Source organism: Arachis stenosperma, chromosome 9, assembly GCF_014773155.1.
Source record: "Arachis stenosperma cultivar V10309 chromosome 9, arast.V10309.gnm1.PFL2, whole genome shotgun sequence".
Taxonomy (NCBI): Eukaryota; Viridiplantae; Streptophyta; class Magnoliopsida; order Fabales; family Fabaceae; genus Arachis; species Arachis stenosperma.
The window spans coordinates 79462717-79606895 of record NC_080385.1 but is presented as its reverse complement, the minus strand read 5'-3'; the positions used below and the strand labels follow the sequence as shown (position 1 = coordinate 79606895).

General features: G+C 42.6%; 1 protein-coding gene across 1 annotated transcript; it reads right to left on the bottom strand.

Annotated features, from left to right (window-relative positions):
• Positions 1-77398: 77398 nt before the first annotated feature.
• Positions 77399-78085, bottom strand: LOC130949637 (uncharacterized). The gene has a single exon (XM_057878301.1). The coding sequence runs from the start codon at positions 78083-78085 to the stop codon at positions 77399-77401; it is 687 nt and encodes a 228-aa protein (XP_057734284.1).
• Positions 78086-144179: the final 66094 nt, after the last annotated feature.

The window sequence follows — 144179 nt, the reverse complement described above, 5'->3', positions numbered from 1 at the left end:
TTTGTCCCAACACTGCACCAATGGCATGGTCACTGGCATCACACATCAATTCAAATGGTAATGTCCAGTCTGGTGCAGAGATGATTGGTGCTGTAACCAATCTAGCCTTCAGAGTCTCAAACGCCTGCAGACACTCTTTATCAAAGATAAATGGCGTGTCAGCAGCTAGCAGGTTGCTCAGAGGTTTAGCAATTTTTGAAAAATCCTTTATAAACCTCCTATAGAATCCTGCATGCCCCAGAAAGCTTCTGATTGCTTTAACATTAGCAGGAGGTGGTAATTTTTCAATTACTTCTACCTTAGCTTGATCCACCTCTATTCCCTTGGTCGAAATTTTGTGCCCAAGGATAATTCCTTCAGTCACCATAAAGTGACATTTTTCCCAGTTTAAAACCAGGTTAGTCTCTTGGCATCTTTTCAGAACAAGTGCTAAATGGTTAAGGCAGGAGCTGAATGAGTCTCCAAATACTGAAAAGTCATCCATGAAGACTTCCAGGAATTTTTCCACCATATCAGAGAAAATTGAGAGCATGCACCTCTGAAAAGTTGCAGGTGCATTGCACAGGCCAAATGGCATCCTTCTGTATGCAAATACTCCGGATGGGCATGTGAATGCCGTTTTCTCCTGATCCTGGGGATCTACTGCAATTTGATTATAACCTGAATATCCATCAGGAAGCAGTAGTATTCATGACCTGCTAGTCTTTCTAGCATCTGGTCTATGAATGGTAAAGGAAAATGATCCTTTCTGGTGGCTGTATTGAGCCTTCTATAATCAATGCACATACGCCACCCTGTAACTGTTCTTGTAGGAACCAGTTCATTTTTTTCATTATGAATCACTGTCATGCCACCTTTCTTAGGGACAACTTGGACAGGGCTCACCCAGGGGCTGTCAGAAATAGGATAAATAATCCAGCCTCTAGTAATTTAGTGACCTCTTTCTGCACTACTTCCTTCATTGCTGGGTTCAGCCGCCTTTGTGGTTGAACCACTGGCTTGGCATCACCCTCCAGTAAGATTGTGCATGCATCTAGCTGGGCTAATGCCCTTAAGGTCACTGATGGACCACCCAAGAGCTGTCTTGTGTGTCCTTAGCACTTGAATTAGTGCTTCCTCTTCCTGTGGCTCTAAGGTAGAGCTTATAATTACAGGAAAGGTATCACCTTCTCCCAAGAATGCATATTTTAGGGAAGGTGGTAATGGTTTGAGCTCGGGTTTAGGAGGTTTCTCCTCTTCCTGAGGGATTTTCAGAGGTTCTATTATTTCCTCTGACTCCTCCAGATCAGGCTGGACGTCTTTAAAGATGTCCTCTAGCTCTGATTCGGGACTCCCAGCCATATTGACCTCTCTTACCAGAGAGTCAATAATATCAACACTCATGCATCATTTGGGGGTGTCTGGATGTTGCATGGCTTTGACAACATTCAATTTGAACCTCCTCATTGACTCTCAAGGTTACTTCCCCTTTTGGACGTCAATGAGGGTTCGGCCAGTTGCTAGGAAAGGTCTTCCTAGAATGAGAGTTGCACTCTTGTGCTCCTCCATTTCCAGCACCACAAAGTCAGTAGGAAAGGCAAATGGCCCAACCTTGACAATCATGTCTTCAATCACGCCTGATGGGTATTTAATGGACCCATCAGCAAGTTGAAGACATATCCTGGTTGGTTTAATTTCTTCAGTTAAACCAAGCTTTCTGATAGTAGATGCAGGTATTAAGTTGATACTTGCCCCAAGATACATAAAAACTTGCTGGTACAATTACCTTCTAATGTGCATGGTATCATAAAGCTCCCAGGATCTTTAAGCTTCTCAGGTAAGCTTTTCAGAATGACTGCACTACATTCTTCAGTGAGGTAGACTTTTTCAGTTTCCCTCCAATCCTTCTTATGACTTAAAATTTCCTTCATGAACTTAGCATAAGAAGGTATTTGCTCAAGTGCTTCTGCAAACGGAATCTTTATTTCAAGAGTCCTGAGATAGTCTACAAAGCGGGCAAATTGCTTATCCTGTTCCGCTTGGCGGAGTTTTTGAGGATAAGGCATTTTGGCTTTATATTCCTCAACCTTAGTTGCTGCAGGTTTATTACCTACAGAAGTGGGTTGGGAAGCCTTTTTAGAAGGGTTATCATCAGCACTCGTAGGTGACTGATCCCCCATTGGCATTTGAATGCCAGAGGTGGGAGCTGGAGTGGCGTTAGACGCCATTTCCTTGTTTGTTACTGGCGTTTGAACGCCAGAACCATGTTCCCTTTGGGCGTTCAACGCCAGATCCATGCTTGTTTCTGGCGTTGAACGCCAGGAATGAGCATGGGCTGGGCGTTCAGCGCCAGCATTATTCCTCTCTGGGCTCTGATTGTCCTCAGAGGGATTTTGAGTATCCACCTGTTCATTTCTTGGTTTCCTGCTACTTTGAAGTGAGGTATTAATGTTTTCCCACTTCTTAATTGAACTGCTTGGCATTCTTCTGTTATTTGTTTTGACAGTTGCTTTTCTGTCTGCTTTAATTGCACTTCCATGTTCCTGTTAGCCATCTTGTTTCCTGTAATATTTCCTTGAATTCGGCTAGCTGCTGAGTTAGAAATCTAATTGCTGATTGAATTCATTAGCCTGATCCACTGGACTGAGTTCTACAGTTACTGTTTTAGCTTCTTTTCATAGAGGATTCACTGCTTAGGTACAGATGCTGATTTCTGGCAACTGTATCAATAAGCTCTTGAGCTTCTTCAATTGTTTTTCTCATATGTATAGATCCACCAGCTGAGTGGTCTAGAGAAATCTGAGCTTTTTCTGTAAGCCCATAGTAGAAGATGTCTAATTGCACCCATTCTGAAAACATTTCAGAGGGGCATTTTCTTAGCATCTCTCTGTATCTCTCCCAGGCACCATAAAGGGATTCATTATCTCCTTGTTTGAAGCCTTGGATGTTTAGCCTTAGCTGTGTCATCCGTTTGGGAGGGAAATAGTGATTCAGGAATTTTTCTGACAGCTGTTTCCATGTTTTTATGCTGTTCTTAGGCTGGTTATTTAACCATCTCTTAGCTTGATCTTTTACAGCAAATGGAAACAGTAATAATCTGTAGACATCCTGATCCACTTCTTTATCATGTACTGTGTCAGCAATTTGTAAAAATTATGCCAGAAACTCTGTAGGTTCTTCATGTGGAAGACCAGAATACTGGCAGTTCTGCTGCACCATGATAATGAGCTGAGGATTCAGCTCAAAGCTACTAACTCCAATGGAGGGTATACAGATACTACTCCCATATGAAGCAGTAGTGGGGTTGGCATATGACCCCAAAGTCCTCTTGGACTGTTCATTCATAGGTGCTTCCATGTTGGACTAAAAGAAAGGGTATATATGTTGATGTTATTTATTTTATAAAAATTAATTTTTATAAAATAAAAACGAAATAAATAAAAGAAAGTGGAAATATTTTGAAATTGAAAATTGAATTTTTATAAAAGATTTTCGAAAAAAAATAGTTCAAAATTATTTAGAAAAACAAAAATTTTTGAATTTTGAATTTTATGATGAAAGAGAAAAAACACACAAAAGACACAAGACTTAAAATTTTTAGATCTAATGTTCCTTATTTTCGAAAATTTTTGGAGGAAAAACACCAAGGAACACCAAACTTAAAAATTTTAAGATCAAGACACCAGAAAAACTCAAGAACACCTTGAAGATTCACAAGAACACCAAGAACAAAAGAAAGAACACCAAACTTAAAATTTTTAGAAACTTAATAAAATTTTCGAAAATTATGAAAGATTAACAAGAAGACACCAAACTTAAAGTTTGGCACAAGATTAAATCAAGAAAAATTATTTTTGAAAAAGATTTTCAAAAGTACTGGTGCTCCCTCATCAAAAATATAAGCCAATGCTTTAGCCAATTGGGAATAAATATAACACTTGTTCTAGATATTCCAATTAGTGCTTTAAAAAGAACACAAGTGAAACAAGAAAAGACACAAAGCAAAAAAAAACTCAAGATCAACAAGAAAAATAAGCAAGAACAACTTGAGATTAATGAAGAACAAAGAACACAAGTCGAAAATTTTAAAGAAAAATATGAGATATGCAATTGACACCAAACTTAGGACAAGACACTAAACTCACGAAAATTAGTAATTATTTAAAAGAAAAATAATAAATTGTGAAAAGAAATTTTTGAAAAGAAACTATCCTATCAAGATTTAATGACTCTATAACAATAAAATAAATTATTCCTAATCTAAGAAATAAAATATGCCTTCAATTGTCCAAACTCAATAATCCCCGGCAACGGCGCCAAAAACTTGGTGCACGAATTTGTGATTCGCACAACTAACCAGCAAGTGCACTGGGTCGTCTAAGTAATACCTTACGTGAGTAAGGGTCGATCCCACAGAGATTATTGGCTTGAAGCAATCAATGTTTATTTTATTAATCTTAGTTAGGATGTCAAAGTGTTTAAAAATGGTAAGTTGGAATAATTAGATTTGATTGGAAAGATAAACGTGAACAATAGAGTTACTTGTTTTGCAGTACTGGGGAATATGTTGGAGTTTTGGAGATGCTTTGTCCTTTGACTTCAACTCTTCCTTGAAATCCTTCTTCACACGCAAAATCCATTCTATGGCAAGCTCTATATAGGGTGTAACCGTTGTCAATGGCTACCTCCCATCCTCTCAGTGAAAACGTTCCTATGCTCTGTCACAGCACGGCTAATCATCTGTCGGTTCTCAATCAGGTTGGAATAGAATCCATTGATCCTTTTGCGTCTGTCACTAACGCCCAGCCCTCAGGAGTTTGAAGCACGTCACAGTCATTCAATCCCGGAATCCTACTCGGAATACCACAGACAAGGTTTAGACTTTCCAGATTCTCATGAATGCCGCCATCAATCCGGCTTATACCACGAAGATTCTGATTAAGGAATCTAAGAGATATTCATTCAATCTGATGTAGAACGGAGGTGGTTGTCAGGCACACGTTCATGGATTGAGGAAGGTGATGAGTGTCACGGATCATCACCTTCTTCACAATTAAGCGTGAATAAACATCTTAGATAAGAACAAGCGTGTTTGAATGGAAAACAAAGGAATTGTGATAAATCATCGAGATGCTGCAGAGCTCCTCACCCCCAACAATGGAGTTTAGAGACTCATGCCGTCAAAAGTATGTAATTCAGATCTGAAAATGTCATGAGGTACAAGATGAGTCTCTAAAAGTTGTTTAAATAGTAAACTAGTAACCTAGGTTTACAGAAAATGAGTAAACAAAGATAATTGGTGCAGAAATCCACTTCTGGGGCCCACTTGGTGTGTGCTGGGGCTGAGACTAAAGCTATCCACGAGTAGAGGCCTTTCTTGGCGTTAAACTCCAGGTTATGACGTGTTTTGAGCGTTCAACTCCGGATCATGACGTTTTTCTGGCGTTTAACTCCAGACAGCAGCGTGTACTTGGCGTTCAACGCCAAGTTACGTCGTCTATCTTCGCGCAAAGTATGGACTATTATATATTGCTGGAAAGCCCTGGATGTCTACTTTCCAACGCCGTTGAGAGCGCGCCAATTGGACTCCTGTAGCTCCAGAAAATCCATTTCGAGTGCAGGGAGGTCAGGATCCAACAACATCAGCAGTCCTTTTTCAGCCTAAGTCAGATTTCTGCTTAGCTTGCTCAATTTCAGTCAGAAAATACCTGAAATCACAGAAAAATACACACACTCATAGTAAAGTCCAGAAATATGATTTTTGCTTAAAAACTAATAATATTTAACTAAAAACTAATTAAAACATGCTAAAATCTACATGAAATTACCCCCAAAAAGCGTATAAAATATCCGCTCATCAACAGACCATCATAGAAAATACCTATGATACTCCATTCAGAAAGCATGTCAGAGGGACACTTTCTAATCAATTGTTTGTATCTTTCCCAAGCTTCATAGAGGGATTCTCCTTCCTTTTGTCTGAAGGTTTGGACTTCCACTCTAAGCTTACTCAATTTTTGAGGTGGAAAGAACTTTGCCAAGAAGGCATTGACTAGCTTTTCCCAAGAGTTCAGACTTTCTTTAGGTTGTGAGTCCAACCATATTCTAGCTCTGTCTCTTACAGCAAAAGGGAATAGCATAAGTCTGTAGACCTCAGGGTCAACCCCATTAGTCTTGACAGTGTCACAGATTTGCAAGAATTCAGCTAAAAACTGATGAGGATCTTCCAATGGAAGTCCATGGAACTTGCAATTCTGTTGCATTAGAGAAACTAATTGAGGCTTAAGCTCAAATTTGTTTGCTCCAATGGCAGGGATAGAGATGCTTCTCCCATAGAAGTCGGGAGTAGGTGCAGTAAAGTCACCCAGCACCTTCCTTGCATTGTTGGCATTGTTATTGTTTTCGGCTGCCATGGGTTCTTCTTCTTTGAAGATTTCTGTTAGGTCCTCTACAGAGAGTTGTGCCTTAGCTTCTCTTAGCTTTCGCTTCAAGGTCCTTTCAGGTTCAGGGTCAGCCTCAACAAGAATGCTTTTGTCTTTGCTCCTGCTCATATGAAAGAGAATAGAACAAGAAAATATGGAATCCTCTATGTCACAGTATAGAGATTCCTTGAGGTGTCAGAGGAAAAGAAAAATAGAAAGAAGAAGTAGAAGAATTCGAACTTATCAAGAGAGATAGAGTTCGAATTGTGCATTGAGGAGGAGTGTTAGTCCATAAATAGAAGGATGTGAGAAGAAGGGAAGAAATTTTTGAAAATAAATTAAAAAGATTTTAAAAACATTTTTGAAAAAATACTAATTGATTTTCGAAAACTAAGAGTGAAAAAGAAATCAAGTGATTTTTGAAAAAGATTTTGAAATTAGAAATCAAAAAGATATGATTGAAAACTATTTTGAAAAAGATGTGATTAAGAAAATATGATTTAAAAGTTATGGTTTTTTTTAAAAAGATGTGATTGAGAAGATATGATTTGAAAAATAATTTAAAAAGAGATTTGATTTTAAAAACATTAATTACCTGCCTAACAAGAAAGATATGATTCAGACATTAAACCTTTCTCAACAGAAAAGGCAACATACTTGAAATGTTGAATCAAATCATTAATTGATAGCAAGTATTTTTGAAAATGGAAAGAAATTGATTTTGAAAAAGATTTGATTGAAAAGATTTGATTTGAAAAAGATTTGATTTTGAAAAGATTTTGAAAACTTGAAAAAAATTTGATTTGAAAACAAAATCTTCCCTCTTGTGTCATCCTGGCGTTAAACGCCCAGAATGGTGCACATTCTGGCGTTTAACACCCAAAACACTACCCTTTTGGGCGTTAAACGCCCAGCCAGGCACCCTGGCTGGCGTTTAAACGCCAGTTTTCCTTCTTCACTGGGCGTTTTGAATGCCCAGCTTTTTCTGTATAATTCCTCTGCTGTATGTTCTGAATCTTCAATTCTCTGTATTATTGACTTGAAAAGACACAAATTAAAATTTTTTTTGGATTTTTAATGATGAGGAATAATCAAAATGCAACTAAAATCAAATAACAATGCATGCAAGACACCAAACTTAGCAGTTTGTATACTACTGACACTAACAAAATGAGAATGCATATGACAAACAACAAAAATACTCAATATAAGAGAATTTAAAGATCAGAGCAAGGAAATCATCAAGAACATCTTGAAGATCACTTAAGACACATGAATGAATGCAAGAAGAATAGAAACATGCAATTGACACCAAACTTAAAATGAGACACTAGACTCAAACAAGAAATATTTTTTTGGATTTTATGATTTTGTAATTTTTTTGTGCTTTTTTGAAAGTTAAGTGGAAAAGAAAATAAAGGTATCAAAATTCTTAATGAGAATTCTAGGAATCATGCAATGTTAGTCTAAAGCTTCAGTCTAAAGAAATTAGACATGGCTAGCCAAGCTTCAGCAGGACATTACATTCAAGAGCTAAATTGATGAGAATCAATCAGCTTTGGTGATGATAAGATCATCACCTTGAAACACTAGAATTCATTCTTAAGAACACTGAAGAAAAATACCTAATCTAAGCAACAAGATGAACCGTCAGTTGTCCAAACTCAACAATCCCCGGCAACGGCGCCAAAAACTTGGTGCACGAAATTGTGATTCACTCTTTTCACAACTCAAATAGTCCTCGGTAATAGCTCCACAAACTTGGTGCTCAATACCATGGTCTAAACATAATTTCACAACTTCGCACAACTAACCAGCAAGTGCACTGGGTCGTCCAAGTAATAAACCTTACGCGAGTAAGGGTCGATCCCACGGAGATTGTTGGTATGAAGCAAGCTATGGTCACCTTGTAAATCTCAGTCAGACAGATTCAAATGGTTATGAATGATTTATGAATAAAACATAAAATGAGGATAGAGATACTTATGTAATTCATTGGTGAGAATTTCAGATAAGCGTATGGAGATGCTTTGTCCCTTCCGTCTCTCTGCTTTCTTACTGTCTTCATCCAATCCTTCTTGCTCCTTTCCATGGAAAGCTGTATGTTGGGCATCACCATTGTCAGTGGCTACAATCCCGTCCTCTCAGTGAAAATGTTCAACGCACCCTGTCACGGCACGGCTAATCATCTGTCGGTTCTCAATCAGATTGGAATAGAATCCATTGATTCTTTTGCGTCTGTCACTAACGCCCAGCCTTCAGGAGTTTGAAGTTCGTCACAGTCATTCAATCATTGAATCCTACTCAGAATACCACAGACAAGGTTTAGACCTTCCGGATTCTCTTGAATGCCGCCATCAATTCTAGCTTATACCACGAAGATCCCGATTAAGGAATCCAAGAGATATCCACTCAATCTAAGGTAGAACGGAGGTGGTTGTCAGGCACACGTTCATAGGTGAGAATGATGATGAGTGTCACGGATCATCACATTCATCAAGTTGAGGAACAAGTGATATCTTAGAACAAGAACAAGCTGAATTGAATAGAATAACAATAGTAATTGCATTAATACTCGAGGTACAGCAGAGCTCCACACCTTAATCTATGGTGTGTAGAAACTCCACCGTTGAAAATACATAAGAACAAAAGTGATCATTGGCTTTGGCCCTAGAGAGGGAACCAGAAGAACCAAGATGAAAATACAATAACAAAAGGTCCTATTTGTAGAGAACTAGTAGTCTAGGGTTTACAGAAATGAGTAAATGACATAAAAATCCACTTCCGGGCCCACTTGGTGTGTGCTTGGGCTGGGCATTGAAGCTTTCATGTGTAGAGACTTTTCTTGGAGTTAAACGCCAGCTTTTGTGCCAGTTTGGGTGTTTAACTCCCATTCTTGTGCCAGTTCCGGCGTTTAACGCCGGGCAGTTTTGAGCTGATTTGGAACGCCGGTTTGGGCCATCAAATCTTGGGCAAAGTATAGACTATTATACATTGCTGGAAATCCCAGGATGTCTACTTTCCAACGCAGTTGAGAGCGCGCCAATTCGGCTTCTGTAGCTCCAGAAAATCTACTTCGAGTGCAGCTGGTCAGAATCCAACAGCATCTGCAGTCCTTTTCAGCCTCTGAATCAGATTTTTGCTCAAGTCCCTCAATTTCAGCCAAAAAATACCTGAAATCACAGAAAAACACACAAACTCATAGTAAAGTCCAGAAAAGTAAATTTTAACTAAAAACTAATAAAATATAATAAAAACTAACTAAAACATACTAAAAACAATGCCAAAAAGCGTACAAATTATCCGCTCATCACTTCTCTATGATTGTAATCTATATTTTGTTTCATCCTATATGTCCAATAGTTATTATGTTTATATGCTTGCATGTGATTGAGGCCATTATTTGTTTAAACTCACTTATCCAAATTAAGCCTACCCTTTTTAATTACCTTTGTTAACCACTTTGAGCCTTAAAATCCCATTTGTTCTATATTTTACCACATTACTAGCCTTAAGTGGAAAAACAATTGTATATCCCAAATTGAATCTTTGGTTAGCTTAAGATAGAATTGTGTATGCTAGTTAAGTATGGGAATTTGTGGGAACAAAAGTTATTAAGGGAATATGTCATGATAATACAATGGGAATTTGGATATATACTCATGTGAAGATATAAGAATTAAAAATATATGTGCATTGATAAGCTATGTTTATTTCTATATATATAAAAAAAATTTCAATAAATAAATAAGGGGACAAAATCACCCCAAAGCTGAATTAAAAATTCAAAGATCAATGCACATATAATAAATTGATACATGAGTATGGAATGTAAAAGGGAATTCTGGGTAGCTAGGTATGAATTCTAAAGTTAGATAAAATATATAGGTTGGGTTAAAGCTGGGTTAATTAAAGATTCAATTTATAAGCTCACTTAACCATATATATATCCCTATCCTTACTGTTCATACCCTGACCGAGCTCTCCTAACCCGGCTAATCCACAGAAGGTCCGAGGTCGTCCCAAAGGCCCACGCCTGAGGTCGGACCTCGGACCAACAAAGGAAAAGGCCCATCAAAAGGAGCGAAGCCCAAAACCTAAAGGCCGAAAAGGCCTGGGAAAGGCGGTTCCACAGAGATAAAGATAAAACTCCCAAAAAGATAAGATAAGATAAGAATATCTTATCCAGGGATGATCACGACCAACTACTATAAATACACTGGAGCACCCAGGTATAACTCATACTCTAATTCTACTCGATATCTGCTTGGACCCATGCTAACTTAAGCATCGGAGTGTCATTGCAGGTACACCCCCCCATCGTTCAGCACACCAAGCTCGGGTCACAGACCCCTACCTCGGACCTTGCCTGAACGACCGAGCTACACGTTTCAGGTAACCCTCGGAACATTGGCGCCGTTGCCGGGGACCCTGGAAGTCATCCATGGCGGACGACCCTCCCAACAATAACCACGCTACATCAGAACAAGAAGAGGAAGTTGACACCGGAGAACGGCCGGACAGCCCTCTATCACCACGCACTCCAGGGAGAAACAAACAGAATCGCCCAAAGACATCACTCCTAGACAAAGATCCACAAAATCCCGAAAAAGAAAAGAGTTCGGAGATTCTGGAAACAGTACAAGCGCAGCAAAACCGGCTGAAACAGCTCGAAGAAGACATAAAGAAGCAGAAAGAAACTGAACAAGATCTAAGAAGGGAAGCTCGCAAACGCAGAGAATTAGAAGAAAAACTACGAAAGATAGAGGCCAACCTGAAAATCGGACGGAACGCGGCACCACCCCCGAAGGCAATCATGATCCCTTTACGCAAGAGATCATGAAAGAAAAGGTACCGCGAAACTTCAAACCACCCGATATGGACCTCTACGACGGCACCACCGATCCAAGCCTTCAGAAGCAGAATGTACCTAGTCGACGCCTCCGACGCGATTCGATGCAAAGCCTTCCCTACCACTCTTACAAAATCGGCCATGAAGTGGTTCGACAACCTGCCGCCAGGATCAATCTCCAGCTTTGAGGACCTGACCAAAAAATTCTTAACAAGGTTCTCTATTCAAAAGGATAAGGCAAAACATGCCCCCAGCCTACTCGGGATCAAACAAGGCAACCAAGAAACCCTCCGAGAATACATGGAGCGATTCAACAAAGCCTGCCTGGACATACAACACTTGCCCACTGAAGCAGCCCTCATGGGACTAGCAAACGGCCTAAAAGAAGGACCGTTTAGCCAATCCCTATCCAAACGATACCCGACCTCCTTATACGAGGTGCAAGAGCGAGCAGAAAAATATATCAACATGGAGGAAACTTCCCAGATAAGGGACTCTTCCAAGAAGGAGTCAACCCATTCATTCCGAGATCGAGATCGGGAACAGAAAAAGAAAGAAGAATCCAGTTCGGACAGGCCACGGAAATACCACAGCTACACCCCCCTCCGAGTCGCCCTGGTAGACGTCTACAGAGAGGTGTGCCACACCGAAAGAATCCCACCACCCCGACCTCTAAAGCACAAGAGAGCAGGGAGAGATCGGTCTGAGTACTGCGAATATCACAGACTCTACGGCCATCCTACTAACGACTGCCACGACCTAAAGAATGTTATAGAAAAATTAGCCAGAGAAGGAAAACTCGACAGATACATAGCAGAGAAAGGAGAAGAGACCAGGAAGAGGAGACGAGGAGATAACGAAGATCGGGCCGAACCGACCCCACGAACCCCTGAAAGGCACGTACACATGATAAACGGAGGTTTCGCAGGCGGAGGAACATCCAGATCCTCGCGAAAGAGACACCTCAAGGAAATATATCACGTCCGAGAAGACAGTCCCCTGCCCGAGTTACCCACCATCTCATTCACCCGAGAAGATGCCCAAGGGATAATACCCGGGCACGACGATCCAATGGTGATCACCATTATTCTAGCAAACGCCAACCTACATCGAACCCTGATCGACCAGGGGAGCTCAGCAGACATCCTGTTCAAAACAGCCTTCGACAAGCTCGGACTTGAAGAAAAAGAGATAAAAGCCTATCCCACCGACCTGTTTGGACTAGGAGATACCCCGATCCGTCCCTTGGGATACATCTCGTTACACACTACCTTTGGAAAGGGCGAGCAAGCCAAAACATTAAATATCGACTACATTGTAGTCGACGTCACTTCGGCATACAACGCCCTCATCGGACGACCACCTTAAACAGACTAGCAGCTATAGTCTCGACCCCACACCTCTGTATGAAGTTCCCTACCGCAAAGGGGATCGCTACCCTAAAAGGCGACCAAAAACTAGCACGACGATGCTACAACGAAAGCCTGAGCCTAAAAGGGAAAGAGGTCAACACAATAGAACTCGGGCGAGTCCCCGAGAAGATCTTCGGCCACAACCAGAAGGAGAAACCGAAAAGATCCAAATCGGGAACACACCCGAGAAAGTAACAAACGTGGGGGCAAACCTCGAAGCAGGCCTAAAGGAGGAACTCACAACCCTCTTAAGGGAGAATTCCGACCTCTTCGCCTGGAAAGCCTCCGATATGCCAGGCATAAGCCACGGCCTAATGTGCCATAAGCTATCAGTATACCCGGGATCCCGACCTGTCCAACAAAGACGCAGGAAGCTCGGGCCCGAACGCATGCAAGCAATAGAAGAACAAGTACAAGCACTACTAGATGCAGGGTTCATTAGGGAAGTAAAATACCCCCTATGGCTCGCAAATGTGGTCCTAGTAAAGAAGCCCAATGGAAAATGGAGGATGTGCGTCGACTACACGGATCTCAACAAAGCCTGCCCCAAAGATCCATATCCACTACCAAACATCGACGCCTTAGTCGATGCAGCTTCGGGCTACAGATACCTCTCCTTCATGGATGCATACTCGGGATACAATCAAATCCCGATGTATGGACCTGACCAAGAAAAGACCTCGTTCATAACCCCAAAGGCAAACTACTGCTATGTAGTAATGCCCTTCGGGCTGAAGAACGCAGGGGCAACCTACCAGAGGCTAATGAACAAAGTATTCTCAGAACACATCGGGCTACAGCTAGAGGTGTACGTCGACGACATGCTGGTAAAGACACAAGAAGACAAAACTTGGTGGCCGACCTCAGCAGTATCTTCGACACCCTCAGGAAACACAATATGAGACTTAACCCGACAAAGTGCACCTTTGCCGCGGAAGCCGGAAAGTTCTTAGGCTTCATGCTGACTCAAAGAGGCATCGAAGCAAACCCGGACAAATGCCAAGCAATACTCAATATGAAAAGCCCGACGTGTGTCAAAGAAGTACAACAACTGAATGGAAGGCTAGCCGCCCTATCAAGATTCTTGGCAGGATCAGCGATAAGGTCACTACCTCTCTACTCACTCCTAAAGAAAGGGAAACCCTTCTCATGGACCCCGGAGTGCGAAAAGGCCTTCCAAGAATTCAAGGAATTCCTCGGGCGGCCACCAACCCTAACCCGACCTCTAAAAGGGGAAGAGCTCGTGCTATACCTCTCAGTCGGACATCGGGCAGTCGCCTCGGCGCTAATACGAGAAAACGAACAGGGGCAACACCCCATATACTTCGTAAGCAAAGCACTACAAGGGGCCGAATTAAACTATCAGAAAATAGAGAAATTCGCCTATGCACTAGTATTCACAGCTCGAAGACTCCGCCCCTACTTTCAAGCCCACACCATCAAAGTCCGGACAAACCAACCCATGAGACACATCCTACAGAAGACAGACATGGCAGGACGAATCCTACGATGGGCGGTGGAACTGTCCGAGTTCGACCTCCACTATGAAGCCCGGACTGCTATAAGATCTCAATATCTAGCCGACTTCGTCGCGGAATACACTGAGACCCAGGAACCCCACTCTCATGGAATCTGTATGTCGACGGGTCCTCAAACAAAACAGGAAGCGGAGCCGGTGTTATACTCGAAAGCGATCAAGGAACACGGATAGAGCTATCCCTAAAATTCGAGTTCCAGGCCTCAAACAACCAAGCTGAATACGAGGCCCTACTAGCAGGACTAAAGCTAGCCGAAGAGGTCAGAGCCAAGAGAATCACGATCTTCAGTGACTCCCAGGTCGTCACCTCACAAGTAAATGGAAGCTACCAGGCCAAAGACCCTACTATGAAAAATACCTGGACCAAACACAGGCGCAATTACGACACTTCCCGGAAATACAAATCCAGCACATACCTCGGGAGCAAAATGCTCGGGCAGACGCCCTCTCAAAACTTGCTAGCACCAAGCCCGGAGGGAACAACAGAAGTCTCCTCCAAGAAACTCTACAATCTCCGTCCGTGTTAAGGGAGGAAGAAATACTAAACATATCCGACCAACAACAAGGATGGATGACCCCCATACTCAGCTACCTGAAGTCGGGAACTCTCCCCGCCGAAAGAAGAGAAGCTAAAAGGCTTACAAAGGACGCCCAGAATTATACGCTAATCCATGACGTATTATACAGAAGAGGATTCTCAAACCCCCTCCTGAGGTGCGTCCCGACCTCAGAAACAAAGAGCGTCCTCGAAGAAGTCCACGAAGGCATGTGTGGGAACCATCTCGGAGCTCGGGCCCTATCCAAGAAAATAGTCAGAGCCGGATTCTACTGGCCGACCTTGCAAAGAGACGCGGCGGAGTTTGTGAAAATATGCCCCCCCTGCCAAAAGCATGCCAATTTTCACAAAGCGCCACCCGAAGACCTCATAAGCATCACTGCACCATGGCCCTTCGCAAAGTGGGGACTCGACCTACTCGGCCCGTTCCCACAAGGACCGGGGCAGGTCAAATACCTCATAGTAGGGTCGACTACTTCACAAAGTGGATCGAGGCTGAACCCTTAGCCACTATTACGGCCCAGAAAAGCCGTAAATTCCTATACAAAAACATTGTCACGAGGTTCGGAGTCCCCTACTCCATCACAACAGACAATGGAACACAGTTCACAGACACAAGTTTTCAGAACTTAGTGGCCGACCTAAAAATCAAACAACAGTTCACGTCAGTCGAACACCTACAGGCCAATGGACAAGCAGAGGCTGCAAATAAAGTCATCTTGGCCGGATTAAAACGAAGACTCCAAGAGGCCAAAGGGGCATGGGCCGACGAACTCCCCCAGGTATTATGGGCATATCGGACAAGCCCACACTCTACAACGGGAGAATCCCCATTCCGACTAGCTTACGGAATGGAAGCAATGATTCCCGTCGAAATAGACGAAGGATCACCCAGAGCCGTCTTCTACAACGAAGGAGGCAACCCTCAGGCACAAAGGGAAGAACTCGACCTCCTCCCCGAGGTCCGAGAAAGAGCCCGAATCCGAGAAGAAGCCTTAAAGCGGCGAACGGCCCTCAGATACAACCAAAAGGTAATAAAGCGAAGCTTCTCCATTCACGACCTGATCTTAATCCGAAATGACATCGGAACACAAAAGTCGGGAGAAGAAAGCTAGCCGCAAATTGGAAAGGGCCCTACAAGGTAACAGAAGTCTTAGGGACAGGCTACTACAGGATATCCGACTTAGAAGGCAATGAGCTGCCCAGAGCCTGGCACGCCTGTAACTTAAGACGGTACTACAGCTAGAAAAACTTAACCCGAGGTGTACTCTTTTTCCCTACAAGGGTTTTTTAATGAGACACCCGGTTAAGTAGGACACCCGACCTAGTCAAAGGGGTAAACACTTTGTAAATACTCTTCTTTTTAATACTATCAATTTCTTTATTTTCTCTTCCCCGTGATGAAGCATATCCTAGAAAGTACCCCACCAAGGCACATTAATTTATGCTCGGCAAAACGCAAAAAATCATTTGCCAAAAGGCCATACAAGGTCGGCAAAGATGAAGCGACGAGGTTCAAATTAATGTGAGAAGTTATAAAAGTAACTCTGAAATGGCTCGAAAAGCCAAATAGAAAAGAGGTTACAAAAATAACTTAAAGGGCCGACCAAACGACGAAGTCGGACCTGACTAAAGGAGGTACTCAAAGGATCCCGAGGTCCGAGAATAAACTCGGACCCAAGAAAGAAAGCCTTAAAACGGCAAAAGAACCAGGACTTCGAGAAAACGCTAGCTAAAAAGTTGTTACCCGAAACAACTAAAAAGCAAAAAGCGAAAACGAGAAGCCAAAACGCTAGCTAAAAAGTTGTTACCCAAAAACAACTAAAAAGCAAAAAAGCGAAAACGAGAAGCCAAAACGCTAGCTAAAAAGTTGTTACCCAAAAACAACTAAAAAGCAAAAAAGCGAAAACGAGAAGCCAAAACGCTAGCTAAAAAGTTGTTACCCAAAAACAACTAAAAAGCAAAAAAGCGAAAACGAGAAGCCAAAACGCTAGCTAAAAAGTTGTTACCCAAAAACAAAAAAGCAAAAAAGCGAAAACGAGAAGCCAAACGCTAGCTAAAAAGTTGTTACCCAAAAACAACTAAAAAGCAAAAAAGCGGAAACAAAAAAAAGCCAAAACACAAAAGCATGGCATAATAAAAGCTACAGAGTAGCTAAAGTAAAAAAGATGTCCAAAATGTTTGCAGAACACATCCAAAAAACAAAGAAGCCCACAGGCCGGCCAACCACCAAAAAAGATCACAGAGGATCAGGACCTTCCCGGTCTCCACATCAACAGAAGGCTCCGGAGGGACCATCGAAATCGGGACCGCAGGAACAGCACCATCCCCCCGGCTTGGAACTTCCACACCAGATCTATCCTCGGCCAAAGGGGAAGTCGGGTTCACAACCGGAACCTCGGGATCGGACGCTGGAGCCTGGGGTCGGACACCGGAACCTCATCCTCAGCAGGAGCAGGAACAATCTTTCCCTCCACAACCATGTTATCAGTACTGAACAAGCTCAGATCCAGGTCGGGAGCAAGAACCCGGACCTGATCCCTCAGATTCACAAACATAGCATCCATACCCTTGGCCACATTATCCTCCAGCTCATAAAAATCATCTCGAGCAGACTGCAATTTTTCCTTTGCCTCCACAAGCTCGGCATACAGCTTAGTGTAGTTCTCCGTCGCCACCCTCGCCATCTCCTCAGACGTCCTCGCCGCCGCCACAGCCGCAATAGCCCTAGTCTTCTCTACCTCCAAAGAGGCCTCCAGCTCAGTAATCCTAGCATCCTTCAGTTGACTAATTTTATCAAGGTCAGACCGTGCCTTCTCAAGTCGGGAGCTGGTCGCCCCAAGGGGAGCTTTCTTGAACTCCCGAGCAATGGCGGCATGAAGACTAGCCATCCGAACACAGCTCCGCGCCATATACTGAAAGTGATGCTCCATAGACGCATCATCAGTAGAAATATAGGTTTGGGGAGAATGTGCTGCTCAACCCAACCAAGAGCGTCAAAATCCTTGTCATTAAAGCCGGCAAGCTCTCGGGAGGTCTTCTGTTTCTTGGGGGGAGGACCCGAGGTCGAGGACGGGGAAAGCTGACCGGGTCCGGAGGACGGAGGATCCTGAGTTATAGCTCGGAACTGAGGGGTTGGAATAGTCTTCGACCGAGTCTGAACACCCACGGTAGTCTTCTGCGGGGAAGGTCGGGCAGAAGCCTCAGCCTCAATATTCCGAGCTGCAGCGGACTTCTTCGACCGACGAAGAAACTTCATAGAATCAGCCTGAGAAGACATCTCTGCAGAAACAAAAGAAAGAGACTATCACAAACAGAAAAACCAAAAACGAAGCCAAAATACGAAAAAGGAAATCTCAAAGAGAGGTCGGGAACTACCTAACTCGGAACGGAGAAGGCTTGGATCTCCCAGCATTTTCTTCGTATCCAAGTGAGGTGCCCGACCCCATAGACTGCTCAACACACCAACAAAAGCCTGTTCCACCTCATCTAAACTCTCAAAAGTGTACTTAACCGACACCACATTCTCTTGCCAACAAAGAGGAAAAGAAGGCTCCCCACTCTCATCTAAAAAGAAAGGTCGGACATCTCCAAAAGCCCGAACTTTGAAATAATAGTTCTTGAAATCATGAAACGACTCATCATACAAAGTACAAAACTTCTTTCCGGCGTTTGCCCTAAAAGAGACCCAAGACACCTTCCCTCCACCCGAGCCCGGCTTCGTCAACACAAACAGATAAGAAAAAAGGGAAACAGAAGGAGAGACGCCCAAAATCTGACACAAAAGTTGAAACAGCTTTAAAAATGCCCAAGAATTCGGATGGAGTTGCGTAGGGGCAAGGTTACAAGACCAAAGGACCTCGGATTCTAAGTCGGTGAAAGGAAGTCGGACACCTAGCTTAGAGAAGAAACAATCGTAAGCATAGAAGAAAAGTTTCTCGGAACTCTCTAAAGGCGGGAAACATACCCTCTCCTCGGACTCCGGGGCTACTAGCTCATAATCTCGCTCAGACTCCCTGTTCTCACAAATACTACACTCCCTACGGAACCTAATCAAGTACTCAGAATCTACAACAGACGGGACCCTTAGAGGAGCAGGATCTACCCAACCTAGACCACTCGGAATCTTGGTCGACATTGCTTGAAACACCTTTCGAGACATAAAAAATCTTGCCTACAAAGAAAAAATACAACAGCAAGGCAAAAATCACACAAAGGCAGAAAAAACCCATTTCAGCAGAAGCAAGAAAACAAAGTTCTTTTAGGGAAAATACAGCAACCCGAATAGGCAAAGTAATCAGAGAAAAGAGCCCCCACCACACAACATGCAAACAAACAGTGGCGGCACCTCTTTCCGGGGCAACCCAAACATAGAAGAAAAAGAAACAGAAGCATACGTACACAGCAAAAGTGAAAGACGAAAACAAACCTGGAAAAGAAAGGAAGACGACGGCGAGCTCCAACGCAAAAAGAGCGAGAACGGCGGCACAGAAGAAACTCCGAAAAGAACGCACAGAAAAACTGGAGAGAAGAACAGAGAGAAAAAGGAAGGTGCTCGAAAAAGAAAAGCGACGAAAAAACTCAGAAAAGGAAAGGAATAAACGAAGAAAAATGAGGAAAGGGGCAAATATATAAATGCTTCCACAGAGCGCCGCACGGAAATCGAGGAAGAAACGGTAACAAAGCAATAAATGCTGAAACGACCGTTTTTTCAAAATTCAAAACTACTATGCCCGAGCTCGACCTCTCAAAAGGACGAACTCGGGCAGGGGCACTGTTCATACCCTGACCGAGCTCTCCTAACCCGGCTAATCCACAGAAGGTCCGAGGTCGTCCCAAAGGCCCACGCCTGAGGTCGGACCTCGGACCAACAAAGGAAAAGGCCCATCAAAAGGAGCGAAGCCCAAAACCTAAAGGCCGAAAAGGCCTGGGAAAGGCGGTTCCACAGAGATAAAGATAAAACTCCCAAAAAGATAAGATAAGATAAGAATATCTTATCCAGGGATGATCACGACCAACTACTATAAATACACTGGAGCACCCAGGTATAACTCATACTCTAATTCTACTCGATATCTGCTTGGACCCATGCTAACTTAAGCATCGGAGTGTCATTGCAGGTACACCCCCCCGTCGTTCAGCACACCAAGCTCGGGTCACAGACCCCTACCTCGGACCTTGCCTGAACGACCGAGCTACACGTTTCAGGTAACCCTCGGAACACTTACCTTGGCCCCATTACAACCTTAAAAAGACCTCATGATGTTTGCATTGGCATATTAACTGTTGTTGATTGGTTAGGAGAAAAAACAAAAGTTAGAGAGCATGATTAGAGAAGGATAAAGTGATTACCCTATACACTGGAGAGATTAGAGCATACATACATCATCAGTGAGGGTTCTATGCTTGAATTTCCATGTTCCCCGCTTTCATGAGCTATCTTCTTGCACTTTTATCTGTCTTGCTGTATAATGATAGAATTAGTGGAATTTGATTTGTAATTGTTTTGAAGAGCTTATTTAATTTTGATCAAGTGGGCAAGAATCATATAGTTGCATTGCATTGCATGAGTTTCTACATGTTCATACTTATTTATCTTATCTCCTTCAATTAAGCATGAGGACATGCTAATGTTTAAGTGTGGGGAGGTTGATAAACCACTATTTTATGGTATATTTTATGTTTAATTATGTTGTTTTATCATGATCCTTACCCACTTATTCATTAATTTAGCATGCATTTATATTTCCTTCCTGAAATTATTACATGGTTGAAAACTACTTCCTAGGGACTTTTTAATTATGCATTTTGGTTCTCCTTTATCCCATTCGATGCCGTGATCTGTGTGTTAAGTGTTTCAGGCTTTATAGGGCATGGATGAGTTGGAGATTAGGAAGGAAGCTAGCAAAAATGGAAGGAACACAAGAAATTGAGGAGGTAATCAGCGAGAAGTGACGCGGCCGCATGGCTCACGCGTTCGCGCGAAAGTGGAAAAATCGCAGTGACGCGGCCGCATGGCTCACGCGACCGCGCGGAATGGAAAGCACAAGTGACGCGGAGGCGTGGACGACGCAAACGTGTGGGAGGGAAAAACGCGAATGACGCGTCCGCATGGACGACGCGATCGCATGACGTGCGCGATCTGCAGAATCTGCAGATTCCGCTGGGGGTGATTTTGGGCCCTATTTTGACCCAGTTCTCGGCCCAGAACAGCAGACTAGAGCCAGAGAACATGCAGAAACCAGAGACAACATTCATTCTACACAGTTTTAGTTTTAGATCTAGTTTTTACTCCTCCTCTAGGTTTTTCTCTCTACACATTGATAATTTTAGGATTTTATTTTTCTACCACTTTTTGCATTGGGATATTGAGAAGAGTTATTACCTCATCAAGACTTCGTCATTCTAGTTCGTTTTCTTTACTTGGCTTTACTTTTCCATGTCCTTTGCTTTGTTAATTTTACCATTGGAATATTATTAGGATTTATTTAATACAAGGATTACTTTTATTTTTATTTGTTTATTTTGATTTTATTTACAATGTCTCTCTTTAATTCCTTTTCATATGTTATGAATTTTACATTCACAATGAGTGAGTAGTTCCCCAACTTGATGGGGAGTTGATTGAAAGGAACCAATTGAGTTGGAAGGCTTGAAAGAAAAATTGTAATTGGGTTATTGTTGGTTTGCCCTCTAGTTACTAACATCAATCCCTTTTAATTAAGTGGGTTGTAATTTGTAAATGGGTATAGCATCCCAACTTGTTTGACTTTCCCTTACTTAGTAAGAGATAACTAAATAGGATAACCTTTAATTATCAGTTAATCTAGAGAGTAATCCAACAATAGCGGAACTTCCAACTAATCAACTCCCAATCAAGGCTTTTATTTACATTATTCAAATTCTCTAATTTTATTTCCTGTTTACTCAACTCAAACCTTTTTGAAAACATCTGATTAATAAGAAAGCACACTTTTCTACAACTCATTGGGAGACGACCTGGGATTCATACTTCCAGTATTTTTAAAAAATTTAAATTTCTGTGACACTTTCTAAATTGATAAGTGGATTTCTGGTGAGTTAAGTACTATACTTGCAACGTACACATTTTAATAATTTTTAATTCACCAATTTCCACCCCATCAAGGGATGATTGAGCTGGCGTGCCACGCCTCATCACTCAAGTGGCACGTCTTAGTGGGACTTTTTGAGCTGGCGTGCCATGCCTTCGATACCAAGTGGCACGCCCAGCTTTTGCATTGTCTCCTTGTTCATTGGCGTGCCACGCCTTGTTGCTCAAGTGTGATGCCAGGGCATCTTGGCCAGTTTCACTGACCTTTTCTTTATTGTTTTAGGGTAGTTTCATGCATTTTCTTAGTAAATAAGCAAGTTTTGGGTAAATATACACTTACACCTTGATTTAAGCAAACATTGTAAACTTTACATGATTTCATGAGAATTTTGCATGAATTGAATGATAAAATGGATGATGCATGGTCTCATGATTAAGAACCAAGCTTTGATGCACTTTATTTGCTTGATTTCAGGACAAAGGAAGCAAGGAAGAGTCACGTTAGCAGCCACGTTAGTTTAATTAACGTGACCACTAATGTGGAATGGGAGTAAGTTTGCAGCGTTAATGGAAAAAGTGATCGCCAATAACGCCTTCGAAAGCCATCATAGCCCACGTTAGTTGCCACGTTAGTTACATTAACGTGGGAGCTAACGTGGAAAGGAAAAAAAGGAGCTCCAACGTTAGTGGTAAAGGTGAACACCACTAATGTTCCAAAAGGCTACACTTAGCCACGTTAAGAGTCACGTTAATCCAATTAACGTGAACTCTAACGTGGAAGGAGAAAGAAATCGCCAACGTTAGAGACACTCACCATTGTCACTAATGTTGGACTAAGCTAATATTGCCTACGCTAGTGGTCACGTTAAGACCACTAACGTGAAGGGTAACGTGGAGCAAGGAATGATAGGCCAACGTTAGTGATACTCACCTTTGTCACTAACGTTGGAGATGGCAATTACCACCACGTTAGTGGTCACGTTAATGCCATTAACGTGAGGCACTAACGTGGAAAGAAGGGGTGTTTTGAAGCGTTAGTGACAAAGGTGAGTGTCACTAACGCCCTCGAAGCTTGGGCATGCCCATGTTAAGGGCCACGTTAGTTACACTAACGTGCATCACTAACGTGGGGAAGAGAAGCAAGGAGCAACGTTATTGGTAAAGGTGAATGCCAATAATGTTTGCGAAAGACTAAGAAGCAACGTTATTGGTAATGGTGAATGCCAATAGCGTTGGCGAAGGACTAAGAGGCAACGTTAGTGGTCACATTAGTGCCACTAACGTTGAAACGTGGATCAATTTGGTTTGGAGCGTTAGTGAAAAAGGTTATCGTCACTAACTTTTTCAAACCCAAATTCACACTTAACATTAACACCACTAACGTCCTAACTAACATCCACCCATGCCTGACTCACACTTTTTCTGCAAGCAAAGCTGAGCCCACTGAAGACTGTAACTGCTTCAACTAAAGATCAGGGGCCAATATCCAAGACTTGAAGAGCTACCTAGAAGATCAGAAGAGTAGTATATATAGGAAGTAGTTTTGAACTAGAAGAAGGCTTGGCATTATTGGGAACTACATTCTGTATATTTACTTTTCCTGCAAATTCTAGCTTACTTTGAGAATGCACTCTTCTCAATCATCTTCCATTTTCAGAGCTATGAACAACTAAACCCCTTTTCATTGGGTTAGGGAGCTCTGTTGTAATTTGATGGATCAATTATAGTTTTCATTCTTCTTCTTCTTTCTTTTCTCTTGATTTACTAGAAAGCTTTCAATCTTAAATCAATTGGTTAGTTTTCTTGGAAAAGAAACTCTCCATAATTGGATCTCCTCTGAGCCTTGGAAAAGGGATGAGTAGATCATGCTAGAATTACTTTCTCATGTTGGACCAAATTGGGGTTTGGATGGATGTAGTGACATATAATCCTACCAACACTTTGATTTGGAAATATATGTGGTATAATCAGTGATTATACTTTATCTCTTCCCATGAGCAATTAAATCAAGGAATTGGGCAATTGTTCAAGCTTAGAGAGATTGGGTTGCCAAGGAATTGGGATCCAATCACTTAAAATTGCCAAGGAGATCAATGAATGCATTGATTGAGGAAGAGATGAGAATGAACTTGATCCAGAGAATGCAACATCTCCTAAGCCCAATGAATCCCCCATTTCTGATCTTACCCATTCTCTTTACCTTCTGCCATTTACTTTTATGTTCATCTCCCCAAATCCCTATTTAAGATTTTGCAATTTACTTTCCGCCATTTATTTCTAGCATTTACATTTTCTGTCATTTGCTTTCCCGCCATTTAATTTTCTGTAATTATCAACTCAACTTCTGCTTAGCTCAACTAGAACATTCCTCCAATTAAAGTTGCTTGACCAATCAATCCCACACCTCACTCTATTGTGAGTTTTTACTTGACAACAATTCGGTATACTTGCCAAAGGGAAATTTGTTGAGAGACAAGTTTTTGTGCACCAAAGTGGCACTCCCATTCAATTGTGGGTCTTATAGGCTTGGCGTGCCACACCTTGGTCCTCAAGTGGCACGCCCAAGTGAACTCTGGGGCTGGCGTGCCACGCCTTCGACACAAAGTGGCACGCCATAGTGATGGTTCTTCAAGTAACGAATTAGCGTGCCACGCCCTGCTTCTCGCGTGCCACGCCCCTTTGATGGTCTTCATTTTTACTCTCTGGAATGTTGTACCAGCATGCCACGCCCAGTTTTTTGATGTGCCATGCCAATGCATTTTTGTGGCGTTTGTTTCAAGTGGCACGCCTGCTTTACACGCCCCACTTGTTTTGTTATTTTCTTTCCCATTTTTGATGTATTTTCCACCTGAAATTCAGCACAAACTCATTTCAAAGCAATGTACTATGATATTCATCAATTAAGGCATGAATTGCAATGATCAAATGAGATTATGCCTCTTTTATGGTCCTTTTTATGCAAGAAAAAGGGTAGATGATGTAAGTCATCACCTCCCTCTAAGAAGCTTGATATTGATATTGAAGAGGGTGTACAACCCCCATGGTACGTCATAGTTAGAGACCTTAAGGAGGTCGATCAAGAGGAAGACTCCATCGTTGATGAATTCTTATCCAAAATGGAATCCTCTCCCATGGAATATGAAGTTGAAGTTATTGAAGACAACTCCCCATCAATTGACATTGGTGACCTTGTTGACGACTCTTTCAATGAATGTGAAGTTGATGTTGAAGTAGATTTCACATAACCTCCAAAATTTGACTTGATCGATGATGAAGAGGAATTGGAAGAAGTTGGAAAGCAAGGAGAAGTTGAGGAATGTTGTCAAGAGGTGGAAACAACTAAAGAAGAGCAAAAGGGAATAGTACTTGAAGAACCATTGAACATGTCCCTTCCTAAGTCACTATCCAACATATCATTCAAGTGGGTAAAATTCTTACCCTTAAGCTTTACTTTCTCACTTGAATATGGTTTGTTTGAAACGGATGGGCAACTTAGAGCTCTTTATGGAGTTACGAGTAAGAGGCAATTGTGTAGTGGTTGGAAGTTTAGAATTAGGCTCATTAAGGTTGAACTTTCAAGGCGTAGGCACCATGGTTGGATGAATGCAAGTTTGGGTGGGTCTAGAAGGAAAATTTGGTGTTCTAAGGAGAATGCTATGTGTCAACCACCCGGATGAAAGAATCATGATGATCAACTAGAAGATGGGTGTGAAAACAAGATATGGGATCCCGTATCGCAACATGAAGACCGAATTTGGGAGCTCATATCTTGGGTAGAACTTCACCCAAGCTTGGTGAAGACGGTTGGAATTTCTGACAACCGCTTGAGAAGCAAGCATCCTTGGAGATTCAATGATGAATACAAGCATAAGCCACCATGACAAAGAGCTTCCCAAATGTCCAACTTAAGGACTTAAACTAAAATTGCTAGGTGGGAGACACCCTACCATAGTAAACTCTTTCCATTCTCTTGTAGGTTTGATTAATAAGTGATTTGAGCTTCCATTGTAGGTAGTTTTCTCATTCATATAGTCTTGTTTTAATACTTTGGTTGTTAGTTACTAGAGGTGCAAGTTAAGTTTGCTTTGTGTTTGGAAATCCCTCAAAACCCAAAAAGATTTTTGTTAATTTTTCATTTTTGTTAGTTTTGAGTCGTAAGGAATGCTACGAGGATTTTGAGCTGTTTTAGGTGTTTTTTAAAAAAAAAAGGAGGGGGGAGGGAGAAGGGCACGCTTTCGCGTACATCACGCGTACGCGTCGATGAGTCGATGCAGGTCCCATACACTTTCTAGAGAGTTGTGCTCCATTTGCACCCATTTTGTTCCTTTGGCCCAATTCTAACACATGCGTACCCGTACATCACGCGTACGCGCCGATTCGCAAACACCCCGTCTACGTGCAAGCGTCCATGGCGCGTATGCGTCGATGTGTCATATGCAGCACCCATACATCATACCCGAGAGTCATGCCAACTTCGCGCCAGAATTGTGCTTCTGGCATAATCCTTATTCCACACGTACGCGTGCTTGACGTGTACGCATCGATGCACACTCTCTCCACATACGCTTCCGCGTCGATTCCTTTTCTGACCACCCACGCGCACACGCACACTACGCGTACGCGTGGATTCAGAATCATTAACCCCCATCTACGCGTAAACCCTAGCACAGACGCGCCCCTCACTCTTTCACCCCCAATGCTCCATTTCCTTTCTGCTCCACCATAACCACCATCAACCACCACCACCCATCAACTCTGGCAACTAACCGCTGCCGACCGCCTCCTTATCTTTCCCTTTCTTTTCTTTCGTTCCTCTTTTCTTCTACCACCTTCCCCTTTCGCCTCTTCCCCTTCCGTATTCCACTCTGCTCCGATACCAACTCCGCCGTGGCTCACCACTACCGCCGGCGAGCATTATATCACCATCACCAACCTCTCTTCATCTAACCACTCGTTCTTCTTCTCATCGCTGCAACAGAGAGGAGCTGAGCCTCTCTGTTGTGCTCCCCTATTTCACCTTCCCAGCGCCTCCGTTCTGCTACTGCAACCCACCGAGCTGCCGCTGTCCTTGGGTGGCACTACTTCCTTTTACCACTCTTCTCCCAATTCTATTTCTGCTACTGCTCACAGGTGCCCCCATTTTAAAAATTTTGCTCTGATTTCAATTTTTCTTTTGTTAATTCTATCCTGTTAATGTTAGATATTTCTTAATTTCTGTTTTGCTTAGGTTAGATAGTATTGCGTGTTGTTAGGTAGTTAGGTTGTGGTTAGACGTTCTAGGCCTGATAAATGCTCCGTTCTTATTATTCTGATATGGTTGAATGTCATTTGCTTGCTGATTGGTGGTGATGTTGATATCCTGTGTACATCATGTTACTACTATGCTGATTTTGACTGCTGTCCTGCTGAACTTTAATTGTGTAATTACACTTGATGCTGCATGAACATATACAATCCCTGCTTATATCATGTTTGATGCTTCTTTGGATTCATATGACACCGTTTTGCTGCTGTTTACTATCCGGGAACATCCATTTTACTGCCGGAATGCTGCCAAATTTTTTGGAGCTGAGTTGGCTAGCATATCCGTGTTATGTTTATGTTCCCTTCTATATAACTTGTTGATTGATGGAATCAAAGAGCTAGTTGACAAATTTCTGTGTCAATTAGAACTAGATTAACCGATCAATCTTTTTCAAATGTAATTGTTGGTCCAATTTTGCCTATGTAACCAGTTTTTTCTTGTCTAATTGGCCTTGGGTTACATAGCATATTTTCAATCTTTTAATACCAATATTACAAACTCAGTGACCATTAAACATTGTTAATGATTTGTTTTTCCTTTTCCATGTTTTTATCATTCTACATTTCATCATCAATGTCTTACATTATACTCATGAATGTGAATATGCTTGTTTTATATCCTTTTTGAGCTTCTCTGGATTAAGTCCCTTAATTGTCATGCCACTAATATTTGACCTAGCTTTCTAACTTTTGACCTTGTTAACTCTCTAAACTCTTCTTTTTTTTAGCTTTCACATTAACTTTTTCTTATTCTTTCAGGCATGCTGATTATGGTTTCTTAACGAACAAGCATTTTGTTATTATTGCATGTTCTTGGATTGTGTTTGATTGTTATTTGAATTATGTTTGCTTGCAATCCAAGAATTTTCTTGTTTGATTCACTTCATGAGAATTTCTCTATGTCAATCCTCTTGTTTCCTGTTATTCTACTCATACTTGATTACTTGCTTTATTTTCCTCTGCTTGGCTTAATTATTTATATCCTGTAAATTCTATTTTCTCCAGGATGACTGATAGAGGTAAAGCAAAGGTGACCTCTCGAAAAAGGAAGAAAACCCAATCTTCCACTGCTTCTCCTTTTTTCGATTATGCCAAGAACCCTCTTTCATAAAAGGACAAAGCAGATCAGTTACTACTGCCTACCGATATCAACAAGTTTCTAAAGCTATACTGTGACCTCCGCTTTCCAACCTTAAGGGGCAAAAGCTCAATATAGAGAAGAAGCTTGTCATTCCTTCAGATATGAAGCAGTCCATTGAGCTTCGGCTTGATGTGTTGGGCCTAGGCTTTGTGGATAGGGCGCTAGTTATGGTGAATGCATCATGGGTCCGGGAATTTTATTGCAACTTCTATACACCGACCCCTGATTCGATTCACCTGAGAGGCGGGCGAGTTTTGATGACAGAAGCTGACATTGAGGATGCACTCTGCTGTCTGCCTAAGACCGGTGATACAGATGCCTTTACACAAGCTCAGGCGGAGTTGCACAGTATGACATATGATTATGATGCTCTAAGGAATGTAGTTGCCACCCCGGATGCCCTTGGGAGATGGATGCCAATATGACGAAGCCCAAGGGGATGATGTTCGATTATCTGACTCGAGAGGCGAGGACATGGCAGCAGATCTTTGCTCACTATGTGATGTCTACCACGTACTTCTCCGAGATTCCAGTGGCTATGCTCGCTCTGATCAGATGCATTATGGAGGGGCACCAGCTGTATTTCCCCCGCCTGATCAAGAGATTTATGTGGCAGGTACATATCATAGGCACATTCCCATGCCCTGCCTTGGTCACTGAGATGTGTCACCGGGCTGGTGTACCCTGGCACCAGGATGATGAGTCCCCACCCCCATCCACGAAAAGGAGACAGTGATTCTGTGGGGGACTTGGGTGGACGAGAGATCAGCCCCGCGTAGATCCAGAGCCCACTCAGCAGCTGCAGCATCTAGGTCATCACCTTCCTCAGCAGTCGCAGCCCCTGGCCCTTCATCTTCTTCAACTGCAGTAGGACCATCTACAGCACCAGCAGCACCTATTGGACCACCACCACCAGCACCCCAGCTGACATATCTACTAGTACAACGTCTTTTCAGCTTCATGGAGTGTAGTGAGCACCACATCAAGCGACGCCTTGATCGTGTGGATCAGATGCTAGTAGCACTAGGCGCTGAGATGCCTCCTGATTTCGACCCCTCTACTGTAGAGGAGGAGGAGCATGAGAAGGAGTAGGCTCAGTAGCCAGAGCCACCCCCATAGACCCAGGCTACCCGGGTGCAGTAGATCTCTGTGGAGCCACAATCGGAGCTACAGCCAGATGCGACCGTTGACCCTCACCCCGAGTCCGAGCCATAGCATCGAGGACGATGCTTCATTCTAAGTGTGGGGAGGTCATCGTCATCGTCGTCAATGGAATTGCTATTTTGGGTGACATTTCGGACATTTATCTCTTGTTTTGCGTTATTTTGTTATATTCTGTACTTTTGGATTATTGTATATAGTAGCACCTTGGATACTTTTATTTTGGTTTGTTACATTTTGCACCTTGATTAGTATACATTTCATATTTTTAGTAGGATTTTGCATTTGTGGTTGATAGCATATATATATAGTTCATGAGTTTAGTTGTGATTAGAAAAAAAATATGAACTATTGAGCTTAGTTTACTCCTTTTGCATATGAGATTTGTTTTGACCGAAAAATCGAAAAAGGGGATTAAACTAAGGATTTTTACCTTTCTCAATCACAACATTGCATTTAGGAAATAAAATTTGTCAAAATATTGAGATTTTCCAAGAAATTTACCTATAGAGCCCCAATTGATTTGAGTGAAAACTTTTCATTAAACTTGCTTGGATTATATCTTGTGGAACATGTTTTGAGCTAAGAACACAAGCTTGTGAGTTTTGAGCCTAATGGTGTGATTACATTTTATAACCACTTATTTTCCTTCTTGTGTGCATTATTCTCTTCCTATGATTGTAACCTTTGATTTGTTTAATTCTTTATGTCCATTATTCCTTGTATACATGCATATATATGATTGAGGCCATCATTTCATTAGCTCACTTACCCAAATAAGCCTACCTTTTATCTTCCATTGTTAGCCAACTTTGAGCCTGTAATTAACCCACTTTTTCACAATTTTAGCACATTACAAGCCTTAAAGAGAAAAAACAATAATTGCCCTTTATTTGGATCTTTGATTAGCTTAGGCTAGTGTGTGTGTATCATTCAAGTGTGGGGAAACATGGGACATTTGTTGGGAAAAGGTGTGTATGTTGAAAATATTGGGAATTGGGTACATGCTCATGTGTAAACTTAATGTAAAGCCATATGTATTGATACTTTTGTACATCCTTTATTGAAAAAAGAAAAGAAATTAGAAAAGAAAAAGAAAAAATATACATATACAAAAAGAAAAAAAATAGAAAGAAAAGAAAAAGAAAAAGAAAATAAATAAAAAGGGGACAAAATGCCCCAAAGTGAAGTTCAATAAAAATCAATGCATATGTTTTGTGAAGTGAAATGAAAATGCATGAGCATGTGAAAAAGTGAAGAATGGGTAGTTAGGCTAGCTTTGAAATTGTATAGGTTGTCATAGGTTAGGTGGGAAGTTTAAGTTGATCAAAGATTCAAATCTCAAGCTCACTTAACCAAATATACACCCTACCTTGACCCTAGCCCCATTACAACCTTTGAGAAAGACCTCATGATATTTGTATGCATGCATTGGATAATTGTTGATTGTTAGATGAAAAAAAATCTTGGAAACCATGATTAGTGGGGAATTGAGTGATCAACCCTAAACACTTGAGCGACTAGAGTGCATACACATCCGGTGAGGGTTTGATGCTCAATTACATGTTTTCACCTAGAATCATTTCCTTTCTTGCAACTTTGTAAAAATATTTAATAACTCAATTCAATTGTGGTTTGGTTTGGTTGTTAATACCCTTAGCCCTTATGCTTATATTGGTTTTCTTGGAAATTGATTTTTTTTTTACTAAGTACTTGCATCCATTTAGGAACTTGCATTTGGATAGTTGCATTTAGGTAGATTGCATATATTTATTTGCATTGAATAAATGATAGTACCTTTTGCCTCTTTCTTGGTTAAGCATGAGGACATGCTTGGTTTAAGTGTGGGGAGATTTGATGCGCCACTATTTCGTGGTATATATTGTGCTTAATTTAGGTGGATTTCATCCACTTTTCCCACATTTATTCAATGAAATAGCATGGTTTCATGATTGTCTCCTAAATTGTGCTTAAGTGTAAAAATATACTTTTTAGGTCCTTAATTGGTTGATTTTGATTCACCTTTGATTCCACTAGATACCTTGATGTGTTTGTTAGCGATTTCAGGATGGAAAGGCTAAGATTGGATTAAAGGGGTGAAGAGTAAAAGCATGCAAATGGAGAAATCATGAAAAATCAAGGATTTGGGATGAACTCATCGATGCACACGCGCAGAAGACACACACGCGTGGATGGAAGGTCGCATGGCGACGCGTACGCGTACATGACACGTACGCGTACATGACGCGTATGCGTGAATAGCAAATTGCCAAGCAACGCGCACGCGTACGCGTCGGGGCTCGCTTGTGACCCACTTAAAGTGAATCCACTGGGGGCGATTTCTGGGCTCCCCAAGCCCAAATCCAACTCACTTCTGATGCTACTAAATCCAAGGATTGAAGAGGAAGTTAGCAACTAGTTGGAATCTAAGTTATAGTTGAGTTTGAGTGAGAGTTAGTTTCTAGAGAGAGAAGCTCTCTCTTCTCTCTAGAATTAGGATTAGGATTAGGTTAATCTCTTCTCTTAGATCTAGGTTCAATTCATGCTTTGATTTACTATTCCTTTTCAATTCCTTATTCTTCTACCGTGCCTCTCTCTAGTTTTGTACTTTACTTCTTGTAATTATTTACCTTGTTATTGATACACTCTTGTTCCTCTTATTTTCTTTTAATGCAATTTGAGGTAATTCAGGTTAATTGTTCTTTCTTTGATTGTTGTTGTTAATTTCCTTGCAATTAGTAGTTGTTAGATTTTACTCTTGTTGTCAATTTACTATGCTTTTCTTTTATGTCTTCCAAGTGTTTGATTAAATGCTTGAAAGGATGCTAGAGTAGAATTTTCTTCTCTTGGCTTTGGTTGAGTAATTGGAGACTCTTGAGTTATCAAAGTCTCTTGTTGATTGATAATTGGAAGTTGCTAATTGAATTGCATGTCACTAAAGCTAGTCTTTTCCTTAGGAGTTGAATAGGACTTGTGAATCCAATTTGATTATCTTAACTTGACTTTCCTCCATAGTTAGAGGATGACTAAGTGGGGCAATGAACAATTGACATCACAATTGATGAGGATAATGAGGATAGGACTTCTAGTTCTTATACCTTGCCAAGAGCTTTTCATGTCTCTTATCAAAACCCCAAAATATACAACTCATAACCAATTGCAAGAACACTACCCTGCAATTTCTTTGAGAGATGACCCAGGGTTTGAATACTTCAGTTTAATTTTATAGGGGTTTATTACTTGTGACAACCAAATGTTTGCATGAAAGGATTCTTTGTGAAACTATGCTTGCAATGAGAATTTATTTGTGAACTCTTTACTAACCAAAAATTCATTCATCAACAGTCTATTGCTAGAGTACTGTTAGAGTAAGTAGACACAATGTGTCAAACAGCTAGTAGGCTTAAAAGAAAATAAAGAAAAATGCTTAACCGAGACTATCACATACTTAATCATTGTCAATCTTAATCAATCCCCGGCAACGACGCCAAAAACTTGATGGTGGAAAATCACATCCACACAAACTACCGGCAAGTATACTGGGTCGCATCAAGTAGTAAAACTCACAAGAGTAACGTCGATCCCACTGGGATTAATGGATTAAGTAGTTTTAGTTGGGTGATGAGTCTAGTCAAGCTAATATTGAAAGGAGTTTGGTGAAATTTGAAGGACAGAATAACAATTGCAAGAAAGTAAATGCTGGAAAGTAAAGGGCAAAAACCTAAATGGCATACAATGTAAAGTACTAGGGAAATAAATGTTGAAAAGTAAATAACAAAAACTTAAATGATAAGAAATGTAAATGAGCTGAATCTTAAATTGCAAGAAAGTAAAGGGCAGAATATAAATGGCGATGAAACTTAAATTGCATGAATTATAAAGGAAATTGGGTGCTGGGAAAACTAAAGTAAGAAATCAAAGCAAGTAAAGTAAATTCAAGGCAATCTAAATTAAAGAATATCAAAGGGAAATATTCATTAGGGATTGGATATATCATAACCTATCATGAATCAAATGGGTCTCAACTTCCTTCTCAATCACATGAAGTAGATCTATGGCAGATTGTAATTGATTGGGTCCCAATTCCTTAGCAACCCAATCTCTCTAAACACAATCAATCTTGCCAATTCCTTGATCTAATTATCATGAGAAGAGGTTAAGCACATTCTCTTATCCATAAGCCACACAAATTCTAAAGACCTCAATTCCTCCCGAATAGTGTTGGTCAAGAGAATTGTGAAGGATAGAGCTCCAATTCTAATGCCTATGATTCCCCTACCAAGGCTCACAAAGGCATTCAATAGATTCAAACCCCTTTCCAGAGTGAGTGAATCATAATCAATATAGAAGATATTGATGACTGGAATTCACTCCCCATATAAAATGAATCCGTTCATTGGCAAGCGCACCAAATATCGTCAAGTAATAACCCACTAGGAGTGGGGTCGAATCCCACAGAGATTGGTAGATTTGATCAATTTTGGGTGAATTAGTCAAGCTGAGCAATAGAGATTGAGTACAGAATTCTAAATGAGCAGAAATGTAAATGGCTTTAAGGTAAAGAAAAGTAATAGAGTGCAAAAAAGTAAATGGCAAGAATGTAAAGTGCTGGAACATAAATAACTGAATAATAAATGGGAATGGGGAATAGCAGAAATTAAAGAAAGCTATAAAGAATAGGGAAGATAAGAATAGGGGAAATTCATTGGGATTAGGAGATGTTGCTCTCTTTGGATTAAATCTAGATCATCCCATCTTCAATCATGCAACTAATTGACCTCTTGGCAATCATGAGTGATTGAACCCCATTCCCTTGGTGATTCAATCTCTTAAATCTTGATAATCAGCTAATTCCTTGGTAATCATGAGTGATTGAACCCCATTCCCTTGGTGATTCAATCTCTCAAATCTTGATAATCAGCCAATTCCTTGGTCTAATTGCTCATGAAGAGAGATATGCTTGGTCCCTGATTATACCACACATCCTCATAAATCCAAATAGTAGGTGGATTATATGTCACCATATTTAATCCCAAAACCCAGATCTACTCAAGTATGAGAAAGGATTTCAAGCATGGTTTCATGTTTCCTTTTCCAAGGTTCCCATGAAACCAATTTTGCATTCAACCTCTTTCCCAAGATGATTGAACACTAGCATGAAGAACGAAATTCCTTCTAGCAATTCAAAGAGAAGATGAAGAGAAGAAGAAATTCACTATCATTAATCTATCAAGTACAACAGAGCTCCCTCTCCCAATGAGAGGGAGTTTAGCTACTCAGAGCTTAGAGAAAAGTACAAGAGATGGAGAAGATGAAGTGTAAAAGTAAAACTAAAGCTAACTACCTAATCCAACTTTCTATCCCACTTGCCAACCCCCTTTCTAGTACTCTCAGGGGGTATTTATACTACTCCTACTACTAAAAAAAGGAATTATAAAAGAGTAATGAAAAATTACACTTGAAATAAAAGAGAAAAGCTAATAAAATGGGTCAGGTGCTTGGCGTGCGCTTGGCGTTTAAGTGGCGTGTCACGCCTAGCTCTTCAGCTTGGATTGGCGTGCCACGCTTGGCTTCCAAGTGCCACGCCCCCTTTGTCCAAATAACTTGGCGTGCCATACCTTCGAACTCAAGTGGCACACCTAGGGTCCTTCCTTTGCTCTTCTTCCTCTGGAATCTTAAACTGGCGTGGCACGTCCAGGTCTGGCGTGCCATACCCATAGTAAGCTTGATCATCCTCTTCTGGAAATTTGCACTAGCGTGGCACACCCAGGTTTGGCGTGCCACGCCCATAGTGAGGCTCTTTTTCTTCCTTCTAGAATATAACACTGGCGTGCGACACCCAGTAGCTGGCGTGCCATGCCTTTGATGAGTGCTTTATTTTCTTCCCTGGAAAATGCTACTGGCGTGTGTGCTACACCCAGTAGGTGGCGTGCCATGCCCATGATGATGCATGACTAAGTCCCTCTAGCGTGCTGTTCCGAGGGTTACCTGAAACTGTAGGTCGATCTCGGATGAGATCTTCTGTACTGGTCGGAGCAGTTGTGTCTGACTTGTTGGACTTGTTAGCAAGGGTATTAAACAGGTTTTTAGTAGAATCAGAGTATGAGTTATACCTGGGTGCTCCAATGTATTTATAATAGCGTGGAGTGACCTTCTTAGATAAGATAAGTTAGTTATCCTATCTTATCTTTATCTTTTGAGTGAGGTCATCTTATCTTCAAGGGAACTGCCCTTCTCCCTGTAGGCTTGGACTGCCTTGGGCTTTGGTGCGCGGTCCTCCATTTGGGCCCTTCTTTTGGCTTTCCTGGTGACTTGGCCGAGCTCTTTGAGAAGAGGTCGGATTGTCCTGACCTGAAGACGTCGGTCGCTTTGTATAACATCCCGGGTCGGACAGCTCGAGCTCGAGCAGGTCGTATGAACAGTGCCCCTGCTCGAGCTCGGTCTTTCTCTTGAGGTCGAGTCTTAGTCTGAGGACTTCGATCCTACCTGGATGAAGCCGAACTCGAGCATTTTGTCGACTTCTTCTTTATAGGGTGTTCTTCTTTCTCTTGAATGTGAAATGCTTTGTTTCTTAAAAGCGCGCGCTCTTGTATTAGCGCTCTAGCTTTGGAAACGTGCGAGGGTTTAATACCCTCATTAATTGGTTTTTAATGCCCCATTTCTCTTGGTTCTTTTATTTTGAATTTTGTATCCATGAGACGGTTTTCTCTTTTCTGTAACTTCCCCTCTTTTTCTCTGCTTTCGTCCTGCATTTTCGTTTTTCCTTTGTGACGCTTTGTCTTGGTACTTTGTTGGTGCTCTGCTTCGAGGGACAATTTTCATCGCTCCGTATTTTAGCTTTTCTTCAGAGCTTTTCTCCTTTTTCCAGGTTGGTTCTTCTTTCTGCTTCTTTACTTCTTTCGTCGCCTTTTCCTCTGAACCTTTGGTGAAGCTTTGATTTTGTTTGAATGCATGCTGGAAAGTTTTGATCCTTTTTGTGTCGTTACATTTGGTTGCTATGATGCATGTTTCTGGTATTCCTCCTGATGATTAGGGTTTCCTAGGGCTTTGCATGCTTTACTGTCTTTGCTGTTGCTTTTTGGGATAATGGCTTCGGCTTTGTTTGATTCTTCAGAAAAAGGTTGCATCTTTGATGTCCGTTTGTTGTTTGCTTGAGTTGCTATTTTGTTGCTCCTTTGATGATTTTGTTAAAAGAGGGTTGCTTTCCTTGTTGATAAATTTTACATGACTATGCTCCGTAATTTTCGTCTTTTTTCTTCTCGGGATGTTGCTTGTTGGAAGAGGGTTTTTTTCTTTGCTGATAGTTTTATTGGGATGTTTAGCCTTGTAGATTTTTCTGAGCCTTGTTTCCCTTTAGAATGGCAGAGAAATGTAGTGTTATCTAGGTATACCTGGGAAATGTTAGACGAGGTTGAGCATGCTTTTGTGGTTGTCTTAGAGGATATTTGAGGGGAGCATCCCCATCTTGAGACCAAGACATTTTTGGGGGATCCATCCCTAATCCGTACCATGCTGGGTATTATAAACTGCGTCCCTTTTTGTTTTGTTTTCTACCTTCTTTTCTGGCTTGTAAAACTGCTGTATTTTTTATTTTTCAGAGATGTCAAAAAATAATGACTCGATGAAGGCCTTTAAGAAGGTGAGGAAGGCTACTGCGGCTCAGAACATTTCGGCCAAGGTGGCTGGGGAGGGGTCCTCCCAGGTTTTGTCGAAGCCATCTGTTCTGAGCTCTCCTGGACCGAGGAGGATGATCCCTACTCCTCAGGTTCGTTTAGCCGATCCTTCACAGAGTTCTGCTGCTACCTCTTCTTCTACCGGTGCTCCTCCTCCAAAAAGACCCCGGACTGTCGAGCCTTTTAATCTGGATTTTCCCGACTTTGATGCTGTCAGGTTTGTAGATCAACAGATCGCTTCCTATGGTGTCATGCCTACTGTTGATGTATCCATTCTTCATCATTTGGATTTTATTACTCGGAGTGGCATTAAACTGGCACACATGGGAGCAACTTTATACCAAACCGCTCAAGATCTTCCTATCCATGCTACAAAGGCCTTTATTGAGGAGGCAAAATCGGAGTTTGACCGGATTAAGGGTTTGAAAGAGGAGCTTGAGGTGAAAGTGACCAAGCTGGAGAAGGAATTGGAGGGGAAAAAGACTTGGGCTATTGGTCTGGTGGCCGCTGTGCAACTAGCTGAGGACACGGCGTTAAAACATAAGGATAGCTATGTTACCATCTATAGAGAGATGATAGATATCAGGAACAGCTTGGAATCTGTCCGGGCCGATTATTCCGAACTTCAAAGTCATGTTGTAGGCAGCGTTACTGCTGCTTATGAGAATCTAAAGGAGCAAGTTCGAGTTCTTGCGGCAGAGCTCGACCTTTCCCTTTTTAGCTTGGACAACGTTGTTAGGGATGGTAAGATTGTTCCTGATGACCCTGATGATGATGATGATGATCGTCCTTCACTACCTGCCACCAAAACCTCTGTCGTGCTGACCTCTTTGACTTCCACTGCTGAGAACGATCGTCCGGAGTCAGAACCGGATTGCCACATCTTGAACCGGGATGATGGGATAGTGGATGCAGTGCCTCTTCAGACTCGTCCTCCTTCACCCCGTGTTGATGCTGTCGAGAAGTCTTTGGATCCTCAATGATTATTCAGGATGTTTGTGTAGATAGCCCGGCTTGTGGGCTTTTAAAATCTTTATTTTGTTGTGTAAATCATGTTGCTTGTATGCGAAGTTTGTATTCGTAGGTTTTGATGAATGACAAACCAACAAACGACATGAAAGACAAACCAACAAACAACTTGAATGAACAAGCATGTTGAAAGATCAACCAACATTCAACATTGAGGAATGAAGAGTTGAAAGCAACACAACAACAACAAGAAACTCAAGTCCACAACATTTGAAGACAAGTATAGTGTCTTAGGACTTAGGTAACTTCTTGTTAAGAACCAATTGCTAAATCTCTCAACACACACTCACAAAATGTTTTGATGCACATCTTGCAATTCGATGCTAGCCAAATGGTTTAAAACTTGTTTTTCAAAGGTACAAAAGCATAGGAATTGACTCCAACAAGTTTGAGATCAATCCTAAGTATTTTAAAGTGATTTTAAGCCATTCTTTAAGGTTTGCATCGATGCACACTCATCTTGCATCGATGCAAAGCATGCGACGACTTGTTGAATCGATGCAAAGATGTTTGCATCGATGCAACCTAGCTTAAAATTCAAATTTCAGCTTCAAAGACACATTTGCATCGATGCAAAGTGTTATGCATCGATGCAAATAATTCAAAAACACAAAAAACGGCTAGTTTTGACAAAAAGGCTCCATCCCATTAACTCCCCAACGTTTCTAAGGTTTGGGGAGTCTATAAATAGATGGATTCAAGCCTTATTTCAGATACTGGAGTATTTGCAAACTATCTTGTTCATATTCTTTCATTCTACACATTTTTTAAGGTGTTATAATACACAATTTGAGAGAGCAATATCAATTGGTTCAATAGTGCTAAACTTGTAATCATACACTCTTCTAGAGAGTACTCATTTCGTCTCAACAATTCTTTGAGAATTGTTTTCTTGTACACTTTGTAAATTGGAGTGTGATCTCCAAGGTTGAGTCAAGAGTTATAAACACTATAGTCGGTGAGTATACCAAAGAGGTATACTAAGTACTCAAGGCAAATCTTAGAGAAGGTATCTCTAAGTGGAGTGGGTTAGTATACGAGTGGTGATCATATACCGTGAGGTGTTAAAAACTAAGGACTCGGATTGCAAAAGGTTTTGCGCAAGCACCTTGAAGCTTGGCAATAGTGGAACTTCTCAATTGCGATTGAGAAAGAAAGTGGACGTAGGACAAGGATTGTGCCGAACCACTCTAAATAGCGTTTGCATCTCTCCAAACTCATCTCTTCAATATTATTGTCTTTTACCTTTGAGCAAATAAATTGTGATCGAAAAGTAGCTTCGTAAGTACTTAAGGAGTAGCTTAAGTCCGATTGGTGAAAAGCTTGATCAATTTATTTGAGTTAGTGTCTATTGGAAAGTAAAAGCTCCTTATAAATGCTTAGCAATTGAGTTAAGCTCTTGGAAAAATACTAGTACAATAACACTTTTGTATATTGTCTTTAACTTTCGCAAAAAGATTCATTGTTGTTGCAATACTCAATTCACCCCCCCTCTTGAGTAATTGTTCATAGGTTCCACATGTTGATGATGTTTGCTGACTGTTGACACTCTTTGAGTTACTTGTTTAGCAACTTTATTTTGAAAAACGAAGTAGTTTCCCAGCTTTTAGGGCTAATTTTGGTGGCTTCTGAAGCTTGCTATTATTATAACTAGTAGTTTTTATATCATGTCTGTCTGTACTTGTCTTGGTACCTTTCAAGGTTTTGGGAGTGTTGGCACTTTTCACTATCTGACCTCTTTGGATTGGCTTGATTCCTTTGCCTGATGTTATTTCCAGCAATTCGTTTTGTTTGGGCTTTGTTTAGGTCTTGTAGGAATTACCTTGTATAACGCTGAGGTCATGTCAGTTTTGTCCAAGTTGTTATTAGTAACCCTCTTTTTTGGACCTTGTTTATGTCTCTTTTAGGGATTACTTTGCCACTTTATGTTTTGGGTCGACTTCATCAAGTCGGTCTCTTCTAAGATATTTTTGTAATCCTCTTTCTTGGACCTTATTCAGGTCTCTTTTAGGGATTACTTTTATAAATTTTATGTTTTGGGCCGACTTCATCACGTCAGGCCCTTCTAAGTTATTTTTGTAATCCTCTTTCTTGGACCTTGTTCAGGTCTCTTTCAGGGATTACTTTTATAACTTTTATGTTTTGGGCCGACTTCATCACGTCGGGCCCTTCTAAGTTATTTTAGTAATCCTCTTTTTTGGACCTTATTCAGGTCTCTTTCAGGGATTACTTTTATAACTTTTATGTTTTGGGCCGACTTCATCACGTCGGGCCCTTCTAAGTTATTTTTGTAATCCTCTTTCTTGGACCTTGTTCAGGTCTCTTTCAGGGATTACTTTTATAACTTTTATGTTTTGGGCCGACTTCATCACGTCGGGCCCTTCTAAGTTATTTTAGTAATCCTCTTTTTTGGACCTTATTCAGGTCTCTTTCAGGGATTACTTTTATAACTTTTATGTTTTGGGCCGACTTCATCACGTCGGGCCCTTCTAAGTTATTTTTGTAATCCTCTTTCTTGGACCTTGTTCAGGTCTCTTTCAGGGATTACTTTTATAACTTTTATGTTTTGTGCCGACTTCATCATGTCGGGCCCTTCTAAGTTATTTTTGTAATCCTCTTTCTTGGACCTTTTTCAGGTCTCTTTCAGGGATTACTTTTATAACTTTTTTGTTTTGGACCGACTTCATGCGTCGGGCCTTTCTAAGTTATAGTAATCCTCTTTTATAGGGTTGGCCAGACCTCTTTCCAGGGATTAACTTATAACTTTGGTTATTGTGACTAATCCGACTTCTTTATGTCGGCCAGTCTTTAAGTTATTTTTTAGCAATCCATTTTATTAGGACCTCGTCAGGTCCTTTCTATGGATCACTTTCTATAACTTCTTACATTATTCGGTTTTCATCTTTGCCGATTTTGTAGAGATTGGGTTTAACCCTCGTTTGGTCGACCTTTTAATGAATTTGGTTTTCATCTTTGGTCTTTATCGTGATCGTGTAGTGAATTTGATTTTCACTTTCTGCCGATCTGTAGCTTTATAATCGGACGTTGAATGTTTCAGATTAATACGGCTTGAGCATTTGTAGAAGATCTAACAAGATTTTATTCAAAAGAAAATGCAAGTATATAGACGCGGGAGGTTTATCCTCTAAGTTGGGTGATTTGTAGGTCTTGGCTTGGCGCCTCATTAAAAAACCTTTTCAGGAAAAAGAGTGCGCCTTATCCTAAGATCCTCTATCATCCCTAACTATAGTACCTTCTTAAGTTGAAGGCGTGCCATGACCTAGGAAATTCTCGCCCATCGAGTTCGGACAGTCTGTAGTAGCCCTTTTCAAGTACTTCTATGACTCCCTAGGGTCCTTTCCAGTTTGCTGCAAGCTTTCCTTCTCCAGGTCGAGTTGTTCCGATATCATTTGGATTAGGATGAGGTCGTTCTCAGCAAAAACTCGTTGTACTACCTTTTGATTGTATCTTGCAGCCATTTGTCGTTTTAATGCTTCTTCCCTAATCCGAGCTCTTTCTCGGACTTCCGAAAGTAGGTCGAGATCTTTCCTTTGAAGTTGGGAGTTGGCTTCTTCACTATAGTGGATCACTCTAGGCGACTGATGAGCGGATAATTTATACGCTTTTTGGCATTGTTTTTATGTAGTTTTTAGTAGGATCTAGCTACTTTTTGGGATATTTTTATTAGTTTTTATGAAAAATTTATATTTCCAGACTTCACTCTGAGTTTTTGTATTTTTCTATGATTTCAGGTATTTTCTGGCTGAAATTGAGGGACCTGAGCAAAAATCTGATTCAGAGGCTGACAAAGGACCGCTGATGCTGTTGGATTCTGACCTCCTTGCACTCGAAGTAGATTTTCTGGAGCTACAGAAATCCAAATGGCGCGCTTTTAATTGCGTTGGAAATTAGACATCCAGGGCTTTCCAGCAATATATAATAGTTCATACTTTTCTCGAGTTTTGACGACGCAAACTGGCCTTCAAACGCCCCTTCTCTGCCCTATTCTGAAGTCAAAACGCCAGAACTGGCATAAAAGTTGGAGTTAAACGCCCAAACTGGCACCAAAGCTGGCGTTTAACTCCAAGATAGGTCTCTACATGTGTAAAGCTCAATGCTCAGCCCAAGCACACACCAAGTGGGCTCGGAAGTGGATTTCTGCAACAATTACCTATTTCTGTAAACCCTAGTAGTTAGTTTCATTATAAATAGACTTTTTACTATTGTATTAGAAACCTTTGGAATCTTGGAACCATTGTTCATGTTTTGGGAGGCTGGCCATTCGCCCATGCCTACCCTATTTTCACTTATGTATTTTCAACGGTGGAGTAGTATTAATGCAAGTACTACTATTTTCTATTCAATTCAGCTTATTCTTATTCTAAGATATTCACTGGCACTTCAACCTGATGAATGTGATGATCCGTGACACTCATCATCATTCTCACCTATGAACGCGTACCTGACAACCACTTCCGTTCTACATGCGAAAGCTAGAGTGTGTATCTCTTGGGTTTTTGATCAACGATTCACATTGACTCCCCCTGACAATGGGGCATCTGAATCTGAGATTGGAACCTTCGTGGTATAAGCTAGAATCCATTGGCAGCATTCTTAAGATCCAGAAAGTCTAAACCTTGTCTGTGGTATTCTGAGTATGATCTGGGATGGGAAGATTGTGACGAGCTTCAAACTTGCGACTGTAGGGCGTAGTGACAGACGCAAAAGGATAGTAAATCCTATTCCTACACGATCGAGAACCAATAGCTGATTAGCCATACGGTAGCTGTGCATGGTATTTTTCTTCCAAGCCGAGCTTGTCGAAGGCAGTTTTGAACAAGATATCAGCGGAGCTCCCCTGGTCTATCAGTGTGCAGTGAAGATTTGTGTTTAACAGTATAACAGTGATGACCATGGGATCGTCGTGTCCTCAGATGATACCGGATGCGTCTTCTTTTGTGAAAGTAATTGCGGGGATATTGGGTGCTTCCTCCTTCCCCTCAACATGATATACTTCTTTCAGATGTCTTTTGTGAGATGATTTGGAGACTCCTCCTCCCGCAAATCTGCCGTGTATCATGTGGACGTTTCTTTCTGGTGTGCGAGGTGACCGCTCGGTTCGTCCGACATCTTCTTCCCTTCTTCTTTTTCTTTGATCAGTTCGTCCGACATCTTCTTTTTTTTCTTTTTCTTTGCTCATCTTCTTCCCTTATTCTTTTTCTTTTCTCCATGTTGATGTACTTCTCTGCTCGTTCTTGCACTTCGTTCAGAGATGTGGGGTATTTTTTCGATATAGATTGGCTAAAAGGTCCCTCTCGCAGGCCATTGATGAGGCCCATAATGGCAGCCTCTGTTGGTAGGCTTTGTATGTCCAGGCACGTTTTGTTGAATCTTTCCATGTTGTTGCGAAGACTTTCCCGTTCCCCTTGCTTGATTCCTAATAGACTTGGGGCGTGCTTAGCCTTGTCTTTTTGGATGGAGAATCTAGCCAAAAACTTCTTGGCCAAGTCGTCAAAACTCGAGATGGACCTAGGAGGTAGATTGTCGAACCATCTAATTGTCGTCTTTGTTAAAGTAGTCGGAAAGGCTTTGCAACGAATTGCATCTGAGGCATCGGTGAGGTACATTCTACTTCTGAAATTACTGAGATGATGGCCGGGATCGGTAGTGCCGTCATACAAAGTCATGTCCGGGAGTTTAAAGTCTTTTGGGATTTTGGTCTTCATGATCTCCTTGGTGAATGGATCTTGTTCCTTGCGGGAGCTATCCTCGTGAGGGGATCGGCTGGCTTTGGTCTTGAGATCAGCTTCGAGTTTTAAGAGTTTGTCCTCCAATTCCCGGCGTCGCCTTATTTCCGTTTGTAGGTATTTCTCAGCCTCTCGTTGACGTAGGGCTTCTTCTTCGAGTTTTTTTAAACGGTCTTGAAGTGCCTCCATGGCTCCCGCGTTTGGAGAATTCTTTTTGTTATTAAGTTGAAGAGTATCCTTTAGTGTGGTGTCCGTATTTTTGTGTGGCGTTCTATCCTCTAGATCTGAATTGTGGTCGTTGTCATGGTCGTCCGCCATGATGATAGGATGACTTCTAGGTTTCCAGGCAACGGCGCCAATGTTCTGAGGGTTACCTGAAACTATAGGTCGATCTTAGACGAGATCTTCTATACTGGTCGGAGCAGTTGTGTCCGACTTGTTGGACTTGGTGATGGTACTGATCCTTCGTCCCCGGAGGGTGGTGGTACCTGCAAGGGACTCCGATGCTTAAATTAGCAAGGGTATTAAATAGGTTTTAGTAGAATCAGAGTATGAGTTATACCTGGGTGCTCCAACGTATTTATAATAGCGTGGAGTGACCTTCTTAGATAAGATAAGTTAGTTATCCTATCCTATCTTTTGGGCTTTCCTGGTGACCTGGTGGAGCTCTTTGAGAAGATGTCGGATTATCCTGACTTGAAGAGGTCGGTCGCTTTGTATAACATCCCGGGTCGGACAGCTCGACCCTGGGTATAAACACGTGTCATGCCCAGCATTCTTGTAGCACGCCCATTGTTACCCTGTCTTGGCGTGCCATGCCTTAAGTCCCAAGTGGCACGCCCTTGTTCTTCTTCCTTGGATGCTAGAGTTGGCGTGCCACGCCTTCGGCATCAAGTGGCACGCCCATTGTCCCTTCTCTGGATTATATAATTGGCGTGCCACGCCTGGCTTTGGCGTGCCACGCCCATAGTGAGCTCTGTGGACTTCTTCTATGGGTTTACTAACTGGTATGCCACTCCTACGATGTCAAGAGGCACGCCCATTGTAATTCTTGCATTGTGCCTTCTGGATTTGCAAACTGGCGTGCCATGCCCATTCAAAGTGTGGGCGTTTGCACCAAGTGGCACGCCCAGTTCACACGCCAAGTTCCCCTTTCATGCTTCCTTCTTCCTTTGTTGCTCTTTTCACCTGAAATTCAGCAAAAACCCATTTTAAAGCAATGTACCAAAATATTCACCATTTAACTCATGAAAGTGCATTGGTTGAATGAGATTACACTTCTTTTATGGTCCTTCTAGATAGAAAAAAGAGGTAGATGATGCAAGTCATCAGATATCCTATAGCTACATGTTCATACCATGGGTTGAGATGTACGACCCGGGCTGACTAAAAGATGCAAGTGACTCAAAAGCCTAGAAAGATAAAGGCGGTTCCCCTTGAAGATAAGATGATTTCACTCAAAAAGATAAGATAAGATAACTAACTTATCTCTAGAAAGGCCATTCCACACCCTTATAAATACACTAGAGCACCCAGGTATAACTCATACTCTGATTCTACTAAAAACCTGCCTAAAGCACGTGCTAACTTAAGCATCGGAGTCTCTTGCAGGTACCATCCCCCTCCGGCAACCAAGGATTAGCAGCTTCACCAGATTCAGCAAGTCGGACATAGCAGCTCCGACCTCAACAGCAGATCTCATCTGAGAGCGACCTCCAGTTTCAGGTAACCCTCAGAACACTGGCGTTGTTGTCGAGGAACCTGGAAGTCATCCCATCATCATGGCGGACAACCTTGACAACGACCACGATTCTGATATGGAGAACAAGACGCCGCATAAAAATGTGGACATCACACCAAAGGATAAACCTCAACCGAACGGAGACAGGCATTCGCCAAATACAAAAATCTTGGATGCCCTACAAGCTCAAGAGGATCATCTTAAATAGCTTGAAAAAAGAGGCCGAGCATCAACGGGAAGCCAAAAGAGACCTCCAGAGAGAAACTAGGCGACACCGAGAACTAGAGGACAAGCTCCTAAAGCTCGAGGTTGATCTCAAAGCTAGAACCATTAAGTCCAATCATGATGATAGCTCCCACAAAGACCAAGATCCCTTCACTAAATAGATCATGAAAGCTAAAGTTCCAAAGGATTTTAATGCTCCCGACATGACCCCATACGACCGTACCTCTGATCCAAGCCATCATCTCAACAATTTCAGAAGCAGAATGTATCTCGCTGATGCATCAGACGTCGTTCGATGCAATGTTTTTCCGACTACCCTAACAAAAACAACAATAAAGTGGTTCGATAGTTTGCCTCCTAGATCCATCACAAGTTTTGACGACTTAGCCAAAAAATTTCTTGCCAGATTCTCCATCCAGAAGGACAAAACCAAACACGCCCTGATCTTACTAGGGATTAAGCAAGGAGATCGGGAAAGTCTCCGTAACTACATGGAAAGATTCAACAAAGCATGTTTGGACATACAAAGTCTACCAACAGAATCAGCCATTATGGGTCTCATCAACAGACTGCGAGAGGGACCCTTTAGTCACTCCATATCAAAAAAGCATCCAACATCTCTAAACGAGGTACAAGAACGGGCAGAGAAGTATATTAACATGGAGGAGAACTCTCGACTAAGAGAAACCTCAAAACCTGGACTCTCCTACTCCTCTCGGGACAAGGACAAAGAGCCCAGGAAAAAAGAAGATCAACCCAGTGAGAAACCTAGAAAATACCACAATTACACCCCTCTTCGGGTGTCTCTTGTAGATATATACCGAGAAATATACAACACTGAGAAGATCCCACCACCTCGCCCAATCAAAAACAAAAGAGGAAGGGGAAATCGGACAGAGTACTGCGAATACCACCAAATCTACAGACATCCTACCAATGAATGCTTCGATCTAAAGAATGTCATAGAGAAATTGGCAAGAGAAGGGCAACTAGATCGGTACTTAGCCAATAAAGCGGATGAACCAAGAAAAAGAAGAAGAGACGAAGAGGTCAAACGGGCTGAACGTCCACCACACACCCCTGAGAGACACGTCCATATGATAAATGGAGGATTTGCAGGGGGAGGGATCTCTAAATCATCTTGCAAAAGACACCTCAAAGAGGTATATCATGTCGGAGAAGGGGACAGGTTGCCCGACCTCCCCCCTAATGCCTTTACTTGAGAAGGCGCCACAGGCATCATCCCGGGACACGATGATCCCATGTTCATTACCATTATTCTCACCAATACTAATCTTCACTGAATGTTGGTAGATCAAGGAAGCTCCGCAGACATCTTGTTCAAATCCTCCTTCGATAAGCTTGGATTGCAAGATAAAGAGCTCAGAGCATATCCGAATAGCTTATTCGGACTCGAAGATACTCCGATTCAACCAGTAGAATACATCTCCCTACATACGACCTTTGGAAAAGGAACCCGGTCAAGGACACTAAACATATACTATATTGTAGTCGATGTGAGCTTAGCTTATAACTCCTTAATAGGTCGGACAACGCTGAATCAGCTCACCATAGTGGTCTCTACTCCACACCTGTGCATGAAGTTCCCAACTCCAGAAGGGATCGCCACAATTAAAGGAGACCAAAAAATCGCGTGACGCTGTTACAATGAAAGTCTGAACCTTAAAGGCAACTCCAAAGGAGAAGAAATCAACACTATCAAACTCGGGGGAGTTCAAGCTCGCGAGGAACTTCGTCCACAACTTGAAGGCGAGATTAAAAAATTCCAGATCGGTGATGCCTGGGATAAGACAACAAATATCGAGGCAACCTTGAAGGGAGACCTAAAGGAGCCATTGATACAGTTCCTAAAGGACAATGCTGATCTCTTTGCATGGAAGGCCGCAGACATGCCCAGTATAGATCCCCAACTAATATGCCACAAACTGGCAGTATACCCAGGATCTCGGCCAGTACAACAGAAATGTAGAAAGCTTGGTCCAGAAAGGTCCCAAGCTATGGAAGAGTAAGTGCAAGCCTTACTGGAGGCAGGGTTTATAAGGGAGGTTGTTCATACCCTGGGTCGAGCTGTCCAACCCGGGATGTTCTACAGACAAAGCGACCGACCTATAGGACAACCCGACCTCTTCTCAAAGAGCGCTGCCAAGTCACCGGGAAAGCCTAAAAGAAGGGCCCTAACGGAGGACCGCGCACCAAAGCCCAAGGCAGTCCAAAGCCTACAGGGAGAAGGGCGGTTCCCTTGAAGATAAGATGACTTCACTCAAAAGATAAAGATAAGATAAGATAACTAACTTATCTTATCTAAGAAGGTCACTCCACGCTATTATGAATACGCTGGAGCACCCAGGTATAACTCATACTCTGATCCTACAAAAAAACCTGCTTAATACCCTTGCTAACTTAAGCATCAGAGTCCCTTGCAGGTACCCCCACCCTCTGGTGATGAAGGATCAGCACCACCACCAAGTCCAACAAGTCGGACACAACAGCTCCGACCAGCACAGAAGATCTCGTCCGAGATTGACCTACAGTTTCAGGTAACCCTCGGAACATTGGCGCCGTTGCCAGGGAACCTGGAAGTCATCCCATCATTATGGTGGACGACCATGACAATGATCATAATTCAGACCTAGAGGATAGAACGCCGCACAAAAATACGGACACTACCCCAAAGGATACTTCTCAACTTAACAACAAAAAGAATTTGCCAAACATAGGAGCCATGGAGGCACTTCAAGATCGTTTAAAACAACTGGAAGAAGAATCCCTACGTCAACGAGAGGCTGAAAAAGACCTACAGAAGGAAATAAGGCGACGCCAGGAATTGGAGGACAAACTCTTAAAACTCGAAGCCGATCTCAAGACCAAGGCTAACCGATCCCCTCACGAGGACAGCTCCGGCAAGGAACAAGATCCATTCTCCATGGAGATCATGATGACCAAAATCCCAAACGACTTTAAACTCCCAGATATGACTTTATACGACGGCACTACAGTTCCCGGCTACCATCTCAGAAATTTCAGAAGTAGAATGTACCTCACCGATGCCTCAGATGCAGTTCGTTGCAAAGCCTTTCCAACTACTTTAACAAAGACGGCAATTAGATGGTTCGACAATCTACCTCCTAGGTCCATCTCGAGTTTCGATGACTTGGCCAAAAAGTTTTTGGCCAGATTCTCCATCCAAAAAGACAAGGCTAAGCACGCTCCAAATCTATCAGGAATCAGGCAAGGAGAACGGGAAACTCTCCGCAACTATATAAAAAGATTCAACAAAATGTGCCTAGACTACAGAACCTACCAATGGAGGCTGCCATTATGGGCCTCATCAATGGCTTGCGAGAGGGACCTTTTAGCCAATCTATATCAAAAAAATACCCCACATCTCTGAACGAAGTGCAAGAACGAGCAGAAAAGTACATCAACATGGAAGAAAACTCTCGACTAGGAGAGACCTCGAAATCCGGATTCACCTCTTGGGATAAGGAAAAAGAATCCAAAAAGAAGGAAGATCGACATGGGGAAAAAATAAAAAATATCACAGTTACACCCCGCTTCGGGTGTTTCTCGTGGATGTCTACAGAGAGGTATGCAACACTGAAAAAATACCTCCAGCTCAACCATTCAAAGGAAAAAAAGGAGGAGGAAATCGGGCTGAATAATGTGAATATCATTGAATTCGCGAGCATTCCACCAATGAGTGTTTCGATTTAAAAAGTGTCATAGAAAAACTAGTAAGAGAAGGGAAGCTAGATCGGTATCTGGCCACCCGGGACGATGAGCAAAGAAAAAGAAGAGGAGCAGAAGATGTCGGACAAGCCAAGCGATATGTCCACATGATATATGGTGGATTTGCGGGGGGAGGAGTCTCCAAATCTTCTCGCAAAAGACATCTCAAAGAAATATATCATGTTGAAGGGAAGGAGGAAGCACCCGACATCCCCGCGATTACTTTCACCAAAAAAGACGCATCCGGTATCATCTCAGGACACGACGATCCCATGGTCATCACTGTTATACTGGCAAATGCAAATCTCCACCGCACACTGATAGACCAAGGGAGCTCTGCCGACATCTTGTTCAAAACTGCCTTCAACAAACTCGGCTTGGAAGAAAAAGAACTTAGAGCATATCCGAACAGTCTGTTCGGACTAGGAGACACCCTGGTTCAACCGCATGGATACATCTCACTACACACGACCTTCGAAAAAGGAAACCAGTCAAGAACGCTCAAAATAGATTACATCGTGGTCGATGTAAGTTCAGCCTACAATGCCTTAATAGGTCGGACAACATTGAATCAGCTCGGCGCAATAGTCTCAACTCCACATCTATGCATGAAATTCCCAACTACAGAAGAGATAGCTACAATAAAAGCAGACCAAAAGACGGCGCGCCGCTGTTACAACGAAAGTCTAAACCTCAGAGTCAGAGGAGAAGATATCCACACAATCGAACTCGGTGGAGTTCAGACGCGGGAAAAACTCCGCCCACAACCTGAAGGCGGAAGAGAGAAAGTCCAGATCGGGGATACCCCGGACCAAACGATTAGTATTGGTACAATCCTACAAGGAGACATAAAGGAATCGCTCACACAGTTCTTACGAGATAAAGTCGACCTCTTTGCGTGGAAGGCCGCAGACATGCCAGGCAAAGACCCCAAGTTAATGTGCCATAAACTAGCAGTCTACCCAGGATCTCGGCCAGTGCAACAGAGGCGCAGAAAGCTCGGACCAGAATGCTCTTATGCTATGGAAGAGCAGGTATAAGCTCTATTGGAGGCAGGATTCATAAGAGAACTCAAATACCCATTATGGCTAGCTAACGTCGTCTTGGTGAAAAAATCAAATGGGAAGTGGCAAATGTACACCGACTACACCGATCTCAACAAAACCTGCCCAAAAGATTCTTATCCACTCCTAAGTATTGACGCACTGGTCAATGCTTCCTCTGGATATAAATACCTCTCATTCATGGACGCATATTCGGAATACAATCAAATCCTAATGTATCCACCCGACCAGGAAAAAACTTCCTTCTTAACCCCGAAAGCAAACTACTGCTACATCGTCATGCCTTTCGGTTTTAAAAATGCGGGAGCTACTTATCAGAGATTAATGAATAAGTTCTTTTCGGATAACATCGGAAAAATCATGGAAGTCTACATAGACGAAATGCTAATAAAGACACAAACTGAAGAGACGCTGTTATCCAACCTGACCCAGGTGTTCGACACTATAAGACGGCATGGCATGCGACTCAATCCCGCAAAATGCACCTTCGCAGTAGAAGCTAGCAAATTCTTGGGTTTTATGCTCACACAAAGGGAAATCGAGGCAAACCCGGATAAATGCCGGGCCATACTCGACATGAAGAGTCTGACTTATGTCAAAGAGGTACAACAACTCAATGGGTGGTTGGCAGCTTTGTCCAGATTTCTAGCCGGATCGGCAATAAGATCTCTCCCTTTCTATGCCACTCTAAAGAAGGGAAAGAAGTTTGAATGGACAACGGAGTACGAGCAAGCCTTCCAAGATTTCAAAAGATTCCTGGAACATCCACCTATCCTAACTCGACCACGGAAAGGAGAACCACTCATATTGTACCTCACGGTAGGAAGTCGGGCAGTAGCCTCAGCACTAGTCCGAGAAGACGACAGCGGGCAACAACCCGTATATTTCATCAGTAAAGAATTACAAGGATCCGAGCTGAACTACCAAAAAATAGAAAAGTTTGCCTACGCTCTCATACTAACATCTCGGCGACTTTGTCCATACTTCCAAGCCCACACCATTAGTGTTCGGACCTACCAGCCCATAAAAGGAATCTTACAAAAAACAGACCTGGCGGGCAGAATCTTGCAATGGGCAGTCGAGTTGTCCGAATTCGATCTTCAATACGAAGCCCGAACAGCCACCAACTCACAATACTTGGCCGACTTCATCGCAGAATTTATAGACACACCAAAAATCCCCACAGAATGGAATCTCTACGTGGACGGTTCCTCAAATAAAACTGGAAGCGATGCGGGTGTGATAATTGAAAGCAACCAAGGAACCCAAATCGAACTCTCTCCCTCAAATTCGGGTTCCCTGTCTCAAACAACCAAGCGGAATATGAGGCACTGCTAGCTGGTTTGAAGCTGGCTAGGGAGGTTAGAGCTCAAAGGCTTATCATCTTCAGCGACTCACAGGTAGTCACTTTGCAAATAGCAGGAAGCTATCAAGCCAAAGACCCCACTATGAAAAAGTACTTGGACAAAACCAGGGAACAGCTCGGACAACTCGGATATTATGAGATTCGTCACATACCCCGAGAACAGAATGCCCGAGCTGACGCACTCTCAAAACTAGCCAGCACCAAATCAGGGGGCAGCAATAGAAGCCTCATCCAAGAAAATCTACAAAAGCCATCAATCTCGGAAGAAGAAAAAGTCCTGACCATAACAGGTCAGGATTAAGGATGGATGACTCCTATAATTAACTACCTCAAAATAGAAGCACTCCCCACAGAAGAAAAAGAAGCAAAGAGGTTGAAACAGGAGGCACAATACTACACTATCGTAAACAATACTCTATACAAAAGAAGGATTTCAATACCATTGTTAAAATGCGTATCGACTTCTAACACAAAGGAAGTCCTAGAAGAAGTACACAGTGGCATTTGTGGTAATCACCTAGGAGCACAGGCACTTACCAAAAAAGTACTTCGCGCAAGGTTTTATTGGCCAACTCTACAAAAGGAAGCCGTAGAGTTCATAAAGACATGTCCATCATGTCAAAAACATGCCAACTTACATATCGCCCCACCAAAGGAGCTCATCAGCGTAACCTCACCTTGGCCATTCACAAAATGGGGACTCGACCTTCTCGGAGCCTTCCCTCAGGGATCGGGACAAGTCAAATTCCTCATAATGGGGATAGACTATTTCACAAAGTGGATCAAGGCAGAACCCCTAGCCAATGCCACTGCTCAAAAAAGTCAAAAATTCCTATATAGGAACATTGTCACGAGGTTTGGGGTTCCATACTCCATCACCACGGACAATAGTACCTAATTCACAGATGCAGGCTTCAGAAAGCTAGCAGTCGACTTGAATATAAAACAACAGTTCACTTCCGTAGAACATCCCCAAGCCAATGGACAAGTCGAAGCTACTAACAAAATCATACTGGTTGGGCTGAAACGGAGATTACAGGATGCAAAGGGAGCCTGGGCCGAGGAGCTCCCACAAGTCCTATGGGCATATCGAACAACACCACATTCCACCACAAAGGAATCACCCTTCCGATTAGCGTACAGAATTAAGGCAATGATCCCAGTAGAGATTGAAGAAAGGTCGCCTAGAGTAATTCACTATAGTGAAGAAGTCAACTCCCAACTTCAAAAGGAAGAACTCGACCTACTTCCGGAAGTCTGAGAAAGAGCTCGGATTAGGGAAGAAGCATTAAAACGACAAATGGCTGTGAGATACAATCAAAAGGTAGTACAGCGAGTTTTCACTGAGAACGACCTCATCCTAATCCGAAATGATATAGGAACAACTCGACCTGGAGAAGAAAAGCTAGCAACAAACTGGAAAGGACCCTACCGAGTCATAGAAGTACTTGGAAATGGCTACTACAGACTGTCCGAACTCGATGGGCGAGAACTTCCTAGATCATGGCACACCTGCAACCTAAGAAGGTAGTACAGTTAGGGATGATAAAGGATCTTAGGACAAGGTGCACTCTTTTTCCTGAAAAGGTTTTTTAATGAGGCACCAAGCCAAGACCTACAAATCACCCGACTTAGAGGATTAAACTCACGCATGTATATATTTGCATTTTCCTTTGAATAAAATATGTCTTAGATCTTCTACAAATGCTCAAGCCGCATTAATCTGAAACATTCATCGTCCGATTATAAAGCTACAGATCGGCAGAAAGTGAAAATCAAATTCACTACACGATCACGATAAAGACCAAAAATGAAAACCAAATTCATTAAAAGGTCGACCAAATGAGGGTTAAACCTAATCTCTACAAAATTGGCAAAGATGAAAACAGAATAATGCAAGAAGTTATAGAAAGTGATCCATAGAATGGACCTGACGGGGTCCTAATAAAATGGATTGCTATAAAATAACTTAAAGACTAGCTGACATAAAGAAGTCAGACCGGTCGCAATAGCCAAAGTTATAAGTAAATCCCTAGAAAGAGACCTGAACAAGGTCCAAGAAAGAAGATTACAAAAATAACTTGGAAAGGCCCGACGTGACGAAGTCAGCCCAAAACACAAACATGTTATGAAAGTAATCCTTGAAAGAGACCTGAACAAGGTCCAAGAAAGAGGATTACAAAAATAACTTGGAAGGGCCCGACGTGACGAAGTCGGCCCAAAACACAAACAAGTTATGAAAGTAATCCCTGAAAGAGACCTGAACAAGGTCCAAGAAAGAGGATTATAAAAATAACTTGGAAGAGCCCGACGTGACGAAGTCGGACCAAAACACAAACAATTTATGAAAGTAATCCCTGAAAGAGACCTGAATAAAGTCCAAAAAAGAGGATTACAAAAATAACTTAGAAGAAACCGACGTCACGAAGTCGGCTTCCCACAAACAAGTTATGAAAGTAATCCCTGAAAGAGACATGACAAAGGTCCAAGGAAGAGGATCACTAGAAATAACTTGGGAAAGATTAAACACGACAAAATTGGCCTCTCAAAAACCTTAACGTTATAAAAGGTAAATCCTAATAGAGACCTTACCAAGGCCCAAACAGAAAGGATTACTAAAAATGACTACAGGTTAAAGAGAGAAAGTCGACATACAAGTTGGACCCAACCTCAAAGAACCAAAGCCACAAGTACGAAATACAAAGGCAATCCGAAGAGATCGACAAAGCTCCAAAACTCCCTCAAGTGCCTGGAAAGGTACCAGGCACGTGCGGACAAAGCATATTGTTAACGTGGCTCTTGGGGTTGTGTGGTTGCTCCAACGTTAGTGACAATGTTGAGTGTCACTAACGTTGTCGACAACTTTCCATCTCTTACGTTAGCTCCCACGTTAACCAAGTTAACGTGGGAGTTAACGTGGCTCTTTGCACCTTAGGCCAACGTTAGCGACAATGTTGAGTGTCACTAACGTTGGCTTCTCTTCCCCCTTTAACGTTAGAGGCCACGTTAACTAGGTTAACATGGCTTCTAACATGGCCATTTGTGAGCAATTGCCAACGTTAGTGACAATGTTGAGTGTCACTAACGTTGGCTCAACTTCTCTTCTCCACGTTAGAGTTCACGTTAACTTAGTTAACGTGACTCTTTAACGTGGGCATTGATGGCTTTTGAGAGTGTTTTTGGCAATTACTTTTCTCCTTAACTTTGCAAGTTACCTCCCATTCCTTGCTTCCTTTGGTCCTGAAATCAAGCAATAGAGTGCATCAAAGTTCTAGTCCAAGGTAATGCAATATACAATTTTGTCATTAAAATCATGCAAAATCCTCATGAAACAATGTAAAATGCACAATGTATGCTTGAATCAAGGTCTGAGTGAATATCTGCCCAAAACTAACTTATTTCCTAAGAAAATGCATGAAATTACCTAAAAACAGTAAAGAAAAGGTCAGTGAAACTGGCCAAAATGCCCTGGCATCACAACACCAAACTTAAAGCTTGCTTGTCCCTAAGCAAGTACTGGAACAAGAGAATGATGAATAGAATCTCCAGAGAAATGAGTCATTCTTGTGGAAGTCATATTACTGATTTTATGGTGGTTTCATGCATAGCAACTTAGGTTCATTCCAGTACTGGCTTTCAGACCTTTATCATCTCCTAAAATACTCACTTTGTTATATCCCATGAGACCTTTATTTATTGATCCTTTTATTGTTATTTCAAGGGCTGTTTGTGTTATTTAGGCTAAGTGTTTTGTAAGGGGGCAACTATTTAGGATAAGCTTTCAGCCAACACTCCCGAACCAGTTGGTTCAAGGTGCTAGGTGTTGAAGCACCCCTAAGGACTTACTTACTCAAGTCTCTCCCCCATACATACACACCACAGGCATATAGTTTATTTATTTTCTTTCCTTCAGACCTTGGTGTCCAACACCTCTTTGGGTTACTAAATGCTCTGTGGTGAGGGTTACTCTTGATAGTGGATTTTCAGCACCCCAAAGAGCTTATTCATCCAAGTAGATCCCTCACACAGGAGCACCACAGACACATGTCTTAGGGTAAACCATTGGTGCCTAGCCTTATTGCTTACTCTTTTTCTTTTGTTTTTCACTCCCCTTGTTCTTTCCCTTTTCTCTTATTAGGATCTTGTTGTTATCTTAGTCTCATGGGTATATCAAAAGTAAAGCATTCAGGATAGATAGTTGTCATCCTAACCTTGTGGTTGAACCAACTTAGCTAACTTATGACTACCCCCAAAGATTCATGAATGCACTTCCACATTATGAACTCCTTTCTGGTCTTTTGTAAACATAGACATTCTCTTCTTCATACAAATAGACAAGCTTACAAGTAATTAAGGGAAAGATGCAGTGACACTTAAACCAGAGTTCATGGACCTAAGCAATAAGAGCATTAAGATGCAGAATTGAAAATGTTCAAACTAACATGGAAGCATGTTCTATTCCATACAAGATCTTCCTTATTTAAAGCATAGAAAAAGAAATGGAGTAACGAATGAACTCCACCACCTTTCACTTTTGTGGCCGTCCTTGCTCTTTTCCTTGCTGGTCCTCCTGGTGTCCTTTTGCACTTCCTTGCAGCCGTGCCAATCTTGCTTGCTTCCAATCCGCAAGTGCCTTCCTCACTGATTCATGGCTCTCTTCCACCCTTTTTCTCTGTTCTCGTGCTAATTCATCCCTCACTTCTTCATACCTTGCGATTCCTGGGTGTAATATAGGCAGCTGTCCTACTAGGTATCCGAGCCTGGCTTGAGTGTTTATGTGATGTCCTGTCTCGCTCATGTAAACACTTTCTGCAAATGCCCTTTGCTCGTCCAGTAGTTCTGTGTGTTCTATCTGCCTTCGATGTATCTCATGTATGTGTGCCCCTTGATGTGCTTGGATGTTGATTAGCCTCTGGATGGACTCTTGTTGTTCATTTTGCCTTTGCTCCATCCTATTGAATGTTTCTCCCCATTGTTGCCCTTGACTTTGTTGCTGTTCTATCATCTGCCTTTGCCACTCTCCTTGTTGAGTTATCCATCTTGATAGTGCTTCCTCTTGCTGCCTCATCATCTATAGTTGTAGCTCTTTCTGTGCTCCTTGGCCTTCCAAGTACTGTCTAGACAAGCCATCAAGGGCTTCCTGAAGTTGATGCATATCTGATGTGCGGAAAACGATCCGACACAAAACTCATCGGCAAGTGTACCGGGTCGCATCAAGTAATAATAACTCACATGAGTGAGGTCGATCCCACAGGGATTGAAGGATTGAGCAATTTTAGTTTAGTGGTTGATTTAGTAAAGTGAATTAAGTTTTGGTTGAGTGGTTTGTATTTAACAGAAGCTAAATTGCTTGGAATGTAAAGGGAGAGGGGAGAATTGCAGTAAATTAAAGAGCAGGAAAGTAAACTTGCTGAATCTTAAAGAACAAGAAAGTAAATGACTGAAACTTAAAGTGTAAGAAATGTAAATTGCAGTAACTTAAAACGCAAGTAATATAAATTGCTTGAATGTAAAAGGGATTTGAGGACTGGGATTTCAGAATCTAAGCAAAGAGAAATCGAATTGCAACAATTAATAGAGCAGAAATTGAATTAGAAGCAATTAGAACTCAAATAGTAAGGAAATTAAGTGCAGCAAAGGTTCACAGAAGAACCAAAAGGAAATTGGGATCTCAGGACTCCAAAGACTAGGTAACAAAGCCTAGATCTCGATTGCCTTCCCAGATCCAAGTTCTCAAAGCAATTGACAAGAAATTGAAGAAGAAGCAGTAAAGGGAATGTAAATGAATTCAATTATGCAGAAGAGAAATTAAAGAGCCCTTGAGTGGAGATTGAGACAGAATTTCCTCAATTCTTAACACCCAAGATTCAAACAAGAAAAGTAGAAAATGCCCAAGCAAGAACGAGGAAGAAGAGAGATCAATTCTCCTCCCTAATTCTCTGAAATCTCGGTCAAGTCTCTCAAAGAAAAGTTGCAAAATTCAAAGCTCCAAAGAAAGTGCAAAATTCAAAAGTCAAGTCAAAAGTTTTTTTTTTACATCAAACTAGCTCCTATTTATACACTTTCTATTCTTGGATCTTGGGATTTGGATGGGCTTTTGATTTGGTGAAGAAATGAATTAAATTGGATTTTTAATCCAATTTTCAGCCCAAGAACAATTGCTCCCGGGAGGCTGCCCTGCCCTTGTGGAGGGCAGGGCAGAAAATTGATGCGTGCGGCCTTGGTGCGAGCGTGGTGTGCGAGTTTGGTGCGCAGGATGCTGCCCTGCCCTCGAGGAGGGCAGGGCAGAAATTTCTGGTGCGCCAGTTTGGTGCCTGTGCGTGCTGCTGGTGCTGCCGAACCGTCCCTTGGTGCGCCAGTTTGGTGCGTCTGTGCGTGCCACAATAAAATGCTGCCCTGCCCTCGCGGAGGGCAGGGCAGTGTTTCCAAATTGAAGTCCCGTGTTCGAGACTTGGCCGATGCACACGCTACTATTTTTCCTTGGCTTTCTTGGCACCATAATGAGGCCTAGTTCCTTGCTTCCTCATTGTGCCGTGTTCGATTCTTGTGGCAAGCATTGGTAGGCTTTTTCCTTTGATTTATTTTCCATGAAGGCCCGATACTGCCCTTGTGGAGGGCAGGGCAAGGTTTTTCTCTTCTTTGATCCAAGGCACAATTTTGTGCTCTGCCCTTGTCGTGGGCAGGGCAGAGTTGCCTCTTCAAGCCTTGTTTCCTTATGTTGCCCTCCTAGAGGGCAGTCTGCCCTTGTGAAGGGCAATGCTTGCTCCCTTCTTTATGCGCCACGCCTTTTTCTCCTTGGGCCACGCTTTCTTAAGCCACGCTTTCTCTTTTCTTCTTTTCTTCACCTACAATCAACCAAAACAACTACTCAAAGTATCACTAAATTCATAAGGCTTACAAATCAATTAAAGTTCAATTAAAATTAGCTTAAACCTCATGAGTTAGCATCAATTTAATGGTAGTTGCTTGATCTAAAGAAGTTATGTATTTTCATTCCAAATCACTTACTTAGGATGCAAGAAAGTGCATAAAGATCTAATAAAACAAGTGAAATTAGCTTGAAAAATGGGTATATGATGACTTGTCATCAATGTCCAAGGTCTGTAGTGCTTGCTCCTCTGGGGCTTGTCCTTCCACTCCTTGAGGGCCTTTACTCTTTCTTTGCTTCTTTTGAGGTATGGGGGATGCTGCAGCATTCATCCTTCGAACTGTTATTGGAATGCCTTTCTTTATCCATACAGGATCCTCGTCCTCAAACTCCACCCCAGCTTTCTTGCATAGTCAGTAAATAGTGCTGGGGTAACCTAACGTCCCTCTTACGTCACTTTTCTCTGCCATCTTTCTAATGCCTTGAGCTATGATTTCATGAACCTTGATTTCTTCTCCCTTGAGTATGCAATGCACCATTGTTGCCCTTTCCAAATTCACCTCCGAGTTGTTTGCGGCTGGGAGGATGGACCTCCTAACTAGCTCAAACCACCCTTTGGGTTCAGGAGTGAGATCTGTTCTCTTGATGAATTTTGGCTTATTTCCTACGCCCCTTTTCCAGTCAGCTCCGGGTACACAAAGGTCTCGCAGGATCTGGTCATAATTGGGGTTGTTGTCCATCCTTGAGTGATAACTTTCTTCTTCAAATGATATAGACCGTAGCTTCAATGCCCTCATTACACTCATGGGACCAAAATCCACCATTTTTCCTCTCACAAAGCTTATATATGACTCATCTTTCTTATCATACCGGACTGCATTTGCATAAAATTCTCTTATGAGGTTTGCATTCACCTTAGTGACCGGGTCAGTGAGGAGCTCCCATCTTCTCCTTTCTACCTTCTCTGAGATTTCTGGGCACTCACTCTTCCTAACTTGAAATCCCAACTCATAAATGATTTCCTTACCAACCATCCACCCGTATTCCAATGCATGATGCAAGCTTCTAAACCTCTTCTCATCATACGGGTGTTCCTCCATGGGTTCCTTTCCCTTCCTTCTCTTGGCGCTTGAGGATGCCATGAATGATAATTCTTATGTGAAGGTGGTAAGGTTGTGGAGACTTCTGGTTGTTTAGGGTTTTATGGCAATGAAGAGAGTGAGGGGGAGGGAACGTTTGTAATGAGGTAAGAAGTGCTGCATTTCGAAATGAATATGTATCAAGAGTGTGTAAAGAAAGTTAAGGCTGGGTATGGAACAAGGGCTACTTATATGGGGAAGTTGTAAGTGAATGGATGGTGTGGATTGATGGATTTGTCGCTCGATGGACGGTTGGGGTTATGCCTGCTTATGGACAAGGATCACCACTTTATTGTGGTTATTGGTTCGGTCATCAAGTTTCCTCTTTCTTCCATGTTGCATGGCAACATTTTCCAATGTATTCTTCCTTGAGTCACGTGTGTGTTTATTTCTTCATAAAGTGCTGAACCATTTCTTCTTACTTGTCCTATCAATCTCCTCAATGCTCCTTTCTTTTCCCTATAAAGATGAAATAAGAAGAGTAAGAACTACTTTTATAAAAGAAACAAAAATGCTTTAACATCTACAGCTTGAATAATACAAGAATTTGTTTATTTCTGAATTCCTCTAACTGACTAACTGTGTATCTTCATATGCAAATTGGTGGCACCATAGGGTGACACCAAACTTAGTTTGGAGCACTGTGATGAAAAGTTGTGTTCAAAGCTTTAAGAATAATGCTTTGAACACCAAACTTGTTCTTTACTATATTCTGCATATAAAAATTTCACACGTGTTCTTCAAGTTTTGGTTAGATTCATGAATATTGATTTATTCACTACTTCTGAAAGCATGTAAAAATGGGTTGCCTCCCATGAAGCGCTTCTTTAGCGTCACTAGCTTGACGTTACCCCCTTATTATGGTGGTTGGTAATGCTTGAAGTCTTCTCCTCTAGCAGTGGACTTGTATCCATTGGTTGTATCAATGATCTCTACATGCTTCAAGGAGAGAACTCTGTTGATGGTGAAGACCTTAGGTAGCTGAGATGGTACAGTGGGGAGATTAGGGGGGATATCTGTGAAGTAGGCTGAGATTACTTTATCCCCTGGAGAGAAATCTTCCGTAGGAATCTTCTTGTTCTGCCACCCCCTTGGTACCTTCTTCTTTGCCCCTGGTGCTGTTTTCTTACTCCTGGTGGCCTCCTTCTTTGATGAGCTTTTGTTAATGTCCTCACAAACTTCTGGTGGCTTAGGTTCCTCCAATTTTTCCTTGACCTGTGGCACTTGCTGTTGGCCTTGTCCATCAACCCAGTGAATCTCAGGATGAGTGATGCAATTGCATATTTGTTATATTAGCTAGTTAGTTTAGTTGGTTTTAGCTTAATTTCACTCATTTTCTCTAAATAAACAAGTCCTTTTATGAGTTTTATCTTCATGCATGAGAACACCAAGGAACATGTTGATTCTAGCCAAATTCATGCAAATGATTTAAAGAATATATACATGAATGAGTATGAATGAATCTCATGAAATTTATTGCATGAATTGGTAAGACTTTGAAGCTATTTCCTTTGTTTATGGTAGGTGATGAAACAAGGAAGCATGGAAGCAAGAATGATGCAAGCTGGGCAAGAAGAAGAAAAGTTGTTGGCGTTGCCAACTTGGGAAAAGGGGGCGTTGTTGAAGGCAACGCCAGGCAGCCCTGGAGAAGCACAAGTTGGCGTTGCCAACTTGGAGAATGGATGGCGTTGTTGAAGGCAACGCCAGGCAGCCCTGGAGAGCAAATGTTGGCGTTGCCAACTTGGAGAAAGGAGTGAGTTTTTATGAGCAACGCACACAAGCAAGGAACTTGGGCCATGAAGAAGCTTCGAGGGCGTTGCCAACGCCAGGAACCATAGGCGTGTCCCTAGGCAACGCCACACAAGCAAGGAACTTGGGCCATGAAGGAGCTTTGAGGGCGTTGCCAACGTGGAGAGTATGGGCGTTGTTCAAGGCAACGCTAAGCTAGAAGAATTTGGCCAGCCAAGAAGCTCGAGCACGTTGCCAACGTGCTACTTCATTGGCGTGTCTCAAGGTAACGCACATGAGTGAGCTTGGCCCAAGAGGAGAAGAAGCTGGCGTTGCCAACGCCAAGAACCATAGGCGTTATTCAAGGCAACGCCAAGCAACAAGAATGAAGCCTTGAAGAGGAGATCGAGGGCGTTGCCAACGCCAGGAAGCCTTGCCAACCACGTTGCCAACGCCAGGAAGCCTTGCCAATCAAGTTGCCAACGCCAGGAAGCCTTGCCAATCAAGTTGCCAACGCCAGGAAGCCTTGCCAATCAAGTTGCCAACGCCAGGAAGAGCTGCCAACCACGTTGCCAACGCCAGCTTCTATAGGCGTGTTCAATGGCAACGTCGGAAGCAATGTTTAGAGCCTTGAAGAAGCATCGGGCACGTTGCCAACTCAAGAAAACATTGGCGTGTTACGTTTTTGGTGAAAACGCCCTTGTTTCCAGCGTTGCCAACGTGCTCAGATTCTGAAGCTCTAAATGAAGCCAGCTTTTGAAGCTTCAAATGAATGCCAATCCCATACTATGATATATGGTTGGAAAGCTCTGGATGTCTACTTTCAAATGCCGTTGGAATCACCTCATTTGGAGTTTTGTAGCTCAAGATATACTCCATTGAAGGAGGTAAGGTCAGGCTGTCCAGCTCACCAGCGTTTTTGGCAAACACTCCTTTGTTCTTTCAAGTTGCCAACGTGCTAACTTATGCTTCCCAGCTCCAAGCATTGCTTGTATGATGCGTTGCCAATGAACACGCCTATGCATCCCAACGTTGGCAACGTGCTTGAATGGGAGAGTCATCATCCAAGCTGCCTTGAGTTGTTGCCAAACACGCCAATGCACTCCAAGTTAGCAACGTGCTCGTGTTTGTTTCCTAGCTTCAAGTTTGCTGCGTTGCCAATGAGCACGCCAATGGAAAGCTAAGTTGGCAACGTGCTATGCCTTCCAAGGCTGCCAAGCTTGCTGGCGTTAGAGGCAAACACGCCTTCCTTCCCCAAGTTGGCAACGTGCACTCTGCCTCTTATCATCCAGGGCTTCCTCACTTCATTGCTTCACACATTGGCGTTGGCAACGCCCTTCTAGAGTTGGCAACGCCCTTGGTGACCTCCTTCTTGCTCCAGGGCTCTTTGCTTCACCTATCATCAACCAAACACATGCATCAAAGCCTTGCTAAATCACAAGATTTTGCATCATTCATAACATCAAACAATTCTTGCATAAATCTCATGAAAATGCAAATATTTAACAATGTTTGATTGAATCAAGGCATGCATACATTTCTCATCCAAATACTTGCTTATTGCCTAAGAAAATGCATGAAACCAACCTAAAGCATACAAAAAATGGCTAGTAAAACTAGCCAGGATGCCCTGGCATCACAACACCAAACTTAAACCTTGCTTGTCCTCAAGCAAGAAAAGAATCATGCAATAGAGATTGACAATCCAAGGTTAGAAGAATAGCAAGTTAATGTTCATGGCAAGCTAGTTTTCTATGCATGCTACAATCACAAAAGAAATGTAAATGATTGATGCTTCTATCTAGCTCAATTTATGAAATCTTTTTCTTATATTTCTTCCTTGAAACAAGCTTTTGATTTTCTTATTAGCTTCTCCTTTTGGGTGATTTGCCCCATGAGTTGATAACAAAACTACGACTCTAAATGCTTTGCTTTCAAGTATTACCACTTGATACATAAGCACCACAAGCATTTAATTAGAGGACTTCATTAAGCTCATTTATTTCTTTTCTTGACTCTCTAATCATTGATGCTCAGAGCCTTGAGCTTTGAGGGAGTGCTTTTGCACTTGAGCCTAGCCTTGACTTCTAAGTGTTTTGTTTTCAAGCATTTTACTTGATACATAAACACCACAAGTACATAACAATGAAATTGTCATTGGTACTCAGAGCCTTCAGCTTTCTCATTCTTTCCCTTTTTTTCTCTTCTTGCCTTAATTGCATTTGCTTCTTCAAGGTTTTCATGATTTTCAAAAGATTTCACAAAATGTCCTAGATGAAAACTTCAATTAAATAAAATCTAATGTACTTGAGCAACAATCAATCATACTAGCTTTCCAATACTTGTATGCACATACTAAATTCTTCTTTAATTCCTTGTTTGTTTATGATCATGATGCTTTTTTTTTGCTTTTGTATTCACAAAACTCAAGTTGGTAGTCATAATGCCACAGCAACATATTGCAAATCATAATTCAAGCTATGCTTATTCATACCACACATGTATATAAAGAAGGTAATAAGAGAATCATGCAATTTAAAGTGCTGGAAACAAATGAGAGGAAAAAGAACTTTACAACCTTGTAATTTATCTTCTCTATTGTTGTCCTTTTCCTCCTTTTCTTTCCCTTCCCAAAAGTGGGGTTTAGTGAGTCATAGCTCCAATTTCAACAACAATTGCCATAAACCAAAAATTAAACTAAATGCAAAGAAAGATGATGAAGAATAAGAAAATGCTTAAAGCTTAAAAATGAAGAATAGAAGTTCCCAAGAAGAACCAAAAATTCTCTCCTGGTATCCCCCGGAAGTGCCAAAAGAGTTCTCCAAATAAAAGTACTAAGAGTCTAAAAAGTCTAAGTGTCAAAAAGTCCCTTACAAGTACACCAATCTCTTCTATTTATACTACTCCCAAAACTTCTTCAGAGATCTTCAATTTGGGCTAGCAATGTGGGCTTTCTCATTGTTGAATTCTTGGTTCAATTGAAGAAGTTGCTGGCCTTTGTGAGGAATAGGGGAAGCAGAGCAAGTTGGCAACCATTCTGGCCCATTGAGGGGCGTTATTGGCAATAACTCCAGGCTTAATGCACGTTGGCAACGTGGTTGGTGTTTTCCTGGAGTAAGCTTTGAGACTTGGGCGTTGCTAGCCCAAGTTGTTGCTAACAACTTGCTCTTCCTCTTCTTAGCTCTACTTTCATGCTAAATGTAGCCCAGAATTTGAGTGTCAACCTTCTGCTTCAATATGGACTATTATACATCATTGGAAAGCTCTTGATGTCTATTTTCCAATGCCACTGGAATCACCTCAATTGGACCTTCCTAGCTCAATTTATGCTTCCTCAAAGAAGGTAAGGTCAAGCTGCCAAGTTGTTGCCGAAAACGCACCCATTTTGCCAAGTTGGCAACGTGCCCGTGCCTAGCCTCCCAAAGCAGGGAAATGAGGCTGGCGTTGTTGCCAAAAACGCACCCTTGCTAGCACGTTGGCAACGTGCTCGTGCCCCCCTCCAGGGCTCATCTCTAGCCTTCTTGAATTTCAACTTCATATTCTTGTTTTTAGGGCCTAAAGATGACTCTGGTTTGGCTTCAATTTTGTGCTCCACCATAGACTATTATATATGGTTGGAAAGCTCTGAATGTTAGCTTTCCAACGCAACTGGAAGCATTCAATTTGGATCTCTGTAGCTCAGGATATCTTCCATTGAAGAAGGTAAGGTCAGGCTGCCTTGTTGGAGTTGTTGTGGATAACGCCCCTATATTCCAAGTTGGCAACGTGCTACCTCCATTCTTCACCATCCAAAGCTTCCTGGCGTTGTTGCCAAACACGCCAATGTTTTCTTGAGTTGGCAACGTGCCCGATGCTTCTTCAAGGCTCTAAACATTACTTCCCACATTGCCATTGAACACGCCTATAGAAGCTGGCGTTGGCAACGTGGTTGGCAGCTCTTCCTGGCGTTGGCAACTTGATTGGCAAGGCTTCCTGGCGTTGGCAACTTGATTGGCAAGGCTTCCTGGCGTTGGCAACGTGGTTGGCAAGGCTTCCTGGCGTTGGCAACGCCCTCGATCTCCTCTTCAAGGCTTCATTCTTGTTGCTTGGCGTTGCCTTGAATAACGCCTATGGTTCTTGGCGTTGGCAACGCCAGCTTCTTCTCCTCTTGGGCCAAGCTCACTCATGTGCGTTACCTTGAGACACGCCAATGAAGTAGCACGTTAGCAACGTGCTCGAGCTTCTTGGCTGGGCAAATTCTTCTAGCTTAGCGTTGCCTTGAACAACGCCCATACTCCTCACGTTGGCAACGCCCTCGAAGCTCCTTCATGGCCCAAGTTCCTTGCTTGTGTGGCATTGCCTAGGGACACGCCTATGGTTCCTGGCGTTGGCAACGCCCTCGAAGCTTCTTCATGGCCCAAGTTCCTTGCTTGTGTGCGTTGCTCATAAAAACTCACTCCTTTCTCCAAGTTGGCAACGCCAACATTTGCTCTCCAGGGCTGCCTGGCGTTGCCTTCAACAACGCCCTCCATTCTCCAAGTTGGCAACGCCAACTTGTGCTTCTCCAGGGCTGCCTGGCGTTGCCTTCAACAACGCCCCCTTTTCCCAAGTTGGCAACGCCAACAACTTTTCTTCTTCTTGCCCAGCTTGCATCATTCTTGCTTCCATGCTTCCTTGTTTCATCACCTACCATCAACAAAGGAAATAGCTTCAAAGTCTTACCAATTCATGCAATAAATTTCATGAGATTCATTCATACTCATTCATGTATATATTCTTTAAATCATTTGCATGAATTTGGCTAGAATCAACATGTTCCTTGGTGTTCTCATGCATGAAGATAAAACTCATAAAAGGACTTGTTTATTTAGAGAAAATGAGTGAAATTAAGCTAAAACCAACTAAACTAACTAGCTAATATAACAAATATGCAATTGCATCACAACACCAAACTTAAAGTGTTGCTTGTCCTCAAGCAAAATAAAAAAACTTTGTCACAAGAATCCAAGATGTGAGACTTGAATGTTCTACCAGAGAGTAATTTTTTTATTGAACATATCATCCTCATTTGTGTGGTCCTTGATTCATTGTAAATGAACATGGCTATTCAATTTTCAATTAAAATGCTTGCTTCAATGCTAAATTGGTTAACTTCACTAGACTTCTTTTTCTATACCGTAGCACATGATCCTTGAACCATTCTTTTTTCTGCTTCTTTTTTTCTTTCTTTTTTTTTCAATTGAGCTCGAAATCTTGTCTTAAGGCGGCTCTTTAGCATAAGCTTTCAATCAACAATCCCAAACCAGTTGGTTCAAGTTGTTAAGTGTTGAGACACTCTTAAAGATTTAACTCAAGCCTCTCTCCTTAACACATTCAATCACAGGCATATAACATTGAAATTTTATTTGGATAGTGGTGTCCAGCACCTCTTTGGGTTGCTAAATGTTCTGTTATGGAGCTACTCTTGATTGTGAGTTTTCAATCGATAATCCCGAGTTAGTTAACTCAAGTTATCGGGTGATGAAGCACCCCTCGGATTTACTAGCCCAAGTATGTCTCCTAACATCAATCACCACAGACACATATCCAAATTTTGTCATTGATGCCTAGCCTTTCGTTCTTTGTCTTCTGTTTTCTTTATTGTCAAGGTTATTTGTGCTATTACTGATAAAGTCTTGTGACCCTTAACCGAACTAGTCTTGTATAAGCAAGCATTCTTTTGAACTTATTGAGCCTTGATTCTTTCACAATAAATGTATACTGGCACTTTTCTCATGGGACAACATGATTCTTTTTAAACTAGAATTCTCTCTGTTCTTGCTCAAACTACATCTTTTATTCCATTGACAAGTAAAAGTACTTAAGACAAGCAACCATTCCAAATCCGTGAATGGTGATGCATGGAATGGGCAACATAAAAGATAATGCTTCAAAAAGAAAATGCATCCTAGAAGGTATACCATATTTCAGACATACATCTTCTTTATTTAATAAAACATAAATAAAAACAAAGGAACTTCACCACCTTTAGTCTTCATATCCCTTTTTCTTTGCTTGATTCTCCTTGCTTTCCTTTGCCCTTTGGGTCTTCTTTCTTTTTCTTCCTCAACTCTCCTTGCTGTTTTGTTGTTGAATCCCCCTTTGAATCTTCTTTCTTTTTCCTTCTTAGCTCTCCTTGTTGCTTTGTTGTTGAATCCCCCTCTTCTCTTTGCCAAATTCCTGAGCTTATCATTGTCTCCTTTAGCCTCTGTTGATTAAATCTCACCCTTGCAAGTTCCTGCTCTTCAAATATCTTGCGAGCTTCATTAAAGGTTTTAATTTGTGGGTTGAGTAATGGGGGTGTGGAACAGAGGTAACTGAGCTTTTCTTGGGTGCATATATCATAGTCAAGTCTGTCTTTATGCCTGGCTTCCCTGAACATTCTGCTTTCATTGAAATCTTTGTGAAATGTATCATGTCTAGCATCCAACCTATGGAGAAGCTCCCTTTGCTGAGCTTGCTCTTTCCTTAGTTGAGCTTGTTCTTGTATTACTTTCTCCATGGCTTTTCCATATTCAACAGTTGAATTGTTGATGGCTTCATGCATCTTGGCATATTGTTCTTGTTGTAGTTCCATCATGTGTGCTTGGTATTCATTTTGTTGGTTCATCCATTGAACTTGAACCCCTCTTTGTTGATCCATCAATTGCCAAAGGTCCCTTTGTTGTTGAGCTTGTTCCTCTTGGCTTCTTTGAATTTGTGAATATTGCCCAGAAATTCCTTCTAAAGCGGCTTGGAGTTGATTCATGTTCAAGGTATGAGGTTCTTCCATTTCTTGAGGCTCCTCCTCTTGTCTTGCTTCTTTCCTTTTCTTCCTTCTTGCTAAAGGTTGCCTTTCCAATTGGGTTGTGGTAATGAATTCCAACCTTTCTCGGGTAAGAGGTTTTCCAACAGAGACCACATCAGTTTCTCCAAATTCTTCCAGAGGCACTCCAGCTTCTTCACATAGGCGCAGAATAGTACTGGGATATCCTAGCCAGCTGTCCTGTTTGACTTTTTGAGCTATGTCAATGATGTTCTTGGCTATAATGTCTCCAACATTGATTTCCCCTCCTTTCATTATACAATGGATCATTATTGCTCTATTCACCGTTACCTCAGAATTATTTGAAGTGGACATCAATGATCTCCTCACTATGTCATGCCATCCTTTTGCTTGAGGTATGAGATCACCTCTCCGAAGTTTGAGTGGTTGTCCATGTGAATCCAACACCCAATCCGTGCCTACTCTGCATAAGTCACTTACCACATCCATATATCTTGGGTCATTTTTAACCCTTTCTTCATAGCTAGCTCGTTTGAACTGTTTTGCCTTGACCTTTAGCACCCTGTTGATGGTGTCCGGGCTAAAATCAACAGTCACACCTCTTATATAACTCATGTATGGTTCTTCATCATCATATTCTCTTATCACATTAGTGTAGAACTCATGGATGAGAAGCATGCTCACTTCTTGAGGTTGGTCACAGAGAAGCTCCCATCCCCTTTTTCTGATTATTTTTTATATTTCAGGGTATTCATCTTTTCTTAGCTTGAATGGTAACTCTGGAACAACATCTTTGCTTGACATCCAGCTGAAGATACGCTCGTTGTGTTTGGATTTGAATCTTCTTTGATCAAAGGTGTCTTGTCCTTCATCTCCTCTCCTATCCCTTGATGATGAGGCCATTGAAATTCACTTGCAAGGGTTGAATCTTCCACACCAAACTTAGATGACTGCTTGTCCTCAAGCACAAGGAAAATGGTTGTGAATGGGAGAGATATATGACAACAGCGTGACTTAGGCAAGCTAGAAAATGATGGTGAGGGGAGGTAGAGTGTTTCGGTTATGTGAGGGGATGTAGTGCTTCATGAGTTTTGTTGGGTAAAGATTAGGCCTAAGGTAGGAAACATGGAATGAGTTGGGGGTGTAGTGTGACTTCGGGTAATGAAATGAGGTTATGGGGGGGTAGAAGAATGAGTGATGAAGATTGAGGTTTGATGAATATGGTTGAAGTATTTAAAGTGAACTTTGGTGGGGATGCATGATTCTAGTGAGTTCCGTGGTGCTATGCATGGCTCTAAGGGTTCGGTCATAGCATGGGGAGCATGCTTCCTTGTGCCCAATGCATGTTGAGTTGTTTTTCCCATGCACAAAGTTCAAGACTCATGTGACTTTCTCTTCCTTGTGTATCCGTGACCTCTCTCTCCAAGATTCCCCATCACTTCTTTCTTTCTTTCCTGCAACAAAATTCCAAAAGCTTGAGATTCTTAAAGTGACATTACTAGCTAACAACTTATGATGATATTCCTATGCAAAATTGACTAGACTAAAATTAAAATTTATGAATTGATTCCCTAATCTATTTTTTCTAGCATTAGTAATGTAAGTAAAGACACCAAACTTAGTTTGTGACTAAGTGTTCTATGGAATTAATTCCAAAGATAGCCACATCAAACTTAGTATTTTACCTACATTATATGCTATTTCACGTTTTTTTTTTATATATAACTAAATTGATGACTGTTCTTTCATAGTCTAGCATTTTCGTGTATGTATGGACACCAAACTTAGTCTGTGGCTAAGTGTTGTAGAACACACTTTTGCCATTACTTCAAGATTGGCCACACCAAACTTAGTGTTTTGCATACACCATATACTAGTCTACTTAATCATTATTGGTTACTAAAGTATGAAAATAAAAGACTCCCTGTGCATGGGTTGCCTCCCATGAAGCGCTTGTTTATTGTCCTTAGCTTGACACTGCAGCTTCTTTGCTCATGTTAAGAGTTGCACACTCTCTTCCTTGCTCCAGGGGCCACCAAAATAGTGCTTCACCCTATGTCCATTAGCTGTGAAGGTTTGTTTTGAGGCTTCATCAAGTAATTCGACATAGCCATGAGGTGATACTTTGGTGATGGTGTATGGACCAGTCCATCTAGACCTCAGCTTCCCAGGAAAGATCTTCAATCTTGAATTGAATAACAACACCCTTTGGCCTGGTTCGAATGTTCTTTGAGAGATCCTCTTATCATGCCATCTCTTTGCTCTCTCTTTGTATATTTTGGCATTTTCATATGCCTCCAATCTGAACTCCTCAAGTTCATTGAGTTGTAGCAACCTTTTCTCTCCTGCTGCTTGAGCATCTAAATTCAGAAGTTTGGTGGCCCAAAAGGCCTTATGTTCAAGCTCCACAGGGAGGTGGCATGCCTTTCCATACACCAGCTGAAATGGAGATTTTCCTATGGGTGTCTTGAAGGCTGTCCTATATGCCCAAAGTGCATCATCCAGCTTCCTAACCCAATCCTTTCTTGTTGTTCCCACAGTTTTCTCCAAAATCCTTTTTAGCTCTCTGTTGGCAAGTTCAGCCTGCCCATTGGTTTGTGGGTGATATGGAGTAGCTACTTTGTGGGTAACACCATATTTGTGGAGTAAGGAGTTTAGTTGCTTGTTGCAGAAGTGGCTTCCCCCATCACTTATAAGTCCTTTGGGCACTCCAAATCTAGTGAAGATGTTCTTCTTGAGGAATTGCAAGACCACGTTGGTATCACATGTGGTGGTGGCTATTGCTTCTACCCATTTGGAGACATATTCTACTGCTACCAAGATGTATTTGAATGTGTAAGATGGAGGAAAAGGTCCCATGAAGTCTATTCCCCACAGATCAAAGAGTTCCACTTCCAAAATGAACTTTTGAGGCATCTCATTTTTCTTTGACAAACCCCCTGTTCTTTGACATTCATTGCATTGGCTCACAAACTCCCTAGCATCCTTGAAGATTGAAGGCCAGTAGAAACCACTTTGAAGGACCTTTGCAGCTGTTCTTTCCGCTCCAAAATGACCACCATAGCTAGAGTTGTGGCAATGCCATAGTATGTCCTTCATCTCACCTTCTGACACACATCTTCTTATCATTCCATCTGGGCATCTTTTGAACAAGAATGGTTCATCCCAGAAGAAGAACTTAGCCTCATGTAGTAGCTTCTTGACTTGTTGTTTTGTGTACTCTTGTGGGATGATTCTCCCCGCCTTGTAGTTGGCCATATCCGCAAACCAAGGGACATGTTGGATTTGCAAGAGATGCTCATCTGGAAATTCTTCATTTATGGATGGAACGTTGTCTTGGCATGCATCTTGTGGTAGCCTTGATAAGTGGTCAGCAACTTGATTTTCATTGCCCTTTCTATCTTTTATCTCAATGTCAAATTCTTGTAGGAGTAGCACCCATCTGATTAGCCTTGGTTTGGCATCCTGTTTTGACATAAGATACTTAAGAGCAGCATGGTCAGTATACACTAAAACTTTAGATCCAATCAAATATTGTCTAAACTTATCAAAAGCATATACCACAGCTAGTAACTCTTTCTCTGTTGTAGTGTAGTTCTTTTGAGTTTCATTCAATACCTTACTTGCATAGTAGATAACATGAAGCTTCTTTTCCTTCCTCTGCCCCAACACAGCACCAATTGCAAGGTTACTTGCATCACACATGAGTTCAAAAGGTAGTCCCCAACATGGGGGTGTGATGATTGGTGCTGTGGTGAGCTTAGTCTTTAGAGTTTCAAAAGCATGTTTGCATTCATCATCAAAGATAAAAGGATTGTCTGCCACCAGCAAGTTGCTTAGTGGCTTTGCTATTTTGGAAAAATCTTTGATGAATCTCCTATAGAATCCAGCATGCCCTAAGAAACTTCTAACGGCTTTCACACTAGTTGGCAAAGGAAGTTTTTCTATAATTTCTACTTTTGCCTTGTCAACTTCTATACCCTTTCTTGAAATTTTATGACCAAGAACAATGCCTTCGGGTACCATGAAATGGCATTTCTCCCAATTCAAAACTAAATTGGTTTCTTGGCACCTTTTCAAGACTAAGGTAAGATGGTGCAAGCAAGTATTGAAGGAATCACCAAAAACAGAGAAATCATCCATAAAGACTTCAATAAATTTTTCTACCATGTCTGAGAAGATTGATAGCATGCACCTTTGAAAGGTAGCTGGAGCATTACACAGTCCAAATGGCATTCTCCTGTATGCAAAGACTCCAAAGGGACAAGTAAAGGAAGTCTTCTCTTGATCCATGGGGTCAACCACTATCTGGTTATACCCAGAATATCCATCAAGAAAACAATAATAGGCATGGCCAGCCAACCTTTCAAGCATCTGATCAATGAAAGGGAGAGGAAAGTGATCTTTTCGTGTGGCATCATTCAGCCTCCTATAGTCTATGCACATTCTCCACCCTGTCACTGTTCGTGTTGGAATAAGCTCATTCTTCTCATTAACAATAACAGTCATCCCCCCTTTCTTAGGTACTACTTGCACTGGACTGACCCATGGGCTGTCAGATATAGGGTAGATGATCCCAGCTTTACACAACTTCAAGACTTCCTTTTGAACAACCTCCTTCATTGTGGGATTCAATCTTCTTTGGGGTTGCACCACTGGTTTGGAATTCTCCTCTAGAAGTATCTTGTGCATGCATATGGCAGGGCTTATGCCTTTCAAGTCATCTATGGTCCATCCCAACGCCTCTTTGTAAGTTTTCAATACTACAAGGAGCTTTTCTTCTTCCTCTGCACTCAATGTAGAATTTATGATCACTGGGAAGCTGTCCTTTTCACCAAGAAATGCATATTTAAGATGAGGAGGTAGTGGTTTCAACTCTTGCTGTGGTGCCTCTTCTTTCATAGTTTTACTTGGTTCCTCTGATGCTTCCAATTTGTTCCCTTCTTGTCCTTTAACATTCTGGACTTCCTCCTGTTTCACTTGATGGTTTGTGTCAAGTACCTCTTCAACCAACGAATCCACTACATCAATTCTCATGCAACTTTCTTTCTCAACGGGGTGTTGCATTGCTTTGAAAACATTTATGGTCATTTGCTCATCATGCACTCTAAAAATCATCTCTCCCTTTTCCACATCAATGATTGTTCTAGCTGTAGCCAAGAAGGGTCTACCAAGAATAACTGAATTGTTTCCCTCTTCATCCATGTCTAGGACCACAAAATCAGCTGGGAATATGAAGTTTCCCACCTTCACCAAGAGGTTTTCAACTACTCCATTTGGTATTTTGATGGATCTGTCAGCAAGTTGGAGTGACATTCTTGTGGGTTTAAGCTCTTCAATCATCATTTTCTTCATCATGGTAAGAGGCATTAGGTTAATGCTTGCTCCAAGGTTACAAAGTGATTTGTCAACGGCCATGCTCCCAATCGTGCAGGGTATGAGGAAGCTGCCAGGGTCTTTGAGTTTTGGAGGTAGCCCCTTTTGAATGATGGCACTACACTCTTGATTGAGAATCACCGTTTCTTTTTCTTGCCAACTTCTCTTCTTGGTAATCAATTCCTTAAGAAACTTTGCATATAATGGCATCTGTTCCAAAGCTTCTGCCAATGGGATGTTGATTTCAAGTTTCTTGAAGATTTCTAAGAACCTTGGGAATTGTTGGTCCTTTGCTCCTTTGTGTATCCTAGTTGGGTATGGAAGCTTGGGTACATAGGCTTTTACTCCTTCATTTTTGTTTTCTTGTTGTGGATTCACATTCTCCTTGCTACCATGGTTGCTTCCTTGACTGGGTGGTTTGCCTTGTGGCTTGACAACCTCTTTGCCTTTGTTAGATGTTGAAGCCTTTTCTTCATCTTGCCTTTCCACATGAATTTCCACTGTGTCTTGCTCTTTGGGTTTTATTGCTTCTTTATTCAAACTTTCACCAACTACCTTGCCACTCCTTAACTGCAGAGCTTTACATTCTTCTCTTGGGTTGGGTATTGTATCACTTGGGAGGACATTGGTTGGTCGCTCTGCTTGTTTGGCTAATTGTCCCACTTGTCTCTCAATATTCTTCATGGTGACCTCATGTTCCTTTTGTCCCTTGGCTAAGGCTTGAGTGGTTTGAGCGAGTGCTTGCAAGGTTGCTTCAAGACTTGAAATTCTAGTCTCATGATGGTCAATTGGGGATATGATGGGGGTTGATTGTTGTTGAAAGTTGTTGGGTGGATTAGTGTGGTAATTCTGTGCGTTGGATGTTGGTGCAGGAAAGTTGCTTTGGTGAGTTTGTGAGTTATTATGAGGTGCTTGATATGTGTTTTGTGTTTTTCTATATTGGTTAGTGTTGGTGGCATGGTGATTTTGGTTATTTGTGTTGCGGGTGTGGTTGTGGTTATTGTTCTTTTGCCAATGGTTTTCACCCCACCTTAGATTGGGGTGATTTTTCCAAGAGGAGTTGTAGGTATCACCATGAAATTCATCCTGAGAATTTGAAGTATTTTGCATGTATTGAACTTGTTCTTGTGGCTGGTCAACAGTGGTCCCTTCACCTTGGCTCCATTCAAGTGATGGTTGATTTGTTGTGTTCACTAATGCTAGCTGAAAACTATCCATTCTCTTTGTTATCATTTCCATTTGTTGTTGGATTTGTTGGTGCATTAACTTATTTTGTGCCAAGATAGCATCAACACCTTCAAGCTCCATTACACCTTTCTTTGGGGCCGGGTTATGTTGCCTCTCTGATGAGTAATAATACTGATTGTTTGCCACAATCTCAATGAGGTCTTGAGCCTCCTCAGCAGTTTTCATCATGTTGAGTGATCCTCCTGATGAATAGTCTAGCCCCTTCCTTGCTTCTAAGCTTAAACCTTCAAAGAAGTTTTGAAGTTTGACCCAGTCACTAAACATATCAGGTGGACATCTTCTCATTAGTGCCTTATATCTTTCCCAGGCTTCATACAATGACTCCCCTTCCATTTGCCTGAAAGTTTGAACCTCTGTCTTTAACTTGATGATTCTTTGAGGTGGGTAGAACTTTGCTAGAAATCTGCCCATCAGATCATTCCAATTGTCGAGGCTTTCCTTGGGGAATGACTCTAGCCATTGAGTGGCCTTGTCCCTCAAAGAGAATGGGAATAGCAGCAGTTTGTAGACATCTGGATGCACTCTATTTGTCTTCACCGTGTTGCATATCCTCAGAAAAACAGACAAATGTTGATTTGGGTCTTCAAGAGGTCCCCCTCCATAGGAGCAGTTGTTTTGTACTAAAGTGATGAGTTGGGGTTTTAACTCAAAGTTGTTGGCCTGAACACTTGGAGTGGCAATACTGCTCCCACAATGTCTTGGATCAGGGATGGTATAAGAGGATAGCACCCTTCTAGGTGGTCCATCATTGTTGTTGACCCCTCCAGGATTGTGCATCTCATCCTCCATGACTTGATCTTCTCCCTCTGAATCCTCTTCACCAACTATTCCCTTTCCTCTTTCTGCTCTTCTTCTCCTTCGGAGGGTTCTCTCGTCCTCAGTATTAAGTCTATTAGCTCCTGACATACACGAACAAAACCAAAATCACAAGTGAAATATTCTAGAACTAGAGTGGAATTGGAGTTAGTGAAACAAAGTATCAAACAGTTAGTGGGCTTAACAAAAACACAAAAAAAATTGCTTAATCTAAACCACCTTTCACTTAATCATTGTCAATCTTTTCCAATCCCCGGCAACGGCGCCAAAAACTTGATACGTAAAAATTTGATTTCACGTACAACCGGCAAGTATACCGGATCGTATCAAGTAGTAAAACTCACTAAGAGTGAGGTCGATCCCACGAGGATTGGTAGATTAAGCAACTTTAGTTAAATGGTAAGTTTAGTCAAGTGAACATAGTTTTGATTTCATGAGCATTTTGATTTTTGGACATAATTGCAAGAATTTAAATGGCGAAGAATGTAAAGAACTAGAAGAGAGAAATAAATTGAAAGTAAATAACGGAAACTTAAATTGCAAGAAACTTAAATGACATCAAAAGTAAATTGCAGGACAATAGAGTGCTGAATTCTAAAGAGCAAAAGAGTAAGTAGCAAGAAATAAAGAAGCAGCATGTAAATGACAAGAATATTAAATTGCAAGAGTGTAGAAGGGAATTGGGCAATGGGTATTCAAGCACTAAGAGCAAAAGAAATGAGAATTAATGATAGAGAGAATCATTAGGGATCAGAGATGCTGGTTTTCATGAATTGATGTTAGTCAAATCCTTCTCAATCATGGGTATAGATCCATGGCAAGTGGGTAATTGAATCACCAAGAGATTGGGATTCAATTACCCACTTGCCATGGATCTATACCCATGATTGAGAAGGATTTGACTAACATCAATTCATGAAAACCAGCATCTCTGATCCCTAATGATTCTCTCTATCATTAATTCTCATTTCTTTTGCTCTTAGTGCTTGAATACCCATTGCCCAATTCCCTTCTACACTCTTGCAATTTAATATTCTTGTCATTTACATGCTGCTTCTTTATTTCTTGCTACTTACTCTTTTGCTCTTTAGAATTCAGCACTCTATTGTCCTGCAATTTACTTTTGATGTCATTTAAGTTTCTTGCAATTTAAGTTTCCGTTATTTACTTTCACTTTATTTCTCTCTTCTAGTTCTTTACATTCTTCGCCATTTAAATTCTTGCAATTATGTCCAAAAATCAAAATGCTCATGAAATCAAAACTATGTTCACTTGACTAAACTTACCATTTAACTAAAGTTGCTTAATCTACCAATCCTCGTGGGATCGACCTCACTCTTAGTGAGTTTTACTACTTGATACGATCTGGTATACTTGCCGGTTGTACGTGAAATCAAATTTTTACGTATCAATGAGCTGATTGTGCTTCAGTGCTTGCTTCTTCCTTTAGTATCTCATGATGCACTTTGCTCGTTTCTTTGTCCTCTTCATCTTTTTCCAGTGAGAGTTTGAAAACACTGAAGCTCAGTTGTTCATCATGGATCCTTAATATTAGCTCTCCTTTCTCCACATCTATGAGTGCTCTAGCAGTATTTAGAAATGGTCTCCCCAATATGATTGGGTGCAGTTGACTCTCTTCCATGTCCAGGATGACAAAGTCTGTTGGGAGAAAGTATTTTCCAACTTTGAGCAACACATTTTCCACCACTCCTACTGCTTGCTTTTGAGTCTTGTCAGCCAGCCTTATGACTACATCTGTAGGTAGTATCTCATTGATCTGCAGCCTTTTTACCAAGGATAGGGGTATTAAGTTGATGCTTGCTTCCAAATCGCAAAGTGCTCTATCAAAATTTGTTTCCCCTATAGCACAAGGGACATGAAAACTCCCTGGGTCTTTTCTTTTCGCAGGCAATTGTGTTTGAATGAGGGTGCTGCAATCCTTGTTCATCATTATGGTCTGGCGCCCCTTGAGTGAGCTCTTCCTGGAAAGTAGTTCCTTCATATACTTGATGAATGCTGGCATTTGCTGAATGACCTTGATGAATGGTATGTTCACATTCAAAGATGCAAATGAGTGTAAGAACCTTGAGTACATTCTTTTTCCCACAGCACCCTTTAGCAGTTGAGGAAATGGTGCATATAGTCTCAGCAGCTCCTGTTATGAGATTTCTGGTTCTTGTTGGTCTTTCTTCTCCTTCTCTACTAAGGTATGTTCAGGTTGTTCTGACAGCTTGCTTGGCTTGTCTTCAGTCTCCTTGTTATTTGTAGTGACCATATTGCAGTCTTCCCATCTTACCTTCTTCGCTTCACCTCTCGGATTCTTCTCCGTGTCACTTGGGAAGCTATCAGTGGGTTTGGGCATCTTCTCAGACAAATATCCCACTTGGAATTCCAGCTTCTTGATTGCTTCCCCCCGATTCTTCATACTGGCTCTCACCTCCTCTTGGAACACCTTATTGTCTTGAATGTCTTTGCATATGCTTTCAAGTAAGGTTTCAATCTTAGAGATTCTGTCATCAAATGATGGTATGTTGGGGGTAGAGGTAGAAGAGTGAGATGTATTGTTGTGGTTTTGTTGGTATGTCCTCTGTGTGAATTGTTGGGGAGCTGTGTTGTTGGGGTTGTGACGTCTCTGATCTTGGCCTTGGTCTTGTTGATTCCCCCACCCAAAGTTTGGGTGATTCCTCCATCCAGGGTTGTAGGTCTTGGAGTATGGATCATGGTTGTATCTAGGTGAATTCCCAATGTAGTTGGCTTGCTCCTGAGTGCCTTGTTCCTCTTCACTTGCTTCCTCTTGAGTTGAAGTGGTGATTGCTGCCACTTGACTTCTCTCCGTCTTCTTGGTGAGGTCAGCTAGTTGCTTGGTGATGACCTTGTTTTGAGCAAGCAGAGCATCTACATTGTTCAGCTCCATTACCCCTCTAGTGTTCCCTCTTTCGGAAGCATAGAAGTAGTCATTCTCAGCTACAGTTTTAATGACATCTATGGCTTCCTCGATGGTCTTCTTCTTGTTCAAAGAACCTCCGGATGAATGGTCTACGGCCTTCTTAGATTCATATGACAGTCCTTCATAGAAGATGTGCAGCTGCACCCATTCATTGAACATATCAGATAGACATCTCCTTGTTAGGTCTTTAAACCTCTCCCATGCTTCATATAGAGTCTCACCATCTTGTTGCCTAAAAGTTTGGACCTCAGCTCTCAGCCGATTGACTCGTTGAGGAGGGTAAAATCTTGCCAAGAATCTGTTTATAACATCATCCCAAGTTGTCAAGCTATCCTTTGGAAAAGACTCCAACCACTTGGTTGCCTTGTCTCTGAGAGAGAATGGGAACAATAATAGTCTATAGACGTCTGGTTGAACGCCATTGGACTTCACTGTGTCACATATTCTCAGAAATGTGTTTAAGTGTTGGTTGGGGTCTTCTTGAACACCTCCTCCGAACAAGCAATTGTTCTGAACGAGAGTGATGAGCTGTGGGTTTAGTTCAAAGTTGTTGGCATGGATGGTTGGTTTTTGGATGCTACTTCTGCAGTTCCATGGGTTTGGGTTAATGTAAGAGCCCAAGACTCTTCTATCTTCCCCACCAGGATTTGCTCTATCTCCTCCACCATGGTTGTGCACCTCTTCCTCACGATGATCCTCCATGGTTGTTTCAAAGTATTCTTCAAAGTGTTCCTCTTCTTCTTCAGCACCCACTACACGTTTTTCTTTTGCCTCCCTTCTTAATCTTAAGAAGGTTCTCTTAGGTTCAGAATCAAAGGAAGTTGAAGCTCCGCTTCTTCTCCCTGTCATACAACCAACAGATTACAAGCAAGAAAAGCAATGCAGAAAGTATCTTGTTAGAATAACTTGTTAGTGTCAGTGATGCAATATATCAAACAGTTAGTGGGTTAGTGAACTGAATTGTAAATAGCAAAGAAAAACTCAGAAACAGAGGAGGGGAAGAATTAAACTAAGACGGAAAGCAAATTAACCAAATAGAAAATTAAATCAAACAAAATACAAATGCTCAATCTAGTGATCCTCTAATGTAATCATTGTCGATGCACAATCAATCCCCGGCAACAGCGCCATAAACTTGATCGGGGTAAAATTTGTCTCTCAACAAATTCCCATTCCGCAAGTGTACCGAATTTGTTGTCAAGTAAAAACTCACAATAGAGTGAGGTCAAATCCCACAGGGATTAATTGATCAAGCAACTTTAATTAGAGGAATAATCTAGTTGAGCAAATCCATGAATAGAGTTGATAATTGCAGAAATTAAAATGGCAGGAAAGTAAATGACTGAAAGTAAATAGCAGAATTGTAAATGGGAATGGGGGAATTGCTCATAAAAGTGAATTGCAGAAAATAAAGAGAATGGGTAAGATCAGAAATGGGGAGTTCATTGGGCTTAGGAGATGTTGCATTCTCCGGATTAATTTCATTTTCATCTCTTCCTCAATCAATGCACTCATTGATCTCCTTGGCAATCTTAAGTGATTGAATCACAATTTCTTGCAATTCAATCTCTCAAATCTTGATCAATAGCCAATTCCTTGGTCAATTGCTCATGAGAAGAGATGAAGTGTGGTCACTGATTATACCACATGCACTTCCCAAATCAAATGCTTGGAGGGTTATAGCCACATACCCATCGACACTCAATTTGGTCCAGCATGAGAAAGCTTTTCTAGCTAATCTCTTCATTCCTCTTTCAAGGATCCGAAGAGATCCATGTTTGAATAGCTTATTTTCCAAGATAACTATCCAATTGGATGAAGATCGAAAGCTTTCAAGTAAAATCAAAAGGAAAGATAGAAGAAGAATAAGAAAATTAGTATTGATCCATCAAATTACAACAGAGCTCCCTAACCCAATGAAAGGGTTTTAGTTGTTCATAGCTCTAGAAATCAAAATCAAAGATGGAGAATACATGATAAAGCTAGAAGTACAAAGAAAGTAAATACAGAAAGTAGTTCTCTGTCCTAGCTCCTTCCCAAAAGCTCTTCTCTCTTTCAAAACTACTCCTATATATACTACTCTTCTCAGCTTCTAGTTAGCTCTTCAAGTCTTGGGCCTCTGGATCTTTGAGTTTGAAGCAGTTCCTTTCTTTAATTGGGCTTGGCTTACTTGCAGAGAGATAGTGTGAAGTGGGCATAGACTTTAGCTCAAGACGTTAGGGGGTTTTTATCATTTAGTGAGAATACAAGTTCAAGAACGTTAGTGACACTTAACATTGTCACTAACGTTGCCATGCACCCCTTTGCCTCACGTTAAAGCCCACGTTAACTGGGTTAACATGGCTTTTAACGTTGCCTTGTTAGCCTTCGAGAACGTTAGTGACACTCAACATTGTCACTAACGTTCAAGTGTGCCCCTCCTTGCTTCATGTTAAAGCTCACGTTAAATAGGTTAACGTGGCTTCTAACGTGGCTTTTGCCAACATTCGAGAACGTTAGTGACACTCAACATTGTCACTAACGTTCAAGTGTGCCCCTAGGTCTCACGTTAGAGTCCACGTTAACTAGGTTAACGTGGCTTCTAACGTGGCCATTCTTAGCCATCCCAATGTTAGTGACAATGTTGAGTGTCACCAACGTTGGCTCATTCTTCATTCCTCATCGTTAGCTTCCACGTTAACCAAGTTAACGTGGAAGTTAACGTGGCTCTTGGGGTTGTGTGGTTGCTCTAACGTTAGTGACAATGTTGAGTGTCACTAACGTTGTCGACAACTTTCCATCTCTTACGTTAGCTCCCACGTTAACCAAGTTAACGTGGGAGTTAACGTGGCTCTTTGCACCTTAGGCCAACGTTAGCGACAATGTTGAGTGTCACTAACGTTGGCTTCTCTTCCCCCTTTAACGTTAGAGGCCACGTTAACTAGGTTAACGTGGCTTCTAACGTGGCCATTTGTGAGCAATTGCCAACATTAGTGACAATGTTGAGTGTCACTAACGTTGGCTCAACTTCTCTTCTCCACGTTAGAGTTCACGTTAACTTAGTTAACGTAACTCTTTAACGTGGGCATTGATGGCTTTTGAGAGTGTTTTTGGCAATTACTTTTCTCCTTAACTTTGCAAGTTACCTCCCATTCCTTGCTTCCTTTGGTCCTGAAATCAAGCAATAGAGTGCATCAAAGTTCTAGTCCAAGTCATTGGTGATGCAATATACAATTTTGTCATTAAAATCATGCAAAATCCTCATGAAACAATGTAAAATGCACAATGTATGCTTGAATCAAGGTCTGAGTGAATATCTGCCCAAAACTAACTTATTTCCTAAGAAAATGCATGAAATTACCTAAAAACAGTAAAGAAAAGGTCAGTGAAACTGGCCAAAATGCCCTGGCATCACTGACAACGTTGTCAAGACTAAAGAGGGTAAGGTCGAGCTCGGGTGCAAGAACCCAAACCTGCTCCTTTAAGTTCTCATAAGCAGCAGTTACACTGCCCACGAGGTGACCCTGAAGTTCGGCATAATCATCCCGATTAGTTTCCAATTCACCCCGGAGACGCACCACCTCTCTATAAGCTAAAACATAGCTCTCCTTGTGCTTCAGCGCAGTGTCTTCGACCAACTTCACAGAAGCCACCAAAGCAACAGAACTAGCCTTTTCACCCTCTAATTCTTTCTCCACCTGTGCCAACTTTACCTCCAGCTCCTCCTTCAAACCTTTTATCCTATCAAACTCTGACTTAGCCTCCATCATGAAAGATTTCGTAGCATGGACCGGGATACCCTGAGCAGTTCAAAAAAGAGCCGCACCCATATGAGCCATCTTCACACTACTTTTAGTTATGAACTCTAGGTGATGAAGAATGGACACATCATCCATTGAAAGACTTCCGTAGGGGGCAACTGCTGGTCAACAAACTCGACGACATCAAAATCGGGGGCATCAAGGTTAAAGGGCTCATATGATTTTTGCTTTTTTGGAGGAGGAGTGCCAGAAGCAGCAGCTGAAGTTTGTGGAGGGTCAGCCAGACGAACCCGAGGAGTAGGGATCACCCTCCTCGGCACAGGTGAGCTCGGCACGGACGGCTTCACCTGAACTTGAGAAGACCCCTCTCCTGCCGCCTTGGCCGATATGTTTTGAGCAACAGCAGCCTTCCTTGCCTTTTTGAAGGCCTTCATGGAATCATTATTTTTTGACATCTCTGAAAAACAGAATCAACCACAACAAATCGGTCTCAAAAGCAGTAAAAGGAAAAGTAATGTTCAATTGGCTGAAGAAATATTCATAGGTGTAAAAGAAAGGACGCTCCCCCTCGACTGAAGTCGGAAAGCAAACCCTCTCGTCAGAATCAGGCGCTACAAGCTCATAATCCCTCTCCTAGGCACCACCACCACAAACCCTATGATGATTTCTCAGCTCTACACAAAACTCAGCATTCACCACGGAAACACACATTAAGACAAGAGAGTCCAACCAGTTGGGCATCCCCTCAGGAACTTTAGAAGACGTCCCTACAATATTTTTGCGAGAAGACATGGCCAACTATTCCTACAATTAAAGAAAAGATGGATTACTAAAACTACTCGAAGTACTAATCAAACACCTCGGGCAAGTCAACGAAGAGCAGCTCGGGCATAAATGGATACAACTCAACATAAAAACAAGCAAATAAATAGAAAGTCAGGGATAGCAAACAAAAGAAAGCCTCAGAACTTATGCCAAAAGATCCAGGGGCATCCTTTGGAGGCAGCAAAGGAATAAGAAGACAGGAAAATTTTCAAGTCTACATCCTGGCATCTCTCAAATGGAAAAAACCATCCTTCAAACCACAACACTTCAAAATACAAAAACAATCATAAAAACGTCATCATTACCCAATAGTCTATTGGCAAGTGAAATTATCAAGCATCAAAGCATGCCAAGTAGAAAAAAGCAATCTTTCTCAGAATCAAGCATGTTCGTTTCAAACCAGAAGGCACAATCAGGAGCAGCAACAAAAACTCAAAGCCCTAAGACCAGCAACTATAAAAAAAATGGTGAAAGATCATGCAAATTAAGGAAGCCCTAAAATAGCGCACATTGCAGAAACAATTAGAGACAAGCAAGCAAAGGAAGATTCAAACTTTCTAAAAAGTAAAAGATCAAAACTTTCTCAAAAGGGGATGGTACACGAAATTGCAATCACACTTTTGCAATCCCGTACAACTAACCAGCAAGTGCACTGGGTCGTCCAAGTAATACCTTACGTGAGTAAGGGTCGATCCCACGGAGATTGTCAGCTTGAAGCAAGCTATGGTTATCTTGTAACTCTTAGTCAGGATATCAATAATTATCAGGTTTAATTGTGAAAAGTAAAAGAACATGAAATAAGTACTTGTTTTGCAGTAATGGAGAACAGGTTGAGGTTTTGGAGATGCTCTATCTTCTGAATTTCTGTTTTCCTACTGTCTTCTTCTTCAAACACGCAAGGCTCCTTCCATGGCAAGCTGTATGTAGGGTTTCACCGCTGTCAATGGCTACCTCCCATCCTCTCAGTGAAAATGTTCAACGCGCTCTGTCATAGCACGGCTATTCATCTGTCGGTTCTCAATCAAGTTGGAATAGAATCCAGTGATTCTTTTGCGTCTGTCACTAACGCCCAGCCTTCAGGAGTTTGAAGCTCGTCACAGTCATTCAATCATTGAATCCTACTCAGAATACCACAGACAAGGTTTAGACCTTCCGGATTCTCTTGAATGCCGCCATCAATTCTAGCTTATACCACGAAGATTCTGATTAAAGAATCCAAGAGATACACACTCAATCTAAAGTAGAACAGAGGTGGTTGTCAGGCACACGTTCATAGGTGAGAATGATGATGAGTGTCATGGATCATCACATTCATCAGGTTGAAGAACAAGTGGTTGAATGAAAAACAGTAGTAATTGCATTAATCCATCAAGACACAGCAGAGCTCCTCACCCCCAACCATGGGATTTAGAGACTCATGCCGTAGAAGATACAATAAGAAACGTGTAAAGTGTCATGAGATACAGATACAATATCAAAAGATCCTATTAATAGTGAACTAGTAACCTAGGGTATACAGAAATGAGTAAATGACGTAAAAATCCACTTCCGGGGTCCACTTGGTGTGTGCTTGGGGTAAGCATTGAAGCTTTCAAGTGTAGAGACTTTTTTTGGAGTTAAACGCCAGCTTTTATGCCAGTTTGGGCGTTTAACTCCAATTTTTGTGCCAGTTCCGGCGTTAAACGCCGGGAATTCTGAAGCTGATTTGCAACGCCGGTTTGGGCCATCAAATCTCGAGCAAAGTATGGACTATTATACATTGCTGGAAAGCCCAGGATGTCTACTTTCCAACACAATTGAGAGCGCGCCAATTGGGCTTCTGTAGCTCCAGAAAAATCCACTTTGAGTGCAGGAAGGTCAGAATCCAACAGCATCTGCAGTCCCTTTCAGCCTCTGAATCAGATTTTTGCTCAGGTCCCTCAATTTCAGCCAGAAAATACCTGAAATCACAGAAAAACACACAAACTCATAGTAAAGCCTAGAAAAGTGAATTTTAACTAAAAACTAATAAAAATGTAATAAAAACTAACTAAAATGTACTAAAAACAATGCCAAAAAGCGTATAAATTATCCGCTCATCACAACACCAAACTTAAATTGTTGCTTGTCCCCAAGCAACTGAAAATCAAAATAGAATAAAAAGAAGAGAATATACTATAGACTCCAAAATATCAAAGAAACTTAGCTCCAATTAGATGAGTGGGACTAGTAGCTTTTTGCTTCTGAACAGTTTTGGCATCTCACTTTATCCTTTGAGGTTTAGAATGATTGGCATCTATAGGAACTCAGAACTCAGATAGTGTTATTGATTCTCCTAGTTAAGTATGATGATTCTTGAACATAGCTACTTTATGAGTCTTGGCTGTAGCCCAAAGCACTCTGTCTTCCAGTATTACCACCGGATACATTCATGCCACAGACACATGGCTGGGTGAACCTTTTCAGATTGTGACTCAGCTTTGCTAGAGTCCCCAATCAGAGGTGTCCAGGGTTTTTAAGCACACTCTTTTTGCCTTGGATCACTTTAAAATTTTTTTTCTTTTTTTTTTGATTGCTTTTTCTTGCTTCAAGAATCAATTTGATGATTTTTCAGATCCTCAATAACATTTCTCCTTTTCCATCATTCTTTCAAGAGCCAACAAGTTTAACATTCTTTAATCAACAAATTCAAAAGACATATGCACTATTCAAGCATTCATTCAGAAAACAAAAATTATTGTCACCACATCAAACTAATTCAACTAGTTTCAGAGATGAATTTGAAATCCTGTACTTCTTGTTCTTTTGTGATTAGAGCATTTTTCATTTAAGAAAGGTGATGGATTCATAGGACATTTATAGCTTTAAGACATGAAACTTAAATTTTATTAATCATGAGTTAAGAACAAGACTCAAAAATAGATATAAGATAAGACTAATAGTAATAGAAAACAAAATTTTAAATGACTCTAAAATAGACTCCTAATGATAGAGATTATCACAGAGTTAGGACTCAACAACGTTGATCTTGAGAAGTGGATGCTCCCTCAACTTGTGGGGTATTTGACCCTTCAAGGGAGAGCTTCTGGCGCTTCAGCTCTTGTAGCTCACGCCCCTGCTTCTCTTGTTCCTTCAGCAATTTGCAGAGCATGCAGTTTTGATTCTGCTGTTCTTCCTTAATTTGTTCCATAGCTTCTTACAGCTTGGCAACAGATGCTTCTAGACGAGTCCAGTAGTCAATTTCAGGAAGTTTAGGGAGGAACTCCTGTGCCCTCCTTTTGATAGAGTTATCTTGCATTTGTCCTTCCATTGACCTCTTGTTGATTAGGTGCTCAATTGGGATGAATTCATCTACTCCCATCCTCACCCCAGCATCTTTACATAGCAAAGAGATTAAGCTTGGGTAAGCCAGTTTGGCTTCAGTGAAGTTCTTGTTTGCAATTGTGTAAATCTCACAAGCAATCAGATGATTAATCTCTACTTCTTTTCCCAGCATAATGCAATGAATCATCACTGCTCTCTTGATAGTAACCTCAGAACGGTTACTAGTGGGCAAGATAGAACGCCCTATGAAATCCAACCAGCCTCTTGCAACTGGTTTGAGATCTCCCCTCTTGAGTTAGTTTGGGACACCTTTTGAATTGGTCATCCACTTGGTTCCAGGGAGGCATATGTCCTCTAGAACTTGATCCAACCCCTTATCTACTCTCACCATTCTCCTATTAAAGGATTCAGGATCATCTTGTAGTTGAGGCAATTTGAAGACCTCTCTTATTTTGTCCAGATGGAAGTAAATAATTCTCCCTCTGACCATGGTTCTATAGGTATGAAAAGCGGTTCCAGTCATTCTCTGCTTACCTGTCAGCCACAGATTTGGGTAGAATTCCTGAACCATGTTTCTTCCAACCTTTGTCTCAGGGTTGGTTAGAACTTCCCATCCTCTGTTTCGAATTTGCTCTTGGATCTCCGGATATTCATCTTCTTTCAGATCAAATTTAACTTTCGGGATCACTGACCTTAGACCCATTATTTTGTGGTAATGGTCTGCATGTTCTTTGGTTAAGAACCTCTCTTGACTCCAAAGGTCCTTTGGAGCATTCTCTTTCTTGCCTCTTAAATTGGTTTGTTTTCCTTTGGGAGCCATGATCTTGATGAGCCTTAGCTTAGTGATCACGGAAAAACACACCAAACTTAGTGGTTTGCTTGTCCTCAAGCAAAAAAAAAAAGGAAAGAGGAGAGAGAGGAGGAGAGCAAATTCGAATGGTGGGGAAAGGGGAATGGCCAAACATGTACTTATAAGGGAGGGGGAGAGATTTCGAAAATTTTGAAGGAGATTTGAGAAGATATGGAAAGAATTTGAGAGATATTTGAGTTTTTGAAGAAGATTTGGAAAGGATTTGAAAGAGATTTGAGGAATGATTTTAATTTTTGAAAATTTGAAGGTGAATGATGAAAGTTTGAAATGTGTTTATGTAGAAAATTATGGATCAAAACAGGAAAGTTTGAAAAAATTTGAAGTGGAAAGCAAAATCTCTGTCCCCCACCTATCTGAGTTAAACGCCCAGAATGGTATCCATTCTGGTGTTTAACGCCCAAATGTTGGCCAATTTGGGCATTTAACGCCCAGCCAGGTACTCTGGCTGGCGTTAAATGCCAGAAACCCCTTCATCACTGGGCGTTTTGCTAAACGCCCAGGATGCTGCACACCTGGCATTAAACGCCCAGAATGGTGCCCATTCTGGCGTTTAACGCCCGAAATGGTACCTTTACTGGCGTTAAATGCCCAGAATGGTGCCCATTCTGGCGTTTAACGCCCAGAGTACCCCTTACTGGCATTTTTTCGCTAGCAAGCTCCTTTTCTCTACTTTTTGTACTGAATCCTTCTGTAACTCTGTGAATTCCTTCAATTTTGATGATCACCCTTTGAGAATATGTATCAAAACAGATAACCTGCTAATGACTGGGTTGCCTCCCAGTAAGCGCTTCTTTATTGTCTTTAGCTGGACCTTTACTGAGATTTATTCAAGCCTCAGTTTTGAGCATTCTTGCTCAAAATTGCTTTCAAGATAATGCTTGATCCTCTGTCCATTAACAATGAACTTTTTGTCAGAATCAATATCCTGAAGCTCAACATATCCATATGGTGACACTCTTGTAATCACATACGGACCCCTCCACCGGGATTTAAGTTTTCTTGGGAACAGTCTGAGCCTAGAGTTGAAGAGCAGAACTTTTTGTCCTGGCTCAAAGACTCTGGATGACATCTTCTTGTCATGCCACTTCTTTGCCTTTTCCTTATAAATTTTTGCATTTTCAAAGGCACTGAGTCTAAATTCATCTAGCTCATTTAGCTGGAGTAATCTTTTTTCACCAGCTAACTTAGCATCCAGGTTTAGGAATCTGGTCGCCCAGTAGACTTTATGTTCCAGTTCCACGGGCAGATGACAGGCCTTGCCATACAAAAGTTGGTATGGAGAGGTTCCTATAGGAGTCTTGAATGCTGTTCTATATGCCCATAGAGCATCATCCAAGCTCTTTGCCCAATCCTTTCTACGGGCAATTACAGTCCGTTCTAGGATTTTTTTAGCTCTCTGTTAGAGACTTCAGCTTGCCCATTTGTCTGTGGATGATACGGAGTTGCTACTTTGTGGCTAATTCCATATCGGACCATAGCAGAGTACAGCTGTTTATTGTAGAAATGAGTGCCTCCATCACTGATTAGGACTCTGGGAACACCAAATCTGCTGAAGATGTGTTTTTGGAGGAATTTCAGCACGGTCTTAGTATCATTAGTGGGTGTAGCAATTGCTTCTACCCATTTAGATACATAGTCCACTGCCACCAGAATGTAAGTGTTTGAGTATGATGGTGGGAACGGACCCATGAAGTCAATACCCCATACATCAAACAATTCAATCTCTAAGATCCCTTGTTGAGGCATGGCGTATCCATGAGGCAAGTTACCAGCTCTTTGGCAACTGTCACAGTTACGCACAAACTCTTGGGCATCTCTATAGAGAGTAGGCCAGTAGAAGCCACATTGGAGGACTTTAGTGGCTGTTCGCTCACTTCCGAAATGTCCCCTATACTGTGATCCATGGCAATGCCACAGGATCCTTTGCGCTTCCTCTCTGGGTACACATCTGCGGATAATTCCATCTGCACATCTCTTAAAGAGATATGGCTCATCCCATAGGTAGTACTTGGCATCTGAAATTAATTTCTTTCTTTGCACCCTGCTGTACTCCTGGAGTATGAACCTCACAGCTTTATAATTTGCAATATCTGCAAACCATGGAGCTTCCTGAATGGCAAAGAGTTGCTCATCTGGGAAAGTCTCAGAGATCTCAGTAGAAGGGAGGGACGCCCCAGCTACTGGTTCTATTCGGGACAGATGATCAGCTACTTGGTTCTCTGTCCCTTTTCTGTCTCTTATTTCTATATTAAACTTTTGTAGAAGCAACACCCACCTTATGAGCCTGGGTTTTGAATTCTGCTTTGTGAGTAAGTATTTAAGAGCAGCATGGTCAGTGTACACAATCACTTTTGACCCTACTAAATAGGATCTAAACTTGTCAATGGCATAGACCACTGCAAGTAACTCTTTTTCTGTGGTTGTGTAATTCTTCTGTGCGTCATTTAAAACACGGCTAGCATAATAAATGACGTGCAGAAGCTTGTTATGCCTCTGTCCCAACACTGCACCAATGGCATGGTCACTAGCATCACAAATTAGTTCGAATGGCAATGTCCAGTCTGGTGTAGAGATGATTGGTGCTGTGACCAGCTTGGCTTTCAGGGTCTCAAATGCCTGCAGACACTGAGTGTCAAACACAAATGGTGTGTCAGCAGCTAGCAGGTTGCTCAGAGGTTTTGCAATTTTTGAAAAATCCTTTATAAACCTTTTGTAGAATCCTGTATGCCCCAAAAAGCTTCTGATTGCCTTAACATTGGTAGGTGGTGGTAATTTTTCAATTACCTCTACCTTTGCTTTATCCACCTCTATTCCCTTGCTTGAAATTTTGTGTCCAAGGACAATTTCTTCAGTCACCATAAAGTGACATTTCTCCTAGTTTAAGACCAGGTTAGTCTCTTGGCACCTTTTCAGGACAAGTGCTAGATGGTTAAGACAGGAGCTGAATGAGTCTCCATATACTGAGAAGTCATCCATGAAGACTTCCAGGAATTTCTCCACCATATCAGAGAAGATGGATAGCATGCATCTCTGAAAAGTTGTAGGAGCATTACACAGACCAAAAGGCATTCTTCTGTAGGCAAACACGCCAGAAGGGCAAGTGAATGCTGTTTTCTCTTGGTCCTGAGGATCTACTGCAATTTGGTTGTAACCTAAATAGCCATCCAAAAAGCAGTAATAATCATGACCAGCTAGTCTTTCTAGCATTTGGTCTATGAATAGTAAAGGAAAATGATCCTTTCCGGTGGCTGTATTGAGCCTTCTATAGTCAATACACATACGCCATCCTGTAACTGTTCTTGTAGGAACCAGTTCATTCTTTTCATTATGAACCACTGTCATGCCTCCCTTCTTGGGGACAACTTGGACAGGGCTCACCCAGGGGCTATCAGAAATAGGATAAATAATCCCAGCCTCTAGTAATTTATTGACTTCTTTCTGCAGCACCTCCTTCATGGCTGGATTTAGCCGTCTTTGTGGTTGAACCACTGGTTTGGCATTATCCTCCAATAGGATCTTGTGCATGCATCTTGCTGGGCTAATGCCCTTAAGATCACTTATGGACCACCCAAGAGCTGTCTTGTGTGTCCTTAGCACTTGAATCAGTGCTTCTTCTTCCTGTGAATTTAAAGCAAAGCTTATGATCACTGGAAAAGTGTCACCCTCTCCCAGAAAGGCATACTTCAGGGATGGTGGTAGTGGTTTGAGATCAGGTTTGGGAGGCTTATCCTCTTCCTGAGGAATTTTCAAAAATTCTTTTATTTCCTCTGGTTCCTCCTGATCAGGCTGAGCATCCTTGAAGATGTCCTCTAACTCTGATTCTAGACTTTCAGTCATATTGATCTCTTCCACCAAGGAGTCAATAATATCAGTGCTCATGCAGTCATTTGATGTGTCTGGATGCTGCATAGCTTTGACAGCATTCAACTTGAACTCATCCTCATTGACTCTCAAGGTTACTTCCCCTTTTTGTACATCAATAAGAGTTCGTCCAGTTGCTAGGAAAGGTCTTCTTAGAATGAGAGTTGCACTCTTGTGCTCCTCCATTTCCAGCACTACAAAGTCAGTTGGAAAGGCGAATGGCCCAACCTTGACAATCATGTCCTCAATTATGCCTGATGGATATTTAATGGAGCCATCAGCAAGTTGGAGACATATCCGGGTTGGTTTGACCTCTTCAGTCAACCCAAGCCTTCTGATAGTGGATGCAGGTATTAGATTGATACTTGCTCCAAAGTCACATAGGGCTGTCTTGGTGCAAGCACCTTCTAATGTGCATGGTATCATAAAGCTTCCTGGATCTTGAAGCTTTTCTGGTAAGCTTTTCAGAATGACTGCACTGCATTCTTCAGTGAGAAACACTTTTTCAGTTTCTCTCCAATCCTTCTTATGACTTAAGATCTCTTTCATGAGGATAAGGCATCTTGGCTTTATATTCTTCAACCTTTGTTGCTGTAGGTTTATTCCTTACAGAGGTGGTTGGAGAAGCCTTTTTAGAGGGGTTACTATCAGCACTCTCAGGTGTCTGATTTCTCATTGGCGTTTGAACGCCAGGATTAGGTGAGGAATGGGCGTTTAACGCCAACTTTTCCCCCTTTTCTGGCGTTTGAACGCCAGAACTGGGCAAGGAATAGGTGTTTAATGCTAGCTTTTCCCCCCCTTTCTGGCGTTTGAACGCCAGGAGTATTCCTCTCTGGGCTCTTACTGTCCTCAGAGAGATTTTGGGCAGTGATTTGGTTATCCTCTATCAACTGTTTCTTTCTTGGCTTTTTGCTACTTTGAGCAGTGTTATTCAATGTCTTCCCACTCCTCAGTTGAACTACTTGGCATTCTTCTGTTATCTGTTTAGATAACTGCTGTTTTGTCTGATTCAACTGTGATTCTATGTTCTTGTTGGCAATTTTAGTTTCTTGGAGCATCTCTTTAAATTCTGCCAACTGTTTTGTCATCAGGAGTAATTGTTGATTAAGCTCAACAATCTGTTCTTGAGGATTAGGATCAGTAGCTACTACCATAGCTTCTTCTTTTGTAGAGGGCTCACTGCTAGAGTACAAATGTTGATTTCTAGCAACAATATCTATGAGTTCTTGAGCCGTTTCAATCGTCTTCCTCATAAGAATAGATCCACCAGCTGAGTGGTCTAGAGACATCTGAGCTTTTTCTGTAAGCTCATAGTAGAAGATGTCTAACTGTACCCACTCTGAAAACATTTCAGAGGGGCATTTTCTTAGCATACCTCTATACCTCTCACAGGCATTATAAAGGGATTCATTATCCTCTTGTTTAAAGCGTTGGATGTCCAGCCTTAGCTGTGTCATCCTTTTTGGAGGGTAAAATTGATTCAGGAATTTGTCTGATAACTATCTCCATGTTTTTATGCTTGCTGTGGGTTGGTTATTCAACCACCTCTTAGCTTGATCTTTTACAGCAAATGGAAACAGTAATAATCTGTAGACATCCTGATCCACCTCTTTATCACGTACTGTGTCAGTAATTTGTAACAATTGTGCCAGAAACTCAGTAGGTTCTTCCTGTGGAAGACCGGAATACTGGCAATTTTGCTGCACCATGATAATGAATTGAGGATTTAGCTCAAAGATGCTTGCTTTAATGGGAGGTATACAGATGCTACTCCCATATACAGCTGTTGTTCATACCCTGACCGAGCTCTCCTAACCCGGCTAATCCACAGAAGGTCCGAGGTCGTCCCAAAGGCCCACGCCTGAGGTCGGACCTCGGACCAACAAAGGAAAAGGCCCATCAAAAGGAGCGAAGCCCAAAACCTAAAGGCCGAAAAGGCCTGGGAAAGGCGGTTCCACAGAGATAAAGATAAAACTCCCAAAAGATAAGATAAGATAAGAATATCTTATCCAGGGATGATCACGACCAACTACTATAAATACACTGGAGCACCCAGGTATAACTCATACTCTAATTCTACTCGATATCTGCTTGGACCCATGCTAACTTAAGCATCGGAGTGTCATTGCAGGTACACCCCCCCGCCGTTCAGCACACCAAGCTCGGGTCACAGACCCCTACCTCGGACCTTGCCTGAACGACCGAGCTACACGTTTCAGGTAACCCTCGGAACATTGGCGCCGTTGCCGGGGACCTGGAAGTCATCCCTTTACCATGGCGGACGACCCTCCCAACAATAACCACGCTACATCCGAACAAGAAGAGGAAGTTGACACCGGAGAACGGCCGGACAGCCCTCTATCACCACGCACTCCAGGGGGAAACAAACAGAATCGCCCAAAGACATCACTCCTAGACAAAGATCCACAAAATCCCGAAAAAGAAAAGAGTTCGGAGATTCTGGAAACAGTTCGGGCACAACAAGACCGGCTGAAACAACTCGAAGAGGACATAAAAAAGCAGAAGGAAACTGAACAAGATCTGAGAAGGGAGGCTCGCAAGTGCAGAGAATTAGAAGAAAAACTGCGGAGAATAGAGGCCAACCTGAAAGACCGGACGGAACGCGGCACCACCCCCGAAAACAATCATGACCCCTTCACACAAGAGATCATGAAGGAGAAAGTACCGCGAAACTTCAAACCACCAGATATGGACCTCTACGACGGCACCACCGATCCAAGTCACCACCTCAGCAACTTTAGAAGCAGAATGTACCTCGTCGACGCCTCCGACGCAATTCGGTGCAAAGCCTTCCCCACCACTCTCACCAAGTCAGCCATGAAGTGGTTCGACAACCTACCACCAGGGTCAATCTCCAGCTTTGAGGACCTGACCAAAAAATTCTTAACAAGGTTCTCTATTCAAAAGGATAAGGCAAAACATGCCCCCAGTCTACTCGGGATCAAACAAGGCAACCAAGAAACCCTCCGAGAATACATGGAGCGATTCAACAAAGCCTGCCTGGACATACAACACTTGCCCACTGAAGCAGCCATCATGGGACTAGCAAACGGCCTAAAAGAAGGACCGTTTAGCCAATCCCTATCCAAACGATACCCGACCTCCTTATACGAGGTGCAAGAGCGGGCAGAAAATATATCAACATGGAGGAAACCTCCCAGCTAAGAGACTCTTCCAGGAAAGAGCCAACCCACTCATTCCGAGATCGAGATCGGGAACAGAAAAAGAAAGAAGAATCCAGCTCGGACAGGCCACGGAAGTACCACAGCTACACCCCCCTCCGAGTTTCTCTGGTGGATGTCTACAGAGAAGTGTGCCACACCGAAAAGATCCCACCACCCAGGCCTCTGAAGCACAAAAGGGCAGGAAGAGATCGGTCCGAGTACTGCGAATATCACAGACTCTACGGCCATCCTACTAACGACTGCCACGACCTAAAGAATGTTATAGAAAAGCTAGCCAGAGAAGGAAAACTCGACAGATACATAGCAGAGAAAGGAGAAGAGACCAGGAAGAGGAGACGAGGAGATAACGAAGATCGGGCCGAACCGACCCCACGAACCCCTGAAAGGCACGTACACATGATAAACGGAGGTTTCGCAGGCGGAGGAACATCCAGATCCTCGCGAAAGAGACACCTCAAGGAAATATATCACGTCCGAGAAGACAGTCCCCTGCCCGAGCTGCCAACCATCTCGTTTACCCGAGAAGACGCTCTGGGGATAATACCCGGGCACGATGATCCTATGGTAATCACCATCATCCTAGCGAATGCCAACTTACATCGAACCCTGATCGACCAAGGAAGCTCAGCAGATATCCTATTCAAAACGGCCTTCGACAAGCTCGGACTTGAAGAAAAAGAGCTAAAAGCCTATCCCACCGACCTGTTTGGACTAGGAGATACCCCGATCCGTCCCTTGGGATACATCTCGTTACACACTACCTTTGGAAAGGGCGAGCAAACCAAAACATTAAATATCGACTACATTGTAGTCGACGTCACTTCGGCATACAACACCCTCATCGGACGACCAACCCTAAACAGACTAGCAGCTATAGTCTCGACCCCGCACCTCTGCATGAAGTTCCCTACCGCAAAGGGAATTGCTACCCTAAAAGGCGACCAAAAACTAGCACGGCGATGCTACAACGAAAGTCTGAGCCTAAAAGGGAAAGAGGTCAACGCAATAGAACTCGGGCGAGTTCAAACCCGAGAAGATCTTCGGCCACAACCAGAAGGGGAAACCGAGAAGATCCAAATCGGGAACACACCCGAAAAAATAACAAACATAGGGACAAACCTCGAAGCAGGCCTAAAGAAGGAACTCACAACCCTCTTAAGGGAAAATTCCGACCTCTTCGCCTGGAAAGCCTCCGACATGCCAGGCATAAGCCCCGACCTAATGTGCCACAAGCTATCGGTGTATCCGGGTTCCCGACCGGTCCGACAAAGACGCAGAAAACTCAGGGCCCGAACGCATGCAGGCAATAGAGGAACAAGTACAAGCACTACTAGACGCAGGGTTCATTAGGGAGGTAAAATACCCCCTATGGCTCGCAAACGTGGTTCTGGTAAAAAAGCCCAATGGAAAATGGAGGATGTGCGTCGACTACACAGATCTCAACAAAGCCTGTCCCAAAGACCCATATCCACTACCAAACATCGACGCCTTAGTCGATGCAGCTTCGGGCTACAGATACCTTTCCTTCATGGATGCATACTCGGGATACAATCAAATCCCGATGTACGGACCCGATCAAGAAAAAACATCGTTCATAACCCCAAAGGCAAACTACTGCTATGTAGTAATGCCCTTCGGGCTGAAGAACGCAGGGGCAACCTACCAGAGGCTAATGAACAAAGTGTTCTCAGAACACATCGGGCTACAGCTAGAGGTGTACGTCGATGACATGCTGATAAAGACACAGGAAGACAGAAACTTGGTGGCCGACCTCACCAGTATCTTCGACACTCTCAGGAAACACGACATGATACTTAACCCGACAAAGTGCACCTTCGCCGCAGAAGCCGGAAAGTTCTTAGGTTTCATGCTAACTCAAAGAGGCATCGAAGCAAACCCGGGCAAATGCCAAGCAATACTCAATATGAAAAGCCCGACGTGTGTCAAAGAAGTACAACAACTGAATGGGAGGCTAGCCGCCCTATCAAGATTCTTGGCAGGATCAGCGATAAGATCACTACCTCTCTACTCACTCCTAAAGAAAGGGAAACCCTTCTCATGGACCCCGGAGTGCGAAAAAGCCTTCCAAGCATTCAAGGAGTTCCTCGGGCAGCCACCAATCCTGACCCGACCTCTAAAGGGGGAAGAGCTCGTACTATACCTCTCGGTCGGACATCGGGCAGTCGCTTCGGCACTAATACGAGAGAATAACCAGGGGCAACACCCCATATACTTCGTAAGCAAGGCGCTACAAGGGGCCGAATTAAACTATCAGAAAATAGAGAAATTCGCCTACGCACTAGTGTACCCAGCTCGAAGGCTCCGTCCCTACTTTCAAGCCCACACCATCAAAGTCCGGACAAACCAACCCATGAGACACATCCTACAAAAGACAGACATGGCAGGACGAATCCTACAATGGGCGGTGGAACTGTCCGAGTTCGACCTCCACTATGAAGCCCGGACTGCTATAAAATCTCAATATCTAGCCGACTTCGTCGCAGAATACACTGAGACCCCGGGAACACCACTCTCATGGAATCTGTATGTCGACGGGTCCTCGAACAAAACAGGAAGCGGAGCCGGTGTTATACTCGAAAGCGATCAAGGCACACAGATAGAGCTATCCCTAAAATTCGAGTTCCAGGCTTCGAACAACCAAGCCGAATACGAGGCCCTATTAGCAGGACTAAAGCTAGCCGAAGAGGTCGAAGCCAAGAGAATCACGATCTTCAGCGACTCCCAGGTCGTCACATCACAAGTAAACGGAAGCTACCAAGCCAAAGACCCTACTATGAAAAAATACCTGGACCAAACACAGGCGCAATTACGACAATTCCCGGAGATACAAATCCGGCACATACCTCGGGAGCAAAACGCCCGGGCAGACGCCCTCTCAAAGCTTGCTAGCACCAAGCCCGGAGGGAACAACAGAAGTCTCCTCCAAGAAACTCTACAATCTCCCTCCGTGTTAAGGGAGGAAGAAATACTAAATATATCCGACCAACAACAAGGATGGATGACCCCCATACTCAACTACCTGAAGTCGGGAACTCTCCCCGCCGAAAGAAGAGAAGCTAAAAGGCTTACAAAAGACGCCCAGAATTATACGGTAATCCACGACGTATTATACAGAAGAGGATTCTCAAACCCCCTCCTGAGGTGCGTCCCGACCTCAGAAGCAAAAAGTGTCCTCGAAGAAGTCCACGAAGGTATGTGTGGGAACCATCTCGGAGCTCGGGCCCTATCAAAGAAAATAGTCAGGGCCGGGTTCTACTGGCCGACCTTGCAAAGAGACGCAGCGGAGTTTGTGAAAATATGCCCCCCTGCCAAAAACATGCCAATTTTCACAAAGCGCCACCCGAAGACCTCATAAGCGTCACTGCACCATGGCCCTTCGCAAAGTGGGGACTCGACCTACTCGGCCCGTTCCCACAAGGACCGGGGCAGGTCAAATACCTCATAGTAGGGGTCGACTACTTCACAAAGTGGATCGAGGCTGAACCCTTAGCCACTATTACGGCTCAGAAAAGCCGTAAATTCCTATACAAAAACATTGTCACGAGGTTCGGAGTCCCCTACTCCATCACAACAGACAATGGAACACAGTTCACAGACACAAGTTTTCAGAACTTGGTGGCCGAGCTAAAAATCAAACAACAGTTCACATCGGTCGAGCACCCACAAGCCAACGGACAAGCAGAGGCTGCAAATAAAGTCATCCTGGCCGGATTAAAACGAAGACTCCAAGAGGCCAAAGGAGCATGGGCCGACGAACTCCCCCAGGTATTATGGGCATATCGGACAACCCCACACTCTACAACGGGAGAATCCCCATTCCGACTAGCTTACGGAATGGAGGCGATGATTCCCGTCGAAATAGACGAAGGATCACCCAGAGCCATCTTCTACAATGAAGGAGGGAACCCTCAGGCACAAAGGGAAGAACTCGACCTCCTCCCCGAGGTCCGAGAAAGAGCCCGAATCAGAGAAGAAGCCTTAAAGCGGCGAACGGCCCTCAGATACAACCAAAAGGTAATAAAGCGAAGCTTCTCCACTCACGACCTGATTTTAATCCGAAATGACATCGGAACACAAAAGTCGGGAGAAGGAAAGCTAGCCGCAAATTGGAAAGGGCCCTACAAGGTAACAGAAGTCTTAGGGACAGGCTACTACAAGATATCCGACTTAGAAGACAATGAGCTACCCAGAGCCTGGCACGCCTGTAACTTAAGACGGTACTACAGCTAGAAAAACTTAACCCGAGGTGTACTCTTTTTCCCCACGAGGGTTTTTTAATGAGACACCCGGTTAAGTAAGACACCCAACCTAGTCAAAAAGGGTAAACACCTTGTAAATATTCTTCTTTTTTAATACTAATCAAATTTCTTTATTTTCTCTTCCTCATGATGAAGCCTATCCTAAAAAGTACCCCACCAAGGCGCATTAATTTATGCTCGGCAAAACGCAAAAAATCATTTGCCAAAAGACCATACAAGGTCGGCAAAGATAAAGCGACGAGGTTCAAATTAATGTGAGAAGTTATAAAAGTAACTCTGAAATGGCTCGAAAAAGCCAAGTAGAAAAGAAGTTACGAAAATAACTTAAAAAGGCCGACCAAACGACGAAGTCGGACCTGACTAAAGGAGGTACTCAAGGATCCCGATGTCCGAGAATAAGCTCGGACCCAAGAAAGAAGCCTTAAAATGGCAAGAACCAGGACTTCGAGAAAACGCTAGCTAAAAAGTTGTTACCCGAAAACAACTAAAAAGCACAAAAGCGAAAACGAGAAGTCAAAACGCTAGCTAAAATGTTGTTACCCAAAAACAACTAAAAAGCACAAAAGCGAAAACGAGAAGTGAAAACGCTAGCTAAAAAGTTGTTACCCGAAAACAACTAAAAGCACAAAAGCGAAAACGAGAAGTCAAAACGCTAGCTAAAAGTTGTTACCCAAAAACAACTAAAAAGCACAAAAGCGAAAACGAGAAGTGAAAACGCTAGCTAAAAAGTTGTTACCCGAAAACAACTAAAAAGCACAAAAGCGAAAACGAGAAGTCAAAACGCTAGCTAAAAAGTTGTTACCCGAAAACAACTAAAAAGCACAAAAGCGAAAACGAGAAGTCAAAACGCTAGCTAAAAAGTTGTTACCCGAAAACAACTAAAAAGCACAAAAGCGAAAACGAGAAGTCAAAACGCTAGCTAAAAAGTTGTTACCCAAAAACAACTAAGAAAGCATAAAAAGCGGAACGAGAAAGTCAAAACGCAAAGCACGGCATAATAAAGCTACAGAGTAGCTAAAATAAAACGGTGTCCAAAGTGTTTGCAGAAACATCCAAAAAAAAAAACAAAAGCCCACAGGCCGGGCAAAAAAGCCAAAAATAAAGAAACTACAGAGGATCAAGGACCTTCCCGGTCTCCACAAGGCTCCGGAGGGACCATCGAAATCGGGACTGCAGGGACAGCACCATCACCCCGGCTTGAAACCTCCACACCAGATCCATCCTTAGCCAAAGGTGAAGTCGGGTTCACAACCGGAACCTCAGGATCGGACGCTGGAGCCTGGGGATCGGGCACCGGAACCTCATCCTCGGCAGGAGCAGGAACAATCTTTCCCTCCACAACCATGTTATCAGTACTAAATAGGCTCAAATCCAGATCGGGAGCAAGAACCCGGACTTGATCCCTCAAATTCACAAACATAGCATCCATGCCCTTGGCCACATTATCCTCCAGCTCATAAAAATCATCCCGAGCAGACTGCAACTTCTCCTTCGTCTCCAAAAGCTCAGCATACAACTTAGTATAGTTCTCCGTCGCCACCCTCGCCATCTCCTCAGACGTCTTCGCCGCCGCCACAGCCGCGGTAGCCCTAGTCTTCTCTTCCTCCAAAGACTCCTCCAGCTCGGTAATCCTAGCGTCCTTCAGCTGACTAATCTTATCAAGCTCGGACCGTGCCTTCTCAAGTCGGGAGCTGGTCGCCCCGAGGGGGGCTTTCTTGAACTCCCGAGCAATGGCGGCATGAAGACTAGCCATCCGAACACAGCTCCGTGCCATATACTGAAAGTGATGCTCCATGGACGCATCATCAGTAGAAATAAAAGTCTCGGGGAGAATGTGCTGCTCAATCCAACCAAGAGCGTCAAAATCCTTGTCGTTGAAACCGGCAAGCTCTCGGGAGGTCTTCTGTTTCTTGGGGGGAGGACCCGAGGTCGACGACGGAGAAAGGTGGCCGGGTCCGGAGGTCGGAGGATCTTGAGTTATAGCTCGGAATTGAGGGGTAGGAATGGTCTTCGACCGAGTCTGAACACCTATGGTAGTCTTCTGTGGAGAAGGTCGGGCAGAAGCCTCGGCCTCAATATTCCGAGCAGCCGCAGACTTCTTCGACCGACGAAGGAACTTCATGGAATCAGCCTGAGAAGACATCTCTGCAGAAACAAAAGAAAGGGATTATCACAAACAGAAAAATCACCAAAATAAAGTCAAAATATTAAGATGAAAAGCTCAGGAGAGGTCGGGAACTACCTAACTCGGAACGGAGAAGGCTTGGATCTCCTAACATTTTCTTCGTGTCCAAGTGAGGTGCCCGACCCCATAAACTACCCAACACACCCACAAAAGCCTGCTCCACCTCATCTAAGCTCTCAAAGGTATACTTCACTGACACTACATTCTCCTGCCAGCAAAGAGGAAAAGAAGGCTCCCCACTCTCATCTAGAAAGAAAGGTCGGACATCTCCAGCAGCCCGGACCTTGAAATAGTAGTTCTTAAAATCATGAAATGACTCATCATACAAGGTACAGAACTTCCTTCCGGCGTTCGCCCTAAAAGAGACCCAAGACACCTTCCCTCCACCCGACCCCGGCTTCGTCAACACAAACAGATAAGAAAAAAGGGAAACAGAAGGGGAGACACCCAAAATCTGACACAAAAGTTGGAACAGCTTTAAAAATGCCCAAGAATTCGGATGGAGTTGCGAAGGGGCAAGATTACAAGACCAAAGGACCTCGGACTCCAAGTCAGTGAAAGGAAGTCGGACACCCAGCTTAGAGAAAAAACAATCGTAAGCATAGAAGAAGAACTTCTCGGAACTCTCTAAAGGGGGAAAGCACACTCTCTCCTCGGACTCCGGGGCTACTAGCTCGTAATCCCGCTCAGACTCCCTGTTCTCACAAATACTACACTCCCTACGGAACCTAATCAGGTACTCAGAATCTACAACAGACGGGACCCTTAGAGGAACAGGATCTACCCAACCAAGACCACTCGGAATCTTGGTCGACATCGCCTGAAACACCTTTCGAGACATAAAAAAATCTTGCCTACAAAGAAAAGTACAAACAGCAAAGCCAAAAATCACATAATAGGCAGACAGCAAAAAACTCATACAGCAGAAACAAGAAAACAAAGTTCTTTAGAAGGAAAATGCAGCAAACCCGATAAAACAAGGTAATCAGAGAAAAGAGCCCCCACCACACACAGGCAAAACAAAACAGTGGCGGCGCCTCTTTTCGGGGCAACCCAAGCAATAGAAGAAAAAGAAACAGAAGCATATGGGAACAGCGAAAAGCAAAAACAAACCTGGGAAAGAGGAGAAGGACGACGAGCTCCGACGCAAAGGAGAGCAAGAACGGCGGCGCAGAAGAAACTCCGAAAAAGGCGCACAAAAAGAACCGGAGAAAAAGAACAGAGAGATGATGAAGGTGCTCGGAAGAGAGGAGGTAAAAAACTCAGAAAAAGGGAAACGAATAAACAAAGAAAACGAGGAAAGGGGCAAATATATAATGCCTTCACAGAGCCCACACGGAAATCAAGGAAGAAACGGTAACAAGCAATAAATGCTGAAACGACCGTTTTCAAAATTCGAAACTACTATGCCCGAGCTCGACCTCTCAAAAGGACGAACTCGGGCAGGGGCACTGTTCATACCCTGACCGAGCTCTCCTAACCCAGCTAATCCACAGAAGGTCCGAGGTCGTCCCAAAGGCCCACGCCTGAGGTCGGACCTCGGACCAACAAAGGAAAAGGCCCATCAAAAGGAGCGAAGCCCAAAACCTAAAGGCCGAAAAGGCCTGGGAAAGGCGGTTCCACAGAGATAAAGATAAAACTCCCAAAAGATAAGATAAGATAAGAATATCTTATCCAGGGATGATCACGACCAACTACTATAAATACACTGGAGCACCCAGGTATAACTCATACTCTAATTCTACTCGATATCTGCTTGGACCCATGCTAACTTAAGCATCGGAGTGTCATTGCAGGTACACCCCCCCGCCGTTCAGCACACCAAGCTCGGGTCACAGACCCCTACCTCGGACCTTGCCTGAACGACCGAGCTACACGTTTCAGGTAACCCTCGGAACAGCTGTAATGGGGTTTACATATGACCCCAGAGTCCTAGACTGCTCAATTTCACTTAGGTCCATAATGGAGAAAGGAAATATGATATGGATTCACAAGTAAAGTAAATCTTTTTTAAAAGTGACCGAAAAAAATAAAATAAAATAAATGGAAAATAAAATAAAATTTCGAAAACTAAAAGAAAATAAGATCAAAGCAAATTGAAAACTAAATCAATTAGTTAATTAAAAAGATTTTGGAATTAGCAATTGAAAAGATATGATTGAAAATTATTTTGAAAAAGATTTGATTTTTTTTGAAATGAGGAAAGAGAAAAACAACAAAATGACACCAAACTTAAAATTTTTAGAAAATCAAACACAAATTTTCGAAAATTTTAAAGGAAAACACAAAGAGGACACCAAACTTAGAATTTTTAAAAATCAAGAAAGAGCTAAGGACATGCAAATTCGAAAAATTAAAAGAAAACAAAGGCATGCAATTGACACCAAACTTAAAATATGAAACTAGACTCAAATAAAAGACTCTAAACCAACAAAAATAAAACAGTCCTAATCTAAGCAACAAGATAAACCGTCAGTTGTCCAAACTCGAACAATCCCCGGCAACGGCACCAAAAACTTGGTGCACGAAATTGCAATCACATGAAATTACAATAAGAAACGTGTAAAGTGTCATACGGTACAGATACAATATCAAAAGATCCTATTAATAGTGAACTAGTAACCTAGGGTATACAGAAATGAGTAAATGACGTAAAAATCTACTTCCGGGGTCCACTTGGTGTGTGCTTGGGCTGAGCATTGAAGCTTTCATGTGTAGAGACTTTTTCTGGAGTTAAACGCCAGCTTTTATGCTAGTTTGGGCATTTAACTCCAATTTTTGTGCCAGTTCCGGCGTTAAACGCCGGGAATTCTGAAGCTGATTTGCAACGCCAGTTTGGGCCATCAAATCTCAGGCAAAGTATGGACTATTATACATTGCTGGAAAGCCCAGAATGTCTACTTTCCAACGCAATTGAGAGCGCACCATTGGGCTTCCGTAGCTCCAGAAAATCCACTTCGAGTGCAGGGAGATTAGAATCTAACAGCATCTACAGTCCTTTTCAGCCTCTGAATCAGATTTTTGTTCAGGTCCCTCAATTTTAGCCAGAAAATACCTGAAATCCCAAAAAAACACACAAACTCATAGTAAAGCCCAGAAAAGTGAATTTTAACTAAAAACTAATAAAAATGTAATAAAAACTAACTAAAATGTACTAAAAACATACTAAAAACAATGCCAAAAAGCGTATAAATTATTCGCTCATCAGGGGATATAAAAGAATGAAGGAAGTAAAAGAGCGGAAAGAAGAACCAACCTGGGAAAACTGAAAGCTTCAATGAAATTGAAGGGAGGAAATGGAGTCAGGAAGTCGCCCTCTCACAAACAAAGGAAAGCACAGAACAATTACCGAAGCAGCGTCACAGGAAGAAAAACAAAAAAAATGCAAAACTTCAGGCAAAAACAAAAAGAGGGAAAGAAAAGGGAAGTTATGGAGAAGAGAAACTATTTTTCTGAAGAATCAAAATTCAAAAGGGAAAGGCTAAGAGAAACGGCGCAATTAAAAAACAATTAATGAGGGTAATTAAACCCTCGCCTGTTCCCAAGGCTAAAAGCGCTAATGTAAAAATGCGTGCTTTAAAAGAAGCAAAAGAAAACGTTCCGCATTCAAAGGAGAACTCTACAGAGAAGAAAACGACAAAATGCTTGAGTTTGGCTTCACCAAAGAAGGATCGAAGTCTTAAAACACTCGACCTCAAAAGGAAGACCGAGCTCGAGCAGGGGCACTGTTCATACCCTGGGTCGAGCTATCCGACCCGGGATGTTCTACAGACAAAGCGACCGACCTCTTTAGGTTAGGACAACCCGACCTCTTCTCAAAGAGCTCGGCCAAGTCACTAGGAAAGTCCAAAAGAAGGGCCCTAACGGAGGACCGCGCACCAAAGCCCAAGGCAGTCCAAAGCCTACAGGGAGAAGGGCGGTTCCCTTGAAGATAAGATGACTTCACTCAAAAGATAAAGATAAGATAAGATAACTAACTTATCTTATCTAAGAAGGTCACTCCAAACTATTATAAATACGCTGGAGCACCTAGGTATAACTCATACTCTGATCCTACAAAAAAACTGCTTAATACCCTTGCTAACTTAAGCATCAGAGTCCCTTGCAGGTACCCCCACCCTCCATTGACGAAGGATCAGCCCCACCACCAAGTCCAACAAGTCGGACACAATAGCTCCGACCAGCACAGAAGATCTCGTCCGAGATCGACCTACAGTTTCAGGTAACGCTCGGAACAGAGGTCAAGTACCCACTGTGGCTAGCCAACGTTGTCTTGGTAAACAAGTCAAATGGAAAGTGGCAGATGTGCATTGACTATAACGATCTGAATAAAACCTGCCCAAAAGATCCCTACCCACTCCCAAATATTGACATTCTAGTGGATGCCTCCTCTGGATACAAGTACCTCTCCTTCATGCATGCTTATTCAGGATACAACCAAATCTGAATGTATCCACCCGATCAAGAAAAGACCTCATTCCTAACTCCAAAAGAAAACTACTGCTATGTTGTCATGCCATTTGGGCTCAAAAACACAGGAGCAACTTACCAAATATTGATGAACAAAGTCTTTGCAGACCATATCGGAAAACTAATGGAAGTTTATGTAGACGACATGCTGGTAAAAACACAAAGTGAGGAATCATTGTTGTTCGACCTCACCAAAGTGTTCGACACCATCAGAAAGCATGGTATGCAACTTAATCCCGCAAAATGCACCTTTACGGTAAAAGATGGTAAATTCTTGGGCTTCATGCTCACACAAAGAGGAATCGAGGCGAACCCGAATAAATGCCGGGCTATACTTGACATGAAAAGTCCAACCTGCATCAAAGAGGTACAACAGCTCAACGGAAGACAGGCAGCCCTGTCCAGGTTTCTAGCCGGGTCAGTCATAAGATCTCTCTCCTTTTACGCAACATTAAGGAAGGGAAAGAGGTTTGAATGGACAACAGAGTGCGAGTATGCCTTCCAAGATTTCAAAAAATTCTTGTGGCAACCACCCACCGTTACCCGACCACGGGAAGGAAAAGTACTCGTATTATACCTCGCAGTAAGAAGTCGGGCAATCGCCTTAGCACTAGTCAGGGAAGACTACAGTGGGCAACAACCCATCTACTTTATCAGCAAAGCATTACAAGGGCCGAACTAAACTATCAAAAGATAGAAAACTTTGCCTACGCTCTCATACTCACCTTTCGATGGCTCTGCCAGTACTTTCAAGCTCACACTATCAAGATTCGGACCAACCATCCCATAAAAGGCATCCTATAGAGAACAAACTTAGCTGAAAGAATCCTATAGTGGGCAATTGAGTTATCCGAATTCGATCTTCAATATGAAACTCGAACATCCATCAAGTCACAGTATCTGGCCGACTTTATTGCCGAGTACACTGACACCCCGAGAAATCCCACAAAATGGAATCTCTACATCGACGGCTCCTCAAACAAAACCAAGAGTGGCACAGGTGTAATAATAAAAAGTGATCAGAGAACCCAAATCGAACTCTCACTAAAGTTCGATTTCCCTGCCTCAAATAATCAAGCTGAATATGAGGCACTACTAGCTGGTTTGAGGCTGGCTAGGGAGGTAGGAGTTCAAAGGCTTACCATCTTTAGCGATTCACAAGTAGTTACCTCACAAAAAGAAGGGAGCTACCAAGCTAAGGATCCTACCATGAAGAAATATTTGGACAAACCTAGAGAACAGCTCAGACAGATCAGAGAATATGAGGTCTAACATATACCTCGGGAACAGAATGCCTGAGCTGATGCACTTTCGAAACTAGCCAGCACCAAACTAGTGGGCAATAACAGAAGCCTCATCCAAGAGCCACTCCAAAGTCCATCAATCTCAGAGGAAGAAAAGGTGTTAGCCATATCAGGTCAGGATCAAGAATGGATAACCCCTATAATCAACTACCTCAAATCTGAAACACTTCCCACAGATAAAAAGGAGGCAAAAAGGCTAATACGAGAAGCACAGTACTACACCATGATAGGCGACATCTTATATAGGAGAGGGATCTCAAAACCCCTCCTAAAATGTGTGCCGACCTCCAATACAAGGGAAGTCCTGGAAGAAGTACATAGTGGCATGTGTGGCAACCACTTGGGGGCACGAGCTCTTTCCAAAAAGATACTCCGAGCTGGATTCTTCTGGCCGACCTTACAAAAAGAAGCGACAAAGTTTGTCAAGACATGCCAACCATGTCAGAATCATGCTAACTTCCACATTGCTCCACCATAAGAGCTCATGAGTGTGACGTCGCCCTGGCGGTTCACAAAGTGGGGGCTCGACCTCTTCGGACCCTATCCCCAAGGGTCGGGACAAGTCAAGTTCTTCATTGTAGGAGTAGACTACTTCACAAAATGGATTGAGGTAGAACCCCTAGCTAATACCATCGCTCAAAGAAGTCAGAAATTTCTATATAGAAATATTATCACAAGGTTTAGGATTCCTTACTCCATCACCACAGATAATGGCACTCAATTCACAGACACATGTTTCAGGAACTTGGTAGCTGACTTGAAAATAAAGCACCAATTCATAGAACACCCACAAGCCAATGGACAGGCAGAAGCTGCCAACAAAGCCATACTAGCTGGGTTAAAACGGAGACTACAGGATGCAAAGGGAGCTTGGGCCGAAGAGCTCCCCCACGTCCTATGAGCATATCGGACAACTCTGCACTCCACCAGAGGAAAATCACCCTTCCGACTTGCTTACGGAATGGAGGCAATGATCCCAATGGAGATGGAAAAAGGATCCCCAGAATGATCCTCTACAATGAAGAGGCCAACTACCAAATTCAAAGGGAAGAGCTTGACCTACATCCAAAAGTCCGAGAAAGAGCTCGGATTAGAGAGGAAGCGTTAAAGCGTCGAATGGCTTCAAAGTATAATCAGAAGGTAGTCCAGCAAAGTTCGCCAACAACAATCTCTTCCTAATCTGAAATGACATCGGAGCAGGTCGATCAGGAGAAGGGAAGCTAGCATCTAACTGAAAAGGACCTTACCGAGTCATAGAGGTACCGGGAAAAGGCTACTACAAGGTGTCTGTTCCGAGGGTTACCTAAAACTGTAGGTTGATCTCAGACGAGATCTTTTGTGCTGGTCGGAACGGTTGTATCCAACTTGTTGGACTTGGTGGTGGTGCTGATTCCTTCGTCCCCGGAGGGGGGGTACCTACAAGGGACTCCGATGCTTAAGTTAGCAAGGGTATTAAGCGGGTATTGAGTAGAATCAGAATATGAGTTATACCTGGGTGCTCCAGTGTATTTATAATAGTGTGGAGTGACCTTTTTAGATAAGATAAGTTAGTTATCTTATCTTATCTTTATCTTTTGAGTGAGGTCAACTTATCTTCAAGGGAACCGCCCTTCTCTCTATGGGCTTTGGACTGCCTTGGGCTTTGGTGCGCAGTCCTCCGTTAGGGCCCTTCTTTGGGCTTTCCTGATGACTTGGCCGAGCTCTTTGAGAAGAGGTCGGGTCGTCTTGACCTGAAGAGGTCGGTCGCTTTGTCTGTAGAACATCCCGGGTCAGACAGCACGATCCCAGGGTATGAACAGTGCCCCTGCTCTAGATCAGTCTTTATTTTGGAGGTCGCATCTTAGTCCTAGGACTTCGAACCTTCTCGGGCAAAGCCAAACTTGAGCATTTTGTTGATTTTATCTCCGTAGAGTTTTTCTTGAATGTGGAACGTTTCTTCTTTCGTTTCCTTTGAAAGCGCGTGCTTTTGCATTTAGCGTCCTAGCCTTGGGAATGCGCGAGGGTTTTAATGCCCTCATTAATTGGTTTTTGATGCTCCATTTCTCTTGGCCTTTATTTTGAATTTTGTTCTCAAGAAAAAAGTTTTCTCTTTTCCGTAACTTCCCTCTTTTCTTCATTCTTCTGTTTCACCCGAAGCTTGTCTTTTCGTTTTCTGACGCCGTGTCTTTGTGCTTTGCTTGAGGGAGGATTTCTTTGCTTCGGCTTTCGTTTTTCTTCAGAACTCATTCTCCTTTTCTTCAGGTTAGTTTTACTTTCTCTTTCGTCGTCTATTTTGCCGCTTTGTATTTGATTCTTTGGTGAAGCTTTGATTTTGTCTAAGTGTATGTTGGAAAGCTTGAACCTTTTCATATCACCATGCTTGGTTTATTACTGTGATGCATGCTTTCTGGTTTCCTTTTGTCCTTATGTATGTTTTTTGGGTAAATTTTCCTGGCTTGGCTCTTTTAGGGCTTCGCATGTTGCCGCTGCTTTCTGAACTGCCGTTTTGAAAAAGATTGCTCCTTTGATGGCCTTTGTCCTGTCGATGGTTTTACTTTGATAGAGACTTTTATTTCTTGATGACTTTCCTTTGATTCTCGCTTTTTTCTTCTCGGGATGTTGCTTGTTGGAAGAGGGTTATTTTCTCTGCTGAGGGTTTCGTTGGGATGTTAGCTTTTGTAGATTTCCTCTGAGGTTTACTCTGTCACTGCCTACAAAGGATGCCCCTGGACCTTGGTGTGTGTCTTGGGGTATTCCTTTTACTGCTTGTACTGTGCTGGATTATGCTGGCTGAGTTGTTTTGATTTCATCCGAGATGTTTTTAGTAATCCAATCTTCTTTTCTTGTTTGTAGGACTAGGTGGCTATGTCTTCTCACAAAAATATTGTAGAGACGTCTTCTAAGATTCCCGAGGGGATATCCGATTGGTTGGACTCCCTTGTTTTGATGTGTGTTTCTGTGGTCAATGCTGAGTTCTGTGTGGAGCTTAGGAAACATCATCATCTTTGTAAGAGTAGAGATCAGGAGAAGAATTATGAATTGGTGGCACCTGACTCCAAGGAGAGGGTTTGCTTCCCTGTCCTGACCCAGGGGGAGCGCCCTTTCTTTTATGCTTACGACTATTTTTTTAGCCAGTTGGACATTACTTTTCCCTTTACTTCATTTGAGACTGACTTGCTATGGTCATGTAATGTAGCTCCGTCCCAGCTTCATCCAAACTCCTGGGGCTTTATTAAGATTTTTCAGCTTCTTTGTCAAGAATTGGATGTTACCCCTTCTCAAACTCTTTTCCTTTATTTGTTTGTAATAACTAAGCCTGGGACTTCTTCAAAAAAGAAAGCCTCCTGGGTTTCTTTTAGATCTGCGCAAGGACATAAGGTTTTTACCATGTATGACGAGTCCTTTAGCGACTTCAAGAATTATTTCTTCAAGGTTCGAGCTGTTGAGGGAGCTCATCCCTTTTTTCTGGAAGTGAATGATGAACCATCCTTTCCTCTTCATTGGCAGCAGAATGTAGTAGTTTCCCGATATACTTGGGAGATGTTGAACGAGGTTGAACAGGCCTTTGGGTATTTGTTGACATATTTTGTTTCTTGTTTTGCTTTCTCTTTATTTCCCGGTCCGTAAAACTGTTATTTTTTCATTTTTCAGAGATGGCCAAAAATAATGATGCGATGAAGGCCTTCAAAAAGGCGAGAAAGGCTACTGCAGCTCAGAACATCTTGACCCAGACGGATGGGGAAGGGTCATCTCAGCTGAAGCCGTCTGTGCCGAGTTCCCCCGGCCCGAGGAGAATGATCCCTACTCCTCGGGTTTGTCTAGCGGATCCTCCACAGTCTTCCACTACTGCTGTGGTTTCTTCTTCGGCCGTTCCTCCTTCCAAGAGGCCTCGAACCGTTGAACCTTTCAGTTTGGATGCACCTAATTTTGACCCCATTGGCTTTGTTGACCAGCAGATTGCTCCTTATGGTGCTCTCTCCATGGATGATGTTTCTCTCCTTCATCACTTAGACTTTATAACTCGAAGCAGCATTAAGATGGCACACATGGAAGCTGTCCTGTACCGAACTGCCCAAAATCTTCCTCTGCATGCTACCAAAGCCTTCATGGAGGAAGCTAAGCGAGAGTTCGACCGGATGAAGAGTCTGAAGGAGGAGCTTGAAGTGAAGGTGACTAAATTGGAGAAGAAGCTGGAGGGAGAGAAGGCTAGCTCCCTTGCTTTGGCAGCTTCTGTGTGGTTGGCTGAGGATACGGCACTGAGGCACAAAGAAAGCTATGTCACGACCTACCAGGAAGTGATGCATCTTCGGGAGGAGTTAGAGTCAGCCCGGGTTGATTATTCTGAGCTCCAGGGTCACCTTGTAGGCAGCGTGAATGCTGCTTATGAGAACCTAAAGGAACAGGTCCGGGTTCTTTCCCCGAAGGTCGATCTTGCTCCATTCAGTTTGGACAATGTTGTGAGAGATGGCAAGATTGTCCCTGACGATCCCGATGATGATGATGTTGAGCCTCCCTCTGAGCCTGCCGCTAAAGCTTCTGTTGTGCCGGCTTCTTCAACTCCTTCCTATGAGGTCGTTCATCCCAAACGGGATCCAGATTGCCAAATCTTGAACAGGGAGGATGGGACGGTGGATGCAGTGCCTCTCTAGACTCGCCCTCCTTCACCCCGAGTTGATGCTGCCGAGAAACCTTCGAATGTTTAACTGAATTTTCCAACCGCTTGTGTAGATAGCCTGGCTTGTAGGCTTTAAAAGCTCTTTATTTTGTAAATGATGTTTGCTGACTTTCTGCTACTTTAGTTGCTTGTTTAGCAACTTTATTTTGGAAAAACAAAGTAGCTTTCAAGCTCTTGGGGCTGGTTTTAGTGGCCTCTTGAGTTTGTTATTATTACATCTTTGTGTTTTTTGTGACACGTTCGTCTGCACCTATCTGGTACCTTTTTAGAGTTCTGCATCTGTCTGATACCTCTTTTGGGTGTCGAAACCTCGCTACCTGACCTCTTTGGGTTGCCCTTGTGTTTTCATACTTGTAGCTTGTTCCTTTTTTGAGGTCGTGGTTACTTGAGTCCGACTTGTATGTAGACTTCCTTACTTCGGATATCGAGTAATCATATTTCTTGGATCTTTGTTAGGTCTCTTTCAGGGATTATAACTTATTTTGTGGGAGGCCGACTTTATTGTGTCGGTTTATTCTAAGTTATTTTCGTAATCCTCTTTTTTGGACTTTTGTGCAAGTCTCTTTCAGGGATTACTTTTATAACTTCTATGCTTTGGGCCGACTTCATCATGTCGTGCTCTTCTAAGTTATTTTTGTAATCCTCTTTCTTGGACCTTGTTCAGGTCTCTTTCAAGGATTACTTTTATAACTTGTTTTTGGGAGTCCGACTTCATCATGTCGGGTTCTTCTAAGTTATTTTTGTAATCCTCTTTCTTGGACCTTGTTCAGGTCTCTTTCAGGGATTACTTTTATAATTTGTTTGTGGGAGTCCGACTTCATCATGTCGGTTTCTTCTAAGTTATTTTTGTAATCCTCTTTCTTGGACTTTGTTCAGGTCTCTTTCAGGGATTACTTTTATAACTTGTTTGTGGGAGTCCGACTTCATCATGTCGGGTTCTTCTAAGTTATTTTTGTAATCCTCTTTCTTGGACCTTGTTCAGGTCTCTTTCAGGGATTACTTTTATAACTTGTTTGTGGGAGTCCGACTTCATCATGTCGGTTTCTTCTAAGTTATTTTTGTAATCCTCTTTCTTGGACCTTTTTCAGGTCTCTTTCAGGGATTACTTTTATAACTTGTTTGTGGGAGTCCGACTTCATCATGTCAGGTTCTTCTAGGTTATTTTTGTAATCCTCTTTCTTGGACCTTGTTCAGGTCTCTTTGAGGGATTACTTTTATAACTTGTTTGTGGGAGTCCAACTTCATCATGTCGGGCTCTTCTAAGTTATTTTTGTAATCCTCTTTCTTGGACCTTGTTCAAGTCTCTTTCAGGGATTACTTTTATAACTTGTTTGTGGGAGTCCGACTTCATCATGTCGGGCTCTTCTAAGTTATACTAATCCTTTTTTATAGGGCTGGCCAGACCTCTTTCCAAGACTTTACTTATAACTTCGGTTATTGCGACTGGTCCGACTTCTTTACGTTGTCCAGTCTTTAAGTTATTTTATAGAAATCCATTTTATTAGGACCTCGTCAGGTCCTTTCTATTGATCACTTTCTATAACTTCTTGCATTATTTTGTTTTCATCTTTGCCAATTTTGTAGAGATTGGGTTTTAACCCTCATTTGGTCGACCTTTTAATGAATTTGGTTTTTATCTTTGGTCTTTATCGTGATCGCGTAGTGAATTTGATTTTCACTTTCTGCCGATCTGTAGCTTTATAATCGGACGATGAATGTTTCAGATTAATGCGACTTAAGCATTTGTAGAAGATCTAAACAGATTTTATTAAAAGAAAATGCAAATATATACATGCGGGGGTTTAATTCCCTAAGTCGGGTGATTTGTAGGTCTTGGCTTGGCGCCTCATTAAAAAACCTTTTCAGGAAAAAGAGTACGCCTTATCCCAAGATCCTTTATCATCCCTAACTATAGTACCTTCTTAGATTGCAAGCGTGCCATGACCTAGGAAGCTCCCGCCCATCGAGTTCAGACAGTCTGTAGTAGCCCTTCCCAAGTACTTCTATGACTCGGTAGGGTCCTTTCCAGTTTGCTGCCAGCTTTCCTTCTCCAGGTCGAGTTGTTCCGATGTCGTTTCAGATTAGGATGAGGTCGTTCTCAGCAAAAGCTCGATGTATTATCTTTTGATTGTATCTGGAAGCCATTCGTCATTGGGAGTTGGCTTCTTCGCTATAGTGGATCACTCTAGGCGACCTTTCTTCGATCTCCACTGGGATCATTGCCTCCATTCTATACGCTAATCGGAAGGGTGATTCCTTTGTGGTGGAATGTGGCGTTGTTTGATATGCCCATAAGACTTGTGGGAGCTCCTCGGCCCAGGCCCCCTTTACATCCTGTAATCTCCGTCTCAGCCCGGCCAGTATGACTTTGTTGGCAGCTTCAGCTTGTCGATTGGCTTGGGGATGTTCTACGGAAGTGAATAGTTGTTTTATATTCAAGTCGGCTGCTAGCTTTCTGAAGCCTGCATCTGTAAACTGGGTACCATTGTCTGTGGTGATGGAGTATAGAACCCCGAACCTCGTGACGATATTTCTATATAGGAAGTTTCGACTTTTTTGAGCAGTGGCGTTAGCTAGGGGTTCTACTTCAATCTACTTTGTGAAGTAGTCTATTCCTACTATGAGGAATTTGACTTGTCCCGATCCCTAAGGGAAGGGTCCGAGAAGGTCAAGTCCCCATTTTATGAATGGCCAAGGTGAGGTCACGCTGATGAGCTCCTCTAGTGGGGCGATGTGGAAGTTGGCATGTTTCTGACATGATGAACATGTCTTTACGAACTCTGTGGCTTTCTTTTGTAGAGTTGGCCAATAGAATCCTGCCCGAAGTACTTTTTTGGTGAGTGCATGCACTCCAAGGTGATTGCCACAAATGCCATTGTGTACTTCTTCTAGAACTTCCTTTGTGTTGGAAGTCGGCACGCATTTTAGCAATGGTATTGAAATCCCTCTTTTGTATAGAGTATTATTTATGATAGTGTAGTATTGTGCTTCCCGTTTCAACCTCTTTGCCTCCTTTTCCTCTATGGGGAGTGCTTTTGTTTTGAGGTAGTTAATTATGGGAGTCATCCATCCTTGATCTTGACCTGTTATGGCTAGGAGTTTTTCTCCTTCTGAGATTGATGGATTCTGCATAATTTCTTGGATGAGGCATCTATTCCCTGGTTTGGTGCTGGCTAGTTTTGAGAGTGCGTTGGCTCGGGCATTCTATTCTCGGGGTATGTGACAGACCTCATATTCTCTGAATTGTCCGAGCTGTTCCCTAGTTTTGTCCAAGTACTTTTTCATGGTGGGATCTTTAGCTTGGTAGCTTCATGCTATTTGTGAAGTGACTACCTGTGAGTCGCTGACGATGATAAGATTTTGAGCTTCAACCTCTATAGCCAGCTTTAAACCAGCTAGCAGTGTCTCATACTCCACTTGGTTGTTTGAGGCAGGGAACCCGAATTTAAGGGAGAGTTTGATTTAGGTTCCTTGGTCGCTTTTAATTATCACACCCGCGCTGCTTCCAGTTTTATTTGAGGAACCGTCCACGTAGAAATTTCCATTCTGTGGGAATTTCCGGTGTGTTTGTAAATTCTGCAATGAAGTCGGTCAGGTATTGTGATTTGATGGCTGTCTGAGCTTCGCATTGAAGATCGAATTCGGATAACTCGACTGCCCATTGTAAGATTCTGCCCGCCAGGTCTATTTTCTGCAAGATTTCTTTTATGGGCTGGTTGGTCCGAACCCTAATGGTGTGGGCCTAGATGTATGGACGAAGTCATCAAGATGTTTGTATGAGAGCGTAGGAAACTTTTCTATTTTTTGGTAGTTCAGCTCGGATCCTTGTAATGCTTTACTAATGAAGTATACGGGTAGTTGCCCGCTGTCGTCTTCTCAGACTAGTGCTGAGGCTACAGCCCGATTTCCTACCGCGAGGTACAATATGAGTGGTTCTCCTTCCCGTGGCCAAGTTAGGATAGGTGGCTGTCCTAGGAATCTTTTGAAATCTTGGAAGGCTTGCTCGCACTCCGTTGGCCATTCAAACTTCTTTCCCTTCCTTAGAGTGGCGTAGAAGGGGAGAGATCTTATTGCTGATCCGGCTAGAAATCTGGACAAGGCTGCCAACCTTCCGTTGAGTTGTTGTACCTCTTTGACACAAGTCGGACTCTTCATGTCGAGTATGGCTGACGTTAGGATTTTTGCTAGTAAAGAATTTTATAAAGTCGCGTTGTAAGTATAGATTCTAAACCAATAGAAATCCCTTCGTACAAACGTTTTGGTTGTCACAAGTAACAAACCCCTAAATAAATTGATGACCGAAGTATTTAAACCTCGGGTTGTCTTCTCAAGGAATTGCAGGGAGGTATGTTCTTATTATTGGTTATGAGTTTGTAAATTGGGGGTTTTAAGAATGAGGAATGAATATGGCAAATAATTTAAATGGCAATTATAATAAATAAATACTGTAAAGCAGACCCTTTCGCAAGGTATGAGAAATTGGAAGTCCAGACTTAGTTATTCTTATCAATAATAATGAAAGTTGAATCTCAATTCCACTTAGTTAACCTTTGCTAAAGCAAAAGAAAGTCAAGGGACTAATTAGTTTGACCTTCGAATCCTATTTATTTCCTAAGAAAAGGTTGGGATTATTGAAGTTCAATTCAATTAGCAAAGATAACAGTTATCAATTATGTTGAGCTAAGATAACTCCTGAGTTACTGATTTCTTAACCAAGACCAAAAGGAAAGAGATTAAATCTACTAGAATAAAAATGTCTTCAGATTGGGAATAATCAATAACATAATAAAAGAAAGCAATATTAACTGAAATACATCAAATAGCATTAATTCGAAAGAGTAATCTGTAACATAGAAAAATTCATAAACTAAATTGAGAAAGCAAGTAATGAAAAAGGAATATTGAACCTGATAAAGAGATAATCCTCAAAGTAAATAAAATCCTAAATCTAAATCCTAATCCTAGAGAGAGAGAGAGGAGAGAACCTCTCTCCAACTAAACCTAAATCATGGAAAGTGACTAAAATTTGAGAGTCCCCTCAATGGATGCATTCCCTCACTTCATAACCCCTGGTCTATGCCTTCTGGACTTGGATTTGGGCCAAAAAGGGCTTTAGAATCTGCTATGAGCATTTTCTGCAATTTCTAGTGCGTGGCCTCTGTCACGCATCAGCGTGAGTCACGTGGTCGCATCAATTGGAGTTTTCCTTGTCGCGCAGTCGCGTCAGTCATGCGGCCGCGTCATAGGTGTTCTTCTTTAGGTGCGCGGTCGCGTCAGTCATGCGGCCGCGTCGCTGCTTCTTCGCGCTTGGCATGCGGCCGCGCCGTCCATACGGTCGCATCACTGCCAGTTTCTTCAGAAACTCTGTTTTGTGCTTTCCTTCCATTTTTGTATGCTTCCTTTGCATCCTTTAAGTCATTCCTGCCTTAGAAGATATGAAACTACTCAACACACAAATCACGGCATCGAATGATAATAAAGGGTAATTAAATTAATTAATTTTAAAGCATAGGAAACATGTTTTTCACATAAATCACATAATAAGGGAGGAAAAGTAAAACCATGCAATTAATATGAATAAGTGGGTGAATGATTGAATAAATCACTCAAACTAAGCACAAAATATATCATAAAATATGGGTTCATCAACCTCCTCACACTTAAACAATAGCATGTCCTCATGCTAAATCCAAGGAGACCAAATAAATGAGTAGGAAAATGCAAGACTCATGCAATGCAACCTATGAATGTGAATGCAACTACATGCTTAAATGATTCTACCTACTTGGTGAAAAAGTAAATAAATCTTTCAAGAATAAATATGAACTGGGTTTCACTAATTCAAATCACAAAATACAATACAAATAACTCGCAAGAAGAAGATAGCTCATGAAAGCAGGGAACATAGAATTAAGCGTTGAACCCTTACTGGTAGTGTATATCACTCTAACTCTCAAGTGTCTAGGGTCAATTCTCTTAATTCTCTACTAATCTTGCTTTCTATAGCTTGCTCTTCATCTAACAATCAACAAAAATTCAATGCACCAATACACAAATCAAGAGGTCTTTTAAGGGTTGTAATGGGGTTAGGGTCAAGGTAGGATTGTATTTGGTCAAGTGGACTAAAATCTGAATCCTTAATTAACATAAACTATCCACCTAACTCAAGAAAATTCATTTAATTAAAATACAAAATCCAATTTCCCATTAACTGTGTTTACTACATATTTATGCATTCCAAGTTTTGAATGCAGCTCTTATGCATTGATACCAACACTTACTCTGGGGCATTTTGTCCCCTTTTATTACTTGCTTTTTTTTATTCTTCTCAATGCATATGATTAAGGTTTTGAATGTATAAACATGTTCTTAACATTTTTCATATTTTCACATAAAGTCTAACATACTCAATTCCCAAACCAAACGTTTCTAAACCCACTTTTCCCCACACTTAATTCATGAGTATTCTCACTAGTCTAAGCTAATCAAGGATTCAAATTAGGGACATTATTGTTTTCCGCTTAGAGTTAGTGATGAGCTAAAGTAAAGAACAAGGGGTAAAATAGGCTCAACATGGGTTTGCAAAGGATAATAAAGGGTAAGGCCATAAGGGTATGTAAGCTCAGTGAAACAAGGCCTCAATCATATAAGTGCATGCATACATCAAATAATAGAAATATAGAATTAAGCAAGACAAAGATCACAATTTTAGAGAGAGAAACACACACCAAAAATAAAATATTGGTTGATAAAATGCAACCAATCAAATAGGCTCAAAATCTCACTGGTTTTGTGTGTTCGAGCTCTAAACTATATTCCAAAATTAGATTTCTTCAAACAAGTTTTTCAAAAAGTTTTATTCAAATTAGTGAAATATTATAAAAATTTCTTGAAAAATAAAATATTACTTTAACCAACTGGTAAAATATGCACAAAAAGAAACAAACATGCAAATGCAACAATGAAAAACAAAAATTGGTGTTGAGAAAGGACTAACTAACCAGTAGAGATCGGTATCGACCTCCCCACACTTAAAGGTTGCACCGTCCTCGGTGCATGCTGAGATGTACAGGTGGGCGGGGGTTGTTCCAATTGATGCTTCTCTCCAAAGATTGTACAGATGGACTTGTCTTGTCTTCCCATGGAAACGTCTTCCGGTTTCCCTCTGGGTGGCCATCCTGAAAGAAAAAGGGAAGAAAAGTAACCCAGAAATAAGGATAAGAAAATAAATGAAGTATGGATGGGATTAATGCCAAATGATAAGGGTCTCATTTACATGGAAGCTTCAACATGTACGTGAGAAAACAATAGAAGCCATGGCATGCCAGTGGTACAAAAGGTACAACAATGGGGAAGAGAGTGGGTAATGAAAGACAATGTAAGTTCATGTCAATGCAAAAGGAATACAGGTATCATAAAAGATTGACATTGACAGAAAAATAGCATCACCCAATATTGTTAAACAAGTCACTAAAAATTATACCAGAGAAGATGCAACAGTTAAATAAGAAAATCAACACCAAAGGAAAAATAAAAAAAAATTTAGAAAAGAAGAGAAAAATATGCACTAAATTAAAATGCAATGAATGAAATATGCAAATAAATAAAATGAATGATAAGAAGAATGAGAAGGGAAAGAAGTGAGTAAGAGAGGAGGGAGGGAAAAATTAGGATTGGGGGAAGAAAAGATAAGATATTTGGCAAATTAGGATTGAGCTGTGCGGCGCAAGCGACGCGGCCGCGTGGAGCACGCGTTCGCGTGATTGCGCTTTAATTCAGTTGACGCAGTCGCGTCGGTCACGCAGACGCGTGACTCAGGTTATGCTACTGGCGCGAGGGCATCCTCGCGCTCGCACAACTCTCTGTTCGAATTTGTATTTTTGCCAAATTTGGGGTGACGCGATCGCGTGGGGCATGCGATCGCGTGAGTGGGCTTCAGAAAGGAATGACGTGGATGCGTCGGCGATGCGGTCGCGTGATAGGGATTGTGCGTCCAGCATCAATCCAACACCACTCTCACACAATAATTTGTTGTGCACCCTTTTTACGTCGAAAATCAGGGCACGCGGCCGCGTGGGGCACGCGGTCGCGTGGAAGGCCATTATGCCCATGTGACGCGGACGCGTCAGCGACGCGGTCGCGTGGGACGATTTGTGCCACTGGCACGCCTCCAGCCACGCTCTCGCGTGACTCTCTGTTTAATTCTTTTCTACCCAACGCACTGGTGACGCGGACGCGTCAGCGATGCTGTCGCGTCGCGTGCATATATATATATATTATTATGCAAAATGCAGAATGCAATGCTTAATGTGAATGCTATGTATGATTCCAGGTTCAATGAAAAATAAAATAAAACTTGAAAACAAATAAAACTAAATAAAAATGAAAAAGGAACGATCATACCATAGTGGGTTGTCTCCCACCTAGCACTTTTAGTTAAAGTCCTTAAGTTGGACAATTGAGGAGCTTCCTGTTCTGGCGGCTTGTGCTTGAACTCATCCAGAAATCTCCACCAATGTTTGGAGTTCCAGTAGCCTCCGGGGTCCCAAACTAGGCATGTGAAGCTTCTGAGCAGCTTCAAACAGATTTTCAGGCTCCTGATGCAATTGCATATTTGTTATATTAGCTAGTTAGTTTAGTTGGTTTTAGCTTAATTTCACTCATTTTCTCTAAATAAACAAGTCCTTTTATGAGTTTTATCTTCATGCATGAGAACACCAAGGAACATGTTGATTCTAGCCAAATTCATGCAAATGATTTAAAGAATATATACATGAATGAGTATGAATGAATCTCATGAAATTTATTGCATGAATTGGTAAGACTTTGAAGCTATTTCCTTTGTTGATGGTAGGTGATGAAACAAGGAAGCATGGAAGCAAGAATGATGCAAGCTGGGCAAGAAAAAGAAAAGTTGTTGGCGTTGCCAACTTGGGAAAAGGGGGCGTTGTTGAAGGCAACGCCAGGCAGCCCTGGAGAAGCACAAGTTGGCGTTGCCAACTTGGAGAATGGAGGGCGTTGTTGAAGGCAACGCCAGGCATCCCTGGAGAGCAAATGTTGGCGTTGCCAACTTGGAGAAAGGAGTGAGTTTTTATGAGCAACGCACACAAGCAAGGAACTTGGGCCATGAAGAAGCTTCGAGGGCGTTGCCAACGCCAGGAACCATAGGCGTGTCCCTAGGCAACGCCACACAAGCAAGGAACTTGGGCCATGAAGGAGCTTCGAGGGCGTTGCCAACGTGGGGAGTATGGGCGTTGTTCAAGGCAACGCTAAGCTAGAAGAATTTGCCCAGCCAAGAAGCTCGAGCACGTTGCCAACGTGCTACTTCATTGGCGTGTCTCAAGGTAACGCACATGAGTGAGCTTGGCCCAAGAGGAGAAGAAGCTGGCGTTGCCAACGCCAAGAACCATAGGCGTTATTCAAGGCAACGCCAAGCAACAAGAATGAAGCCTTGAAGAGGAGATCGAGGGCGTTGCCAACGCCAGAAAGCCTTGCCAATCAAGTTGCCAACGCCAGGAAGCCTTGCCAATCAAGTTGCCAACGCCAGCTTCTATAGGCGTGTTCAATGGCAACGTGGGAAGCAATGTTTAGAGCCTTGAAGAAGCATCGGGCACGTTGCCAACTCAAGAAAACATTGGCGTGTTTGGCAACAACGCCAGGAAGCTTTGGATGGTGAAGAATGGAGGTAGCACGTTGCCAACTTGGAATATAGGGGCGTTATCCACAACAACTCCAACAAGGCAGCCTGACCTTACCTTCTTCAATGGAAGATATCCTGAGCTACAGAGATCCAAATTGAATGCTTCCAGTTGCGTTGGAAAGCTAACATTCAGAGCTTTCCAACCATATATAATAGTCTATGGTGGAGCACAAAATTGAAGCCAAACCAGAGTCATCTTTAGGCCCTAAAAACAAGAATATGAAGTTGAAATTCAAGAAGGCTAGAGATGAGCCCTGGAGGGGGGCACGAGCACGTTGCCAACGTGCTAGCAAGGGTGCGTTTTTGGCAACAACGCCAGCCTCATTTCCCTGCTTTGGGAGGCTAGGCACGGGCACGTTGCCAACTTGGCAAAATGGGTGCGTTTTCGGCAACAACTTGGCAGCTTGACCTTACCTTCTTTGAGGAAGCATAAATTGAGCTAGGAAGGTCCAATTGAGGTGATTCCAGTGGCATTGGAAAATAGACATCAAGAGATTTCCAATGATGTATAATAGTCCATATTGAAGCAGAAGGTTGACACTCAAATTCTGGGCTACATTTAGCATGAAAGTAGAGCTAAGAAGAGGAAGAGCAAGTTGTTAGCAACAACTTGGGCTAGCAACGCCCAAGTCTCAAAGCTTACTCCAGGAAAACACCAACCACGTTGCCAACGTGCATTAAGCCTGGAGTTATTGCCAATAACGCCCCTCAATGGGCCAGAATGGTTGCCAACTTGCTCTGCTTCCCCTATTCCTCACAAAGGCCAGCAACTTCTTCAATTGAACCAAGAATTCAACAATGAAAAAGCCCACATTGCTAGCCCAAATTGAAGATCTCTGAAGAAGTTTTGGGAGTAGTATAAATAGAAGAGATTGGTGTACTTGTAAGGGACTTTTTGACACTTAGACTTTTTAGACTCTTAGCACTTTTATTTGGAGAACTCTTTTGGCACTTCCGGGGGATACCAGGAGAGAATTTTTGGTTCTTCTTGGGAACTTCTATTCTTCATTTTTAAGCTTTAAGCATTTCCTTATTCTTCATCATCTTTCTTTGCATTTAGTTTAATTTTTGGTTTATGGCAATTGTTGTTGAAATTGGAGCTATGACTCACTAAACCCCACTTTCATTAGGGGGAAGAGCTCTGCTTGTTGGAATGCATTGGTGAACTCATCTTTTCCTCCTCAATTCTAGTGGTTGATCTAAAGAGGGAACTCTTGTTCTTCAAAGATTCAACCACCATCGAGAGAGGGGTTAATCTATATGAACTATGTGGTGAATTTGAGGAATGAGCCACATAATTCAGTTTAGAGTCCATCCTTTCATGATTTCTTTAATCAATACACCTTGGTTAGTATGTGAGATGTAACTCTCCTTGGTTGAGATTATGGGATTTGTGTGGCTGGATTAGATTTGAGCTTCAGCTCTTCTCATGAACAATTAGATCACGAGAGTGGCAATTGGTTATGTTGAGAGAAATTGAATCACCAAGAGATTGGGATTCAATTACCCACTTGCCATGGATCTATACCCATGATTGAGAAAGATTTGACTAACATCAATTCATGAAAACCAGCATCTCTGATCCCTAATGATTCTCTCTATCATTAATTCTCATTTCTTTTGCTCTTAGTGCTTGAATACCCATTGCCCAATTCCCTTCTACACTCTTGCAATTTAATATTCTTGTCATTTACATGCTGCTTCTTTATTTCTTGCTACTTACTCTTTTGCTCTTTAGAATTCAGCACTCTATTGTCCTGCAATTTACTTTTGATGTCATTTAAGTTTCTTGCAATTTAAGTTTCCGTTATTTACTTTCACTTTATTTCTCTCTTCTAGTTCTTTACATTCTTCGCCATTTAAATTCTTGCAATTATGTCCAAAAATCAAAATGCTCATGAAATCAAAACTATGTTCGCTTGACTAAACTTACCATTTAACTAAACTTGCTTAATCTACCAATCCTCGTAGGATCGACCTCACTCTTAGTGAGTTTTACTACTTGATACGATCCGGTATACTTGCCGGTTGTACGTGAAATCAAATTTTTACGTATCAAGTTTTTGGCGCCGTTGCCGGGGATTGGAAAAGATTGACAATGATTAAGTGAAAGGTGGTTTAGATTAAGCAATTTTTTTTGTGTTTTTGTTAAGCCCACTAACTGTTTGATACTTTGTTTCACTAACTCCAATTCCACTCTAGTTCTAGAATATTTCACTTGTGATTTTGGTTTTGTTCGTGTATGTCAGGAGCTAATAGACTTAATACTGAGGACGAGAGAACCCTCCGAAGAAGAAGAAGAGCAGAAAGAGGAAAGGGAATAGTTGGTGAAGAGGATTCAGAGGGAGAAGATCAAGTCATGGAGGATGAGATGCACAATCCTGGAGGGGTCAACAACAATGATGGACCACCTAGAAGGGTGCTATCCTCTTATACCATCCCTGATCCAAGACATTGTGGGAGCAGTATTGCCACTCCAAGTGTTCAGGCCAACAACTTTGAGTTAAAACCCCAACTCATCACTTTAGTACAAAACAACTGCTCCTATGGAGGGGGACCTCTTGAAGACCCAAATCAACATTTGTCTGTTTTTCTGAGGATATGCAACACGGTGAAGACAAATGGAGTGCATCCAGATGTCTACAAACTGCTGCTATTCACATTCTCTTTGAGGGACAAGGCCACTCAATGGCTAGAGTCATTCCCCAAGGAAAGCCTCGACAATTGGAATGATCTGATGGGCAGATTTCTAGCAAAGTTCTACCCACCTCAAAGAATCATCAAGTTGAAGACAGAGGTTCAAACTTTCAGGCAAATGGAAGGGGAGTCATTGTATGAAGCCTGGGAAAGATATAAGGCACTAATGAGAAAATGTCCACCTGATATGTTTAGTGACTGGGTCAAACTTCAAAACTTCTATGAAGGTTTAAGCTTAGAAGCAAGGAAGGGGCTAGACTATTCATCAGGAGGATCACTCAACATGATGAAAACTGCTGAGGAGGCTCAAGACCTCATTGAGATTGTGGCAAACAATCAGTATTATTACTCATCAGAGAGGCAACATAACCCGGCCCCAAAGAAAGGTGTAATGGAGCTTGAAGGTGTTGATGCTATCTTGGCACAAAATAAGTTAATGCACCAACAAATCCAACAACAAATGGAAATGATAACAAAGAGAATGGATGGTTTTCAACTAGCATCAGTGAACACAACAAATCAACCATCACTTGAATGGAGCCAAGGTGAAGGGACCACTGTTGACCAGCCACAAGAACAAGTTCAATACATGCAAAATACTTCAAATTCTCAGGATGAATTTCATGGTGATACCTACAACTCCTCTTGGAAAAATCACCCCAATCTAAGGTGGGGTGAAAACCATTGGCAAAAGAACAATAACCACAACCACACCCGCAACACAAATAACCAAAATCACCATGCCACCAACACTAACCAATATAGAAAAACACAAAACACATATCAAGCACCTCATAATAACTCACAAACTCACCAAAGCAACTTTCCTGCACCAACATCCAACGCACAGAATTACCACACTAATCCACCCAACAACTTTCAACAACAATCAACCCCCATCATATCCCCAATTGACCATCATGAGACTAGAATTTCAAGTCTTGAAGCAACCTTGCAAGCACTCGCTCAAACCACTCAAGCCTTAGCCAAGGGACAAAAGGAACATGAGGTCACCATGAAGAATATTGAGAGACAAGTGGGACAATTAGCCAAACAAGCAGAGCGACCAACCAATGTCCTCCCAAGTGATACAATACCCAACCCAAGAGAAGAATGTAAAGCTCTGCAGTTAAGGAGTGGCAAGGTAGTTGGTGAAAGTTCGAATAAAGAAGCAATAAAACCCAAAGAGCAAGACACAGTGGAAATTCATGTGGAAAGGCAAGATGAAGAAAAGGCTTCAACATCTAACAAAGGCAAAGAGGTTGTCAAGCCACAAGGCAAACCACCCAGTCAAGGAAGCAACCATGGTAGCAAGGAGAATGTGAATCCACAACAAGAAAACAAAAATGAAGGAGTAAAAGCCTATGTACCCAAGCTTCCATACCCAACTAGGATACACAAAGGAGCAAAGGACCAACAATTCCCAAGGTTCTTAGAAATCTTCAAGAAACTTGAAATCAACATCCCATTGGCAGAAGCTCTGGAACAGATGCCATTATATGCAAAGTTTCTTAAGGAATTGATTACCAAGAAGAAAAGTTGGCAAGAAAAAGAAACGGTGATTCTCAATCAAGAGTGTAGTGCCATCATTCAAAAGGGGCTACCTCCAAAACTCAAAGACCCTGGCAGCTTCCTCATACCCTGCACGATTGGGAGCATGGCCGTTGACAAATCACTTTGTGACCTTGGAGCAAGCATTAACCTAATGCCTCTTACCATGATGAAGAAAATGATGATTGAAGAGCTTAAACCCACAAGAATGTCACTCCAACTTACTGACAGATCCATCAAAATACCAAATGGAGTAGTTGAAAACCTCTTGGTGAAGGTGGGAAACTTCATATTCCCAGCTGATTTTGTGGTCTTAGACATGGATGAAGAGGGAAACAATTCAGTTATTCTTGGTAGACCCTTCTTGGCTACAGCTAGAACAATCATTGATGTGGAAAAGGGAGAGATGATTTTTAGAGTGCATGATGAGCAAATGACCATAAATGTTTTCAAAGCAATGCAACACCCCGTTGAGAAAGAAAGTTGCATGCGAATTGATGTAGTGGATTCGTTGGTTGAAGAGGTACTTGACACAAACCATCAAGTGAAACAGGAGGAAGTCCAGAATGTTAAAGGACAAGAAGGGAACAAATTGGAAGCATCAGAGGAACCAAGTAAAACTATGAAAGAAGAGGCACCACAGCAAGAGTTGAAACCACTACCTCCTCATCTTAAATATGCATTTCTTGGTGAAAAGGACAGCTTCCCAGTGATCATAAATTCTACATTGAGTGCAGAGGAAGAAGAAAAGCTCCTTGTAGTATTGAAAACTTACAAAGAGGCGTTGGGATGGACCATAGATGACTTGAAAGGCATAAGCCCTGCCATATGCATGCACAAGATACTTCTAGAGGAGAATTCCAAACCAGTGGTGCAACCCCAAAGAAGATTGAATCCCACAATGAAGGAGGTTGTTCAAAAGGAAGTCTTGAAGTTGTGTAAAGCTGGGATCATCTACCCTATATCTGACAGCCCATGGGTCAGTCCAGTGCAAGTAGTACCTAAGAAAGGGGGGATGACTGTTATTGTTAATGAGAAGAATGAGCTTATTCCAACACGAACAGTGACAGGGTGGAGAATGTGCATAGACTATAGGAGGCTGAATGATGCCACACGAAAAGATCACTTTCCTCTCCCTTTCATTGATCAGATGCTTGAAAGGTTGGCTGGCCATGCCTATTATTGTTTCTTGATGGATATTCTGGGTATAACCAGATAGTGGTTGACCCCATGGATCAAGAGAAGACTTCCTTTACTTGTCCCTTTGGAGTCTTTGCATACAGGAGAATGCCATTTGGACTGTGTAATGCTCCAGCTACCTTTCAAAGGTGCATGCTATCAATCTTCTCAGACATGGTAGAAAAATTTATTGAAGTCTTTATGGATGATTTCTCTGTTTTTGGTAATTCCTTCAATACTTGCTTGCACCATCTTACCTTAGTCTTGAAAAGGTGCCAAGAAACCAATTTAGTTTTGAATTGGGAGAAATGCCATTTCATGGTACCCGAAGGCATTGTTCTTGGTCATAAAATTTCAAGAAAGGGTATAGAAGTTGACAAGGCAAAAGTAGAAATTATAGAAAAACTTCTGTTCATACCCTGACCGAGCTCTCCTAAACTCGGCTATACCACAGAAGGTCCGACCTCGTCCCAAAGGCCTACGCCTGAGGTCGGACCTCGGACCAACAAAGCAAAAGGCCCATCAAAAGGAGCGAAGCCCAAAAACCTAGAGGCCGAAAAGGCCTGGGAAAGGCGGTTCCACAAAGATAAAGATAAAACTCCCTAAAGATAAGATAAGATAAGAATATCTTATCCAGGGATGATCACGGCCAACTACTATAAATACACTGGAGCACCCAGGTATAACTCATACTCTAATTCTACTCGATATCTGCTTGGACCCATGCTAACTTAAGCATCGGAGTGTCATTGCAGGTACACCCCCCCGTCGTTCAGCACACCAAGCTCGGGTCACAGACCCCTACCTCGGACCTTGCCTGAACGACCGAGCTACACGTTTCAGGTAACCCTCGGAACATTGGCGCCGTTGCCGGGGAACCTGGAAGTCATCCATGGCGGACGACCCTCCCAACAATAACCACGCTACATCAGAACAAGAAGAGGAAGTTGACACCGGAGAACGGCCGGACAGCCCTCTATCACCACGCACTCCAGGGGGAAACAAACAGAATCGCCCAAAGACATCACTCCTAGACAAAGATCCACAAAATCCCGAAAAAGAAAAGAGTTCGGAGATTCTGGAAACAGTACAAGCGCAGCAAAACCGGCTGAAACAGCTCGAAGAAGACATAAAGAAGCAGAAAGAAACTGAACAAGATCTAAGAAGGGAAGCTCGCAAACGCAGAGAATTAGAAGAAAAACTACGAAAGATAGAGGCCAACCTGAAAAATCGGACGGAACGCGGCACCACCCCCGAAGGCAATCATGATCCCTTTACGCAAGAGATCATGAAAGAAAAGGTACCGCGAAACTTCAAACCGCCCGATATGGACCTCTACGACGGCACCACCGATCCAAGCCACCACCTCAGCAACTTCAGAAGCAGAATGTACCTAGTCGACGCCTCCGACGCGATTCGATGCAAAGCCTTCCCTACCACTCTTACAAAATCGGCCATGAAGTGGTTCGACAACCTGCCGCCAGGATCAATCTCCAGCTTTGAGGACCTGACCAAAAAATTCTTAACAAGGTTCTCTATTCAAAAGGATAAGGCAAAACATGCCCCCAGCCTACTCGGGATCAAACAAGGCAACCAAGAAACCCTCCGAGAATACATGGAGCGATTCAACAAAGCCTGCCTGGACATACAACACTTGCCCACTGAAGCAGCCCTCATGGGACTAGCAAACGGCCTAAAAGAAGGACCGTTTAGCCAATCCCTATCCAAACGATACCCGACCTCCTTATACGAGGTGCAAGAGCGAGCAGAAAAATATATCAACATGGAGGAAACTTCCCAGATAAGGGACTCTTCCAAGAAGGAGTCAACCCATTCATTCCGAGATCGAGATCGGGAACAGAAAAAGAAAGAAGAATCCAGTTCGGACAGGCCACGGAAATACCACAGCTACACCCCCCTCCGAGTCGCCCTGGTAGACGTCTACAGAGAGGTGTGCCACACCGAAAGAATCCCACCACCCCGACCTCTAAAGCACAAGAGAGCAGGGAGAGATCGGTCCGAGTACTGCGAATATCACAGACTCTACGGCCATCCTACTAACGACTGCCACGACCTAAAGAATGTTATAGAAAAATTAGCCAGAGAAGGAAAACTCGACAGATACATAGCAGAGAAAGGAGAAGAGACCAGGAAGAGGAGACGAGAAGATAACGAAGATCGGGCCGAACCGACCCCACGAACCCCTGAAAGGCACGTACACATGATAAACGGAGGTTTCGCAGGCGGAGGAACATCCAGATCCTCGCGAAAGAGACACCTCAAGGAAATATATCACGTCCGAGAAGACAGTCCCCTGCCCGAGTTACCCACCATCTCATTCACCCGAGAAGATGCCCAAGGGATAATACCCGGGCACGACGATCCAATGGTGATCACCATTATTCTAGCAAACGCCAACCTACATCGAACCCTGATCGACCAGGGGAGCTCAGCAGACATCCTGTTCAAAACAGCCTTCGACAAGCTCGGACTTGAAGAAAAAGAGATAAAAGCCTATCCACCGACCTGTTTGGACTAGGAGATACCCCGATCCGTCCCTTGGGATACATCTCGTTACACACTACCTTTGGAAAGGGCGAGCAAGCCAAAACATTAAATATCGACTACATTGTAGTCGACGTCACTTCGGCATACAACGCCCTCATCGGACGACCAACCTTAAACAGACTAGCAGCTATAGTCTCGACCCCACACCTCTGTATGAAGTTCCCTACCGCAAAGGGGATCGCTACCCTAAAAGGCGACCAAAAACTAGCACGACGATGCTACAACGAAAGCCTGAGCCTAAAAGGGAAAGAGGTCAACACAATAGAACTCGGGCGAGTCCAGGCCCGAGAAGATCTTCGGCCACAACCAGAAGGAGAAACCGAAAAGATCCAAATCGGGAACACACCCGAGAAAGTAACAAACGTAGGGGCAAACCTCGAAGCAGGCCTAAAGGAGGAACTCACAACCCTCTTAAGGGAGAATTCCGACCTCTTCGCCTGGAAAGCCTCCGATATGCCAGGCATAAGCCCCGGCCTAATGTGCCATAGGCTATCAGTATACCCGGGATCCCGACCTGTCCAACAAAGACGCAGGAAGCTCGGGCCCGAACGCATGCAAGCAATAGAAGAACAAGTACAAGCACTACTAGATGCAGGGTTCATTAGGGAAGTAAAATACCCCCTATGGCTCGCAAATGTGGTCCTAGTAAAGAAGCCCAATGGAAAATGGAGGATGTGCGTCGACTACACGGATCTCAACAAAGCCTGCCCCAAAGATCCATATCCACTACCAAACATCGACGCCTTAGTCGATGCAGCTTCGGGCTACAGATACCTCTCCTTCATGGATGCATACTCGGGATACAATCAAATCCCGATGTATGGACCTGACCAAGAAAAGACCTCGTTCATAACCCCAAAGGCAAACTACTCCTATGTAGTAATGCCCTTCGGGCTGAAGAACGCAGGGGCAACCTACCAGAGGCTAATGAACAAAGTATTCTCAGAACACATCGGGCTACAGCTAGAGGTGTACGTCGACGACATGCTGGTAAAGACACAAGAAGACAAAAACTTGGTGGCCGACCTCAGCAGTATCTTCGACACCCTCAGGAAACACAATATGAGACTTAACCCGACAAAGTGCACCTTTGCCGCGGAAGCCGGAAAGTTCTTAGGCTTCATGCTGACTCAAAGAGGCATCGAAGCAAACCCGGACAAATGCCAAGCAATACTCAATATGAAAAGCCCGACGTGTGTCAAAGAAGTACAACAACTGAATGGAAGGCTAGCCGCCCTATCAAGATTCTTGGCAGGATCAGCGATAAGGTCACTACCTCTCTACTCACTCCTAAAGAAAGGGAAACCCTTCTCATGGACCCCGGAGTGCGAAAAGGCCTTCCAAGAATTCAAGGAATTCCTCGGGCGGCCACCAATCCTAACCCGACCTCTAAAAGGGGAAGAGCTCGTGCTATACCTCTCAGTCGGACATCGGGCAGTCGCCTCGGCGCTAATACGAGAAAATGAACAGGGGCAACACCCCATATACTTCGTAAGCAAAGCACTACAAGGGGCCGAATTAAACTATCAGAAAATAGAGAAATTCGCCTATGCACTAGTATTCACAGCTCGAAGACTCCGCCCCTACTTTCAAGCCCACACCATCAAAGTCCGGACAAACCAACCCATGAGACACATCCTACAGAAGACAGACATGGCAGGACGAATCCTACGATGGGCGGTGGAACTGTCCGAGTTCGACCTCCACTATGAAGCCCGGACTGCTATAAGATCTCAATATCTAGCCGACTTCGTCGCGGAATACACTGAGACCCCAGGAACCCCACTCTCATGGAATCTGTATGTCGACGGGTCCTCAAACAAAACAGGAAGCGGAGCCGGTGTTATACTCGAAAGCGATCAAGGAACACGGATAGAGCTATCCCTAAAATTCGAGTTCCAGGCCTCAAACAACCAAGCTGAATACGAGGCCCTACTAGCAGGACTAAAGCTAGCCGAAGAGGTCGGAGCCAAGAGAATCACGATCTTCAGTGACTCCCAGGTCGTCACCTCACAAGTAAATGGAAGCTACCAGGCCAAAGACCCTACTATGAAAAAATACCTGGACCAAACACAGGCGCAATTACGACACTTCCCGGAAATACAAATCCAGCACATACCTCGGGAGCAAAATGCTCGGGCAGACGCCCTCTCAAAACTTGCTAGCACCAAGCCCGGAGGGAACAACAGAAGTCTCCTCCAAGAAACTCTACAATCTCCGTCCGTGTTAAGGGAGGAAGAAATACTAAACATATCCGACCAACAACAAGGATGGATGACCCCCATACTCAGCTACCTGAAGTCGGGAACTCTCCCCGCCGAAAGAAGAGAAGCTAAAAGGCTTACAAAGGACGCCCAGAATTATACGCTAATCCATGACGTATTATACAGAAGAGGATTCTCAAACCCCCTCCTGAGGTGCGTCCCGACCTCAGAAATAAAGAGCGTCCTCGAAGAAGTCCACGAAGGCATGTGTGGGAACCATCTCGGAGCTCGGGCCCTATCCAAGAAAATAGTCAGAGCCGGATTCTACTGGCCGACCTTGCAAAGAGACGCGGCGGAGTTTGTGAAAATATGCCCCCCTGCCAAAAGCATGCCAATTTTCACAAAGCGCCACCCGAAGACCTCATAAGCATCACTGCACCATGGCCCTTCGCAAAGTGGGGACTCGACCTACTCGGCCCGTTCCCACAAGGACCGGGGCAGGTCAAATACCTCATAGTAGGGGTCGACTACTTCACAAAGTGGATCGAGGCTGAACCCTTAGCCACCATTACGGCCCAGAAAAGCCGTAAATTCCTATACAAAAACATTGTCATGAGGTTCGGAGTCCCCTACTCCATCACAACAGACAATGGAACACAGTTCACAGACACAAGTTTTCAGAACTTAGTGGCCGACCTAAAAATCAAACAACAGTTCACGTCAGTCGAACACCCACAGGCCAATGGACAAGCAGAGGCTGCAAATAAAGTCATCTTGGCCGGATTAAAACGAAGACTCCAAGAGGCCAAAGGGGCATGGGCCGACGAACTCCCCCAGGTATTATGGGCATATCGGACAAGCCCACACTCTACAACGGGAGAATCCCCATTCCGACTAGCTTACGGAATGGAAGCAATGATTCCCGTCGAAATAGACGAAGGATCACCCAGAGCCGTCTTCTACAACGAAGGAGGCAACCCTCAGGCACAAAGGGAAGAACTCGACCTCCTCCCCGAGGTCCGAGAAAGAGCCCGAATCCGAGAAGAAGCCTTAAAGCGGCGAACGGCCCTCAGATACAACCAAAAGGTAATAAAGCGAAGCTTCTCCATTCACGACCTGATCTTAATCCGAAATGACATCGGAACACAAAAGTCGGGAGAAGGAAAGCTAGCCGCAAATTGGAAAGGGCCCTACAAGGTAACAGAAGTCTTAGGGACAGGCTACTACAGGATATTCGACTTAGAAGGCAATGAGCTGCCCAGAGCCTGGCACGCCTGTAACTTAAGACGGTACTACAGCTAGAAAAACTTAACCCGAGGTGTACTCTTTTTCCCTACAAGGGTTTTTTAATGAGACACCCGGTTAAGTAGGACACCCGACCTAGTCAAAGGGGTAAACACTTTGTAAATACTCTTCTTTTTTAATACTAATCAAATTTCTTTATTTTCTCTTCTTCGTGATGAAGCATATCCTAGAAAAGTACCCCACCAAGGCGCATTAATTTATGCTCGGCAAAACGCAAAAAATCATTTGCCAAAAGGCCATACAAGGTCGGCAAAGATGAAGCGACGAGGTTCAAATTAATGTGAGAAGTTATAAAAGTAACTCTGAAATGGCTCGAAAAGCCAAATAGAAAAGAGGTTACAAAAATAACTTAAAGGGCCGACCAAACGACGAAGTCGGACCTGACTAAAGGAGGTACTCAAAGGATCCCGAGGTCCGAGAATAAACTCGGACCCAAGAAAGAAAGCCTTAAAACGGCAAAAGAACCAGGACTTCGAGAAAACGCTAGCTAAAAAGTTGTTACCCAAAAACAACTAAAAAGCAAAAAAGCGAAAACGAGAAGCCAAAACGCTAGCTAAAAAGTTGTTACCCAAAAACAACTAAAAAGCAAAAAAGCGAAAACGAGAAGCCAAAACGCTAGCTAAAAAGTTGTTACCCAAAAACAACTAAAAAGCAAAAAAAGCGAAAACGAGAAGCCAAAACGCTAGCTAAAAAGTTGTTACCCAAAAACAACTAAAAAGCAAAAAAGCGGAAACAAAAAAAAAAGCCAAAACACAAAAGCATGGCATAATAAAAGCTACAGAGTAGCTAAAGTAAAAAAGATGTCCAAAATGTTTGCAGAACACATCCAAAAAACAAAGAAGCCCACAGGCCGGGCCAACCACCAAAAAAGATCACAGAGGATCAAGGACCTTCCCGGTCTCCACATCAACAGAAGGCTCCGGAGGGACCATCGAAATCGGGACCGCAGGAACAGCACCATCCCCCCGGCTTGGAACTTCCACACCAGATCTATCCTCGGCCAAAGGGGAAGTCGGGTTCACAACCGGAACCTCGGGATCGGACGCTGGAGCCTGGGGGTCGGACACCGGAACCTCATCCTCAGCAGGAGCAGGAACAATCTTTCCCTCCACAACCATGTTATCAGTACTGAACAAGCTCAGATCCAGGTCGGGAGCAAGAACCCGGACCTGATCCCTCAGATTCACAAACATAGCATCCATACCCTTGGCCACATTATCCTCCAGCTCATAAAAATCATCTCGAGCAGACTGCAATTTTTCCTTTGCCTCCACAAGCTCGGCATACAGCTTAGTGTAGTTCTCCGTCGCCACCCTCGCCATCTCCTCAGACGTCCTCGCCGCCGCCACAGCCGCAATAGCCCTAGTCTTCTCTACCTCCAAAGAGGCCTCCAGCTCAGTAATCCTAGCATCCTTCAGTTGACTAATTTTATCAAGGTCAGACCGTGCCTTCTCAAGTCGGGAGCTGGTCGCCCCAAGGGGAGCTTTCTTGAACTCCCGAGCAATGGCGGCATGAAGACTAGCCATCCGAACACAGCTCCGCGCCATATACTGAAAGTGATGCTCCATAGACGCATCATCAGTAGAAATATAGGTTTGGGGGAGAATGTGCTGCTCAACCCAACCAAGAGCGTCAAAATCCTTGTCATTAAAGCCGGCAAGCTCTCGGGAGGTCTTCTGTTTCTTGGGGGGAGGACCCGAGGTCGAGGACGGGGAAAGCTGACCGGGTCCGGAGGACGGAGGATCCTGAGTTATAGCTCGGAACTGAGGGGTTGGAATAGTCTTCGACCGAGTCTGAACACCCACGGTAGTCTTCTGCGGGGAAGGTCGGGCAGAAGCCTCAGCCTCAATATTCCGAGCTGCAGCGGACTTCTTCGACCGACGAAGAAACTTCATAGAATCAGCCTGAGAAGACATCTCTGTAGAAACAAAAGAAAGAGACTATCACAAACAGAAAAACCAAAAACGAAGCCAAAATACGAAAAAGGAAATCTCAAAGAGAGGTCGGGAACTACCTAACTCGGAACGGAGAAGGCTTGGATCTCCCAACATTTTCTTCGTATCCAAGTGAGGTGCCCGACCCCATAGACTGCTCAACACACCAACAAAAGCCTGTTCCACCTCATCTAAACTCTCAAAAGTGTACTTAACCGACACCACATTCTCTTGCCAACAAAGAGGAAAAGAAGGCTCCCCACTCTCATCTAAAAAGAAAGGTCGGACATCTCCAAAAGCCCGAACTTTGAAATAATAGTTCTTGAAATCATGAAACGACTCATCATACAAAGTACAAAACTTCTTTCCGGCGTTTGCCCTAAAAGAGACCCAAGACACCTTCCCTCCACCCGAGCCCGGCTTCGTCAACACAAACAGATAAGAAAAAGGGAAACAGAAGGAGAGACGCCCAAAATCTGACACAAAAGTTGAAACAGCTTTAAAAATGCCCAAGAATTCGGATGGAGTTGCGTAGGGGCAAGGTTACAAGACCAAAGGACCTCGGATTCTAAGTCGGTGAAAGGAAGTCGGACACCTAGCTTAGAGAAGAAACAATCGTAAGCATAGAAGAAAAGTTTCTCGGAACTCTCTAAAGGCGGGAAACATACCCTCTCCTCGGACTCCGGGGCTACTAGCTCATAATCTCGCTCAGACTCCCTGTTCTCACAAATACTACACTCCCTACGGAACCTAATCAAGTACTCAGAATCTACAACAGACGGGACCCTTAGAGGAGCAGGATCTACCCAACCTAGACCACTCGGAATCTTGGTCGACATTGCTTGAAACACCTTTCGAGACATAAAAAATCTTGCCTACAAAGAAAAAATACAACAGCAAGGCAAAAATCACACAAAGGCAGAAAAAACCCATTTCAGCAGAAGCAAGAAAACAAAGTTCTTTTAGGGAAAATACAGCAACCCGAATAGGCAAAGTAATCAGAGAAAAGAGCCCCCACCACACAACATGCAAACAAACAGTGGCGGCACCTCTTTCCGGGGCAACCCAAACATAGAAGAAAAAGAAACAGAAGCATACGTACACAGCAAAAGTGAAAGACGAAAACAAACCTGGAAAAGAAAGGAAGACGACGGCGAGCTCCAACGCAAAAAGAGCGAGAACGGCGGCACAGAAGAAACTCCGAAAAGAACGCACAGAAAAACTGGAGAGAAGAACAGAGAGAAAAAAGGAAGGTGCTCGAAAAAGAAAGCGACGAAAAAACTCAGAAAAGGAAAGGAATAAACGAAGAAAAATGAGGAAAGGGGCAAATATATAATGCCTCCACAGAGCGCCGCACGGAAATCGAGGAAGAAACGGTAACAAGCAATAAATGCTGAAACGACCGTTTTTTCAAAATTCAAAACTACTATGCCCGAGCTCGACCTCTCCAAAGGACGAACTCGGGCAGGGGCACTGTTCATACCCTGACCGAGCTCTCCTAAACTCGGCTATACCACAGAAGGTCCGACCTCGTCCCAAAGGCCTACGCCTGAGGTCGGACCTCGGACCAACAAAGCAAAAGGCCCATCAAAAGGAGCGAAGCCCAAAAACCTAGAGGCCGAAAAGGCCTGGGAAAGGCGGTTCCACAAAGATAAAGATAAAACTCCCTAAAGATAAGATAAGATAAGAATATCTTATCCAGGGATGATCACGGCCAACTACTATAAATACACTGGAGCACCCAGGTATAACTCATACTCTAATTCTACTCGATATCTGCTTGGACCCATGCTAACTTAAGCATCGGAGTGTCATTGCAGGTACACCCCCCCGTCGTTCAGCACACCAAGCTCGGGTCACAGACCCCTACCTCGGACCTTGCCTGAACGACCGAGCTACACGTTTCAGGTAACCCTCGGAACAACTTCCTTTGCCAACTAGTGTGAAAGCCGTTAGAAGTTTCTTAGGGCATGCTGGATTCTATAGGAGATTCATCAAAGATTTTTCCAAAATAGCAAAGCCACTAAGAAACTTGCTGGTGGCAGACAATCCTTTTATCTTTGATGATGAATGCAAACATGCTTTTGAAACTCTAAAGACTAAGCTCACCACAGCACCAATCATCACACCCCCATGTTGGGGACTACCTTTTGAACTCATGTGTGATGCAAGTAACCTTGCAATTGGTGCTGTGTTGGGGCAGAGGAAGAAAAAGAAGCTTCATGTTATCTACTATGCAAGTAAGGTATTGAATGAAACTCAAAAGAACTACACTACAACAGAGAAAGAGTTACTAGCTGTGGTATATGCTTTTGATAAGTTTAGACAATATTTGATTGGATCTAAAGTTTTAGTGTATACTGACCATGCTGCTCTTAAGTATCTTATGTCAAAACAGGATGCCAAACCAAGGCTAATCAGATGGGTGCTACTCCTACAAGAATTTGACATTGAGATAAAAGATAGAAAGGGCAATGAAAATCAAGTTGCTGACCACTTATCAAGGCTACCACAAGATGCATGCCAAGACAACGTTCCATCCATAAATGAAGAATTTCCAGATGAGCATCTCTTGCAAATCCAACATGTCCCTTGGTTTGCGGATATGGCCAACTACAAGGCGGGGAGAATCATCCCACAAGAGTACACAAAACAACAAGTCAAGAAGCTACTACATGAGGCTAAGTTCTTCTTCTGGGATGAACCATTCTTGTTCAAAAGATGCCCAGATGGAATGATAAGAAGATGTGTCAGAAGGTGAGATGAAGGACATACTATGGCATTGTCACAACTCTAGCTATGGTGGTCATTTTGGAGCTGAAAGAACAGCTGCAAAGGTCCTTCAAAGTGGTTTCTACTGGCCTTCAATCTTCAAGGATGCTAGGGAGTTTGTGAGCCAATGCAATGAATGTCAAAGAACAGGGGGTTTGTCAAAGAAAAATGAGATGCCTCAAAAGTTCATTTTGGAAGTGGAACTCTTTGATCTGTGGGGAATAGACTTCATGGGACCTTTTCCTCCATCTTACACATTCAAATACATCTTGGTAGCAGTAGAATATGTCTCCAAATGGGTAGAAGCAATAGCCACCACCACATGTGATACCAACGTGGTCTTGCAATTCCTCAAGAAGAACATCTTCACTAGATTTGGAGTGCCCAAAGGACTTATAAGTGATGGGGGAAGCCACTTCTGCAACAAGCAACTAAACTCCTTACTCCACAAATATGGTGTTACCCACAAGGTAGCTACTCCATATCACCCACAAACCAATGGGCAGGCTGAACTTGCCAACAGAGAGCTAAAAAGGATTTTGGAGAAAACTGTGGGAACAACAAGAAAGGATTGGGTTAGGAAGCTGGATGATGCACTTTGGGCATATAGGACAGCCTTCAAGACACCCATAGGAAAATCTCCATTTCAGCTGGTGTATGGAAAGGCATGCCACCTCCCTGTGGAGCTTGAACATAAGGCCTTTTGGGCCACCAAACTTCTGAATTTAGATGCTCAAGCAGCAGGAGAGAAAAGGTTGCTACAACTCAATGAACTTGAGGAGTTCAGATTTGAGGCATATGAAAATGCCAAAATATACAAAGAGAGAGCAAAGAGATGGCATGATAAGAGGATCTCTCAAAGAACATTCGAACCAGGCCAAAGGGTGTTGTTATTCAATTCAAGATTGAAGATCTTTCCTGGGAAGCTGAGGTCTAGATGGACTGGTCCATACACCATCACCAAAGTATCACCTCATGGCTATGTCGAATTACTTGATGAAGCCTCAAAACAAACCTTCACAGCTAATGGACATAGGGTGAAGCACTATTTTGGTGGCCCCTGGAGCAAGGAAGAGAGTGTGCAACTCTTAACATGAGCAAAGAAGCTGCAGTGTCAAGCTAAGGACAATAAACAAGCGCTTCATGGGAGGCAACCCATGCACAGGGAGTCTTTTATTTTCATACTTTAGTAACCAATAATGATTAAGTAGACTAGTATATGGTGTATGCAAAACACTAAGTTTGGTGTGGCCAATCTCGAAGTAATGGCAAAAGTGTGTTCTACAACACTTAGCCACAGACTAAGTTTGGTGTCCATACATACACGAAAATGCTAGACTATGAAAGAACAGTCATCAATTTAGTTATATATAAAAAAAAACGTGAAATAGCATATAATGTAGGTAAAATACTAAGTTTGATGTGGCTATCTTTGGAATTAATTCCATAGAACACTTAGTCACAAACTAAGTTTGGTGTCTTTACTTACATTACTAATGCTAGAAAAAATAGATTAGGGAATCAATTCATAAATTTTAATTTTAGTCTAGTCAATTTTGCATAGGAATATCATCATAAGTTGTTAGCTAGTAATGTCACTTTAAGAATCTCAAGCTTTTGGAATTTTGTTGCAGGAAAGAAAGAAAGAAGTGATGGGGAATCTTGGAGAGAGAGGTCACGGATACACAAGGAAGAGAAAGTCACATGAGTCTTGAACTTTGTGCATGGGAAAAACAACTCAACATGCATTGGGCACAAGGAAGCATGCTCCCCATGCTATGACCGAACCCTTAGAGCCATGCATAGCACCACGGAACTCACTAGAATCATGCATCCCCACCAAAGTTCACTTTAAATACTTCAACCATATTCATCAAACCTCAATCTTCATCACTCATTCTTCTACCCCCCCATAACCTCATTTCATTACCCGAAGTCACACTACACCCCCAACTCATTCCATGTTTCCTACCTTAGGCCTAATCTTTACCCAACAAAACTCATGAAGCACTACATCCCCTCACATAACCGAAACACTCTACCTCCCCTCACCATCATTTTCTAGCTTGCCTAAGTCACGCTGTTGTCATATATCTCTCCCATTCACAACCATTTTCCTTGTGCTTGAGGACAAGCAGTCATCTAAGTTTGGTATGGAAGATTCAACCCTTGCAAGTGAATTTCAATGGCCTCATCATCAAGGGATAGGAGAGGAGATGAAGGACAAGACACCTTTGATCAAAGAAGATTCAAATCCAAACACAACGAGCGTATCTTCAGCTGGATGTCAAGCAAAGATGTTGTTCCAGAGTTACCATTCAAGCTAAGAAAAGATGAATACCCTGAAATACAAAAAATAATCAGAAAAAGGGGATGGGAGCTTCTCTGTGACCAACCTCAAGAAGTGAGCATGCTTCTCATCCATGAGTTCTACACTAATGTGATAAGAGAATATGATGATGAAGAACCATACATGAGTTATATAAGAGGTGTGACTGTTGATTTTAGCCCGGACACCATCAACATGGTGCTAAAGGTCAAGGCAAAACAGTTCAAACGAGCTAGCTATGAAGAAAGGGTTGAAAATGACCCAAGATATATGGATGTGGTAAGTGACTTATGCAGAGTAGGCACGGATTGGGTGTTGGATTCACATGGACAACCACTCAAACTTCGGAGAGGTGATCTCATACCTCAAGCAAAAGGATGGCATGACATAGTGAGGAGATCATTGATGTCCACTTCAAATAATTCTGAGGTAACGGTGAATAGAGCAATAATGATCCATTGTATAATGAAAGGAGGGGAAATCAATGTTGGAGACATTATAGCCAAGAACATCATTGACATAGCTCAAAAAGTCAAACAGGACAGCTGGCTAGGATATCCCAGTACTATTCTGCGCCTATGTGAAGAAGCTGGAGTGCCTCTGGAAGAATTTGGAGAAACTGATGTGGTCTCTGTTGGAAAACCTCTTACCCGAGAAAGGTTGGAATTCATTACCACAACCCAATTGGAAAGGCAACCTTTAGCAAGAAGGAAGAAAAGGAAAGAAGCAAGACAAGAGGAGGAGCCTCAAGAAATGGAAGAACCTCATACCTTGAACATGAATCAACTCCAAGCCGCTTTAGAAGGAATTTCTGGGCAATATTCACAAATTCAAAGAAGCCAAGAGGAACAAGCTCAACAACAAAGGGACCTTTGGCAATTCATGGATCAACAAAGAGGGGTTCAAGTTCAATGGATGAACCAACAAAATGAATACCAAGCACACATGATGGAACTACAACAAGAACAATATGCCAAGATGCATGAAGCCATCAACAATTCAACTGTTGAATATGGAAAAGCCATGGAGAAAGTAATACAAGAACAAGCTCAACTAAGGAAAGAGCAAGCTCAGCAAAGGGAGCTTCTCCATAGGTTGGATGCTAGACATGATACATTTCACAAAGATTTCAATGAAAGCAGAATGTTCAGGGAAGCCAGGCATAAAGACAGACTTGACTATGATATATGCACCCAAGAAAAGCTCAGTTACCTCTGTTCCACACCCCCATTACTCAACCCACAAATTAAAACCTTTAATGAAGCTCGCAAGATATTTGAAGAGCAGGAACTTGCAAGGGTGAGATTTAATCAACAGAGGCTAAAGGAGACAATGATAAGCTCAGGAATTTGCCAAAGAGAAGAGGGGGATTCAACAATAAAGCAACAAGGAGAGCTAAGAAGGAAAAAGAAAGAAGATTCAAAGGGGGATTCAACAACAAAACAGCAAGGAGAAGGAAGAAAGAAGAAAGAAGCTAAAGGTGGTGAAGTTCCTTGTTTTTATTTATGGAAGATGTATGTCTGAAATATGGTATACCTTCTAGGATGCATTTTCTTTTTGAAGCATTATCTTTTATGTTGCCCATTCCATGCATCACCACTCACGGATTTGGAATGGTTGCTTGTCTTAAGTACTTTTACTTGTCAATGGAATAAAAGATGTAGTTTGAGCAAGAACAGAGAGAATTCTAGTTTAAAAAGAATCATGTTGTCCCATGAGAAAAGTGCCAGTATACATTTATTGTGAAAGAATCAAGGCTCAATAAGTTCAAAAGAATGCTTGCTTATACAAGACTAGTTCGGTTAAGGGTCACAAAGACTTTATCAGTAATAGCACAAATAACCTTGACAATAAAGAAAACAGAAGACAAAGAACGAAAGGCTAGGCATCAATGACAAAATTTGGATATGTGTCTGTGGTGATTGATGTTAGGAGACATACTTGGGCTAGTAAATCCGAGGGGTGCTTCATCACCCGATAACTTGAGTTAACTAACTCGGGATTATCGATTGAAAACTCACAATCAAGAGTAGCTCCATAACAGAACATTTAGCAACCCAAAGAGGTGCTGGACACCACTATCCAAATAAAATTTCAATGTTATATGCCTGTGATTGAATGTGTTAAGGAGAGAGGCTTGAGTTAGTAAATCTTTAAGAGTGTCTCAACACTTAACAACTTGAACCAACTGGTTTGGGATTGTTGATTGAAAGCTTATGCTAAAGAGCCGCCTTAAGACAAGATTTCGAGCTCAATTGAAAAAAAAAAGAAAGAAAAAAAGAAGCAGAAAAAAGAATGGTTCAAGGATCATGTGCTACGGTATAGAAAAAGAAGTCTAGTGAAGTTAACCAATTTAGCATTGAAGCAAGCATTTTAATTGAAAAATTGAATAGCCATGTTCATTTACAATGAATCAAGGACCACACAAATGAGGATGATATGTTCAATAAAAAAATTACTCTCTGGTAGAACATTCAAGTCTCACATCTTGGATTCTTGTGACAAAGTTTTTTTATTTTGCTTGAGGACAAGCAACACTTTAAGTTTGGTGTTGTGATGCAATTGCATATTTGTTATATTAGCTAGTAAGTTTAGTTGGTTTTAGCTTAATTTCACTCATTTTCTCTAAATAAACAAGTCATTTTATGAGTTTTATCTTCATGCATGAGAACACCAAGGAACATGTTGATTCTAGCCAAATTCATGCAAATGATTTAAAGAATATATACATGAATGAGTATGAATGAATCTCATGAAATTTATTGCATGAATTGGTAAGACTTTGAAGCTATTTCCTTTGTTGATGGTAGGTGATGAAACAAGGAAGCATGGAAGCAAGAATGATGCAAGCTGGGCAAGAAGAAGAAAAGTTGTTGGCGTTGCCAACTTGGGAAAAGGGGGCGTTGTTGAAGGCAACGCCAGGCAGCCCTGGAGAAGCACAAGTTGGCGTTGCCAACTTGGAGAATGGAGGGCGTTGTTGAAGGCAACGCCAGGCAGCCCTGGAGAGCAAATGTTGGCGTTGCCAACTTGGAGAAAGGAGTGAGTTTTTATGAGCAACGCACACAAGCAAGGAACTTGGGCCATGAAGAAGCTTCGAGGGCGTTGCCAACGCCAGGAACCATAGGCGTGTCCCTAGGCAACGCCACACAAGCAAGGAACTTGGGCCATGAAGGAGCTTCGAGGGCGTTGCCAACGTGGGGAGTATGGGCGTTGTTCAAGGCAACGCTAAGCTAGAAGAATTTGCCCAGCCAAGAAGCTCGAGCACGTTGCCAACGTGCTACTTCATTGGCGTGTCTCAAGGTAACGCACATGAGTGAGCTTGGCCCAAGAGGAGAAGAAGCTGGCGTTGCCAACGCCAAGAACCATAGGCGTTATTCAAGGCAACGCCAAGCAACAAGAATGAAGCCTTGAAGAGGAGATCGAGGGCGTTGCCAACGCCAGGAAGCCTTGCCAATCAAGTTGCCAACGCCAGGAAGCCTTGCCAATCAAGTTGCCAACGCCAGGAAGAGCTGCCAACCACGTTGCCAACGCCAACTTCTATAGGCGTGTTCAATGGCAACGTGGGAAGCAATGTTTAGAGCCTTGAAGAAGCATCGGGCACGTTGCCAACTCAAGAAAACATTGGCGTGTTTGGCAACAACGCCAGGAAGCTTTGGATGGTGAAGAATGGAGGTAGCACGTTGCCAACTTGGAATATAGGGGCTTTATCCACAACAACTCCAACAAGGCAGCCTGACCTTACCTTCTTCAATGGAAGATATCCTGAGCTACAGAGATCCAAATTGAATGCTTCCAGTTGTGTTGGAAAGCTAACATTCAGAGCTTTCCAACCATATATAATAGTTTATGGTGGAGCACAAAATTGAAGCCAAAACAGAGTCATCTTTAGGCCCTAAAAACAAGAATATGAAGTTGAAAATCAAGAAGGCTAGAGATGAGCCCTGGAGGGGGGCACGAGCACGTTGCCAACGTGCTAGCAAGGGTGCGTTTTTGGCAACAACGCCAGCCTCATTTCCCTGCTTTGGGAGGCTAGGCACGGGCACGTTGCCAACTTGGCAAAATGGGTGCGTTTTCGGCAACAACTTGGCAGCTTGACCTTACCTTCTTTGAGGAAGCATAAATTGAGCTAGGAAGGTCCAATTGAGGTGATTCCAGTGGCATTGGAAAATAGACATCAAGAGCTTTCCAATGATGTATAATAGTCCATATTGAAGCAGAAGGTTGACACTCAAATTCTGGGCTACATTTAGCATGAAAGTAGAGCTAAGAAGAGGAAGAGCAAGTTGTTAGCAACAACTTGGGCT

Excerpts from the sequence above, each read along its gene's own strand:
- LOC130949637 (XM_057878301.1), bottom strand. The coding sequence starts at position 78,085 with ATGTACTCAAGGTTCTTACACTCATTTGCATCTTTGAATGTGAACATA.